Source organism: Pogonomyrmex barbatus, unplaced genomic scaffold, assembly GCF_055798465.1.
Source record: "Pogonomyrmex barbatus isolate J1 unplaced genomic scaffold, ASM5579846v1 scaffold8, whole genome shotgun sequence".
Lineage (NCBI taxonomy): Eukaryota > Metazoa > Arthropoda > Insecta > Hymenoptera > Formicidae > Pogonomyrmex > Pogonomyrmex barbatus.
In genome coordinates, this window is record NW_028297182.1 from 9802915 (window position 1) to 9932459 (window position 129545).

General features: G+C 33.5%; 11 protein-coding genes and 1 long non-coding RNA gene across 31 annotated transcripts; 4 read left to right on the plus strand and 8 right to left on the minus strand.

Moving 5' to 3' along the window:
• The first annotated feature begins 361 nt into the window (after positions 1–361).
• Positions 362–9550, plus strand: LOC148934771 (uncharacterized). Its single transcript, XR_016141183.1, has 2 exons — positions 362–1109; positions 4779–9550. It is a non-coding gene; the product is annotated as an uncharacterized LOC148934771 (long non-coding RNA).
• A 4840-nt stretch (positions 9551–14390) lies between these two features.
• Dhc36C (Dynein heavy chain at 36C) lies at positions 14391–41723 on the minus strand. 7 transcript variants are annotated; one of them, XM_089084304.1, is made up of 40 exons: positions 41580–41723; positions 40600–40914; positions 39937–40237; positions 39386–39525; positions 39142–39295; positions 38588–38737; positions 37842–38030; positions 37360–37463; positions 37019–37288; positions 36228–36532; positions 35529–35883; positions 34784–35257; positions 34059–34439; positions 33304–33740; positions 33095–33210; positions 31985–32807; positions 31067–31629; positions 30496–30693; positions 30140–30271; positions 29119–29662; positions 27916–28427; positions 27301–27647; positions 26548–26934; positions 25198–25816; positions 24730–24918; positions 23794–24323; positions 22720–23268; positions 22271–22462; positions 21558–21784; positions 20781–21151; positions 20343–20523; positions 19754–20052; positions 18960–19124; positions 18643–18883; positions 17953–18245; positions 17409–17426; positions 16524–16761; positions 16298–16449; positions 15652–15933; positions 14391–15415 (listed from the first exon to the last, which is right to left on the minus strand). In XM_089084304.1, exons 2-40 carry the CDS (start codon positions 40836–40838, stop codon positions 15209–15211), a joined length of 11874 nt encoding a protein of 3957 aa, XP_088940430.1. In that variant the 5' UTR covers positions 40839–40914; positions 41580–41723; the 3' UTR covers positions 14391–15208. The 7 variants fall into 7 exon arrangements, with proteins under 7 accessions (XP_088940430.1, XP_088940431.1, XP_088940433.1 ...); XM_089084305.1 differs by lacking the exon at positions 17409–17426; XM_089084307.1 differs by lacking the exons at positions 39937–40237; positions 40600–40914; positions 41580–41723 and having other exon boundaries at positions 39142–39317; positions 39386–39512.
• mEFTs (elongation factor Ts, mitochondrial) lies at positions 41524–43510 on the plus strand. Of its 4 annotated transcripts, none has more exons than XM_089084315.1 (4): positions 41524–41591; positions 42200–42355; positions 42438–42969; positions 43043–43510. In XM_089084315.1, exons 2-4 carry the CDS (start codon positions 42200–42202, stop codon positions 43264–43266), a joined length of 912 nt encoding a protein of 303 aa, XP_088940441.1. In that variant the 5' UTR covers positions 41524–41591; the 3' UTR covers positions 43267–43510. The 4 variants fall into 4 exon arrangements, with proteins under 4 accessions (XP_088940441.1, XP_088940438.1, XP_088940439.1 ...); XM_089084312.1 differs by having other exon boundaries at positions 41525–41630; XM_089084313.1 differs by lacking the exon at positions 41524–41591 and adding an exon at positions 41873–42015.
• Positions 43511–43579: 69 nt separating this feature from the next.
• Positions 43580–47678, minus strand: LOC105434199 (uncharacterized). Of its 2 annotated transcripts, none has more exons than XM_011649845.3 (5): positions 47536–47678; positions 45468–45705; positions 45286–45389; positions 44555–44770; positions 43580–44250 (listed from the first exon to the last, which is right to left on the minus strand). In XM_011649845.3, the coding sequence occupies exons 1-5, from the start codon at positions 47572–47574 to the stop codon at positions 44095–44097; spliced, it is 753 nt and encodes a 250-aa protein (XP_011648147.2). In that variant the 5' UTR covers positions 47575–47678; the 3' UTR covers positions 43580–44094. The 2 variants fall into 2 exon arrangements, with proteins under 2 accessions (XP_011648147.2, XP_088940446.1); XM_089084320.1 differs by lacking the exon at positions 47536–47678 and adding an exon at positions 45906–46013.
• Positions 45761–57432, minus strand: Prosbeta2 (Proteasome beta2 subunit). Of its 5 annotated transcripts, none has more exons than XM_089084316.1 (5): positions 57271–57432; positions 56659–56838; positions 56264–56579; positions 55323–55602; positions 45761–48903 (listed from the first exon to the last, which is right to left on the minus strand). In XM_089084316.1, the coding sequence occupies exons 1-4, from the start codon at positions 57330–57332 to the stop codon at positions 55327–55329; spliced, it is 834 nt and encodes a 277-aa protein (XP_088940442.1). In that variant the 5' UTR covers positions 57333–57432; the 3' UTR covers positions 45761–48903; positions 55323–55326. The 5 variants fall into 5 exon arrangements, with proteins under 5 accessions (XP_088940442.1, XP_088940445.1, XP_088940443.1 ...); XM_089084319.1 differs by lacking the exon at positions 45761–48903 and adding an exon at positions 52470–52860; XM_089084317.1 differs by lacking the exon at positions 45761–48903 and adding an exon at positions 54193–54557.
• On the plus strand, positions 46452–55148 carry qua (villin like protein quail). Of its 2 annotated transcripts, XM_025220117.2 has the most exons (10): positions 46452–46591; positions 48824–48916; positions 49672–49788; positions 50238–50581; positions 51328–51809; positions 52124–52407; positions 52788–52974; positions 53924–54172; positions 54276–54572; positions 54799–55148. In XM_025220117.2, the coding sequence occupies exons 1-10, from the start codon at positions 46574–46576 to the stop codon at positions 55146–55148; spliced, it is 2421 nt and encodes an 806-aa protein (XP_025075902.2). In that variant the 5' UTR covers positions 46452–46573. The 2 variants fall into 2 exon arrangements, with proteins under 2 accessions (XP_025075902.2, XP_011648142.2); XM_011649840.3 differs by lacking the exon at positions 46452–46591 and having other exon boundaries at positions 48773–48916.
• A 2060-nt stretch (positions 57433–59492) lies between the features above and the next one.
• On the minus strand, positions 59493–64971 carry LOC105434203 (fatty acyl-CoA reductase 1-like). The gene is made up of 9 exons (XM_089083868.1): positions 64931–64971; positions 63706–63943; positions 63201–63346; positions 63004–63113; positions 62164–62377; positions 61561–61806; positions 61058–61228; positions 59882–59968; positions 59493–59724 (listed from the first exon to the last, which is right to left on the minus strand). Exons 1-9 carry the CDS (start codon positions 64969–64971, stop codon positions 59592–59594), a joined length of 1386 nt encoding a protein of 461 aa, XP_088939994.1. The 3' UTR covers positions 59493–59591.
• A 2278-nt stretch (positions 64972–67249) lies between these two features.
• On the minus strand, positions 67250–73694 carry LOC148934772 (fatty acyl-CoA reductase 1-like). The gene is made up of 9 exons (XM_089083872.1): positions 73340–73694; positions 72155–72403; positions 71643–71788; positions 71458–71567; positions 70290–70497; positions 69717–69965; positions 69175–69348; positions 68435–68521; positions 67250–67525 (listed from the first exon to the last, which is right to left on the minus strand). The coding sequence occupies exons 1-9, from the start codon at positions 73547–73549 to the stop codon at positions 67372–67374; spliced, it is 1587 nt and encodes a 528-aa protein (XP_088939998.1). The 5' UTR covers positions 73550–73694; the 3' UTR covers positions 67250–67371.
• Positions 73695–81107: 7413 nt separating this feature from the next.
• Positions 81108–91147, minus strand: cact (NF-kappa-B inhibitor cactus). The gene is made up of 3 exons (XM_089083753.1): positions 89727–91147; positions 87378–87730; positions 81108–83140 (listed from the first exon to the last, which is right to left on the minus strand). Exons 1-3 carry the CDS (start codon positions 90356–90358, stop codon positions 82725–82727), a joined length of 1401 nt encoding a protein of 466 aa, XP_088939879.1. The 5' UTR covers positions 90359–91147; the 3' UTR covers positions 81108–82724.
• Positions 91148–94390: 3243 nt separating this feature from the next.
• LOC105434229 (NF-kappa-B inhibitor cactus-like) lies at positions 94391–103602 on the minus strand. Its single transcript, XM_011649891.3, has 3 exons — positions 101385–103602; positions 99453–99805; positions 94391–95448 (listed from the first exon to the last, which is right to left on the minus strand). The coding sequence occupies exons 1-3, from the start codon at positions 101978–101980 to the stop codon at positions 95021–95023; spliced, it is 1377 nt and encodes a 458-aa protein (XP_011648193.2). The 5' UTR covers positions 101981–103602; the 3' UTR covers positions 94391–95020.
• A 1630-nt stretch (positions 103603–105232) lies between these two features.
• On the minus strand, positions 105233–113529 carry LOC105434236 (DNA replication complex GINS protein PSF1). Of its 5 annotated transcripts, none has more exons than XM_089083695.1 (7): positions 113434–113529; positions 112546–112676; positions 112419–112483; positions 111824–112130; positions 111457–111569; positions 110727–110842; positions 105233–110594 (listed from the first exon to the last, which is right to left on the minus strand). In XM_089083695.1, exons 2-7 carry the CDS (start codon positions 112612–112614, stop codon positions 110494–110496), a joined length of 771 nt encoding a protein of 256 aa, XP_088939821.1. In that variant the 5' UTR covers positions 112615–112676; positions 113434–113529; the 3' UTR covers positions 105233–110493. The 5 variants fall into 5 exon arrangements, with proteins under 5 accessions (XP_088939821.1, XP_011648205.1, XP_088939823.1 ...); XM_011649903.2 differs by having other exon boundaries at positions 105233–110632; XM_089083697.1 differs by lacking the exon at positions 113434–113529 and having other exon boundaries at positions 111824–112150; positions 112546–112623.
• Positions 113530–116339: 2810 nt separating this feature from the next.
• On the plus strand, positions 116340–120102 carry LOC105423847 (uncharacterized). The gene is made up of 9 exons (XM_089084055.1): positions 116340–116526; positions 116644–116747; positions 117088–117159; positions 117239–117339; positions 117590–117693; positions 117833–118340; positions 118544–118688; positions 118885–119084; positions 119791–120102. The coding sequence occupies exons 1-9, from the start codon at positions 116436–116438 to the stop codon at positions 120008–120010; spliced, it is 1545 nt and encodes a 514-aa protein (XP_088940181.1). The 5' UTR covers positions 116340–116435; the 3' UTR covers positions 120011–120102.
• The last annotated feature ends 9443 nt before the right edge of the window (positions 120103–129545 follow it).

The following is a 129545-nucleotide window of genomic DNA, read 5'->3' on the forward strand; positions in this document are numbered from 1 at the left end:
GAAGGATGGCCTGGGTCTCTCCTCTATTGAAGGTTGTTCATGGAAGGGGGAGGTCGTACGCCCTTGAACGAAGACAGGGCAACCTGACCCTACGGCGTACGTTCCTCCCGCTGTTCCCTTTCGGTCTCCTCACCGTTCTCACCCCCTCTTCCCTGACCAGGCAAGACCAGACGAGCGGCCGGCACTCTCGGAGAACACCTCGACGACGACGACGACGACGACGACGACGATGCCTTGATTTTCTGGGTGACGCTTGCGCCTTGGAGGCGCACACTAACCACACTCTCACCCTTCTGTCGCTCTCTGTTCTCCTCTTACTTCTCTCCGCCTCTGAAGTCGTCAGTCGACTTCACCACCATTCCATCGGAGAGTGGAAAATGCGCGCCAGGAGTGGCAGGCACATCGAGAGGAACCCCGGCCCGTGCTTTTCGGGGGTGGCTGTCGTGCCAGGAGGTTCGTCACCCTCTCCCGCCCGTCTGCCAACGGTGAGGGTGCGCTCGTCCTCCGGAGGGACGACGGCGGCTCCGGAACCGAGGGGGTGTACATGCACGTATATCGCGCGCGCAGGGGTGGAAACAGGGTGGCTGAGTGGGGACAGGATGGACGACGACCGGGGAGGGGGGGGGGGGACGGGAGGGCGCGGAGAGATCCCGGGGATCCCCGGGACAACCTGGGGGCAGGGGGGCACGACGGTGGCGGCGGGTATCGGGGGTTGATACCGAGGGGCAGGGCTAGGCGGGCGAAGACGGAGAGGGCGCAGTGGTCCCGCGACCATCAAACCAACAACACCGTCCTGCCGCCGCCGTCGTTCGGCGAAAACGGCGGCCGACCGACCCCTACTTCCTCCTCTTCTTCTTCTTCTCTTCTCTTCTCTCGCCGCCGCCGACGCCCGCTCTCACAAGCAACGGACGTCGGCGACACGGCGACGGACGTCGTCGACCTCTTCCGTAACGCCGCGCTGCGTCCCGCCGTCGTTATCCCGCGGAATAGATCCCGATCACGGATGGATCCCTTGCGACCCTGGCCGCTCACCGAAGAGCAGTCTCTCTCTTCGAGGAGAGGAGCAACGCACGGGAGACAAGGAAGAGGAAGAAAGCGAAGGTCGTCAGGTAACATCAGTCCGATCCTGATTCTGAAGGTTCTTTTTGTTACCGAGCACCCTTGCCGACCGCAATCGCGCCCGTCGTACGCGCTTCGACCCCCTCCGACCGTCGGGTCTAATTAATTAAGCTTTCGATCGTTTTGTCACTCTTGTCGCTATAATCACTCTTGATCGCTCTCTCTTAATCGGTTTCTTGATTGCGATATATTATTTTATCACTCGATTTAATCTTGATTTGAATTTTTTATTTTGCATTTTAAACATTTTTCTTCTTCTTAGTCATTTAAGGTTGTTATCATTTCTTTTTTTGACATTTATTTCCTTTTTTCGACTTTCTTTTTTATTCGGTCTTCTTGTTAGTAAATATTTTTTCATTACTTGATATAATTTTCCTTCCTTTTCTTTTGCATATAAATCCCGATTGCATAAATAGTCGTGATGATAATAAGACACTTCCTTCCGACTCAAGATACTTGTATTTTATTTAACTATGATAGCTCATTAACCAGCGTCACAACGATCAACCAAGAAAGATAAAATTAAATATGCATGTTTGAAATTTTTTAAGATTTTTAAGATTTTTTTTAGATTTTTGCATTTCTTTATATATTTCATTACGTTTATTATATTATCAATTATTATAAAATTATTATATTCAACATACGTCGAAAATTTTTTGTGAAAATTTTTGATCTTCTTCCCGAAATGGAATATTGTAAAATCGATCGATAATCGCTATAGATGATTAAAAATTTTTTTTGCTCTTTTCTCATTTGCCTCATTGTCTGAATTGACAAATTATTTTGCTTATTTACTTTATTTTGTTTGCCTCTCCCTTAATTCTTTTTATTATATATTTTTTTCGACAGATATTTTAACAATGGATTAATAATGTATAGTCGTACACTTTCGTAACTCGAGATTTCTATCAATCGAGCAATCTTCCACTCGTTCCAACCAGACTTTCGACCGCGATATCTACCGGGTGGCTGATCCGCTATCGTTTTGTTATCGCTACGTGCTACGACATGCACGCACGTGGATGTCATTATTTCCCGATTATTTTCTCAAGCTCTTTTGCAACATTCATTCGCACAGCTATGTACATGTCTTTCTGAAGAACAGATTCTTTCCATTTTCTGATTTAAATTGTTGCTTATCTCGGAGCAGGTATCTAAGAATATTCTGATTCGTCAATTCCTAATTAAAGTAAATTGAAGAAGAGTCGACATATGGCTCGTCTATTTGGTAAAAGACGCACTGTGTGCACGCATCAACTTGCCATATGTTCAGGAAACTGAAATTATTACCATTGCATAAAATTAATTCATCTAAGAAGGGCAGCACTCTTATGTAATTATACTCTTTGCTTCATGAACGTCCTTTCATTTAATATTATGATAAATATTAGGATGGAAGAATCTTTTGAGAAGTCTAATAACAATCTAATAATAATCTTCTCTTAACTCGCCTTAAGTCTTAACTCGCATCAAGAAATACTAGTATAATTTTAATAAATTATTAAAAAAATTTGTTTGTATGTATTTTAAAATTAAAATCGTTTTCTATCATTAAAAATAACAGTTAACGTTATCACGTATCGAGTTCACGTTCTCTTTGGATCGTGCGGCGTCACAAAAGCGTGAGCGAATAGTCGCGGTTCCGCGGCGGTTCTTCTTCCGCGATGTTCCCCCGCGCGCGGTTTTCGTGACACCCGGTACGCAAGGTGTTCCCCTATTCCGCGTAAGTACATTATGGTGTGTACTGTTGTTTTATCAGTAGTGCAGGATCGCCATGGCTACGAAGTATGAATAAGCCGTAGCCGGCACGTCGCCGTTGCTGCTGCCTTGTGCCTAATTACCATTTTCGTAATTTTCTGTCACGAAACTGACTCCGGCGAGCCGGTGCCTGAAATCAGGTCCCCAATCACGATCGCGCCCACGTCGATTCTTCGGCCTTTCAGGCTCTCGAACTTTTGCTCTAAACTTCTTCGGAATTCGAGCAGGTTTGTGTGTGTCTCTGTGATCTATAGACAGTTCAATATCAAATGCAAAAATTTCCTCAATCATTTTAAGAAAATAATTATCGGCCGATTATTTTAAGTAACGTCTTTACATTTCGACTTATGTAATTTATTGTTATAATTATTTTGCTTATTATATATTGTTTAAATACTTTACATTACTTATTAGTAAGTAAGATTAATATTTATATAAGGAATCCTGATAATTTCTATTACATTGATTTATTGACAATTTATTTAATTCTATTAAAATTTATTTAAAGTTTTAAATAAAAATAAATCTAATAAAAAATATTTAAACGTTTAAATTGGCAAGAAAAATTAACTTTATATTTAAATCTAATAAAATTTTGTAAATAATGAAATAATGAAATAATTCTTAAATAGAGTTTATTGATTTTTCTTTATTTCTTATGTAACACTTCTTATCTATTTTTCATATTTTTTTACAATTTGCTTACTCATTAAAATTTTTCAATTTTTTAAAATTAATCTTACAATTTACTATATTGATAAAGGAGAAACAAATAATAAGCTTATTGAAATAATTAATGAGTAAAATGAGAAGATATAAAACTTCTTGAGAAAAAGGGTCATTTTTGCCCAGGTCCACTTGATGATTATTATTTTCGCCGACGACACTATCGATGAGCAGTTTAATCGATCTTCAGGATTCCGTCGTCCTTACAGAAGCGCGACTAATTGCGCGAGAAGCAGTTTCGACGGTTAAACGATGTTCCCGCGCGGTAACTTATCGAACTGTCAATATGTGATCAGCTGACGCGCTCGATCGAGGCTGTCGCAAGCGGATTCCTATTTATAGAGTTTCGCACATCGCGGATACCGTCGCGAAGGTTGATGCAATATTACCACCCGTTCGTCATCGTTGCAACACTTTACAAGTGCATCGAAAAAAAATTTTTTTCTAAGCAAGAACAATTATATGATGGATAAATCTCTATATGAATTTAAACAGAATTGTTAATTTGGATGTTTCGAAAAAAATAATAATTTTTTTTTTTCTTAGAAAGGCTGGAATCCGCTTTGAATTCGAATTTTTCGGGGGAAATAAAGAATTTACATTAATAAAAATTCTAAATATGACTGTATAACAAAATTCCATTATTATCTCCATTATTATTATTCTTCGTTATTGTTTCTCCTTCAATGATCGCAATAGAGATGTGTATAAAAAAAGATTCATCTATTTTCGATATTTCCTGTAACGAGAAAGCCTCACTTGTAGATCATTTTTCTTCTTTGTCGACAACCTGTTGTCAACATATTTTAAAGATGAGAGTAAGAAAACTAACACCAAGGATTGAGAATTAGGAGTTAGGCCGAGCAATTGAATTCGGAATTCAGAGTTGAAGATTGAAAATCTAAATGTGAATGTCAAGGGGTGACAGTCGAGAGAGAAAGAGAGAGAGAGAGAGAGAGAGAGAGAGAGAGAGAGAGAGAGAGGGGGGGGGAGACCCGTTCACAATGCTAACGTGATGTTAAATGAATTCTTAGCTATTACGAAAGATATCGTAAAATCGTCGCTGACCTAGGCTCACATAACGGTTGGGTGGCTCGCCACCCTCGTACTCACCAAACTACTCGCTCTGTCTCTGTTACCGCGGGCGAGCCAAGAGCGTTGGTTTGTTCCAGATACCAGGTAGAGCCATGCGGTTCGCCGGCCTGGTACCAGGCCTCTCATGAATGGAAGAGGGTTTACCAGGATCGATGGTGAGGGCGTGCTGCCTTCAGGGGAGGATAACCGTGACGTTTCCAACCCCACCTGAGCAAGGGTGCTGCGACGTACACGTGCTCGCTTACGTCACGAGGACGCAGGACATGAGCCATTCAAGTATCATCTGTGAAAAGAGTCGAAGGATTCGCTGTTTTCTCGATGGACCAGCGTAATTCCGAAGATGGAAAGGGGAGACGAGACAATACAGCGGTAAGAGAGAAAGAGTGAGTGAATGAGTGAGTGAGTGAGTGCGTGAGTGAGTGAGCGAGTGAGAGAGAGAGAGAGAGAGAGAGAGAGAGAGAGAGAGAGAGGGGGGGGGGGGAGGGGAATAAGATCGAAGATGGATATTTCATCGCGTGTAGAATGATAATAATCATTTCAAGGTTTATTTATTGACGGTTTATTTATCGATCGACAAACTACAGCATCTCGAGATAGTAGGATCTCATAAATTCCACTTCTCTAAGTTCGATCAAACGCGCTTTTCTAAGATAGTGACTTTATCACACGCACGTACAGCACATTTTTGGTTTGTATAAAAAGCTCAATTTTTCTTAACGACAAAAATATTAAGAGGAAAAATACAAATTTGAAAAAATTTTGAATATTTTAGTTTACATAAGACTGTAGATAATTCTTAGCTTAATATTATAAATATATCCTCTTATATTTATAAATTGCTATTATTATGTATATCTTGATAAAATTATTGGAATTTATGTGAAAGTTGAAAGAGAGCATCACAATATACGGAAAGAAGGCTAGGTCGATATATCTCGATCGTGTCAGCGTTAGTTTTACCTTTGCGACTTTATAGCGCTTATAATTAGCTTCATACCGCCACGCCCGATTACACACCCTCTTGCCCTTTTGCATCCCTTATCTTCTAACTCTTCGGAAACTTCAGAGACTATTACGGACGTTTTTTTCGTCAATGATTAAATCATTTTGGCGTCCGCTAACAATTAAATATCTTGTCATTGTCTCGCATCAAATTAATTTTTATTTGAACTTTTAATTAATTTCGATAGAACGCCAATAATAAGCAATAAACATCTTTGGATTATTAATATAGATGATTAATAGATATAGTATAAAACTAACATAAAAAGATCTTAATATTTAGACATATAAAAATCGGTAATTAATTTGAGAAAACATAAGCAACTCGACACTTTGTTTACATCGTGTAATTAACTAACTCTACAATCGTTATTAAATCATATATCTTTTTTATCTTTCATTTTATTTTTGTTCAATAATTTTTTCGATCGATAATAGGACATCATCCCCATGTTGCACAGATGTCACATGTGACGGGGGCATTTAAATATCTTCCTATTAAATTCCTGGTTCTCTCCTACACGGTTGCCCCCCTTGTTCACTAGAGTTGTGTTTAAATCCCCTCTGCCCTTTCTCTTTCTCGTGAAGGTAACCCTGACCCACAGCTTCGGCCGACGAGATCCCGACCCTTTGAGGGAATGCCCCATTGTGTCGCGGAGACCAAGCATTCCTCTCTTCCGCGCACCCTTCCTCTCCACTTCACTCGTCCCACGATTCCTTCGCGATGGATATGAATTAGCCCCTTCAGAGGGGATTGGAGCAACGGAGAGAGAGAGAGAGAGAGAGAGAGAGAGAGAGAGAGAGAGAGAGAGAGAGAGAGAGAGAGAGAGAGAGGGGGGGGGGACTCACCCTTCGCGGACACGTGCCTTTTAAAACGAGCGAAACCCTCGGAGAAAGTAACGAAACGGTTTTTTGTCCCCCTTATTTTTTCGCTCGACGTCGAAAAGAGAAAAAAGTATAAGGTTACATTATGCTTCTGACACTAACAAGAGCTTAACATTTTTTATGAGGATAATTTTAAAAGTATTTATAAACATATAAATGTTTATAAATGTTTATACATGTAAGTGTTTATAAGAAAGACCAAGTAGAATTCTGCCTTAAATTTTTTGAATTTTCTAATCTATAAACTAAACATACATTTTTACGATGATTGTGCAAATGTCGTCAATAATAATTAAATTAATTTATTGTATTTGTTTTCTTAAATCTGCTTTATCTTACAAATTCACTTTCTTTATCTTTTTATTTATTCACTTATATGAGTTAAAATTCAGTATCAATATCGCACTCTTGTACACACATACACACAGTAGTTCGTTAATTATGATTCAACTAATCTTACATTTTGATTTCTCCAAATAATCATTCATAAAGTTTTATACAATGAGATGGATGAAACCAAGCACAGTTAAACGAAACGGTTAAATGAACACGTTGTGCTAAATGTAAAGTCATGGAAAAACCAATGAGACACAGATTATTATACGAGCAAGGTGTCATTGAATCGGGTTCGATGACCGACGAGATGAGAAAAACTGTCGTTAATGGAATAAAGTGTCGACTGGAAGGCTCGATTCTGCGGAACTATCAATCAGGATCACCATCGACGTTACTCGACGCAGCATCCCATATGCTCGCCGACGTGAAAAACGCGTAAACGTCGGTCCGTGGCGATGAGAAAGAGGGTGAGGGGATGATGGGAAAGGGGGGAAAGGGGAGGAGGTTGGATATCTCGATTATGCGAATATCTACGGGCACAATAGGACCCCAATGTCAGCTGCTCCTAGCATCCCCTCGTCCCTCGTGCGATATGGAATCGTGCACCCCCCGCGAAATAAGCAATAAGTTACGTTAGCTGTGACGAACCACTCCTCCCCTCCACGATAGCCCCTCACGCGGCACCGACCCCCCCTTGACCGAGGGCACGCGCCGGGGTGAACGTCCCCCATAGTGCAGTTTCGGCGTTCATCATGCTCGCTTCGAGTCTGTGCAATGTACCCGGTGTCTCAGAATTAACGCGATCATTAGTAATAAAATAGAGATAATTATTTTTTTGAGTGCGTAAGATAATAATTCTCTTTTAATGGAAATTAGGAGCGAATTAAATTGCGGGTTGTTGGTCAACAACGGATTTTATTTCTCGGTTGGTTCTCAAGTGTCATTCAATTCAGCTGCTGTTTTTGAAATTTAATATTCAGTGCACAGTATTTGACGTTGAAAATTTTTAAGGTCGAAAGAAATCATCGTTTATTTGAATTAACTAGTGAAGAACTGCAATTATTTCCCATTCATCACGGCATTCATCATGTGACTCTACACGCGGTTGTGTGATGACTTGTTGAAAAAACATGTTGCAATATATAATTTCAAATATATTTTTATTATAAAAAATAAAGGACCATAAAGGGTCAATTAGATATTAATAGGAGATTGGGAATATAAATAGTTATTGGAGGGAAGTTATTGCAGTTATGCAGATAAGTGTTAGATTAAGTTGCAGATTAAATGTCGCGGATAATAAACGGAGGATCCTGAATCCAAATCTGATCAGACTAATTTTTCTACTTACCTTATATTGAATAAGTATGAAAAAATTTAATTAAATTAACTAACTGACAAGAGATCTATGAAAATGACCGTTTTTTTTATAATTATCAGTTGATTTATTTTTTTTGATTTTCCAAATTCCTTTTAAGCAGTGATGCAAAATTTTTCTAGTTACCAACTAAAATAATGGCAATACAATAAAATATAAACGTTAAGAAATCTATTAGACGTGTGCAAAATGTTTCTAGGAAGCGTTGTGGAGATTAAAACTAACATATCTTCAAAAGTGACAAAGTGTATTCTTCGACACCACTGGATTGTAATCTCTGAAGATTGTAACGAATTTCAGCAAGGACTGCTGAGGGTGTGGTACAACAATACTCGAAAAAAATCCTGGACACAATCAAGACAAGAGAAGAAGTGTGAGTCTGTGCTCCTTGCGTTCACTGCGGGCTTCCATGTGCCAACTTTTCAAAATTCATAAGGCACGCGGTGAATGCCAAGAGCGGACCAAATTCAACGATCTTGTAATCGATCGAGCGTGATGTGAAGTCATCGAAAGCGTCTGAGGAGCGAGCTTGCATTCGTTGGGAAAGGTCAGTATCAAGGATCGACGATATTCTCCGTCTCTTACTTACTTAAAAAGTTAAGAACGTAATTATGTAACTATTAATTTCTACATCTGTTATGTTTATAAGCGGTTTATAAACATCTATTATGTTTATAAATAAATATTATAATTACTTGAATATAGCTTATACATTATATTTATTTCCTATATCTGAAAGTCTAATTTAAGATAATAAATTTTATAATTATTGACGTATGATACATTTAAAAGCTTTTATTTTGATTAGTAATTGCCAAATCTATCCTTGTTAATTACAAATTGGGTAATTGATCATGATTATACAAGTGAATATCTAATTTTAATAAAATGGCTATTTTGTCATTGTCTTTATCTACTTTTTAAAATTTTATATAAAGCTATGCACAATAATATATTTTTTTAAGATTTAAATATAAAATATAAATAGAATTATTATCTTTGTAATAATGGAGTATAAAAAGTATTCTTGCAATACTGAAATATAATTTTTATAATATTTTATTATTTACAATATTCAGAAATTTTTTTTATTATTTGTTTATGAATCTATACTCTCTTTATGCGCTAATATTCTGACCCAGTCATGAAGCAAAAAATCAACTTTAATCGCACATAAAAGATTAAGTGTATATTGGATTCCTGATTTTCTCCGTCAAGCGCGTTAAACATCAAGACAGAAAGAGAAAGGGGAATAGAGTGGTTAACAATAATGGTGGAAAACAAGCGTTCCCCAACAGGGACGGAGGTTGCCGAGGTCGGGTTTAAAGCCGAAAAGCTCCTAAATGGAAATCGGGGAATTCCCAGGGCGTAGAGGACGAGAACGGCTGTCGGTTGTATCGACCGAGACGAAAGGGCTGCGAAGGGAGATGCTGGCGATGGTGGGGATGCTGCGCGGTTTAAGGGTGGACGCACGTTGCCTGGCAACCTTCCCGCAGCATCCCTCCTGGACCACCGCCCCTATCCGCCGCCATCGACGACTTCCACGATCATTGTTATCGTCGTGTTGTGCGTCCGCCATTATTCAGGATCGATATCTCACCCCCGAGAATGTCTCGTTTTCTCGATTCGTTGTGATTTCCGCGTTTATGTGTTTATGTGTACGTATGTATATATATATATATATATATATATATATATATATATATATATATATACATATTCATTTTTTTTCCTGGAATCTGATAATTTGAATAAAAATCAAAACTAGACTACATACAACTGAGAAATTTTAGAAATACGCATTTAAAAATTTTTAAGTGTAAAGCAAAAGAAGAGAAGTTGAAAATTCAAATATTTTACAGTATCTTAAAAGACGAAAAATTCTAAATATTTATGGCTTTAAGAATATACAATAATTTCTGAATCTAAAAAAACAGAAAATTGCATTTTGAAGTCAGAAAATTATGGAATCTATAAATCCCGAACATATCGATATTCTTTGAAACTCCTATTCTTTTTTAGAAACAATAATTACAAAGTCTTAAACTTTTATTAAAGAATGCCTTATTTGTTAACAATAATTTATTTAAAAGATATATGTAATGTTATATAGATATTTGACGCGACAAAAATTAAAATGATGCTACAAAAATATTGTAATTCTACAAATTATGTTATAAAATATTATGAATAAAGTAGTAAAGATGTGCAAGAAATAATAAAAAATATATGCATGAAAGAATAAATTTGTTACGTCTTTATCTTACATTATTACCTTATACAAAAATCCTGTTAAGTAAAATATTACTTTTGCCATTATAAATTATCAAGTATTAATTTATTATAAAAATTTATTTTTTTAGCTTTGTGCAAAAAATGCATTTTAATAATAAAGCTAATAAAATAATAAAATAAACTTTTTTATGTTCTTATAATAATTTTTTGTAAAAGCACTATTTGCAACTACATGTAATTTAAAAATATATAAAAAAATTTTTATCTTTATTTAATTTTTCAAATAGTCGAAATAATAAAGAGCCAAATATATTTATCATATTTTTCTCCATCATTAAAAACTTACAGTATAAAAGAAATATTCTCGAGCTTATCATAATCTGGTTATGTATTGTTATCTAATATCTTGTATAACTCGTTCGTTAACGTATTCATTTATCTTAATAAAAAGTTGCAAGCTCTATCTATTCATATTCTCCTGCAAATTTTTTTTGCAACAAAAACTAGCTTAAGAAACTAGCTAAATGGCAGAAAGATTAATCGTTTTATGAAAGCTAATGTCACTTCCTTTATCCTTTATCCTTTCCTCAGCGCCTTCCTTTATAATTCAAGAAAAACGATATAATCAGGACATAAATCTCTCTTCTTTTCAACATAAATTGCGCAAGCTTTATCACTTTCGGGAAGTTCTATAATTAATAGTTCTGTAATTGTTTTCGAGCTAAGGAATATCTCAATTAAATATGAGGTACTTGCAAACTTTCCATACAAAGAGCGTTTTCTCCAAACATCCAGTCCCGTGGACTTTCAGTAATGATAATTATTTTGCCACCTGTTGCAAGCCTTATAATCTGGAGTCAGGCAAAACTTTAGTAATAATACTTGATGATATATAAAAAAGAGACATAGAAAATGAATATGTCGCAAGTAAATAAATTACTCTTTGAACAGAAAGATCATTTAATTATCTAATTATAATTTAATTTGCTGAATCAGCTGTTGCCCTAAAATTGGCAATAATCCCATCCTGTAGCTGTGATTCACCTAAAGTCGCCGTTTGTTCTTCCACGAGAACTTGATTTCTCGTGTAATTGTCGAAGATAAAAGTAAAAGGACCGCCATTTCTGGCATCGTCCCTCCCGTCGCCATCACGTCGCAAATTTCCTCACCCCATCCGACCCTCTGGAGCGTAGGCGCAACAAAGAAATTCAGATGAAGGTCACTTTGCCAATAGGAAGATAGCTTGACGGCGAAGGGTGAACGGAGGGAGGACGCGAAGAGGATCCATGCACGCGAAACGGAGGGAAGGAGGGAGGCTCGGTGCTACTGAGCTTTCACCCTCCGCAACCCTCCACGGCTTGTATCGGGAGCCTGACTTCCATTCAAGCGATGTATTCTTAGGTATTCTCAATCGCGTTGGCTGGCTGTTAACGCGATTATTAACCTTTCGTAATCATTTCAGCAATTCTAAAATCGAAGACCAGAATTTGCAAATGTCACTCTTCTTAATTTTTACAAATATATATCTATCTCGATAAAATTTATAAGAAACTATTCAAGATTATGCAAAAATTGAATGTCAACGATACTTGCTAAGACAGAACCTTGGCAAGATTTTATGGTGATTAATATAATCTTTTCATTTTTAAATTTATATTATTTAATTTATATTAAATTTATAAAAATTACTCATGTCATCAACTATATGCAATTATTTTTAACCAAACCATAATAATTGGAGCTAAAGTTTTAAATCTTGCTCTTTCTCAATAATTAAATCGATAATTAACGATTAACCTCCTTTCCTTTATAAGGCTTTATTATCATAAAAAATATTATCTTAATTAGAATTCAAATTTGGATCTTTTAAATATCCAATAGGGTGTTTATATTAATTTGACTATAGAGGCAAATTATTTAAGATATATATATATATATATTGTGTTGTATAAATAATTATCTATTTAATTATCTAGTACTCTCTCTCTAAAATTTTTCATTTGGATTTTGAATTATAAATGTTATAAATGTTTTATCTTATTTGTTATTGTATTTACAAAATTTGCAGTTCGTGAGATTTTGATTTCAATTACTATTTATAATTATCTTTGGATTTTTAATAAAATTAAAATAAGCAAAGTGTCATCAAGAAAACACAATTCGATAAAATTAACCAATGCAGTAATTTAGATAGATAATGTGTGACCTTTGAATTATATCTATAGTTACAATAACTATAGTAATAATAACTATAGTTTGAAAGATAGTTTAAAGAGTTTAAAAATCTAAGCTAATTGAAGCTGTTATTGCGTGCCTCGAAAAGAACGGCTCGCGTTCGCGCAGTTTACTTAATTGGACTCCGGATCTATGAAATATCGCGAAGTGAAAGAAATTCTACGCAAGATGGAGGGCTAAAAGGGATTGAGAGAGAAAGAGAGAGAGAGAGAGAGAGAGAGAGAGAGAGAGAGAGAGAGAGAGAGAGAGAGAGAGAGAGAGAGAAAGAGAGAGAGAGAAAGCAGAGTGCACTTTATGAAATTGCATCGGGTATAATCACATATTTTCTTCATGGCTCGAGTCGCGACTTAATTGGAACGATGGTACTTTGCACGAAAAACGCGAGCGAGGGAAGAGAACCAAGGAAAGATACTGTGATGGAAAATAAACAAGATAAATGAAATAAGAAGAAGAAAATAAGGAATGATAAATAAAAAAAAAAGAGATACAGCGGCAGGTGAGCGAAAGATAAATGTATTTGAGTAAGCAAAAATTGAAAAAGAAAGCCGGAGGAACAATTATAAGATAGATATACTTTGTGAGACAAATTGATCGAATTAATGGAGAGTCCAATCTCTTAATTATAAATTATCAAACAGAATTGAATAACTGCGAGCTGATAGGTTGTCCGTGGAACTGGAAAACAGCTGAGAGAGCCGAGAGAGAGAGAGAGAGAGAGAGAGAGAGAGAGAGAGAGAGAGAGAGAGAGAGAGAGAGAGAGAGAGAGAGAGAGAGAGAGAGAGAGAGAGAGAGAGAGAGAGAGAGAGAGAGAGAGAGAGAGAGAGAGAGAGAGAGAGAGAGAGAGAGAGAGAGAGAGAGAGAGAGAGAGAGAGAGAGTCTCGCGGAAGCTGGCAGGAAAGACGTAGAAGTCGTCTTTCCAAGTCGGGCAAGGAGAAGGAGAGGCGCGGGAACAGAGGGACGGATGATACGGGGAGAGAAATAATTCTTCGCTTTTTCGCGAGGGAACCATCGGCTTGATTCGCAGAACACGCGCGACGCCGAGGAACACGACGCACGTCGTGCGCGAGGCGTAAAATCATACAATGAGAAATACGTTTCACGCAATAATCGCGCGAGGAACGTAATCGGAAAGGGAGAGAGAAAGACAGGGGGAAAGCAAAGGGAGAAAGAGAGGGAGAGAGAGAGAGAGAGAGAGAGAGAGAGAGAGAGAGAGAGAGAGAGAGAGAGAGAGAGAGGAGAGAGAGAGAGAGAGAGAGAGACAGAGAAGGGTGGCGCGCGCGCGGGGATGCTCGCGTGGGACAGGGAGTAGAGACGGGAGATACGGGATGAGATCAATACGGGGTCGCTAGGCAACGAGCCTCCGGCGATCTCGGTCCGGGTAGACAGGGTGCCGCCAAGCAAGCCGCCGTAGTCACCCCGCCACCCCCGTGGCGGCTCAGCCCCCTCTCCTCTCCCCACTGCTCCCCTCCAAAAGCGCCATATTCCACATAATAAATACCGGCAACTGTGCAACACGGCGCAGGGGATAACACGAGGAGAAGCGCCGGCGAAAATGGTACTTGCTCGCGACGACGACGCGAAAGGAGATCAACGAGAATTCGACGAGAATTCCTAATGAATTTAATTAACGGGTAGCCAGCCACTTCGAGCCCAATTCAAATTCTACAACATTTTGACAATATGTTTTCGTTGATGTTATTTGTGAACTGTTTGTGAGAATTCGCACAACATTGTCCTACTTTATGAGAAATTCGAAGATTTTCGAGAATTAATTTGAAACTTTTATCTTTATATAAATCTAAATTATAGTTACAAAAAGTAATATTTCGAAATACATCAAATATGTTATTGTTTATTGAGAAAATTATGCTGCTTGTAGGTTGTTATGTAAAGTTCTACTTTCCTCAATAAGATTTCTACAGAAATATTTTTCTTATAAAAAGATATATTTTGCGAAGAACGTATAGTATCTTAAGTAAATATTATTATAAGTTTTATTGACTTGTTATAATTGCTTTTCCCCTTACTTTATTTAGATATTTATTTTAGATTATTTATTTTTTATTTTCTGTTACATAAAAAAAAAGCAAAATTTATATATATTATAGACACGAATGTATCGTCTTACAATCATTAAAAGCTTAAAAAAGCCATAGGTTTATATTTGCGCAATTTTTTTTACTTTTACAAACAAAAACACTACGAAGAAGAATTAATTATTATGCCAATCAGCTGTCATAAAAAATAAATCTGTCCAAATCTTTAAACATAGAGCAAAAGTATTCTCCGTTGAAATAATTAAAGGAATTCAATTCATTGAAGAAAGTTAATTACAGGGACGCAGATTTTCCAATCAGAAGCCAGCAGCAGTTAAAATCTCCAGTCAAATCTCAAGGAGAGACCTTCTCGTTTAGTGAGCAGAGAATCAGTCGCATATTAGTCTGACAGTTGGCACAGCATGGCGGTGCCTCGCAGGATCCAATGCTCCGACGGATGCGACGTCGGTAGCCAGATCGCGATGACGAAATTGGTTGAATGGCCGGTGGTCGACAGCACGCCCCTTCGCTCGCTGGTCTTGTACACTGGACACGTATACGTGTCTTTATCCTGCACCTGATCCTTTGTTACCGGTATTAACCAAATCTGAAAACGCGTAACGCGTGAAGGTAAGTCGACGCAGCTTGCAACGAAGATATTAATATTTAAAGCTTCCTTGCGCGATTAAAAATTTCGGCTGTTCTTGAGAAAAAGCATTCTTGGAAGTGTCCCAGAAAGTCGTATCGTTTTCACAAAGGAATTTGTGAATTCCTGAATTCTACTCTGAGCGCTATTCTACGGAAAACATAAAATTTCGTGTTTAAAGATTCGTGTTTACTTACATAAGGCACGATATCGTAAAGGATCTTCGGGAAGGATTCGTCAAGCTTCATTGTAGTCATATTGAAGCGAGCTCCATCGAGAAATAATCCGTAAATGTATACTCCATCGTCCGGCGGATTTGTAAAAACAGTGTCTTTTAAGGGGACAAAGTCGTAGATCAGTAAATCGATGGGGATTGAATATTTCCTTGCATAATTCTGACGGGCACCGGTGAGAAACGCTTGCGTGAAATAGAAACCGGAAATCCAGAAAGACGTAGGAGGACCTTCCGTGTACCAAGTCTAAAAAGAGCAGTTGCTCAATTTAATTGCTATATAATTAATTAAGATAATCGCAGTGAAGAATATTATTACTTAAGTAAATCTGAAAATCTGATTTATTACAAAATTTAGTGTTTTACAATTTTATCGAATTGTATATATAATATTTCTAAATAAATAAACATGTGAGCGGTTACACTAACAAGTTATTGTTAAAACAGTTAGTAAAATTTGATTTTAAAATCAAAAAGTTATAATTAAAAATTTTTAAAGTTACAACTCAATTAAAAGTCGACGATTAAAAAATAATTTAAGAAGACGCGCGAATTTATTTTTATGGCAAACAGAATAGTTTAACATTTAATTTATTTTCTTTTAATTTCACCTGAAGAAAATTTAGTCTCTTTAGAAAGTCGTGCACATAACTGCCGAGCGGCTTCAAGGATGGATAAGAATGTCTCATCCACATCTTAGGTATCCTGCCGATGATGATCGACAAGTAAACTTCTTCGAGATCGGGGCTCATTATCACCAGGCCTAAAAGTATGAGTAAAATTTAAAAGTAAGTGTAGTAAATGTAAGACTCGAAATGTAAAAACTCGCTTCTTTACCCTTAATCGCCTTCTGGACGTTTATGAGGCTACTCCGAATAGTCTGTAGGAGTTTGTTGAATCTGCCCATCTCCTGAACCAATACGGTATTCATACTTTGCTCGTACAATGTGGGATATTTTTCCTGAACGACCATCAGATCATAGTCCTGCGGTAGCCTTGACAGGACATCGGACGCGACGCTGTAAACAATCTTGTCCGGTGATTTCTCGATGTCTATTTCTGCTTGGGCCACGTCCTTTGATGAAAATCAGAAGAAACTCATGAAAATCGAAAGATCTCTTTAACACCGAATGCTCATGAACTTTAATAAAATCGCTGTACCATATTGATAATTTTATTAGAAAACTCGGATGACTGAATAGAATATTTTCTATAAATTAAAGGATTCGACTCAAAGTTTAATAATGTTATTTCCTGTAACGTTGAGTACGGTCAAAAGCTTACTACAAATGCTTTGAAGCATTTTTTCATTGGTCCATTAGTAAAATTCTTTGTTTTGATTGGACAATCAAACGCTTCAAAGCATTTGTAATGTTACATTGACCATAGTCGTTATTATTATTTCTAATAGATATTACAATATTTGAAAACTTCCATCATATTATTTTCATATATTTAAGTCTAATTTATCATTCTATTAATATTAATATAAATAACTTTTTGTTTTATTTTGTAAAAAGCAAAAAATAAAATATTCTTTCTTACAATCAAATAATATTTTTGGTAATTAATTCTATGTAAATATTTTCATAATGCATTTAAAGATTTTTGGATTATCATCTTCCTCAATTTCCTTCCGCAATACTGATCGCAAAATTAAACGATATCGTTATTTAAGTTATTTCAGCTTCGTGAAAGCTTTTTTATGTAAATATTACTTACTTTGAACTCCTCGGTATTCTGGGCAAAAATGAAAAGCAACAAGAATTCTCATTATTCGGTCATATTGGAAGCACAAAAAATTAAATAAAAATCAGAAAAAAGTTACAAATTATATTTAAAGTAAGAATGCACTTTGTTCAGTTTACATTCAAAATTTCAATTCTTACACAATAGTAGTCACGCAATTATCAAAAAACTTTTATAAGAAAAACATCTCTATTGAAACAATGTGTACGTATGTGTGTGTGTGTTTTCTTTTTTAAATTAAAAAATATATATATATATATATATATATATAAAAATTAGGAAAAGATTTGATTTAATATCGTAAATTTTACTTATTATCGTCAATGTATCCATAATAAAATAAGAAATTCTGTTTTAAAAAAGTTCTTATCTTTCTCAAATCACACTTTATCGCCTTTGTATAATTTATCTCGACTTGAATACTTGTTTTCTTAATTTGTGTACGATCTAAATGGTCTTTACTGAAAAAGAGTGACCGAAGAAGAGTGACAATCAATCTCGATACTCGGTTTAATACCTGAGTAGTTAGAATGGAGGATAGTATCAAGTAGCTCTCTTGCTGATCCTTGATGATGTCAACGTTCTCGTGCATGCCAAAGACGCTGGGCGCGGTCGTCATTGGCAATTCTCTCACGTAGTCTAGAAATTGACTATACTCGCTGACCGCCGGTATGTAATAAAGACCACTGGGATCGAACAGATATTTCTGATCGGCCACGATCACATCCTTGTGATAGAATCGCGTCAGGATAGTGTTCAGAGTCCGTCGGTCCCATTCGTCTGTCACGCGACCGCCGTAATTGCATTCGCCTCAAAAAAAAAAAAAAGAAAAAAAAAAGAAAAAATTAATAAAAGGCGCGTATGCATAACTTATTGCTTATTGTAATTTATTAATGCTTTAAATATCCTTTTAACTTTATAATTTATTATGATACACAACAAAAATAATATAATTAATGTATTTAATATGAATATTATATTCAATGTTTTTTCTTAGATAAGATCATTGCGCGCATATTAGCTCCAGTAATTAAATTTTAATTTAATTCCGAGTTTAATAGAATAGTCTTAAAAGAATTTGAAGCGTGACTTATCCATATAAAAAAAATATAAATTTGCTTGTGCGACAGAATAAAAAAATACAAAAAATGTAAATAAAAGTTTAGATGAGAAAAAAGACGTTACGTTAGAGATTTAGTTCAGATACCAGTTAGATACTTCAATGCGGTGAACTGAACGTCGTCGTATTGGTCGAGCAAGATCTTAAGTTGCAGCACGCTGATACGTAAATCCGTCTCGTTGAATTCGTACTGATTGTTCCAACCGATGGGCCCAAACTTCCGTCGTTCCTGTACGATGCCGTGAAAGAAGCAGAGCGACAAGAGCAACCGTTTGAAAGTATTCCGCTGCTTCGACGTATCGTGAAAATCGGGATCGCATATCGGGTCCTGCCACCACATTTAACCGGATTTCTGAGTTAATCTTTTATCTCGTTCGCGAGCGAATCAAGGAAATTGTCTCTACCTGGTGAAGAGATCGCAGAATATTTGCGCGCAATCCTTTGGGTGGTTCGTTCGTCAACTTCACGCCGTTTTGCAGGACGCTAACTGGAAAGTGCGCGACCGGATAACTTGTCAACCATAACCGGAAGTCAGGATGCACCGTTTCCTTCGTGAAGCTTTCGCATATCTAAATACAAAATTAAAAACAGAACAAAATAAAAGTAATAAGAACAAAAGTAATAAGGAAATAAAAAGATTTATTAAAAAAATTAAAAAACACTTTGCGCGAGAAAAATTACTTAACATTAGAAATATCGAACGGTCAGTTTCTATTTTTCTTAATTAACAATAATTTTAATTTTTTCTAGTATCAAAGGATTTATCAAAAATTTTCTGATCTTAATATTCCATCAGGATAAAAATTGATAAAAAGTTAAAAAATTTTTAAATTATATCTCTAATACGAAGAAAACATTAATTTAAAAAATAAAAATGATCAAAAATGGTCGCTTTTAACTTTTAACGTTAAATTTAGATTTAATGAAAAGTTTTTACTGGTTATGTATTTAAGTTCACGAATGCAGAAATGTGCTAAATTTTAAATCAAATAATCCTGAATTTAAATACCTTATTTAATTTACAAAATTTAATAAATCTTTTACGCATTACAAACGTAAAATTAACTTCAAATTTAAGATTGAATTTAATAAACATGTTAAAAGTGTAAAATCTTGATTGAATTATATAAAGTTCAATGCTATTTTTATAATCTCTTTAATTGTTTAATAGATTAGATTTGTAGGATTCAAAAGTTACTTTCTCTAGAGTGACCATAAAAGTCTTGACAACGTGACAATTTTGCAGCACCACCCAGGTGCCGTTCTTCACGCCCTCATCTATGAGACCCTCGGCGATGATTCCCTGACCTTGGCCCAGAGACAAGGAGAACAGCCTGGTGGCACCGAAGCCCTGATCGTCGGCGAATTTCAGAAGGAGCGCCATAGGATCCGCGCCAGGTGTCAGGACGAATATGAGCGGGATGCAGGAATGCGAGTCCGCGAAAGATGCCGCCAGGTCGAAGAGCGGTGGCACGATATACTGAGGCCCTAATTGTTCTATCGGATGATCAAAATTTTAGGCAGATAAAGCAACAACAGAAAAATGTCCGGCTACATTAAATATATGAGACAAGTTTCTTTCATATTTTACAGGGAAATAGAAATAAGGATATGAAGGGATAAAGCGTTATACATAGAGGGATCTACCTCCCATTGTCGTAAAGAATTTAATTTCGCCCTTTCGCTCGAAATATATGGCGTGTCCTAGATTCCCCGTACCATACCCTTCATCTCAACCGAACTATTTTTAGATTTTAGTGGCCTCCTTTCTTTTTTAACAATTTTACCTTCGACGAATAATTGCATCGCCGGCACTACTTTGTCAGGACGGATGCATCGAAGCACCAGCATCCTTTCGAATTTGCTCAGTTTATTCCAAGGAGCGGGAAAGGGCAAAGTATGAGGCTCCTTGTGATCGAATATCTTCTTCCACTCGTCGATATTTCTCGTGTATGAGTCTCTTATTCCCTAAAACCAACAGAGTACAAAAAAAAAAACGACTTTATTAGCACTAATTAAAATTTCATATCTTAATAAATTTTCATAAGTTAACTATGATTTAATAAATCAGTAATTAATTAAAGCAAAATTGATGATTGAAATTTAGGAATATTTCAATTTAATTATTTTTATAAAGAAATTTTATTGGTCTTTATGAGGAAATTTAATTTTTTTAGAGAAACATTTGTATTGATTTATGTTAATTTACAGCAGTGAAAGTTTACCGTAAATCCTGGCACGTCGTCCAATCGGCAAAGCTCATCCCAGGACCTCGTCGGCAACCACTCAGTAGGATTGACGAAGGGATTCTCAAGGCCAACGCCGCCGGTCAACAGAAACATCCACTGGACCATCGAAAGCTGGCCTTGCTTATTCAGCAAGTTCACAGACAGCAGGAACGAGAAGAGCAGCTTGTCCTTTTCGAAAAGAGAACGGCATATGTTGACGTACAGGGAGTAGGTGAAGCTCCTGGTGAGGTCCTTCAGACGCTGCTTTATGTCCTCCACTGGCGGCGTGTTATCGATCGTATTCTTGAAAAGATTGATGAACCAGGCGAGGGAGTACTGATACATCGGATCGATATTTGCCAACATGACTATAAAAGAGATGAGCAAATAACATTGCATTGATAATTCGCAAAATTCTATAATAAGCTTATTCTAAGTTATTATCACATGTTGATTTTTTTTTTTTTATAAATTTTGCATAAATTTTAGATTAATATTACTTTGAATATAATTAATTTCATCTAATTTTAAATATTTATTTATTTATTTTTTATAAACTTTGTACATAGATTTTATAAATATATATTATAACAATTTAAAAAAGTAGTTAAGACTTTTGCGAAAATTTGACATTTTTTTGCAATTTTTATATTACAGATTATATAATTTTTCGTATTCTGCTTCGTGTATTATATTTTAACAGAATCAACGTGCGATTGCTTCAAATTAAGCCACTTTCCTGTAAACATTACTTCCATTTACAGTCTTGCTTACCAATTGTGAAGAAGAGAACAGTGCTGTAGACCGCAATTGGTGTATATTGCAATCTCGCCGCGTCAATGGATTTCTCGGTAATTTCGGCAGCTGTTTGTTTACTTTCTATTTCGTTGGCAAGATTTTTCGAAGAGCTCAACACCCTGATGGCAGTTTCATCTTCGAGGATATTCTCCTTGGACGCAAACAGCACTCGCAAAATCTTATTCTCTATCTCCTTTAACAATCTGCGAAATATTATGAAATATTACGAAATATTGCTGTTTAAAACAACGTTTAAAACAACGATAATTTTGAATTGTGAATTGACGAAGCTTTACAAAAATAATATTTAGTTACATACAAAATCTGTTTTATTAACATATGTATATTCATTTATTTATTAGAGAATTATCGGCACTTAATTTCAATCAATTAAGAATAAATGATAAAAGCTCATCAATAAATATTGATCTTATTAATTTTCATCTTGGTGTCATAAATATATCTTCTAATATGTAATATTTTTATAAATACAGGATTTATATTTAATATTCATATATTTAATAAAGTAATTTTATAATATTTTATTTATTATTTATTATATTATATATATCTATTATATATATATTATTTATATATATATATATATATATATATATATATTTAAAATTAAAAAAATATATATACACTATATATATTATATATATAAATATAAAGTATTTTATTCATACTTTTTATTAGCCGCCCCTTGAATTATCAGCTCATTTTTCTGTGATTCAAGCTCGGGTCTTTCTTTTGCAACAGCTATACCTAGAAGCTGATCATCCAAACCATCTGGGGTGATCATAAAATTTAGCAGAGTTACCTTTACTACCACTTCTGGTAGATAATGCGGATTTCGTAATTTCGTGGTGATGTAAAATCTATAAGAATTACAAAAATATTTACTATCAGAATATATAAATAAATCTCATAAACGTAGAAAAATAAATTATAAAATAAGGCATGAGAAATAAATGATAAATTAATGAATACTATATATCAAAATCTTATTCATCAAATTTCCTATTGTTTCATGTTTAAGGATTATTAAGAATAAATAAAATGCAAATAATGTAATTTGTAAATTACACGTTTATATGTAGTGTGTCAAATGGAATGAAAAATTTTACAGGTTTACCGGAACTTTTCGGAATATTCGATGATGCTGTCGCCTAACTTGATGTACAACGCACCACCAGATCTAAAGGTCTGTTTCATCAACAATGATTCTAGAGCCGGGTCCACTTCCTCGTCGATGTTTTCCAATAGCACCGGCTGTCCGAATTGTACCGCATTCTCCAAAGTCCTCATGTAATCCGGTTGTGTCAATCTGATGACATGCAAATTCGATGCTTTCTCCATATTCTTTACCCACTTATTCGCCTGACTTTGCGGGTCAATCATGAGCGGCCAGCGTCGCGAATTCGTAACAATTATGGCGTTGTCAATGGAGAATAAGTCGGTGGGCAGGCCGAATATATTCCAGGCGCGGATAAGCACTGGATCGCCCAGCACCTGCGTGAGCTGAAAGTCTTGAGTACAGACAACCTTCAGATTGGTGCAGTATGCCACCCAGTCGTCCAGCTGCTGCTGCCGATACTGCATCGTGAAGACGCCGAGGTAAGCTACCACGCCGGAACCGATCAAGATATCCCCTGTTAATCTATAGTAGCTTTCTCCAAGCGATCTGACAATAATCATAAAATGTCAAGTTTAGATATTATGTAAAATTGCGAATATTGCCGAGTGAAAAAACAACATAATGGTTTAGTGAATCTTTAAATATTAATTAAAAATTTAAGACCTTCAGAAAATAATTTTTGTGTTTTTTAATAAAACAATTTTTTAATAGATAGAATAAAGAATTAATTAAGATTTTCTTATTTTTTAAATTAAAAAAATAAAGTTTCAATTTATTTATTTTGAAATAAATTAAATCGTTTTCATGTTGCCTTTGATTTCGGGGGGAGGGAAGGGGGGGGAGAGAGAGAGAGAGAGAGAGAGAGAGAGAGAGAGAGAGAGAGAGAGAGAGAGAGAGAGAGAGAGAGAGAGAGAGAGAGAGAGAGAGAGAGAGAGAGAGAGAGAGAGAGAGAGAGAGAGAGAGAGAGAGAGAGAGAGAGAGAGAGAGAGAGAGAGAGAGAGAGAGAGAGAGAGAGAGAGAGAGAGAGAGAGAGAGAGTTCAGATAACAAAGCGATAATAAAGTATTATTACTTGGCAGTCTCGGACCATCTGGTGTATTCGCCACCGAGACCTCCGATCAACTCTTCAGCCCTTCTCAGTTTTTCCTCGCAATCCTTAACTTCGTCGGTCATCGCCCGGTATTCGGCCCTTCGTTGCGCCAGCAAAGTCTCCAATTTGGCCAATCTTTCCCGCACCTCCCGCAGTTGATTTCTCTTCAGTGTCAGCTGTTCCATCGCTGTAGAAAAATCGGCTTCGGCCTTCGCCAAGGCCCGTTTTTTTGGCGCCACTACTTTGGCGACTTTGTCGTACTCCGATAGAGCAAACACCCAACGGCAGAGACCCTCGCAGGCGGTCGACACATATCTGATACGTTCCGGGTCGAAATTCGGATTCGTTAAGATTGTCGTGCGAATGGTGGTCATGATGTGTTCGGGAATGTTGTCTTTGTCATAGTTTAGCAATGATTCCAGAAATCGTATGTCGCCCAAAATGCGAAGCGATGGCTTCCAGTAATCGTCTATCGGGCCTTCCGGACCTTGTACCTTTTCCGGTTTCACATCCTATATGATTTTCAAGGTTTCTTATAAATAAAAAGAATTTAAATCTGAGAAGGACGTTTTGACATTTAAACTTGTGTATGTGTGTGTGCGCGCGCGCGCGCTCGCGCGTGTGATGTGTATGTGTGTGTATGCATTACTAAAATTACGTATTATATATCATAATATTTATATATATTATAAATTTACATATTATATCTGCTTGCTATATTTTATTATACATTAATTATACATTCAATTAGATATGTTTCAATAAATATTATTACGTATGTGCATTAATATTTATATATTATTACTCATGCAGATTGAAAATATCATATTTGCTATCGATTAATTTTCTATTCTATTTCTGTCAACAAACAGAATACACTTATTTATATATCATTTATTTCGTAATTATTTAATGTACCTTTAATATACAAATCGCTTCCATGACCAATCGTACACCAGCCGGCGGACGTTTCATGGATTTGACGATATGGATGTCCTGCGGAGTCAAGGTGTTTAAAGCAGCATTTGCTGCGTCTAGTATCGGCATTACTTGCTGAAGATCGGCATCGCACTCAGCGCGGATCTCTTTGGCTTCCGCGGCGACAATCTAATAGCAATTACACATTAATTAGTTAACAATGAATAAAATCAAAATAAAATTTGGAATCAAATTCGAAGGATGAAAATTAATATTGGAAACTTGGAAAATTATTAATTTCTAACAAACCTGTAATTAAACATTTAATTATTCAAATAATAATGGACTTAATTAAAAAATTAAGACTAAATTAAAAATACCGAGATCGAATTTTATATGCATTAAAATCTCAAATAAAAAATCAATTTTGTAAATATCAATTAAAAATTTGCCAAAATCCGCTCTTACCATAGCGGCCTCTTCGTCCTTTTTAACGACTTGTGCGATCTCGCTGGCTTCCTCGCTCTGCTTCTGCACATTCAGAAACATACTCTCCACATCCTTCGCAGCCACTAGCAGCTTCGGCTGAAGAGCTATCAGGATCTGTTGCATCCTGCTGACTTCTTTGCGCGTGCTGTCCAACCTGCCAAGACCAGCCTCGTATCTCTTCTTGCCCTCCAGCACTTCCTTCCGCTTCTGGTCCAGCAGTTCCTTGAACGTGTTGATCAGCTCCAGATAAGAAGTCGGTGTAACGTAATTGTAGCGATTCGATCGTCTCAGAAAATCCTTCGTTAGTTCCTGCGTGGATATATGGAAGTATTGACACATCGCAATGCAGGCGTGACGTTCGTCGCTTGGCATGTCGATCTCGCTTAAGAATTGCGTGGCGACCGCGAGCAGGGCATCCTCAGGCCAGGGTTGCAACCAGTCGATGGTGCAGCAGTTGACCAACGCGGGAAATTTGCGGACCCGGTTGCGGAAGCTGTCGCCTATCGGCGACATCGTCACCACGATGTGTAGATTCTCGCGCACTGTCTGCACGAAGAAATTGAAGAGTGCCACCGGGCTGCCGTCCGTCTGTACGGATCTAAATATTATATAGACGAGAAGTTGTAATGTCAATTAAACAAGTTAACCCGTTGATTATTATTTCATTTAACTTTATTTTACTTTATTTGATTAATTAAAATTAAAAATATTATTTCGATCGACTTTTCCATCGTTCTTTTTTTATATTTTCCTATTATTTTATTTTTTTACATTTGTTTCCTTCATAAAATGTTTTAATATTCACTTTTTCCTTCACAAATTTGAAACTCAATATATAAAATAATTAATTCTCATGTTTTAGATCATTTCATCCTATGGGTTTATTAATTAACTTCATTCTAATGCATTTTTAATTAATATACAAGATAATTTTATAATATAACACTTCTTTTCGCGATATGGAAATCTTTCTCAATGCAATTTTAATCTTTCCGTTAATAAAAAAGTTAAATCCACATAAAGTAAGTATCATTTTACGTGAAGCAAATATTTGAGGATCTGAGATGAGAAATAATTACAAACAGAATAAGATTAAAATACTATTTTCTTATATTATATTCAAAAGCATTTCCTGTACTTTATCAAATAAAATATTTCATGAAGAACTGTAAGGTAATTATTAATTACTCAAATAATATCGTTCTTATCACGAACTTAATAAATATGAGTTGCGTTGATTATGAAAGACATATTAATATTATTGCTATTTAATCGAAAATTTAAATTATTTAATTTCAATGGAATATTTTACTCGCGGGAGAGGTAAACCTGTCTCTTTGCCGATCGATGATCCGCATTTTCTCGCAGATTTCGGACTTCTCATCCGCTGCGAACAGATTGGGCACCTCGCCGGAATTAAGAAGATTGCTAATATCCTCCAGGAAGGCCTCTTCCTTGATTTGCGTGTCCATGAAGAGGAAAACCGTATGCAAGTCGCTCGCTGCGCTTTTCTGCAGGATGTTTTTCAGGTCTTCGTGCCATTCATACATGCCGTACTGCTGAGATATCTGCACTTGAAAGAGCTCGTAGTCGGATATATGGGCCGCCAACTTCGTCAGGGATTGTCGACCGGAACCACCCATGCCGACCAGAAGAGCGTGGCTGCGTGGCTGCATCATCACGCGGCAAATTTTTGAGAGATGCTCTATCGCGAATCTGAGAAATCAAATTAATTCGTTATTGATTGTTTAATTGTTCAGTCCAATAGCTGCTAAATGTATACCTCGATATATTTAATAATCAAAACCCGTAATGTCATGATAAAGAAAAAGATTTTAAATTAATCATTAATCAAGTATCTAAGAAACTATACTCTTAATTAATTCGCGATCCTGGGAAAATTGAAAATCAATATTAATGATAATGATCTTTCTTCATTCGTTTTAAATAATTATCAAATATATTAATAATTTTTCAAATTTGGATTATAATGGATTTTCCTTTGCTTCGTATAATTTTTATAACATATATAATTTTCGTTAACATGTGGTTTCTTTCATGATTGATTGATGAAAAATGCACCTGAAGAGCACCAGATCCATTGGCGTCTTCGACATATCGTTATATTCTGAGAGATATTCCTCTACCGCTTCGGCGAGCTCGTCCCAGTCTTCGACCTCTATATACATTTTCTGTTCGGCAATCGGATCGTGAAAGTCGCAATAGACGAGATTTCGCAAATGCACCTCCGTCACCTGTGCACCAGGTTCGTCCAGTAAATCTTGAAAGAGATAGTCCATGTCATCATCCATATGCTCCTTTATGGCACTCCGAATTTGTTCCACTAGCCATTTATTATCGGTCTCATCAACCAATCGATCGCCATAAACTCGAAGCACTTCGTGAACCCACAAACGCTTCATGTTGACCTTAAAAAGTTAGATAAAATTAAATTGTTTAACCCATCAAGGTAATCAATCTCTAATTTAATTCAGCAATGTAAGAAGATATAGTGTATAAAAAAAAAAAAAAAAAAAAAAAAAACAATCCAGATATTTTCAAGAAGAAAGATTCAAAAATGAAAATTGTGATATTAATATTATTTGCTTAATATCATTTGCTTTTTTCTTAATATAAAAAGCAAGTTGAGAAATTCTGCACAGTTTACGTATTCTAATAATCGACACCCTTTCATACCAAATCGATGATGGTTTCGGGGGTGGAGAGCAGTACGCCTTGAATAACTCTCGAGAAATCCCGTAGATTAAACAGATAATGCGACTTTGCTGGTGTCGGTAACAAATTCTTCCTGGCTTCCTTGTATACGTTCAGAGTTGCGTGAACCACGTAATCGATACACGGCTCGAAGAACTCAGGAAAGCCACGGGTGAAGAAGTGCCAGGCAGTGATCCTGCCGAATATGGTGATCAGAACGTTGTCATCAAACTCAGGAATCGTTAGGGTGACAAAGTGCCGCTTGAACCTCGGCGTGACGTCACGTCCGCCCACGGGCGGTCCCATCGCGCACATTAGTTGTATGTCCACGAGCTTGATAGGTACCACTTCCTTTCGATCGTACCAAGTCCAGTGATCCAGCCACTGTCGCAAAAGTTCAATGGGGGGCTGCGCTCCGAACTCTTCTTTTTGCGGCATTGACACATCGTCCACGAAGATCACCCAATGTTGACCAGGCGGTGCTCCGTATAATCCTTAATAGAAATAGTATTAATAAATAATACGAATATAATACATTTCCCTGACTAACAGAAGCGGAAACACCTCGAATCGATGACAAAAATAACGAGGTAAAAGAATAACTTCATAATCGAATCATAATTGAATAATAATTTTTAAAAAAGCATTTTAAAGTCGACATTTTATCGGTCATTTTACTTTCGAAATTCATTTCTTGGCGATGCTCTAAGTGATGCTCTCATTTCCGAGTCGATCGTCGTGCAAACTCTACGAAAAAATTTTTAACTTCGAGATCACGCATAGGAAAAAAATTGTTTTCAACTTTGCTCGAGATTTTTTAAAAGTTTAAAGTTTCCTCTTTAAAGTAGAACCTTCGAACAAAGTTGAAAATAGTTTTCTTTCTTATGAGGGAAAAACTTAACAAGATTTTAATCTCTCATACTTTAAAATCCTTTTTGGAAAGATCCTCCACTTTTCACGAAGTTTTCAGGAAATAATGATACTAAAAATCCTTTTAATTATGACTCCTAATAATTTTCAAATGTACATATTTAAGAAAAAATATTATCATTTGCCGATAATAAATTTAAAAGTATCGAGATCGATAACTTTAACCACAGATAATAAACAATTTCTTTCATCTCTTGTATTTTATTCAATAATAATAATTCCAGTAAAATTTATATGCGAAATAAATCAACCAACCTTTTTTCCTTCGGTCCAATTTACTCATAATGATATCCTGCGTCTGATTGGCAGTGGTCTGCGCTGAGAATATTACGAAAAGCGGCTTAAAAATCTCAGGATTATTCTTCTTTAGCAAGAACTCCATAATGTAGACGGACTTTCCAGTGCCCGTCGGCCCGACCAGAAGGATCGGCTTGTGGTGGCGGACAAGGTGCCAGAAAAGGTGAAAATATCGAACGGTCTCCACCGTGGAGACAATGATCTGGTTCACTGGCATATCCTTGGGGATCGGCGGAACATCTTGCAGATCTTCCAGCCAGAGTTTCCACTTGCCTTTGCCCTCTTTGATATATTTGTAGTCAAAAACCGAGCCGACAGTCGGTAAAGAGACTATGTAAGGTTTCTTCAGATCACCGATTTCTGGAGGTATGGCGAAGCGTTGGCGCACTTCCTTCGGGAATTCGCGTTCTGTCAACGCTCTGAAGAGCATGTCGAACCATTCGCGATAGTCGACCATTAGGGTGATGCCCATCGCCCAGATGCACGAGAAGAAAAAACAGCCCTGTTCATCGAAGAATTTGTTTTTTTAATATAAATATTTTTTTCATTAAAATTACTGCGTATTTTATGAAACCGATTGAAGTTTCAATCTTGAGCTTGAGTCTACGTCATTAACGAATACAAAATCAATAGATACTATTTATTAATTAAATCTAACTTATTCAATTCATATCATTTAATTAATTCTATAATTAATTTCTTATCAAAAGCAACCACATAATGAATATTGCATCAAGATAAATACTTAATATGCATACGTATATGCATAAATTAAAATTAATTATCCTCGTTATTCTAAATTATGCTTATTAATACAATGAAAAGTAACAAATTGCATTAATTCGAAAAATGCATTTTTAACTTTAATTTTTTTTTTGCCTACTAGATTGCCTAAGATTATCACAATTGAAGTAATTTGTATAGATAAAAGAATGTCCGCGATAGTTTCTCATAATTTTGTAGTGTAATTTAAACTCACTTCCACTTGCGCTTTCACGTCCAAATCCGAGAGTGCGCTCACGTACTTTTCGTTACGAAAATCGTCCAGGAAGCAGTCGTACAGGTACATAACCGAGCGCGTTAGATTAGCATCCGGCATTGTTATCATTTCCTACGGGTAGAGAGTCTGTGAGAACTCGTAATTTCCGGCGGAAACGAGAAAAGTTTCTTCGTGGAGAAACGTAATACGCGAAGTTTATTTGTTTATTTCTTCTCTAATAACAGATATTATCCAGTACCACGTATAAATCCAGAAAGACAATTGTACAATGGCAGGAATCTGAATGAGGATATTTTAAATTTCGAAGGAAAGAGGAGTTTTAATGGTAATCTCACCCGTGCGCCACAATGGCGAATCAAATGCAATAGGGGCGGACAAAAGCGCAAGTACATGTCCTTCAAATCGCTCTTAATATCCTCGGTGAAACTAGGCGGTAATGTGTTCAGCCACGAGATCAAAAGTGGAATCCAGCCCAGACTCATTGGCTCCATATAGATCATACCGCATCTCGATACTGTGGCAGGCGATGCAACCTGATAAAAAATTTATTTTCAAGCTTTAATTTTTATGTTTGTGTAACTTCTAGCTGACTCTTAAAACTTAAATATAAATTTTTTTAGCTCCTGTTTTAAATATTTTTAAATTTGAATATAAAATTGCAACTTTTTATTTCTCTTTCAAGCGCAAGTATTTTATTATTTTACGTTTGTATAAATTCAATTAATGCATTTTAAAATTATTTTTTCATAATTATAAATATTATAAGAATGGAAAAGAATAAAAGTTTTGTATCTTTTACAAGTCAGTTTTTTTTTTGTATAAATCAATATCTACATTATAACAACAAAATTCCATTTCTATAAACATGCTTTGATAATAGATATAAATTACTAAATTATAAGTCACCTCCAAATCCATGGGCTCGAAAATGAGATTCGTCGTAGGCGCAAGCAGGATAATTTCCCCAGACGTAAGACAGAGTTTTTTATTGTCGTCCAGTACAGTGTTCATGTTTTCAATCCAGAGTGCATCCACTGGTCCATCGAAGACCAGCCATTTCCTGTTTAGATTAGTAGAAGTGGCGAAGGCTCGGTAGGACACCGCCAGGACTCCGTCGCTCCACTCGTGCGACGCGGGATCAAACTGACCGTACAACTGACCCATGGTGATGGCTTTGGGATTGATGACGGTGATCTCCACGCGATGCTCGTTCATCAATCCTCTGTCCTCCAGAAGACCGAGGCAATCTGCCAACATCCTGTAAGCCGAGGTCTTGCCACCGAACGGTAGGCCGACAATCATGAAGCCGTGGCGTACGATCATCATCTCGTAAATCTGCTGGATCTTCTCCAGGAAATCATCTGTGCACTGTAGATTTGCCATGGCGCACGCATCCCGCGTGCACGCGTTGATGTGAGTGTAATCTGGTGTCGGCAACACGACGCCCGGAAATAGATCCGAGGCTATTCCTGGCAAAAAATTCATTGTTTATTCAAAGTAAATTTCACTTACGATCAAACCTGACCGTAAAAACCTGACAGCAACATTGAAAATAATATTTATTTTCAACAAGAAAATTATAATTTGTAATTCAATTTTTATAATTTTTATAACAACTTTTAAAATTAATTTGATTTCAATTAACTTTTTGTAATATGATTTATAATGTATATTTGTTTAATATGTACATTCAATAATTTATTTAATGTATAAATTCACTATATTCAACAAAAATTTTGGTGAATCAAATCAAATGGTCGAAGAAATAATTTTGCCTCTAAATAATTAAAAATGACTAATTGTAAAAAGAAAATGAAAATCTACCTTCAAATAATGGTAAATCGTGAATCAGGAATTTTGGCAAATTAACATCCAGAATGCTCCTCAGCATCAAGATGTCCTCAGATTCATTGGGATAGCGAAGCTTCAGATTGCCAGCAGCGATCAATACAGATTTGACAGCTCTCATGCCGTAATCATAATGATGCTGACTACTGAGCTGCTCTGAACAGAGTTTGTAAGCGGTGACAATCTTCACGGCTAACGGTCTGCCGTTATAAAAGCCATAAGAGTACAAGGTGTTTTCCGCGATCAGAGCGTAATCAGGCACCATCATTGCCACCGGACGGAAAAGAGCCTTAAGATTGTCCGGCAGCTCGGTTCGGCCAGCGTAGCCCGGATTCATGGTAGTAAATATGGCGCAAGTGGGATCGAGGTAGATTTCCGTACCCTCGAAAATTATCTTTTCGGCGCCGGCGATGATCGCGCACTGGATCGTCAAAATCTGCTGCGCCACAACCGATAGGACCTCCAGGTCGATTCGATTGAACTCGTCGAAACAAGACCAGGCGCCGCACGAGGCGAGGCCTTTGAAGAACTTGCCTAGCGCGATGTAGTCAAGACCCTCCGAACAATTGAAGACCACGCACTGTTTGGCGACCGCCTTTGCCAAATCCTTTGTGGTTTCCGTTTTACCAGTGCCAGCTGGTCCCTCAGGCGCACCGCCCAGATGAACATTCAAGGCGCCAAAAAGAGTTCGATAGCATCGATCAGTCAGTGGAGTGATCACCAGGCGAGAGGTATTGCCAAGATATTCACAGCCATAGCGTATGTACGAATTGATCATATACGCCCACAGGTTGTCATCCTACTCGAACAGATGTGATTGCGAAATAAAATAAAATGTAATATTAATGTAAAATAATATAAAACTGAGAGAATTAGCTCAATTAATTAATTAACATAATAAAGGGATTGTATTTTAATTTTTTAAATTGTAAAAAACTTGTTTATGTTATAAAAGCTAAATTAAAAAGATATTAAAGTTGTCTATTCAAATATGATATCGTGATTATAGTTTTATATATATATATATATATATATATATATATATATGTATAAATATTATTTATTGCATTTATTAAGTATCCTTACCAGCCAGTAATATCTAAGCTGACACAACCATCTAAAGTCAGTATTTTTTACCACTTGCTCGTTGTACAGTTCTGCGAGGACGTCTTTACTGTGAACATCCAAAGTAACCAGCGCCTCTAATAAAAACAAAGCATTTCCAGTAATATATTTTCATATATTTTCTAAAATTTTTTCTTGATTATTATTATTATTATTATTTAATTATATACCTAAGGTGATACGATTCTGCTTTGAGAGGGTTCCTCTAATTAATAGAATAATGTTGTTTAACTCTTCCTGACATTGCGCTAAGTATCTCTTTAAACCGGTCACTCCTTCCAACATGGCCTCCTCGACTTGTTGCGTCCAATACGTCTGACCCACACAGAGGACTGTCTGGCCGGGCCATTCAAGAACCCAGACCGTTCTCTCCTTGGCATGATATGCCAGGATCGCTTGATGCACCATGTAAAGCACGCTTTTCCGCATCTCAGTTTCGATTTCGATCAACCACTTCTCAACTTGGCCTCTGGCAGCGGAAGTAGATATGATCTCTAAAATTTCGACCTCTTCACCTTCCGTAGATCGCATCGCCAGCACTTCGAGATCCTCATTGAACTTCAGTCGAGCTATACCCTCGAAACATTTTTTCAAATGCGGTTGCACTCTAAAAAGTAATAACATTATCCTTCTTATTCTCAAAGTCGTCAAAATTAGATATAACAAATAAGTTATATAAATAATTTATTTAAAACGTAATTGTATATCTTTTCCAAAAAAATTAAGAGAAAACATAGCCTACTGTCCTGCTTATCAAAATTAAAATTAAACACAAATATATGCAAAATCAAATTACATAAAGTTAAAATTATTAAAAAATTTTGTATATATATATATATATATATATAAAATTAGAAAATAAATTACTCGTTAATTATTATTACTTTTACACTTGATATTTTTTAACTTAATTTTATGAAGTTACCGCGTAGGATCCTTTGTCTCAGAAAGAATCTCTAGCAGTTCATCATTGGAGAGGAAAAAGAATCTAGAGAAGAAAAGTCTCTTCTTTTCCAAATATTCGTTCAGTCCTTTTTGAATTAGCTCCAACAATCCAAAACTTTTTTTCAGTCGCTCCAACATTTTGTCAATGTTTACGACAGCGAGAACATGCGGTTCGTTGTAAACGTTCTTCATAATGTCCCTCCATGTCTTATCAACCTGCGCGAACTTCCGCCCTTCTTCCGGCATTTGCTGTTGAATATCCGGCGAGGTGAAGATCGGTTCCAAGTACATCCATGTGCCCTGAACCTTTAGCCATTGGTCCAGAATGTTTTCCAGCAAGTGCAATGTTTTCTCCCATTTGCTGTAATGGAAAAGTATTAAATAATGTTAAATAATTTTCATTCATTAATAAAATGCTAATTTATATTAACCAAAAGAAGAAATTAAAAATTACATAAACAAGTATGTATAAAATAAATTATAATATATTAATGAAAATATAAAATCACATAATTAAGTAAAATATTAAAAAGTTTTATATATATATATATATATATATATATATATATATATGTATATAATATAAAAAATGTATTAAAATGTATTAAAAAATGTATTAAAATAAAATCTAAGATTTTTGGAAATATTAATTCGTCGTTTCTAATAATAGAATTTTTTTAGTAATTTTTAAGCAATTAAGCTCACATTATCCTAACTTCGAAGGGTTTAATGTAAGGTGAGTTCTTGATAATCACTGCTTTCGTAATATGATCATCCAACAAAAGTTGTATGTCATCGACGCTGGCGATAACATAAGTGCCAGTGTCTTTGTAAAGATTTACTGTGAAGATTAGATCGATCCAGTCCAGCTGCATCTTGTCCATGCTTTTCTCTAGAGTGTTTTCTTTTGTAGCGGCTTCGGAGATACCTTCAAACTGCGCGATGTAAGGATCCAGACCCATAGCTAGGACCTTGCCTAGCGTTAAATCGACGTCGACTTTGATAGGAATACCCGCTATGGCTGAAATCTGCTCCCAGTGCCGCACTTTTAACCCAGGATTACCCAAGGTCATTATCGTGGGCATCCGATCTTTAAAGTCCTCGATTTTCTCACGTACTGCAGCCGCCAACTTGCGCACGTCCGGCTCCTGAAACGCTTTCTCCAGCTTGTATATAATTCTGAAACATAAAAAATATAATAATATTAAGTTATGTTGTCATTAAATAATTTTTTGTGCCGTAATTAGATTGTTTTTAAGACTTATGCCCAAATAAAAAAGATAAATAATATTATAATTTTCTATAAAATAATTGTCCCCTTATTATCTTCTATTTTAGCAAGATATTATATTTATTATAATTTTTATTATAATATTTTATTTGTCGTTTTGTTATAATTTTATTATATATATTTTTGTTAAATTACTTTTTATGCCTATAAACTTTATACCTGTAATATTGTGTTACTTCGTTATCGATCTCTTCAGGATTATAGCTGCCGATTGTACTATTTATCCATTTGTCATATTTGGCCAAATACTCGCAGATGTTGTCAAAGAGCTTCTTGAACGGTTGCAAACGATCGGCAATTTGTTTTCGCAGAGGATATTGCGTGATCTCCCAGTGGAAGGCAATCTCTTCCTCGTTGAACTTGTAGATCTTGTCCATTGCCGTGATCAGCCGGGTCTCTAAAGTTTGCGCTCTGCGCTGGTATCGAGACACTTCCTCGATGTCGCCCCAATATTGCATCTCCTCCACTTGCTTCGTGTATGAATCCAATTCCTCCTCAAACTTCTGATATCTAACTGTGAAAAAAAACGGACCATTCATTCTTCAAAATGTTTATCATTACTGCATAATTGTGGCATTAAAAACTAATTTTGAAAAATGTAAACATATGTAAACATAAAATATTTTCAACAAATTCGCGTTAAAACTTAACTTGATTGATTGTCATTGTAAAAGAATCAATTACTAGATTTTTAGGTACCCATATTTATATTTTTACAAAATAAAATATAAAATATATTTATTTTTGTGCAAAAATTCTACGCGCGTTAGAATAGTTTTAATCGTAAGAATAGTTTAAATAGATTAATCTTAATTAAGATTATTGTTAAAAAAGAGATTGGAAGATTATCAAATCAACCTTTCAGCGCATCTTGATACTCCTGCATCTTGTTCTCGATGATCACCCGATTGTCCTCGAAGATCTGGGGCATTCTGTGATACCATTGAAAGGCCACGCTGTTGTTACTTATCTCGCTCTCCGTTAGCAACCAATAATCCGACAGAAACGTGATGTGCTCGATCACGTCCAGCAGTCTGAGCTCCAGGCTCTTTAAAGTGACGTCACTGGTAGTTTGAACGAACTTGACGAGTTTCATCAGAGCCGCAGTATTGGGAGGCGGGGTCAGGACTCGCTCGGATATAGCTTCATATTCTGCTATGACACTACAGATACAGTCTTTTAGTCTAAGAGAATTGAACTCTGTATTAACATTATTTCGAGATGGAGAATCGAAAACTAAAATTAACTTTACATAGCATAATGTTAAAGTTATTCTATGATTAATATTATTATGCGAAAATTATATTCCAAAATTATATGTATTTTATTACAATATATATTAATAGAAATAGAAAGTAAAATAGTTCAAATGTGGAGTTATAATTTTACGCAACTGTTAGGACAATCGTCCTTTCTAGAGACAGTAAAATGTATGATTGTTATAAGTTAATTAATCAATATTTATAATTTCAAAGTCTATGCTGTGAAAAAATTTATCATAATGTAAATTAATTCAAAACCAATATAATTATAATATCAAGTTATGAAAAAGCTGAAGCTGTAAAAAATTGAAATTAAAAATTAACAAAAATTTTAATATTTAATTAAAAGCGAGTCTTGAATGCGTAAAATATATATTTGATATTCACTTCTTCGTCGTATTCTGATATCGATCAACAAGGTAAGAAACTAGAAGTCCTTTCAGATGTTCGATGTTCTCCACCATGGTCCTGACGAAGGGCGCGTGAGATACTTCGAAGAATCCTGCGAAAATTGTTCTCTCAATCTCAATCGGTATTCTTCGGGCGAGATCGTGATACAGCTTAATTTTCTCTTCGTACTCGTCTAACTTCTTCTTTTCGAATCGCAAAAAAGCTTCCACCCGGTTAAGCTCCTCATCGTTGTAAAAGTGCATGTATCTATAAAAAAGAAATACTATGTTATCAAGCAATTTATTATAATTGCATGCAACAATAGGATGGATAAGCACTTTCTTAATTCCGCCATCTTTCGCTCCGGGATTATTCTTTCGTAATCGATCAACTGATTTATCTGTCTCTTGAGCTGTTCTATAATGGGCTGTGATATCTGCGGCTGAAGTGAAGTGCATACAAGTATTTATATAATAAGAATTTAAAAGAAAAGTATTTTATTACTTACTACAAATTATTACGTAAGAATTAAAATTATATATACGTGTATAAATTTATTTTTACACAATAATTCATAAATTTATTTCTTATCAATAACTCGTAATTTATTAATTATATATATATATATATATATATATATATAAATTTAAATCAATAATAATTTAAATTATTATTATTTACATACAATATATCTTAATTATATATTATATAACAATTACTTAAAAGATAGGAATAATTTTGTTCTACGATTTTTATTTTATGGCTTTAAAATAGAAAGTGGACTCTCTTGGTCCTTAATATTTTATAATGCCAATGAAACCTTGAGAAATTCTGGAGGTCCCGCCCAGTCGAGGTAAAGCTGCGTCTCCAATCTTTCAAAATTCCTCACGGCGTTGCATATCGCCTCGAGAATATTGAAAAGCGATTTCTTAAATTTGTCAAAGGATGGCTCAAAAGTGAGATCCTTGGAGACCACGACGATGCTCATCTTAAAGCGGCAAGCTACAGGCTGAGGAAAAATATAATAAGAATAGTGCTCTCTTTCTCTCTATCTCTCTATCTCTTTGAGATGTTGACTCAATAAAGTCAGAAATAGAAATCCTAAAAATTAATTTATAATGATATTTATTGTTACTTAATCGCATAAAAACAAGAGGGAAATAAAAAACATAAGAATTAAAAATCTAGAATCTAAGAAAAATTATTTTATTTATAAGTACTATTCAATCAATCGCTTATTCTGATTCTCTTATAAATATGACAATAATTTTTTCCTACTATCCTTTATTATTGTTGCTTTCTATTATTTTTTATTTTTAAACTTTAAATTGATTGTCATAAAACATCTGGGTTACGCGCGCGATAGGGGCTCAAGGCAAACGAGCGGACGAGCCTTGAAAAGTCTTGATAAGCAGAAATTGATGGAAATTGTGTCTCGATGCGTTCCAATAATGCGCGATAGCGAATAAACGAAGGAAGGAAACGCACGCCGAACGCGTGCGTGTTTCCTAGTCTGGAAATGATTTCATGTCGATCGATCGCGGGTGGTGAATATATATATTTCACCTTGCCGTCCGCGACATAATTAACGAAATCCCGCAGAGAGCGTTTGCAAGCTTTTAAAAGTTGCGATTCCATCAGCTTGCCGGCACAATCGAAAAATCGTTTAAATTCCTTGCGTTGCAATAGGCTGGGCACCATCTTCTTCCTATTGTTCTGCAAAAGGATGAGATAAGAAATCAGGAAAAAATTAAGATATTTCTCATCGTTAAGCGCTTTTCGCCTTTAAATGGATTTATCATGCGGATAACATGAACAATCAACAGAATAAAAAAAATTAAACTTACCTATAATAAAAAAATTAAACTTACCTGTAAAATTATTTTAATTTATCAGTATTTTTAGCTATCATATACATAAAATTATGCATAAATATAAGTAAGAAATAAATACAGTAAATTAATAGTTTCAAAAAATAAAGAAAGAAATAAAAACTACAACACAATGAAGCAAGATGAATTGTCAATTTCATTAACTGATGATAATACTGATTCTAATTCTTTTAATACAATGCTTCTTTTATCGGTATCATTAATATTATTCTTTTTCAACTATTTTACCACAAGAAATATCTCTTGAATTCCGCTATACCAGACTTTCTTCAAAATTCGCCGGTTAGCAATGATCTGATGAGTGATTAAGGTATGAAAATTCATTAGGTCCCAGCTTTCTTTGTGGACGATGACATGCTCCAAATTGATCAGCCGAAATTGACTAAAAGAATTGACATTTCTTGCTAAAATTAGTTATGGTAAGGACAGCGCGAATTAGGCGCAAATAAGTATTCGCAATTTGGATCGTTACCTGTAATCACGAACCCACTGCTCCAAAGTCATTCGCATGCACGGATTTATTAAATATAGATCAGCGTGCAGAATTTTGCGACAATGTTCTACATGTTCTCGCAAGTCCAATTGAATGTATCGTTCGTGGATTACGTCAAACTGCAAGATAAAATCAGTAGAAATTAAGTCGTTGATGGCTTTAGAACTTTAGTTATAACTTTATAAATTATAAAACGAACGTTTATTAATAAAATAAAAAGAAGAAACTTTATTTAATGCTTTGTTATTAATTTATTTTGTTTGTAATTACACGTTGAGATAAAACAATTTCGTCACTAAATATCTCAAAACTGAGATTTGTATTTTAATTTAAAAATTTATATGTAAAAAGAATTTAGGATATAAATATTTTATATTAGAAAGTAATGCAACACCTTTTGTATAGAAAATTATCAATAAAACATTAATTAAAGTATATTCAGTTATCTTTGATTTAATTTAATTTTTAAATTAATAAGAAAATTTGTAAAATATGTATAATTTCATCTTTTTAGTTTCTCTGAAGCTAACCTTTGAAGGATGTTCCTCGGAAGGATGTGTGAGCGCGAATTTAACAATGGCCTTCTTTATATTCTTCGTGAAGTCCTCTTTGATTTCGAGCATCAAATTATTGGCAAAATCGGGAAATTTATCGCGTAAGATACCAGGAACCAGATTGAGAATTGCCTCGATGAAGACGTCAATGCTCGCCGTGTGAATTGTATCAACTCCGTTGCAAAGATAATAATAATATCTATTGACATCTTTATCGTCACTCAAATCCCAATCCTTTTCCGGTAGTTCAGGTTTCACTATCAAGCCCACCAGAAATCTAAAAAATTTATTTAAAGCTTCAAATTTCTCCCGAAAGCAAATATCATTTATTATCATCATAATGCTAATCTGCATCTTTATCAAAAATTAATCGTCCTATTTTGATTTATGTTATAAATAAATCTAGTGTTTATTCTTTAGTATACTTATACATATAAAATTTTATAATTTAACGATAATTTTATATTAATTGACATACATTTGCGATAATTGAAACCTAATTGAACCTTTAGTTCTATCATGATTGATGAAAATTTATATTTTAATTATTAATTTTAATTGTTAAATAAATTCAAAATGATTTAAAGATACGATTTAAAAAGTTAAAAAGTTTAGATTTCCCTTTTGCGCCTTTAGTACCTGCGAAAATTTTCCTCATGAAGGCGTTTCGCTGTGTAAGGGCTATTACGAAATTTTTGCATTTTTTTCTGCCCCTTAATTGGCGCTTCTTCTTTCCTTTTACGTCTTTTGGGAGTCATTAAGTCTGACGGCAAGGAAAATAGCGGTTCCACTTTTGTTTCGAGGATTTTTGGTATTCGAGTTGCATCTTCGGATCGGCATTTTTGTATTTTCATTTCCTCCGAACGAGAACTTTCCATATTCAATCGTAATTAACGTCACGATAATTACGACAATTAATGTCACGAGATGACATTTAACAAATTTCTAATATATCTGGAAAATATATAATAACATCACATTTGACATAGGAATTGTGAACAATTTAACTATTATACTTTGCCCTTTTCAGAATAAAATATTTTAATTGCCACAAATATTAATTAATCCTCGAATAATAAAACGAATAGAATTTATATTAAATTAAATATACAGATATGCCAGTTTGAAATGGAATATTTATAAAATATAGATGAATAATTATTTACATATTTAAAAGATGCATTTTTCAATCTTCATTTTAAATAATCATCATAATTTTATTCATATACATAAAATATATCATTTTAAATATATGTATTAAATATGTGTATTATAATATATGTTATAATCACATGATATATAATATTAAATTAAAGCATAATAAAATATAAATAAAATTTGTATTAAAAAAGTTATTATTTTAAAATATTTTAAAATATGTCACAATAGAACATAATAAAATATAACTAATAATTAATTATGTAACAGTTATTGTTATATAATTATAAAAAATATAATTATTATTTTAAACACTTATTTAAATTTCTTACTTATTTTATTAAAAAATATAATAATTATTTTAAGATTAAAATAATATATCTTCAATAGAAGTGAGAATGAAGAGGCCTGAAAGTGCCCTCTTCGGAACAAATGTCTATGAGTCTGCGTTGTATTCTAACCTTCAAAGCACGGTGGGTGTTTTGCGGACCATCGCGCGCTGGACCATCATGGTATAGATCTAAATTCTTAACGTCAGCCTCGACGAATTCACATGTTAACATTTCATATAACGGACAGATTAATTAATCATATATTCGCACGAGCCACAACGTGTCTTCGCGTTGTTCGCGTGCGTCCGAAGAATCGCAAACTGCATCCTCGATCGCAGTTTCTAGGCAACGTGGTCGATCGATTCGGCAGAATTCCAGCGAATCCCTCAGCTGAATTGGCGAAAGAATCATTCTCGCGATCCCATATCTCTTTTCTCTTCAGCGAGAAATAATCCCGAATCTCGCTGGGCAATTCCTTTTCCTTTTTTAGGTTATGTCCCAAGAAGCACCTGTGTCTCGATCGTCGCGATAGCCTGAAAACTAGAACGACACAAAGTATCGCAATGTAATTTCGCGATTTTCACGAGCGTTATTTTACGACTTGACTTTTCCTAAGTGGCCAATTTTGTTTTCGTATTTGTTAAATGGAAGTTACCGTGACTTTGTAATGTAGCTAGTTGCTCAGACTTCATATTTTCATGTATTTAATGACTTATTATTTAAAAAAATAATATTTTGATATCTTCTAGATGATTCCAGCGCAGATATTCCGCTTGATTCACATAAACGGCCTGCTCTGGCAGGCTACAAATAAGTCTCTACTGGCTAAGCTGCGTAAAAAGACCGGCTATACTTTTGCAAACTGCAAGAAAGCTCTGGAGCTACATGAAAATGATATAACGAAGGCATACCATGATTGTTTCAAGCAATGTACCATATAACTTTAATTGACTTATGATGGAATCTCTTAGTCTTTTTTTGTTCCAGGCTGAGGCATGGCTGAAAGAACAGGCACAACAGTATGGTTGGACTCAAGCAGCCAAGCTGAAGGGTCGTAATACCGGTCAAGGTCTGATCACGATGACAGTAGACGGGCGTCATGCTGTGTTGGCCGAAATCAATTGCGAGACTGATTTTGTAGCGCGGAATAAGAAGTTCCATTGTCTTGCGGAAACAGTGATCTCTACTGTGCTGAATCATGTGAGATCTCAGGAGATTCAAAACGAAATACAACGGACTGTTTTCCATGCAGATAGTCTCAAAGTACTCACAGCTATGGATGGCAAGCTTTTGAGTGATCATTCCGCTTTGACCATTGGCAACGTAGGTGAGAACATTAGTTTGAAACGTGCTCTGGTCATCAGCGTACAATCGCCAGACGTAAGGCTGTTTGGATGCACACATCCAGCTCCAATGAATCCAATACCTGTATCCTTCGGCAAATATGGTGCTCTTGTGGCTATTAAGTGCAAGGAGAACGATGAAATGCTGGGTACACGACTTTGCCAGCATATCATCGGTAAGTTTCATTTATCGCGAAGATGTATGGACTAAAAAAAAAAAAGAAAATCGATACAATTGTTTCTTTATAGGAATGGATCCACAAAAGATTGGAAACCCACGAGTGGACGAACCACACAACAATATGGACGAAGAGCAGTGCATGATTTATCAGGAATTCCTGCTTGATCCTAGTCTTTCCGTACAACAGTTACTTGCGGAAGCGCAAGCCGAAATTGTCGACTTTGCACGTTTCGAGATCGGTGAGGAAGTTGACGAAGAGCCGACGCTGAAAAACGCTCAAACTTGCGGCTAATGTTGTGACTTCTGTGACTAACCTGTGATTATTTCACATTATCACTAATATTAATTTTTATTCTGTACGAAAACAATAGTTGTCGCTTGCGTTTTGCATTTGAAGAAACGAAGATATGTTTGAAAAAAAACTTCTTAAATTGTCACTTTTAGGAATGAACGTTTGAAAGAAAGGGAATAGTTCAATCAATATCAGTGCTATGTACAATATATTATGTTATTTTAATAAAATTGTAACACACCTAGCACGCGTAAAAAATCTAAATCATTTTATTTATCCTTTTTAAAATAATAAGGCATCTTGAGGCTTTTGTTTTCTCATTGCAACCAATAGAATTTTTATTGTAGCAGAATCAAGAAATTTCTTCTTATTTATTTGTACATATTTTTTTAAATATTTTTATATTTCTTTTTTATTTTATTTTTTATTTTTGAAAAGTGAAAAATTGTATACGCAATTTGATCAATGTTGTCTGAATGTTAAATTGTATTACGGTTTTGTGGATTACTATCACGTTTATGAACTGTTATTAATGCCAACAATTTGAATAAATTTTATCGTGACGATCATCGCTATCAAGTTGCTTCTCATCCTGATAATAAAGTAAACTGCAATATCACGAAATGTTGACATTAACAATAGTTCATGACATGAATATACATGATAACCTGCAAACTACAAAACAATTTTAAAAGAAATATCCGTGAAAATCTTGATGTCTCTACAATTGTCTAAATATTAAAATTTAATCGAATATAAAATGATAAAATTATAGTTCGAAATTCATATATATATATATATATATACATCATCGAATAAAAGTATATGCTATAAAAGATCTTTGCGATACAAAGCGCCCGCAGAAGCGACAGCCTTTGCTTTGGTCCTTTTTAGCTTTCTCGCAAGCCTGACAGACTTCCATAGCCACATCCGAGAATCCTTCTTCCAATAGGGTGCAATATCCGCAGGAGAATGCTTAATTCCCTGCAAGATAAATTGTTCTTTTTTTTATATAATTCACGATTCTTAATTCTATACGATTATTAAGTTAAACGTATATATAATATTCTATATTTATATTAATATAAATTATTCTATCAATATTATATATGTATATAAAATATTCTAAAGATTCTATTTTATAAATTCTTAGTTTGTGCATTTCTTTTAATATCTTGAATATTCTATATTTTATTTAATTGATTCTGAATGTCTTTGTTGAATTTTTTATATAAACTCTAAATTAAAAAAAAATCTCTTTTCCAAAGAAATAAATAGACATTTGTACCTGAAAAATTAGAATTTCCGGTCCCTGAATTACTAATTGGAAGGTAGATTTTTCTCTCGTCTTAAAAACTGGAACAGTCTCTTCCTGTTCAGAGTCATCGAAATAATCCGTCTGACCGTCGCTTATCCTAAATTCTGAATGATTCTTCGTCTCAAGTTCCAAATTCTCCAAAGCGGATGTAAAGTTTCCAATATCTTTGCAAATTCCAAGTCCAACCTAAATGAAAGGAATTTATAAAAAAACAGTTGTCTTCATTAAAATATTTAACTGTGAATTTACGCATTTTAGTTAATAAGTTACAATTGAAAATAATTAAAATGTACATCTTTACTTTAAGTAACTTTAACAAAATTAGATTAAGAATTAGATTTTCTATATAACTTGTACATTTTCTAACTTAGAATTGATAATATCTTTCTAATTTTCTAATTCTTTGTAATTATATATTTATGTGTAATTGTACATCTTTGTAATTATACATTTTTATATTATATTTTTATCCATTAGAAAATTTTATCTACGTAGCAGTTTAAAAACTTTGGATTAAAATAAAGTAAAAAATAAAATTCTATATATGATTTGAAAAATAAAATTAAGTAACACAAATTGTTATAATTAAAATAAAATGAAATAAGATTAGATCGCTTTTAGAAATGTGATTTATTCGAATATGTTTACGAATTAATTTAAATTAAATGTCTAATTTTAATGAAAATAATTTTTCACTAAACCTGAACTCCTTGGGAGCAACGGTTACGGTCCAGGTCGACGGCGGCAACAGCATCCCTCGTCCTGATCACGGGATGATCATTCTCATCCCACTTGAGGTTCTCAACTGTCCAGAAAGAGAAAACGTATGTACGTTGTATGTTACAAGGAAGTTCGCCATGGACGTCTCTCTAACTCGATATACCGCTCGACTGATTCGGCTCCTCGTTTCGCCAATCCATCAAAGGATCCTTGTACCGTCGAAGGATGGCAAGAACGAAGATGATTCCTTGACATTTGTCGATGAGACCCGCATCCCTCGGTTGTCGCCTCTTGTCAGGGATAAAAATTGCGCGGCGAGCGCACTTTGTTTTCAAGGACTGGATCGAAACGAATTTATATGACTTCAGGAAACTCGATCCCCGATTAAGAGAAACCTCTTCCTATGTCGGAATAATGCAAAGAATAATATAATATATAATATAATAAATTGGAAAATTGTAATTATCTTTTTTATTTTATTTTTCTTTTTATTTTTTTAAACAATGATATGTATTTATATATGTACATAAATATAAAAACAAATCATCTTAATAAGATTGCTTCAATAAATCCACAAGTTGTCATATCTCTTTGTTCTCACTTTTAACTTGTCTTCTATTCCAATTTTTTCTTTATATTTCTGTCCAATTACTAACTCCTTATCCGATTCCCCATCGATCCTCCTTAACTCAAGATTTCCTACACTCTTACGAAGAGAGCGTTTAACGCACGTAGAAGCGGAACGACGCGCGCGCGCGCATACGAGAGGCCCATTACGTGTTCTAGGACGTGTAATAATCGCCGTGCTCTATCTATATTCGTGGCGAGGTAACATTGGAAAGGCAGCAGATCTCGGAACAGGTGTGTATCTATGAGTTTGCGTGTGTACATATATGTACATGTGTGCGTGTCTGCGTGTGCGCGTGCGTGTGCGTGCGCTGTTCACGCAAGATCCACGACGGGCCCCTACTCGTACGTGCGCGCGCGTGTATTCATGAGGCCGCTGCTCGTCCCGGAGTACCGGGCTGCCGTTGCCGGTCACGGCTCGCCGGCCGGAGTTCCGGGGCCCACTTCCGGACACTCGCGCGGCACCGGTACGGTCTCGTTTTCAGCCGGGAATATCAGTTGTTCAACAGTGTACAGTTAGCCGCCGCGCATCACACGCGGAGCGGTGCCCGCGCGTCCTGCTCCTTCGCGCGTGTCCCCCGCGAGCGAGATAGAGGCGGCTGAAACGGGCCCCGGCCTCCGAGCCGCGAGATATCGAGAACAATGGATTTCCCCAGGCGGGTGAGTGATCATTCCGTCAATCGCGAATAGTTCCGATCTCGACGATTGCGGATCTCGACGAGAGACGGCGGGGGTGCTAAGCTTTCGAGGGTTTCGTGCGACGTTAGGACAGAAAGTTCTGCAGTCCTCTGAGATTTATTTTCCAATAAATCATAGGAAGAAAGAGAAGAAACGAATGTGATGAACTTGAAAATAATCCTGAAGGGATTTACGTAAACGATTAATGATTATGTTAATTGGTGGAATATTATCTTCTTTGTTCTTAACTAAATTAATGTTAATTTTTGAGAAAATCTTGGCGATTGTTTTCCTCTTCCTTTGTGAAAGTTTTATTTATAATATTTATCTATAATAGACGCGCGTCTCCTCTCGCGTCTTCACGTTTATGAAAGATTCTTAAAAGTTGTCTATTTTTTTCTTCTCTTTCTTTCTTTCTTATAAGTTTTAATTAATGATTTATTAAATTTTCTCTTCTCATTCTTATTTCTGCTCTGTTTAACGCTCCCATCATCGTTTTTCGCAAAGAAACCCAGATTCATTATACTAAATATTAAATACAAATATTAAATACAAGACGGAAAGAGTGAAAATTGATTAAAAAAAGAGAATTACTTCAGTAATTTATTATAAATTTTGACTACTTGAAGAAATGACGAGAGAACGACGAAATTCAACGAAATCAGTTTTCTCAATTTTTTTTTTTTTTTTTTTTTTGATTCAATTTCTTAAATTAAATATACATTGGATATCTTACACTTTTTTACTAAAAATGTTTCTCTAGAAAAAAAAATAAAAATTATCAAAATTCTATTTTGCATTTTCTCACTTGTTCACTTGGATCATCACCAGTGATCGTTGAACAAACGGATCGTGAAGAAACGAGTCCTCCACTTCTGCGAGGGGCACTCGCAGCCGTTCGCGGTCAGGCGACCGCGATTTCTCACCTCTTGCCTTCGATTCTCGGGCAGATGTGGGCGGCACATTTGTGACTTCCTGCCCTGTGGCGCGGTGACGATGATCGTCGCGGATGATGCCTGAGCCTGACGCTACGTGACTGTACGTGCGTACGTGCGGCGCGAAGCGAACGTGAGGCGCGGGCCTCACATGTATGAATGAATCGCGAAACGCGTTCACGCACGCACGCACGCACGCACGCACGCACGCACGCACGCACGCCCCGGAAAACGAAACCAACACAACGACGTGCGACGACGGTCGGCCGCGACATAATGGGCCCCGTCTTGCCAAGATCCGATGTGGTTACGGGTCAATCAACTCAACGGGCGCTGAAAGCGAACGACACAAAGCCCCTCATTTCCGAACAATGACAATTGCGAATCCCAATGAAGTCTTTCAAAAATTTATTCCCTTTTCTTCCCGTTTCCCCAAGAGCAATATAATTCTCCTTCTTTACTCGTTGCAATTGGTAATCGGCATCGAGAAGTGGATGGCTCGAGAACCGTTCCACATTTCGATCGTTAGATCGTTATTATATAGATATAATTAATTTAATAATCACCTAATAGTAGATAGTTAAAGTAAAACGAATGCAGCGCTCTTAAAATTAATTGAGCGGTATAAATTAAATTGTTTAACTGCGTTACATTGATAGATTCATTAGCTTTAACTAAGTTAAAGTAAACTTATTTCATGTGCTAAACGCTCTTCCAGCCTGTATGCGGTGCGTCAAGCACCGTGCGTCAAGCACCGAGCACGCACTCGAGTGCACCTGCGAGGCGAGGAGAGTTCCTCTCGCGCGAGTTCTGGTATCCTAGTTTTCAGTCCGCTTGCGAAGCGCGTCGCGTCGCGGTTGCGAAACGCTCTGGCTCACGCTCCTGCGAAAAATGACAATGTTATCGCGCGCGCCGGAATTAATTATCGTTAATTATACCGCGCGCATTCCGTCGGTCGGAATCCCTAGAATAAACGTTTCGAATTTTCCGGCGACTTTTCATGCTAGTGTTCTCGAGAACACACTCGTCCGAGTGCTTTGACTCCTCATTCTTGACGCGCGATCGTTAGATACACCGTAATATCGAGCCTCGCTTCAACCGCATCGTCCTGTCCATCCTGTAAATTATTATTTCTGACTTGTGAAATAATAAAGTGTGACTGGCGTTTTGAATTAGCGAGAAGGGGGGGTGGGATTTTCGAAAAATCGGATATTGTTATTTATCGTGAATGAACATGACGACTGTGCTGTATCCTGAAGGTTTCAATACCGTTCTACAGGACGACAGAAGCTGCCGCAGCGATGACTCTGGCGGCGAGGTCTTCAGGAACATCCCGAAGAACAGTAGCATCTTTCGAGTCTGGAAGATCGAGGTAGAAGTTAATAAAACACTGTGACACACTTACTGAATAATCGTGACATCGTAACACGGAGGCATTCTCCAACAATGATGAAATAATATACGTCACAATATAAAGAAAAAGATTATATATATATAAAGAATAAAGATTAATATGTAAAGTTGGAAATATCTTAGATATAGCATTATCATGGATAAAATTGATATGTAATTGCATGTAAATGTTTCTTAATAATTTTGTATCGCTTGTGGTTTCATAAATAATAGATGACTTACTGAAAATTACGCTTTCTAGGATTTCTAAATTAATTTTTTTTTTTTTAATGAAGTTAAATTGAATTTGATGGCTTATAAAATTATTTCAGTTATATTAAAATTTTCTTACATAAACAAGAAAATTGATTAAAAAATATTATTTATTTTATTATTATTCAATTTTATTACGTTATTACTTTTTGAAGTTATGTTACTTTAAATAATTATACTCTAGAAGTACATAAAAAAATTTTAATTTGAAAAAAGAAATTAAAACGTTCATATTTTTTTAAAAAAATAACTAATTTGAAATGAAAAATTAACTCGTTTGAAAATAACTGATTGCGAGTTAAATTGAAAGTTATTAACTTCTTAAGTTTATTACTTATAATACAGTTAATTATTGCTTGTAACTGATTTATAATTAAGTATTGTATTGTTACTTAATTACTTATTGTAATTACTGATTAACTAACTAGTTACTATTTTATTTTGTATAACGTTGTCGAACAGGGTCTACGCGCGACAATTGTAACCGGCAGCAACATGGGTCTCTTTCTCTCCGAATCGGCGTACATCGTCTACGCCGTGTCCGCAAAGGATGGTGCACTTCCTTACCCGGGCATGCCGGTACTTTTACTTCCATTGTATTGCGTTGTTGTGAGAAAAACCACACGAAAGCGGAGAGAGAGGACGGTCTCATTCACGAGATCCACGCCCTCCCAAAGCATGATTTTTCTTCTCCAGACTCTTTAACTTTGCCTCATTGAATTATTTTTTCACAAGGAAGTGAAATTAATTTCTCGCCTAATTACGTATTACACTTAATTATGTATACGTATAATTTACACAAGATTTATACAATATTTATTAAAGATTGATGTTTGGATTGTTTGGAAAAAAATAAGCCGATGTTTGCAACCAGCTTGATATTAAGATTTTTTTGAATCTTCTTTTCCTTTTCGTTGCTACGCTTAATTTTTATTTTATTACTCGTTATTTTATATAGCTTATATATTATTTTAATAATAAATATACTTTTCGTAATTTCCGTAATTTTTTCCGTCCGTTTTCGGTAGATCAAGGATCTCAAGGATCTCAGCTCTGTGGTGCGTGCTATCCATTTCTGGATCGGCGCCAACTGCGACTCGACGGCGTCCGGCGCCGCGGCGCTCCGCGCCGCCGAGCTCGACTCGCAAACGTCGGCGATGATCCTGACGCGCGAGGCTCAGGGGCGCGAGAGCCCCCGGTTTCTCGCTTACTTCCGGCAGCGACTGATCGTGGAGAACCTGCATCACGAGCCGCCCGCTTGCGCCCTGCACCGCGTCTCTGGTGTAGCTGTACCAATTCTGACCGAACTGGAGAGAGTCCATTGGGAGCACTTCAGTTGTCGAGACGTCATCCTGGTGGACGTTCGCGCAAAGTACGCGACAATACAGGGCAAGCGCGTACCTTGCGACGCGAATAATTTTGCGTAATCGCCGGATGATGTCGAAATCCGCCGGTGAAAGTTTCCGCATGCACACAAAAATTGCACACACGCGCTTTCCGAGGACTGAGTAATATAATAAATATAATAAAGCCGATCTCCTCAGCGTCTAGATGAGATTTAATTTACATCTGAAAAATTTTAACGATTTAATTTAACCATTGAATATTCCGAATAGAAGTTTAATCTTCCATATTTTCAAAAATATTTGAAAAAATAATTTTTTTACTTCTTTATATTAATAATTTTTATTTCTTATTTCTTTCAAATCTTAAGATATGATAAATATTTTTTATAATCTCTGACGAGGTTTCTATTATTAATATAAAATGTTTTTTTTTTTAATTTTATAAATTTGTTTGTAATAGGAAACTATATTTATTTATCAACAGGATGTAAAAAATTACTACGCGCTAAATAATACTTGGCGAAATTAATTCTTATTCACGTTTTTTTAATTTTATCAAGTGAATTAGTTTCTGATATATAAATATTTTTTTCTTTCTTCTTCTTTATTTCATTTTTCTATTAATTTTCTATTAATCAAAATATGTACAATTTTTTTCTTTATTAATTTTATTAAATAAAACACGTAAAAATCCTATCTTAATATAATAATTTTATATAACAAGGTCTATTTGAAAAAATCGTTGAAAAATATTTTTTTTCTGTTTTTCTAGAGGTGTTGTTTTCCTGTGGCTGGGATCTCTGTCTGATCCACTGCACAAACGCCACGCTGTCAATCTCTTGGAGTCTCGGAAGGAGAACAACAACGGCCGCGTGGTGGTAATTGAAGATGGCTACGAGCAAACTTTGCCCATAGATGACAGGGAGCTCTTTAGCAGTGTGCTTGATTCCTCGGCGAGGGTGGTAGCGGCCGATCGGCAGCACCGCGTCAACCCCCCTAGCCCCATTAAACTGTATAAATGCAGTGAGCAGTCGGGCAAGTATAAAGTTGCCGAACTCAAATCCGGGCCGATTCTACGTGACGATCTGACTTCCGGTTCTGTGTACCTGGTGGACCGGGGCGAAGCCGGTGTCTGGGCCTGGGTGGGTCGCGATGTCAATGCCCGAGAGAGATTGGAAGCCGTGAGAAATGCGCGGGGTTTCGTTAAGAAAAAGGATTACAGCGACAGCGTGCCGGTGGCTAGAACGGCCGAAGGTAGAATAGAATTTATTTTATTATTTTTGAGAAAGCGATTATTTCTTTCAGAGTCGTAGTGTCACTTATTTGTCAAGAATGATTTTAAGTAAAGAATGAACCAGCAGCTTTTTAAACGTGACGAAGAAAAAGGGCAATGATCAATGATCAATGATCGTATGTATGGAAATATTAAAATTAAGTAATCGTTAAGATAAAATTAAAATGAGTGAACTTGAAATAAACTGAACCAGTAGGTTGCGAGAACTTTTAGCGAAAATCATCATTATAGTGATTCATATAATCGGGAATAAAGTGAATAATACGAAATGAAGGTTACGAACCGACGGAGATGAAGGCGTTATTGAGGGGCTGGGAGCCTTCCAAGACAAGGCCGTTGACCTTGCCAACGAGTTTCGAGTCCGATTACATGAATGAGAGGCCCAGGATGGCAGCCGAGTGCCAACTGGTGGACGACGGATCTGGCGAACGGACTTTATGGAGGGTCGAACAAAAGGAGGGCATGGTCCAAGTGGAAGATGATAGGGGAATCTATTACGCGGAAGCTTGCTACGTGATGCTGTACAAGTACGGACAAGGACGAAGATGTCGAAGTATTGTATGTGGAATTCCTTTGAATTCATCTATCTTTTTTTTTTTCTTTTTTTTTTTGCGAGAAAATTTGTTAAACGTGATTTTCTATTTCGTATTTTGAAGTTGTCCAAGTTGTCTACATTTATAGCTAATGATTTCATTTGTCAATAAATTCATTAAATCTTTTCTTGTCTATTAAAACAATTTAACATTCATTTGTAACTTTCTAAACATTGCTTTCTAAAAAGTAAAATTGTCATGAAGATTGCACAAGTCAAGAACTGGGAAGGAAAATTTTTTTTAAATTTATATAATTGTTTTGCTAGGTATTTATAAATATTGAAGTAGCATCTCGCTGTTTCAATTATTGTGAAAGTTTTTTGTCTTATTATCTCTCTTCTTCAGGTTTATTGCTGGGAAGGTGTCCATTCTATCAAGGTGGATCGAGATGCAGCTTTGACAGTAGCTTGCCGTCTATCTGAAGAAACGAACGCACAGTTGGTGAAGGCATCTCAAGGCAGAGAACCACCTCACTTATTGCAGATCTACGACGGCAAACTCAAAATACTTGCCGGACGCCATCGCAATTCGCGTAAAGTGTTTTTCTCTCGTTATCATATTTAATTAAATTTAATTAAAAATAAAAGTTTATATAAAGAAATAACAAGAAAAAAAATAAACAATATATTGGTACAAGCCGAGTACATGTTAACAAATAACAGCAAGAAAAAAATATATAAGATAGGGTGTAAAAATATATAACATATAATATATATATATATATATATATATATATATATATATATATATATATATATATATATATAGGATATTTCTTAAACGGCATCCATTAATTATATAGTATTTCTCATTAAAAATTAAATCAAAAAATCCTGAATCCCATTTTTTTTCTATAACAAGTAATGAAATAATAATAATTAATCCAATCAACGCCTTTAAACGGACGCATATGTGAGCCGAAACAGCTGACCGAGCTGCTCACGCATATTATCAAATGTACATCTTATTCTCATGTACGTTCGTCTAAAAAACAGTAAATTAATGGATTGATTTGTCTCAATAATAATTATAAATAATAATAATTATTATTTCATTGCACAATGTAAAAAAAGAGTTTAAGACTTTTCTCAATTTTTAATGAGAAATATATAATTAGTGAATACTATTTAAGAAACATTTTTGTGTAAGATATTCATACATGAAAAATATAAGATAATGATGTATTAATAATAAATTAAAATTTTTTTGAGGATTAGTTAAAAAAATATTAAAAATCTTTGAAAATTCTATTTGTTATTGAAAACAATGATTTCACGAATTTGATTAATTCGTAATTTAAATTTTTCACATCTATCTAAAGTTTATGGAAGTATCAAAAAAAGCTTTAATGTATATTGCGTGAGAAAAAGAACGAGAAGGTAAATTTATACATTAATAAAGCATATTGTATGTCAAACAAGTTCAGAATTTGAAATAAATACTTTTTTCCGCCTTTCAATAAATTGATTCTCGATTCACAGCGCCGAAAAAGTATTTGGTCAGAGTGTTTGGCTCAACGCCATATACTTCGAAAGCCGTGGAACGCCCAATGCGAGCGAGTAGTCTGGACTCCAGCGCAGTGTTCATCTTTTTCTCCGGTGCACCGGTTGTCTGGTGTGGCGGCAAAAGCACCGGTGACGCGAGACAGACGTCGCGACGCCTCGCGCCCAGAAACGCGCCTCTCATCGTCGAAGGCAAGGAAGGTGACGACTTTTGGGTTGAGCTCGGAGGTAATTGATAAACGAAAAAATAAATAAAATGTTTCGAAACATTTATAAAATCATATTCGATAATTTCAATTATCATCGCTTTACGTAAATTTATCTTCCTCAGGGAGAGGCATCTATAGCACGGAAACTGAAGAAGTCGGTGAGGAGCTGGATAAACATTTGTTTCAATGTCACACCGAAAACGGTCTTTTCTTGGGCGAGGAGATTCTTGGATTCCGACAGAATTCTTTGATACCAGAAGCTGTTTGGTTGCTAGACGCTGGCAATGTGATTTGGGTGTGGATAGGCAAGTTTTCGAGTCCGAAAACGCTGCAGGACTGCGTCGAGGATGCCACAATATATCTCTACACGCATCCCGCAGGTCGAAATCGTAATACAACTATCTCTGTGATCAAACAAGGTGAGTTTTAGACAACGCAAAGTCGGAGAGACATCTTGAGCTAAGAAATTATAAATAAAAATGTAAAAAATAAAATAAAACATTTCTGCAAGATGTCTTAACATATTTTACGTTGTTAAACCTATTTTCTTAAGTTAAGTCTTTTCTTCCTTCACAAAAAATCTTTGGATTTTTTATTTCTTATTTTTCCTATTGCCTATGCATTTTTGCATATTCTTGTTCTTAGGTCTAGAACCAGCGACCTTCATTGGACTATTCGATAATTGGAATCATAATTTATTGAGAGATTACAAGCCATTCGAAATCTTCTGCGCTCTGTTGGAAGACAAAGATCAATCGACGAGGACGCAGACGACCTCAAAAGCCACTACAGATTTCGATAATTATATGAAATATCCGCTTGCAGTGCTGAAAAGCGAACCAGAAAATTTACCAGCTGGTGTGGACGTTAGACGCAAGGAAATGCATCTGACTTATGACAATTTTATCGCGATTTTCAAAATGGAACCCGCGGAATTTGAGAAACTACCGATCTGGAAAAAGCAACGCCTCAAACAAGCTGCTGGACTCTTCTAATATTTTTTTTTCCATCATAATTCAAATATTTTTCTTTCTCTTTCCAGAACCAAAATTTAAAAATTATGCTCTCGTGCAATCCCAGTAATATCTTTATTGTAAACCTCAAATTGATTTATAATCGACTTGAAAAAATTTTATTATTATTTAAATTTATGTAAAATGCTAGATTACGATTTTAGGCGGACATGTCCATCGCATCGGGTTCAATTGTGCGCACCGTCTCCTCTTCTACGATGATTGATTGTACAGTTTTTGTGAGCACCGATGTGGTACCGGGCTTATAACGATAGCTAATCTGTCGTTCGCCTTTCACACTGGCGGTGTCGTACGGTCGCAAGTACTCGACACCACTCTTGCGAATAATACAGAGATCCACGTTAGATCCTGATGCAAGATCGTTAAACACGCCCGCGCGAATAGCATCCGCCACTAACTGTTTCGCATCCTCCTCCTAAAAAACGAAAATGGCCGCTTTATTTTGCAAAAATAAAAATTTTAATATAAGAAATAATTTTAACATATTATTTAATATATATAAAAAAAATATATAATATATAATTAATAATTAATACTAAGTATACTAACAAGTATAGAACAAGTATAGAACTATAAATTTGATGAAGTATAGTAATGTAACAAATTTGTCTATATAATGTTATATTTAAAATAAATATTACTTTAAACTTGAAACAATGCTTCATGTGAGAATAATTATCTTATTATCTGTAAATTCTAGATTCAATTTCAATTCTTATTCCAAATATGTATATATTCCTTAGTCTTATGAAAGATTTATTTAAGAGTTTTTTTTTTAAATTGTAAACAAAGAAATATGGAAATAAAAAATACTGAAATTTAATTACTTGAAATGTATTTAAAGTAATTAAATTTCAGTAACATGTTCCAAGAAATTATATAATATAAAACAGTGATGTATAAAAAAGCATGTATAAATCATAGAAATATTTGTGTACTCACTTTAAAAACTACTTTATTAAATTTGCTAAATTTTTATTTGGATACCCAATCTTCTACAAATTTTCAGTTTTGGCATTGGCAATGATTATTCTAAATCTAGAATATTTGACCATATAATTAAAAGTATTCCTCACCGGTAAGTCAGGCTTCCATCTGCTCTCGAAAACTGCCATAGCAGCCAATGAACCAGATCCCATAGTAGTATATTTTAGCTTCTCGGTTGAACCATGTGGATAAATACAATACAATTGCGGTCCATCAAGATCATAACCACCCAGAATGAGTGCGGCGCCAATATGACCCTGATAACGGAACAGCATTTGTTTTATTAACGTATTAGCAGTACATACAGGTACAATGCGGCCAGTATTCAGACGATGTAACTCCAATTGACTAGCTATCATTTCAGTGGTCATTTCGGTATCAGCTGCTGTACCAGCTCCGCAACAACTGAAGATAATTTATGTTCACTTTACAATACACAACTCATAAAGTTAACATGTTATAAAAAGAATGTTACGACACTTACTACATATTGGGAGCGAGATAGTGGATTTTCAAGCTGTACTTATCAGCTACAATAGTATCTTCAGTGGCTCGAGTATCACCACCAAGAATAACACCATCCTTGTATATTACACCAGCAATAGTAGTACCCGTTTTAACTGCTTTTGGAGCAGCAAAACCTTTTTTGATCAAGGCATTATTTCTATGTAAAATAAATATTAACAAAATTAATAAAGTCTAAATTAATTTAAAAAATCTATAAATATTTGATAAAATTTGTGACAAAAGAAAGTATAAATATTTTTAAGATACTCTTTTAGAATTTTTATAGCTATTATTTAATTGATATTTATCATTGATACTATTCACTTAAGATTTATCATGTTAATTAGGAACATAATAAATATAATAAAATAATAAAATAAACAATATTCATTCTAATTAATATAAAGTATTTTATGTGTAAGTAGCTTTAATTAATATAAAGAGGAAGAAAGCAGCAACTTTTTCTAGAGCTGATGTGTGACACAGCAATACGTGTTTAAGGTTAACCTAACCGTTGACAATCACACATAAAAATTCTATAATTCTATAATTCTATAATTAAATTTGCAAAACGAGATAAAATCTTTACCTTTGACAGAGATCAAAAGAAAAACCTGGTGGTGAAATCTCCGGCGCGAGAAGTGAAGTCATCCCTCTTGATTATCAGGTAAGTCAAAAATAATGATACTGAATGTTACGAATAGTACTCACTTGGCAGACAACTTCGCTTTATCATGTTGACCACGCATGCGTGTTGTTTTTAAAAGAATCTCTATGGTTGCAGGGATTTTGATTCACAGTTTAGAAACATTTTAAGGGTCGGCAGGAGAGACTATGGAGATCTCTATCGGAGATAAATTTCTTTTCCCGTATTACGACTAAAATGCTGCGAGAAAAGCTATATAATTATGAAATTTATAATCAGAATATTTGCCTGACGAAAGCTACAGAACGACTTTTGTAAGAAAATGTGTGAAAATAAATAATTCATTTATGCGTAAATGCGATTTGCACTATAGGACAATAAGGTGCAAATATTTTCATCTATTGTAAATTTTTTTTAAGAGCCAAATTGCAAAATCCCGCTCTGTAGCAGGATATATATATATCATAATTTTATAAAAAATAAGAAAGTAGAAAAAGGCTCATGGCGGAATATTGCTTCTACGAGATGATATATCTCGGGTGTACTCAAATATATATCTGCACTATAAATAAGGAGTAGATAGTTACATTTATTTTAATTATTTAAGAGCTAAATTGCAAAATTGGCTCTGTAGGTACCTTCGTAATTGTAAAAAAAAATTATCTTAGCAAAGTTTCATGACGAAACATCGTTTCTATAAGACAAAGTATAATTGAGTACAGATACACTACACTGAGTGTATCTTAAGTGTCGGTCGACAATAGGTGATTTAAACTTTAAGAAGTAAGAAATTGACCCATCGAATATGAGAAAAATAATCGACTATGATTGGTCAATTTCTTACGGCTTAAAGATTAAATACCTATTGTGGACCGAGACTAAAGCAGTATCTATAAGTGTCCATAAATGTCGGTCCACAATAGGTGATTTACGCTTTAAGACGTAAGAAATTGACCAATTATAATCGAATATGAAAAGAATACTCGACTATGATTGGTCAATTTCTTACGGCTTAAAGATTAAATACTTATTGTGGACCGATACTAATAAGTATTTAATCTTTATGTCGTAAGAAATTGACCAATCATAATCGAATATGAAAAGAATAATCGACTATGATAGGTCAATTTCTTACGGCTTAAAGATTAAATACCTATTGTGGACCGAGACTTAGTGTCGGTAATATAAATAAAATAATATAAAAACTATATAACATATTTAAATCATATTTTATTATAAAATTATAAATATCATGTATAAGTATTTTTATATTTTCTGTATATTAAATTTTTTATGCAAGAGCACATATTAATATATATAATGTAATTATATATGAAATATGTTTATATACAGCAATTTGCTGGCAGATTGGCAACAAATTCGATCAGATATTGACTTCAAATCCATAGCTATCTGTATCCGCATTAGGCTCGGGATTTGTCGATAAAGCTTGTTGACATGTTATGCCAGCAGATTGGCGACAAAAAACCGAGTAGGATCTGTTCGCATGAGCAGTTTGACGGCAGATTGGCTGGCAAATCCTATAGGATTTGCTCGATTTCTGCCTCCAATCTGTTGGCATAGCATGTCAGCAGGCTTTGATTATAGTTTTGATGACAATTTGCCGACATCATTAGATATTACAAGATATTACATAGATTACATACATACTAGATATTACAAACACTGCGTACAATTTGTTACCTTTCTGCCGTCAAACACTGACCTTGCTCAAAATTTGTTTCTGCAAACTTTGCTATCGGGGTATATACCCATATAAACAAAAAGATATATATATATATATATATATATATATATATATATATTTTTTTTTTCTTTTCATTTTGTAAAATTTGTAAATCATTATCATTTATAGCATTTTTTTATAAAAATGTTCACAATGTGTCGCAATTCTTTATTTCTCTATTTTTTTAAATAAATATTTCTATGTAATATATAATATAATAAATAGCTAATTAAATATACAAACATACAAACACATAGTATTATTAAACATATTATAAACACACACACACACACACACACACACACACACACACACACACACACACACGCACGCACGCGCACACACACACAAAACTATAATTACATATATTTCTAATACATACAATTTCTAAAGGAAATAGATATAAATGTAAGAGTCATTATGTGTAATATAGATATCTATTGAATGTTACATATAATTATAATTATACAAAAAGATTATTATATTGTATGTATGTATTTTATATGATGCATTAACTTTAAATATTATAGTCCGGTATTGTACATAATTGAAGTAACGGTAAAATATACGAGAGTACATTCCAATGATAAACTACGCATAACATGCCAAGAATAATGCAAAATTTAAATATCATATCCAACATTTCCAATCTAAGAACATAATAAAATAAATTTATTGAAAAATATACTGATAAAGTTTTAATAATGTAAAAGTATAAAATTTCTAAATACAAAATTTCTATATTCTATAAATACAATCTTTCTTTATAATGTTTCATTTACAACATAGAATAAATTTTATATTTACCTTTTATATCGTGCTTTGGCAGCGTTTATTCCTGCTATACTAGTGTCATCATTGAAGAGATACTTTTTGACACCATAATATGAAATTCTTTGTATGTCCCAAAAAAATATAAAATACAAAAATACAAAAATGTTTTTAAGTAATGGAAAGATTTAAAAATTTTAAAAATAATAAAAAACCTTTTATATTAAAATTTCAATTTTTGTCATATATCTTAAATTTCAAAAAAACTTAACTTCAAAAAAACAGAATGTAAATGTAAATTATATTAGAAGATATGTTGTTGTAATCTAATTAGATTAAGATATAGCTTCTATATATATGTATATGTATATGGAACAATATGAAAATTATATATGAAAATGAAAGTAAAGCAGAAGAGAAAAACAAAAAGGAAAAATAAGAGATACCAAAAATCAACAATAACTTTTTTTGCTAAAAAATAAAGCGTAATTTAAGAAAAGTAAAATAAAAAATGTATAATTCTATAATATACCTAATATTTGATATTAAACAGATTATCTGATTCGAAATAGTACTACGACCGTGTACCATAGAGTGGGTCAACAGAACTAAACAGAGAAATCCTCTATCATTTTGCGATTGGTAATAAGTTATTAATTATTAAACATTGCCGAATTGCGCGTATTTGTCCGGTCCATTGGCATATTGTAAGCAGCGGGATGCGATTGTCCAACATTACACTCGTTTGCGATTGTTAAAAATGCGGCGAGATGTTTAGGTGTGATCCACAAAGGAAAAAACATCTGCTTATAGTAACATAATTTCAAATATTCTATCGCGCTCTTAACAATCGCGAGCAACAACAGCGCGCGCGTAACGCTAAACGCTGATCGCATGTATAAGTAGCGTACGCTCGCTGTACGCTTGATATTTGCCTCGAGTGGTCCCTAGTGGTCTGTGCAGATACGCGCAGATACGCGGCAATTTTTAACTCATTATTAATTGCAAAAATGAAGAATAGAAAACGCGAAATGATAGAAAAAACTTTTCTACTTCAGTTTGACCCACTCTATCTGCACACAAGCGGTGTATCATTCATCAGGAATCAGACAACCTATATATATTTTAATAAAAATATGAAACATAGGGAAATTATATATTGCTGCATTTTATTTTATTTTTTTATTACATCTTATCTTCTCATATACTTACTTTAAAGAGTCCCTTTGAATATTATTAGTCTGGAATTTGAATTCTTCTGCATTAACTGATAATGAGTCATTTATAAATAGTGCATTTGCATTATCGAATATCCAATCATAGTATGCAAAACATTTTAACTCACAATTTTGTATATATATTTTTCTAAACAACTTTAGAAACCTAAAAAATTTTGTGCACAATACTGTTATGTACAATTACAATAATTTTATTTTAATTATTTATCCTTAAATATTATTTATAAGGATTAAACTATAATATATAATTATAAGGATTAAATTTGCTGTTAAAAGCTTGCTTTTTTTGCTTTTTACTATTAAAAGCTTGCTTTTTTTTAATAATTTAACTATCTTTTTCTTATTGAATTACATGGGAAATTTACGGGATATTCTTTTGTTAAATATTTAAAAATTCTAATGTAGACTTATTATAGATTTGTACTAAACAATATTTATATTTGCGTATTTGATTATGGTATTTAATTTATGACTTACCTAGGTTTATAATTAAATAATTTTAAAATCAAGTCTATTAACATAGCTGGCAAAATATGCCATAATATAGTCAATATATAAAACAAAGTAAAACTGTTTGTAGCATAAATATTACAAGCCCAAAAAGTTTGATCGAAAGGAATCTCTCGTGCAATGTAAATTCCTCTTTGTAACTTTTCCGATATTGAAAGTTTATTCAAATTGCCAGATGCACTATTAAAGACTAATGGTGCAGAATTTGGCAACCTGGTAAATAATTTAAAATCAATGGAAATGTTTGCGCAAAATATTTCATATCGTCTTGCAATATCATCATTTATTGTACATCTTGCAATATGTAGAATTTATCCTTAATTATTGGATAAATATACAGAAAAAAAATTAAGTAAAAAATTGTTTCATTTAACATTAACAAAGCTGTTAATATTAATGAAATTATTAATGTTCGCATTAAATATTAACAGAGCAATAACGTTTACAAATATTAAATATAATAAAATATGCTTTAAAATAAAGAAAAATATATAAATTTTTTATTCTCAATTATTTTACGATTCTTTAGAAATCATGCTTATAACTTAATAAAGCTATAAGTATACATACGTTGATATATGATTATCGTATGAAATTGTACCGCATTTCCAGATTGCGTGAAGTATCGTTTTAATTACAATATCAACTGGTATCCAATCTTGATATAGTTCTTTGCGAATTAAACATACATGTAATAATCCTTTTCCGAAACCAATAGACATTCCAATAGGACCATTTATGTTATCTACCCAACCCGGAAATGGTTCATTCAATGCAGGTATCACTAAAAGAATTTTATATTTATACGACATTAATGACAAGGTTCAAGTACATTAATTACAAGTTAGTATATAGTATATAAATATATAGTATATAAATATAAGTTAGTATATAAGTTAGTATATAAATATAAAAGCAAAATTTAATAAAAATAAAATACTGATAAGTAATGAAGAGTTATTATATAAAAAAGAAATTACTTGATATTAATTTAAAAATTTTTTATATATTTTTATACATTAATATACGAAAAAAATGAGGTTGTTATTTATGTATTTTCTTACGAATGTATATTCTTATTTATTTATATATATAAGCTCTTTTCTAGACAACACTAAATCTAAAATTGAAACAAGTAGTAAGTACTTTTGAGTTTTGTTTGAGTTTTATGTGTTGTTTTATATATATGGATTATATGGATTATATATGGATTATACATATACATACCATCTAATTAATATATATATATATATATATATATATATATATATATATATATATGTATATAAAACATATGATATAATAAATAATTGCTATTATAAAAATTAAATATTTATATATAAATTTATAAAAAAAATTAAATCTGTATATTATTAATTAATAAGTAATATTTAAAAAAAATTACAATACCCATAGTTGGTCTGACAATTGCGCAAGGTAATGATGCAGAATAATCCTTTATAACGCCTTCCGCTAAGTTCTTGGAGAAAGTATAAGTATTGATGGCATTATTCATGTATCTATCAAGTTTATAATTAAAAAAAGACATATTTGAAATTTATAAACGTAAATCATATGTTTAATGTTTTACCGTTTTCACGACTTACTTATCTGTAAAAGTATTTAAAATATGATTATCTAATACTTCTGCGATCTGGATCGTCTTTCGCCAATCGGCTTTAGGTGGATATGCCTTTTCTTCTATAACGCGATTATTTGTTTGCGCGTATGCCGTGCTAACGTATATTAATGCCTTTTCAATAAAACAAAAATTTAAAACATTATACGATTACATTTCTATTCATAATACTGCGTTAACATATAATTAACATCTCTTAATGACAAATTTAAATTCACGCTTTCGTTTTATATTTATGAGATATTGATAATGATTATAAAACAGTTAATTAATAAAATATCATCAATTCGTTAAAATATCATCATGAAAAGAGTATAAAAAAAAAAAAAAAACTTTAAAAAAATGGCTGATTGAGTATGACAGATATCACATGTATTATAAATACTTTTAAATAATAAAATAATAAAATACTTTTAAATAACAATATATTATTTATGTGCACAAATGTAAGATAAGAAGTCGCATTAACATACCACCAAATTCTTCATATTTTCTGCTAAAATACAAATATCTCTCGTAGATCTGGTATTAACAAGAATGGAATATTTTAGGCTTTCGTTAAATCTAACACTCGCTGCAGCATGGACTATTATAGTCACTCTTTCGATTAACATTTGTTTGTCGCTTAGAGATAAGCCTAATTCCTTTTCACTCGAATCACCCAAAATGGGAATTAACTTTTTAAAACTAGAAGGCTGTTCGTTCCGAAGTCTGTCGAATTAAAATAGCTGAATTAAAATATTTCATTGTATAAGTTACATTACTATAAACTTAGCGAAAAATTAATGAGAAAGTTTTCTTTATTTACGACGCATCATATATAATATATATTTGATATGTGTTTTTATATATTTAATGTAAGATCTTAAATTTTATTGCATAATGATTATTTTTTTTTATATAATAAATATCATAAGAAGAAATTGTATAAATAAAATTTTATCGGAAATGAGCTTTCTTATTAATTTTTCATAATATACACACACTCAGAGAACAAAGTCATAACGGCAATTTAGAAATTTGAGGATAAATAATGCAACAACTATGTATTATAAAGTTGTAATAACAACAATAAATAAATAATATAAATGAAGGAAATATATTAACATGATTATATGTAATAAATCGTTGAATAAACTAATATATTGCACAACTTTGTTGTTGAACATATTTTTTAAAGTTATTCTATGTATATAAATGTGTAATTATAATTAAATCACTATTATTGTTTTTTTGTTCGCTAGATGGGTTCAGATTTTGTGCGTTTTTTGTGGACAGGAACTGAAGGAAAAGCGTTATATAATCTTGTTTGGAATCCAAAGTAATTTCTTTTTCAGTTATTAGACGAAAGTTAATGTAACTAGTCAATAACTGTTCAAAAAATGCATAAAATTTCTACTAGGGATATTGAGAAATTATTTACTAAAGTATTTAATTAAATAAAAAAAAAAAGAAACAAAATAAAATATAAAATTATTAAGAATAAAACGATGTCTTATTTTTATATTTTATATGTTATTTAAAATGAACATATTTTTAATTGTAATATTGAAAAGGTAAAAATATGTAAATATGTAATATATTCATGATTTTTACCGGTAAACTCAGCATCTTTTCAAGCCTTTCATTGATATTTATTCCCTTTTTTGGACGAATTAGGACGAATATTTCGCGAATGTCCTTGCAGGATCGTAATACTTTTTCGATGAATACTTTGCCCAAAAATCCTGTGCCGCCATGCTTGTCAAGAATATACTTTGTTCTACGTAGAACGCCGCGATTGATTTAGTTGGATCAATATTAATCTTACTCATTGTCATAAATGAATGAACTTATATAAAAATGAAAAAATAAAAAATATATCAACACAGACACTTTAATGTTGTTTTATTCCTTAACATAAGACTATTCTTTCTGACAAAATAAACGAACGAATATCGACTAAGTGATTGCTGTACATAGGTATTATTATATAAATATCGATTAAATAATAAAAATGCCAAATAATAAAGGTTGAAAGATCAGAATTAAGAAATGCGCAATATTTAACATATATTCTATTCAATTGTCTACAAAGTTACTTTTGCATTTATAATATCTGATTGTTAATTAAAAAAAAGCGCTTATAATGTAATAAATATTGATTGAATGATATGATAAAATAATTATTAATTTTCAGTATAGCCATTGTCTTGAGAATATACTTATATACTTATATACTTATAAACTTATGCTAAAATAAATATTCCGCTTATGAAATAATATGTAATATAAACAAATTATGTATTTTAAGAGCGTTAAGAAGATCTACTTAAGATACTTTTGCTAAGATATTTTTCTATTTATTAAAAAAAATTTTAATAAATATCTAATATTTTAATATAATAAAAGAAGCTAAGAGAAAAAAAAAATTTTATTATTCATATATGTCAAAGGGAAAAATAAAACGATGCTTACAGCTCATAAGCATCCAAACAAATGCACTCCAAATGAAAGAGCAAATGTATGATAATAGAGATTTAAAGATAAAATATAATGTTCAATTCGTGGAAATTAAATTTGATTTGTCATATGTGTTGAATTTCATCATAATCAGACTGTTATTGCTGTTGTAGCCTTGTAGCCTTACGTACATACATACGTATCGCGGCTGGTATGTACGTCAAGTGTTTACGATAGTGCACCACGTGTTTACGAGCGCTACTATTTAGTTATTGGGATTCGTATTCGTGGGCAGGTAGCAAAACACACTGTTCCGCATTTCTTCGATTTCGAGTTGAATGATATTAAACATTATTCTATCTTACGAATGCCTAGTAACTGCTTAGTAACTGCTTATTAACTTTGCGATCCGCGATCCACTCAAAGACGCTACGTAGTTGGCCACGCTTATTTGATCGATTTTCTTCTTATGTTGATATTTAAAAAACTATTGAACCTAGCGTATTCAAAAAACTTTTACCGTAAAGTTCATTTTTTTTCTCTATTGTTAAACATCATAAATGTTAACTTTTCTGTGAGAGTTTTACTTTCGGAGACAATCAAAATCACGGTCTGTTTTGAGCTGAAAAAAAGTCAAACGATATAATTGATATAATCGATTTTTCAAGTGCATAAATAATATAAAAAGGATTGGTAAAAGAATAGAAAACTTTTTTTTTATAGTATATATATATATATATATATTTCTCTTTAATATGATAGACTTCAAAACAAGATTCAAGGCATAATACATTGCACTGTGGACGTATAGTAATTACAATTGCTAAGATCGATCGACTAGCTCCGAAAGAAGAATCCTAACCATTTGAGCGCTCGTCAATCGTTTTGACATAGCTACAAATCGATATTTATATACGCATGTATTGCCAACTGCTTAAGATATAACGGATAGCTAAATGTGGAGATATATCGTAAGATATCGCGCGCAAGACTTTTATAGAATTAGTCCTAATGTTGAATGTAAGCAATAAGGCCCGCAAATAAGGCTCGTCGAGCCTTATTCACAAAAAATATTGCATAAAAATCCTATAAAATATCCTATATTATTCCTATATTATTCCTATCCTATATTAATCCTATATTATTTGGTTCAAAGCAATCGCGCGCGTAGCAAAAAAGCATGATATATTTCTAAATCTAATAAATCTAATAAATTTAATAAATCTAATAAATATAAATATAATTGTGACAAGATAGAAATAAATATTTAAAGTAAAATATATATACAATATTTGAGATATAACTTTAGAATAAGTCACAAATATTTTTATGCCCTTTTGAAACTATACAATTTTAGTTTAAAACATTTTTCTCGGATAATGTATTTCTTTAGAAATATTTGATACGATTTCTAGTAAATTATGTATGTATTATATGATAAATATATGAAATTTCTTATTACTAAAAGACAAAATTAAATCACACACACACACACACACACACACACACACACACACACACACACGCGCGCGCGCGCACATACAGATAAGGAACAAGTAGATAAAATATGAATCATTGTGTGTAATACAAGTTAAGTATATATTGTATATAAATATTATGTGTAATTACAATGATACAAAAAATTATTATATTACAATAGTTATTATATATCTATGTATATATTTTTATACGACGCATCAAGCTAAAATATCATAAAATGATACGATACATAACCGGAACGGTAGTAAAATATACGAGAGTACCAAGTACAAGAGTACCTTCCAATGATGAAATGTCCATAACATACCCAGAATAATGCAAGTTTTAAATATCATATTCAGTATTTCCAATCTAAAAGAGAGATAAAATCAATATATAAATTAGCACAATTAAAAAATGTAATGATACATATACTCGTTATAAAGGTCTTATCTCTTATTCACTTTTAATCAATATGTTTAGGGTTTTTTTTATTTTAATTTCTATATCTATATTTTTTATCTTAATTTCTATTTGAATTATTTGATATTTCTCACAAATTTGTACAAAATTATTATTGTATAAAATATATTCTTTTTTTTCTATTTATATTATTTATATTGAGGAAATCTATAGTAGATAAAAAGCTTTTCTTATAGTTTTAAAATTTCTGCTGATTTAGTATAATCTTAAATTATAAAATTAGAAGCAAGAAAACACATGATAAGAATTCTTTAAAATACATTGAAATAGAACTTTTTAAGTTACGTTTACTATTCGATAGAAAATGGAGAATATATATATGAATACAATATATCTATACAATATACCTAGAACAATATACTAAAAACTCTTCTTTCGCTTTATTATAATCAGTAAATAATTGTATATCTGAAATCGAATCGTAGCTCTGTTTTCGATTAGATGCAATTTATTTCTAGATATGTGGTGCTTTATCGGAGCGAAAAGAGTTTTTCGTAGATTTTAAAAGCCTGTCGAGCAAATGTAATTTTATCGAAAAACATTTATTTTAATATATTCCGCAAGAATTTTTATTGTATGTTTTTCACTTCTGATGTCATAATTCAAGACTACAGTAAACCGGCAGGAATATTTATAATACAAAGAAACTATCTCAAATTTCCACACTATTGGAATAAATTCTATGTCTTTTCTTACAATATACTTATAAGATCCAGTCAGAAATGTGACATGATACAACATTCATTCGATATCGACCAGTTATTTTTGATTGGGCAGAGTTTAACATTTAATACTTACCTTCGATAACGTGCTCTAGCAATATTTATTCCTGCTGTACTAACATCATCATTAAACAGATATTTCTTGGTACCCAAAAGTGCACTCCTTTGTATGTAAAAAAAAGAAGAATTAAAGTGAGAAAGTGTTCAAGTTTTCCAATAAGACACAATAATAAGATACAAAATAAAACAGTTACAAAAGAATATTTTAGGCGCCAAAATTTTGATTTGCAAAATTTAAATTTTAGTATTAATTATTTCAAGATATATCGCTAACCCTGCTAGATTAAAATATTCTACATGTAAAACATAATAAGATGTGACAATAAGAATAAAGAGTAGAAAAGGAAAAAAAAGCGAAAAAAAAAATATAGAAACGATTAACAAAAGATCAATTAAATTTGCCAAAAATAAAAATAGATTAAGAAACATCTTCTGCATAATACAGAATAATAAGATAGATAGATGTGAAAATAAAATTAAAACGAAAAAGAAGTACGAAAAGAAAGCAAAGAAGATATAGGCTTTATCACTAGAAAAAAATTCAGAATAAAAATAATTCATAACAATTTCGCCAAAAAATAAGTCATAATTTATAAAAGTGAAATGAAACATTAATATACGGTAAGGTTTGCTTTTCGCAATAAAAATATCAATTTATGTTATACTTTCCATTATAAAAATATAATATACATCAAAGTTACATATCCATTTCCATTTTATTTTATTTCCTATTGCGCTACGTTTTATGTTACTTACTTTAGCATATCTCTTCGATTAAAATTAAATTGGAATTGAAATTCTTTGACATTAACTGGTGGTAATGTCTCGTTTAGAAGCATTGTATTTTTATTATCAAATGTCCAGTCATTAAATACAAAATAATTTAGAGCAGAGAAAATCACGTAAATGTTTCTATGCAACTTTAGAAATCTATAAAAATTGTGCACGATATAATTATATTATATTAACAATACTGTTTCAGTCTACTTCTACATATCATTTACATTAACTAAACTTATTATCATTTATTTATAATTAATAATTGTTATAATAATTATTATCAATAATTATCATTATTATAAAAATAATAATGATTATCAATAATTATTATAAAAATAATAATGATTATTAATAATTGTAATAATAATTTAATTATTTTTTTTATAGAATATCAGAAATAAGGAGTTATCCTTATGTTACAAATTTTCAACAAATGTAATATGTAGAGTTGTTATTGAATTGAAGAATTAAATAATGTTTGCACGTTTAATCGATAAAATAATTGATCTATGACTTACCTAAATTTGAAATTAGACCATTTTAAAATCAAGTCTATAAACATAGCTGGCAAAACGTGCCATAATATTGTCAATATATAAAATAAAGTAAAATTGCTCGTGACATAAAAACTGCAGTTGTATAAATTTTCATCAAAAGGAGTCTCACGTAGTAGATTTATTCCTACTTGTATATTTTCAGACATTGAAATTTTTTGTAAATGACCAGATGCGCAATTAAAGACTAATGGTGTAGAATCCGATGTGGCCCTTATAAAAGTAAAAATAAAATAAAAACAATGTATTGTCTGTAAGACATAGTAAACAATTGCATTTTTACTACAATATACTATAAGATTATCCTTATGATATATTTTACGTAAATTATTGAATAAATATGTAGAAAGTCAAGAACAAAGTCAAGAATTAAACATTAATGATTAAAATTAACAATAATAAAAAATGTAGAAGATAAAAAATACATGTTTTAAAATATAAGAAATATGACCTTGGCAAATTTTTACTTCTCATTTTTTTTCTGTAAAAATTTCTATTCTTATAATTTAATAAATTTATTATTACACATGTACGTACATAGATTGATCATATGAAATTGTACCGCGTTTCCAAATCACCTGAAGTAATGATTTAATTACTATATCAATTGGTATCCAATCCTGACATATATTTGTTGGACAAAGAATTACACGCGATAGACCTTTTCCGCCACTAATAAGTAACCCTAAAGGGCCGTATACATTATCTGTCCAACCTAAACATGGCTCACTCAGTGCAGGACATACTGAAAGAAATTTTAACTTGTATAATATTGCTAACATAAATATATTGAATAAAATATATATATATATATATATATATATATATATATATAAAATAAATATTTGAACAAATTTTAATGCACAGAAGTAGAATATTACAAAACAGTAAAGAATGATTCAGAATAGAAGTTCATTGATATTAATTTAAATATTTTTGTACATAACATGTATTATTTAAAAAATATACATTATATAAAAAAAGAAATGAAATTATTATTAGTTTTGAAATTATACTGGAATTACTATCGTAGGAGCATATTTTCCCATCAGATCGATAATCGCGCGTCGATCGATCGCGTATACCGATTGGTAGAAACACTTGTACAGTGTCACATATGCGGTGTTTTCAAGGCTATTCGTGATAAGCCATGTGAAAAGAAAAATCATCACTCGATCACGTGTAAGTAATGGCAAATATATAATATAAGTAATGACGACAGTAAAGCGAAGTATAACAATGAATTTAATTATGAATTCGAATTAATAAGTGACAATGAACAATGTAAGTGATGTAAATTTATGTGGGCGGAATGTTCAAAAGATATTGTGTATTCACTTCTAACTGGTATTCACTTCTAATAAGGCTTCTTTATTTTGAATCAAAGACTCTCACTGTCCGTACATATACGTATATATTTACGTTTTTCTTTTATAACATCGCAAATGAATTCTTCCATCCAAACTTTTTGTACTCTTTCTGTATAAAATAAAATTACATTTTCTTTCCTTCTTTGTAATAATATAATATCCTACATTATTAATTATTTGAACTGCTTATACGTATATGTATAATCACCAACTTAACATATAAAGCACTTTAACTTTATTAAAAATTAATAAAGTTAAATGTTTACTTGTATAAAGAAAAAAAATTTATTATCTACATTGTTAATTATTAAACAATATTTTAAATATAAAAATACCCATAGTTGGCCTGATAATCGCACAAGGTAATGACGCAGAATAATCCTTTATAACGCCTTCAGCCAGATTCTTGGAGAAAACATAAGTATTTGCGGCATTATTTATATATCTATTTAAAATGATAAAAAGATTTAGAACTTATGAAAGCAAATGGTATATTTGATATTTTATCACTTTTACATACTTAGCTGTAAAAATGTTTAAAATATCATCATCCATCGATTCTGTAATTTGGATCGTCTTTCGCCAATCGGCTTTAGACGGATATACTTTTTCTTCTATAACGGGATGATCCGTTTGCGAGTACCCTGTGCTAACGTACACTAATGCCTTTTCAAAAAATACAACAATAAAAAAGAGTTAAATATTATATAATTTTATTTCAATTAACGATACTGCCTTCTGTATATAATTAGAATCTTCTAATGATAAATTTAAATTTACACTTTTGTTTCATATTTATGATAGTGATAGTAAAAAAGCTTATATTATAATATATATTATATAGTATATAGTATATAGATTTACAGATAATACGCAGATATATGAAAAGTATAATATGAGAAGTATGATAAAATAAAACTTTAGAAAAAAAATAGCTATCAAAGTATGACATAGAGTGTTATTTTTATTGTAAATATATTTACGCAATGAACTATTTATGCATAAGTATAAGATGAAGTTGTATTAACATACCGTCAAATTTTTCATACGTTCAGCTAACACACATATATCCCTTGTAGATCTTGTATTAACAAGAATGGAAGATTTTAGGCTTTCGTTAAATCTAACACTCGCTGCAGCATGGACTATTATAGTCACTCTTTCGATTAACATTTGTTTGTCGCTTAGAGATAAGCCTAATTCCTTTTCACTCGAGTCACCCAAAATGGGAATTAATTTCTTAAAACTAGATGGCTGCTCATCCCGGAGTTTATCAAACAACTGAGTTGAAAAATCAATGTAAGTTATTATAAAAGTAATATAAATAATTAATAAATCTTACGTAAATAATTATATAAATTATTAATTAAAGAATTAAAAAATTCCATTTACAATATATTTATATAATAATATTGTGATAATTTACGACACATATTTATATAATCTACATTTGGCACTCTTTTATATAGTTATAATGTAACATCTTAAATATTTTATTGCATGACAATATAAATCATTTTTTAACCATCAAAAAAGAAGTTGTAATAAAATTTCATAAATAAAGAAATTATCCGTCTCATTGATTTTTCCATGTAATAACTTTCTACAAATTTTTAATTGTATTAAGTGACTGTTGAATAATTTTGAATAAAATACATATAGTGTTAATCATTTCAATAATGAAATAATTAAAATTTCAATTATTATTTTTTCTTATATAAAAGAATTTTATATATATATATATATATATATATATATATTGTCGCGTTCGCGGCGTTACTTCCCGTGATCGCGATACTCGGCGGAGCGCTCTCGGAAAGGAAGAACACTGTTTTAGGAAAGACTCGCTCTTTATTAAACCAACGGTACAGAAACGCATCCGGCCACCGCAGAATCTGGCCGTCAAATCTGAAAAACAGTCGGAGAACGACGCGTTGCCAAGGGCCGATCCTCTATTCAAACTCTTATCGATTGATATTGATTATCTTTTAGCAGCGCCGAACGGAATACCGCACGGCCGCAACAATATATATATATATATATATATATATATATATAGTCTATTTATCAAAACAATTAAATCAAATAAGCCAAGTAAAATGTAGAATTATTAAGAATAACGATGTTCTCTGTTTTCGTCATGTTAATTAAAATAGGTATGTCTTCAATTGCAATATTAAAAACGTAATAATATTTAAATATATTCACAATTTTTACCGGTAAAGTCAGCATCTTTTTCAGCCTTTCATTGATATTCATTCCATTCTTTGGCCGAATTAAGACGAATATTTCGCAAACATCCTTGCAGGATCGTAGTACTTTCTCAATAAATACTTTGCCGAAAAATCCTGTGCTACCTGTCAAGAATATACTTTGTCCTGCATAAAACGCCGCGATTGATTCAATTGGATCGATTCTGATTTTCATTGTTATAAATGAAATTCTGTATAAAAACGATTAAAGTAGAAAATATATCAATACTCAAGTCGATGTAATTTTTTTCTTTAATACAACACGTGATGTCTTCTTTTATAAAACGTACGATTTAACAGAATATGAACAGAATGATAGCTGTATATATATAAGCATGGTTTTCAAAAATGAAAAGAGATTATGCAACTAAAGGTTGAAAGCGCAAACTTTGAATATGCACAATATTTTATATTTACATATATTCTAGTCAATCATCAGTGGAATTTATTTTGCAATTCTAATATTTCGTTTTTCAATTAACAGAAAATTCCTTGATGTTAGTTAAAGTTATCTGTAGATAATGTTATGACTCGATTTATGGTATTTTTTAAAAAGTTTTCATAGGATGTTCCATATTTGGAATAATTTTTAAACATTTTATGGATTTTATGGATTTTTATTTTAAAATAGAAATTAGTTATTAGTATTAACAACAAAAAAGATACAAGAAAGATTTTTAGTAAATTGATGTATTGATAATTTAATATTTACATTATTAATGATATGCTCTTATTAATGATGTGCTTATTTTTCGAATATACAGGGTGTCCCAAACGGCGGCTCATGCGTAGCATGCATTGCTCTCTGGGTTATATGAAGTTACATATTTATATATGTATATTTATATATGTACATGAAATATTGCTATTACTATTATATCTGCTTGTGCACGATATAATATATGATAAATATAATTATATATAAGTAATATATAATTGTTAATTCTTTTCTAAAATGGTCTTCCCAGTAGGCCTATTTCATTAAAAAATAATGAAAACATTCAAATATGTAGGCAGAAAAGCAAAATTTTATCATAATTAATATATTTTGTCGAGTGTGAACTATGGATACTTATACGATTTAAATGAAGCGTGGAATGGAATGGATGTTTCAATATACATATATTAATGGCTGTGTTCAGCAGAGAAAACAGCATTGTCACTTCTTTGCAACTATTGTAACAATTTTTGTAATAGTATAAGTGGGGATTCTTGCCCTTATTTCTTTACGTATGTAAATGTATAAACCAATCACATTAGGCTGGTTCTACATTAGTCGTAACAGAAAGCTCGAAGCTTCGCTCGAAGAATACAAGAAAACGATCGATTAATTATTTTCAATTAATTATTTTCTTTGCAATCGAAGCGAATTGTAAATTTCTTACGATTTTGCGATTGCGCGAATCAGATAATGTCGAATCAGACCTAAAGAATCCTACAACAGTTGCAAAGCTGATTTTTCTGTTAAACGCATTTAATATTAATTAATCAAATTAATAATAAAACTTTAAAATCAGTATTGCCGCATAGCATAACTACTACTAGTGCTCAATTGATTAACTCCATCAATCACATTTGATCTGCGCGTGCTCTCTAAGCACTCACTGCTTACCAATTCAGTACAGAATAAAAAAAATAGTAATTACGACACAAGAACATTACGACATTATACACATTAAAAATCAATGTCAAAAATATCAAAAATATAATTATAATAATATTATTTTTGAGTAAATTATATAATATGATATATATTGATATAAGCCGAGTACATGCTAAATCTCTTAATATGAAATAAATTCAAATAATTATATTACTTATTATATTATATTATTATACCAACTACGTGTTACTTAACTTTAGTAGACTTTCAACGTATTGGTTCTATAATATTTCAATAATCAAATAATTTGATATCGATTAAAATCCTTCGAATTTATTTCACATTAAGAGATTTAAGAGAGCAACCAAGACCCTGCTTGCCGAGGAATGCCGAGGACTATGTTTCTCGTTGTTGTTGTTTATTATTTTTGAATATCATTTTTTCATTTTCACAAATCTTTGCAGTATGTAGGGTCCTATCGTGAAATTTTATTGGTTAATAACAATAATCAACGCGCGATCAAACCAAGTCGAACTCTCATTATTTTGCTGAGTAAACTTACTTGGCATTATGATTGCAATGCGCTTGATGTCAAAGCTGCAAGAAGGTTAAATTATCAACTTTTTGATATGCACGATGCAATGTAAATTTATTGCAATTCACAGTTAACAAAGGAATAAGTAAAATGCTGACTAAGAAAAGGAATTATAATTTTGTCCACGATATGTGTTATTTAAGGAATTTCAGTCCTACAATTTATTGATCAATTTTCTCTTCTCACACTTCGCAATTTTACCAGTTATCAGAGAGATGTCGAGATGTTATTTTGAGTACGCCTGATCGTTGCCTTACTGAGACTTTCTCCATGAGAACTACAATTACGATCATCAACTGCGCGATGCGAAATAATCAATTTACAAATCGTCGAAAATTGTAATGCGTATCATCTTTTTAGGATAAGTCACTGCGAATAGATAGTCGGTTATTATAATTCAATGTTCACACACTGATGAAGACCAAAGTAAGGGTCGAAACGTTTGTGTTTTGTTTTTGTTTATGTTTATCACGGTCTCACTTATAATTTTATACCAAAAGAATAAATTAGCAACTGTCATCCAGCTTGGCTCGTATAGTATCCTTCTTTATATTGTTAGATGTTTATCTCTATCGAGCCCAATTTGTTGTATTATTTTTTGATTAAAAGGAATTAGATTATTTGCATTTAATAATTATATAGCTTTTCATATAAACATTTGAAGCAACACTTTAAAGTATAATTTCTTTTTTCATAACTAAAATATATATATAAAAGAATATAATGTTTCATTTGATAAAACACTCACTTTCTCTTCCATTTCAAAATTATAAAAATTAAAAAAATTTTTTTGTTTGATTCTCCAATTTTCTTTAATTTTGATGATGACATTAAATTTTGCAGGAAAGGAAATTTTTTTTAAAAATCCGTTTATCTTTAATTTTATTATCCCAATGTATTATTTAAACACAATACTAAACGATTTATGATAAATATAATTATATTATTAAGAATAAGATAAACCTAATTTTTTCCGTCTTTTTGTCTTGAAAATAAAATAATATGTTCAGACATCAATATATCACTGACAAATGTATGAAGTTACCATACTTGAAGTGCATTATAGATATTTAGAGTAGCTAATGTATATTTTTATTTTATTTTATATAAATAAACCAATATAAATAATCTAATATAAATAATTTTGATTTAACTTATTCTTCATAATTATAAATATATACAATTATACAATTATAAATATACAAATATAATTATTAATACAATAATTATAATAATTATATGCATACATAACTATATATATATATATATATATATATATAATTATCATTATATACAAGATAAAAACACATATTTTTTAAGTATACAAATCTAATAATAAACTCAAGTAGTAAATAAATATAAGATTGCAATTTGGATAAAAATAAAATAAAAATAAAATAATTTAATTTATGTGTGGATATTTATGGATATTTTATAATAATAAATTATATGCCGAGAAAAACTTACGGAATAAAAATTTACGATATATTTAATTTACGAAGGAATAAGGGCTTTTAAATTTCTATTAAATAATTAAATAAAGAGTATTTTTTCAAAATTAATTCTTTAAAAAGATTCTTTATTTCAAAATCTTAAATGTTTATATTTAATATAAATTTATTTTATATGACACTCACATTTTTACAATTGCAAGGTTATACGCCTGTGCTTATACGCCAAAGCCATTCAGTAGTATATTGACTTGCGACGTAGACACATTACAAGCGAGAAGATTGAACGATATGCATCGAACTTCTGCATCCTTTCTAGTGGTCATCTCGGAATATTTTTCGGTTATAATTAATATAAAATAATTTAATTATGTGAGCAGTGTCGATGCAAGTTATAATATTTTATATTCCAAGAAAAATTTACGAAATAAAGAGTAAAGGTTTATAAATTTCTATTAAATACTTAGAGTATTTTCTCAAAATTAATTCCTTAAAGGGATTCTTCATTTTAACATCTTAAATGTATTTAATATAAAATTATTTTAAAATTTATATTAATTTAATATAAAATTAATATAAAATCATTTGAATCATGTTTCTGCATGTCTTTTACCATTACAGTTGTTTATCTGTATTCAGACATCAAGGTCAATAATTTTTCAAAATTATATTAATTTCGAGTATTGTTAGGTCAAAAGCCAGTGAACATGTTACATATGTACATCTATGCATATTTAAACATATGTAGATATATTCATATGTATATATATATATATATATATATATATATATATATATATATATATATCTTAAAATATTCCTATGTATTGAATTAATATGGCTGGGTTTCTATCGCAATATACACTTGGTATTATTTATATCAAGTGAATAAATGGCTTAGGTAGTAACAGGAAACTGTGATATAGAAATTCTTGTTTTTCAATTTCTTGTTTTTTTATATCATTTTATAACTATTCATATTTATTTTAATATTTTCTCTCATTTCTGAAAAAGGATTTTTTATTCAAATTAAGGAACGTAAAGAAATTGGAGAAGTAGAAAAATATATGTTTAGTTGGGAAAAGACAAATCCAACATTTTTTTAAAGAGATGATAAACTCGTCTGTATTATCGTAATTTTTGTATTGTTGTACAAATTTAATTTTTTATTAATTTTATAGATTTGGAAATCCTTTTCCACAATTAAAGTTTATGCATTAATACAGTGTAGCATGTGAATTTTATTATATAAAAAACGAGAAACATTTTTATAATTTAGATTTTTTTTTATTATACCATTTGGTATTTTAATATGGCGTTCAAAACTATCACAAGTCGTATTAATATTTGCTTTATATAAAAATTTTACAGCCTGTAAATCTATAAAACTGATATTAGTAAATTAGAAGATTACATGAAGAAACGAGATTGAGTTCTTCGAATTGAGCTAGGTATTTAATGTGATGAAAAATTTGTTCATATGTATGCAGAAATGTATGTATGAATATACGTATGTATTATAAATATATCTATGTATGTTAGACGTGCATGTATGTATGGACGAAATTTCCAACATCTATGACGTTCATCATGGAGGTTTATATATTTTTATATAATCTCTATTAAACATCTATAAAAGTTTCTTTAGAAGATATTTATTAGAGATTCATAATTCTACTCTCTTTGCAATCTCCATTAGATCTCCATTAGATCTGCATTTCATATAAATATCTTGTGGAGGTTGTATGGATCAATTATGGGTGTTTTATAATAATTAATAGACATTAATTGGAAACTTTATAAGAAGTTAAAAAAATTATTAAATATATCAATTAAATATATCAATTATTTTTTGAAATTGCTATCATAACTGAAATATTAAAATTAATATTGATGTTGTATGTAGTCACAAAAGTTAATGAAAACAATTTTACAATACTGAACAAAAATATTTTTTTGAAAGTATGAAGCACGTACATATGTAATGTAATGGGAAAAACTAATGAATAATTCTTATCTTGTAGAGTCGGTAATGTCGCACAATGTTTCCTAACGGTCATCTATCCTTTTAGTACTGCGTTTAATGTTGATTCACCTTTTTTTGTGATCGACTAAAACCTGCTGCTAGAATAATAATATAAACTTAAAATCTTAATATATAAATATGACAGATGATTAGATCAGTATTATATTGTCTTATGCTTCAAATAGTTTCAATGTCTCAATTACTTATGCAATTTCTATGGATAATTTAATTACATATAAAGAACTGTGGAGATTATATGGATTTCTAATACCATGCATATTTCGTATTTCGAAAATTGCGTACAACTTTATATATATGCTATTTACTAATTTATATATTTAATAGTGATCGCATTAAAAATGAGAGATATTTCTCTAATTCAACGAGAAATACTTGAGTTTATCTAGTGCAATCATTGCACAATTAAATACAAATAAATAAGATATACGCAAGAAACTTATAAACAATTTTTTAATTTCTTAATTTTTATGATTATAATGATTATCTAAAATCTTCAGTTAAGCTTCATATATAAACCATGAAAATTTCAGGAAACATCTACGATTTATCTATACCAAGCTCCATGAGACACCTATGTAGACATCTAACATAGGTCTGAAGGTTCATTGAAGTTTCATCATAAAGCTAATACGGATCTCTCAAATTTTTTATTAAAAATCTATCTGATTTTCATCATAGGGATAGATGTCGCATGGAGGCTGTGTGAAGGTTATATGAACTTCTAATGAACATCAAGTTCCGTGTGGAAATAATATGAACGTTAATTTTAATTTAAAAGATTTTATTGGCACTTTAGATTAAACTCCGATTAATTGGCGACTTATCTATGAAGTAATATTTACATTTTATCAAGATGGATAGAATCATCATTGTTTTTTTGTTTCAACATATAGAAAAAGAATTAGATCAAGAACGTTAAATTATGTAATCAAAAATTACATTATCCGCCAATCCGCGCAAATTAAAATGTTCTCGATTTAACTCCAATTAAATTGATCGACTGTCAGTTATCCGGCATAATTGCTTACGACATGATTTTTGTTGACATGACATTTGTTGTTCGTAATTTCATCATCTTTTTATACATATTAAATATTAAAAAATAAATAATTTTATTTAGCCAACAAAGAGTGTCATTCAAAAAGTTTATTAAGATTTGATTAAAATTACTCCTTTGCATAGAATTTTTCATAGAACGAAGAAATACTCTCTTTCTTCTGAGCGACATTCCATTCTGTGGCTATAATTATTTCGCGCTTACGTGTTGGGGAACACGCTCTCAGAGACGAGGGAACTGTCGTTTCTATGATATCCAAATATACCCTGAAACCTGCACAGATTTTCTTCTCTCTTTCTCTTTCTCTGTCTCTCCCTTTCTGTCAGATCAAACTACAACTAAAAAAAGGAATGAGCGAGCTTCTTAGAATGCCTAGACCATTACACGAAACTCGAAATAACACGCGACAGTCGGCCCTTGCTCTAGATTTTTATGTCTCTGTTTCAGATTTAACCGTAACCGCGCTTTATCCGCGTCTTGCATCTCTAAAAATCCCGTTACGTTGAATACTCCTTGTGGTACGATTTGCAGCATTAATAAATAGATAAGAATTTGCCACATGTACAATAACGTGCAGTTTTTATAACGTTTTTATAAATATTAATCTTGGATAAAAATGTTTTAATATACAAAATATTTTTATATGATAAAGTAAATAGATCAAGGAATCTCGAGATAAAAAAAAATCTTATATATGAATCCTATATAACACTTATTCTTTTTATATCATTTTAACATATTTTTACGAGACATTCTTTTTTGATTATAAAGAAATCTAAGGTAATATATAATGTCTATCATATGTATATCTAAAAGACGTTCTTTCCTTGAAATCTATATCTTGTATTTGCGACGTGGGAATTTCCAGATTTCCTCGTGGGAATGTGTTGACCTAAGCGATATCGTCTCCTTGTGATTTTTTGCGCCGTTAATAATAATGTCAGTTGATCGGCACGGGAAATAAAAGAAAGAGAGAGCTCCGAATTTCGAATATATATATATATATACTTCTTTTTTTATTAAAAATAATTATAATTTTTACATACAGGAATATAACAATAATGACATAACATCGTTATGTCATTAATAATCGTGACTGTAATACATTCATATAATTTTAATGTAAGATAACTATGTACACAGGAGAGGGGATATTATACATTCCGTGATAGAAGCAATCTTACATTAGTAAATGAACACTGATCCAACAATTAACGTTCATCATCGATAAACATATTGTCCTGGATCTTTTTTGCTATACTAATATAAATACATTTTATATATATATATATATATATATAGATAAAATGGCCCAATATCTCAGCTGATTAGGGTATCGCGCTAATAACGCATACGTCTACCGCTATAAGCCGCTATAAGTAGAAATCGAAAATTTGACTTTTACTTTTCTTCGACCTAAAATGTATTTTGTACATTTCACGCGCTAATTTCGCGTCCATCTTATGATCTATGATTTACAATAAAATCTTTATTCATGACTATTTATTCATCGAACGCAGATTGAGTGTATTTTTCTGTATTTACATTATAAAATATCTTATGAAACGCAAATATTTCTTCTTTCCCACATAGTCACATATTCCAGAACAATTACATTTATCTCGTGTGAAATATGGATTGTCCTTTGTTATTATTTGTTATTATTTTTACAATATTTTACACTTCAGAAATATGCTTCAGAATATTACGTCTATCTGTATAAGGCGTATAAGGAAAAAAAACTATTAGGACACAGTCTTTACATTAATATGTCGTTGCTTCGTTCGTTAATCGAATATTCGTTATTATCGCGTAATTTTAAGTTCGTTTCTAAGATCTTCGATTTTCATGCATCTCTTTTATTCGTTTATTCGTTTATCCTTCGGTATACATTGCCGCTAATATCAATTTAAAAAGTATACATCTAACTGCATTATAAATGTAATCGACTAAAACTAATCGACTCAATATATGTATATCTCTAAAATTGCGCTTTATATATAAAGTAAGTCGAAGCTAAATTTCTGACATTCCAGTTTTTATCTATTCAATTAGCATTTTTTTTCCTCTTTTTATTATTCACCTTAATCCAATTCTATGAATTAAAATGACCAATTTTATGAATTAAATGAATTAAAATGAAATGTTATAAATATATCGTTAAAATTTGCGACTATGTAGTTTGACTCGCTGAACAAATAATAATTATTGTCAAATATTCAAATAATAATTATTGAAGTGAATTCAACTGAATTCTCTCTCATTTTGTTAATTAATATAATTTCATAAATGCATTAAAAATCAAGTTGAACTTTAACGTTGTCTATAATGTAATGTGAAATCATCTTCTGCGAGTAATTTTTATTTTTATAAAATCTCTAATTTTGTATTAATTAAAGTTATCCTCTTTAAAATCATTTCGTAATCATTTTAATACAATACTCGGGACACACATCCTTAATACGCATGTGCACATTATACATATAGCTTGCGTTTCTTTTCTATCATTTTCTCGTTCAACAAATCTGACCCTCATACAGCAGTCTTCGTATTCGTTCGAATGAAATAATCGAATATTTATTATATCGGTGGATACTTCAGACCTTCACTTGGACCGCGTTCTGCATCTTAACACAGAAGTAACTCGCCTCTCCGTTATAATTCTCGTCATCGCTACTATCGCTAATATTATTCTCAGAACTGCCCTCGGAATCTGAATCCGGTAGCGGTTCCGGCTTCGCGCCATATCGCAACAGTTCCCTAGCGAGCTGGGTATCGATGCACAATGCCAGCTGATAGGCCGTCATGCCGTTGTACATCTGTACATCTAGACAGGGCTTGCACTCCTGGAGCAGAAAGTTAACTACCGACCGACATCCATGTTCCATTGCGAGATGAAGCGCCGTTCTTCCGGCCAGCGCCTCCCTCGCCTCGAGATCGGCGCCGAGACGCAGCAGAAGACGCACCAGATTCACGTGTCCATTAGCAGCTGCCAGGTGCAAGCACATTTCACCTGTAATCAAATCAAGAAGAATCGAAAATCAAGCAATCGTACGATCTGTATACGATGAAGGTATGTGAGATACATGAATATTCTCTTACATCTCTTTTTTTTAGCTATTATGGCTTAATCAGCCGTATAGAAAAAAAATTGTTTATAAAGGTTGTTTCAATTATTCAAAGCAATTAATATCAAGAAAGAAATACTCGGTAAAGAATTTTTGTGCCGTTCATTAATCTTTCTTTTTAAATTATGATATGTATAGACTTACGATAATTATTATTTATTTATTTATTTAATATCAATGATGAAATTTATATGCATGGCATTTTTTTATATCTACGTGCGTTTTATGTAGCATGTCGCCGATTTCTCAAATTGGATCAGTTGGTCGACTTGCATTTAACTTCTCAAATCTCCCATCAACTCCTTTGACGGAATTAGGAGGTAAGTTAGGTAGGTAGAGATGTGCACGTCGGAACGACGGCACCAAGTGTCACATGCTCGTCGACTCGTCGTGAGATATAGATAGAACTAGGAAGACATACGGTGAATCATTGTCGCGTCGGAGATTTCGCTGGCGTCCCGCGATCCAAACTAGGCCCGCGCCGATCGAAGTAACTTCTAAAATTAACGGCGCCGCATCGTTACCAATTGCATCGGTGGAATTTTGGACGACATACTTGCGCAAATCATGCCGCATCATGTCGATATCGCTTCATCTCCAAAGGCAGAAATAGAAATACTAATGTAACCGATCATCGCGGACACTCGTGCGTAAACACGTACGGTGACACGTATACGAGCTGCACTATCGTTACTGTTTTTATCGTGCTACAACTGCGTAGAATCGATTGCAGTAGCAGTTGAATGGAATTAATAGTCAATAGTAACTATCTATATATATATATATATATGTTTACTTCTGAATAAGATTTGCCAGCGTCAATAGGAACTGGTCAATAGGAACTGGTTATATAGTACGTTCTTTCAAAGAGTTCAGGCGAAATACGCCGCTACAACGCGACACGAAAGACTTGGCCAAATTCTCACGAGTTTGCTTAAAATAGAAAAAAAAAACTCTTGGAATTCGATACTACTATCGCGTGATTAGGGTTAATCATGAAAGGTAGGGTTGGGCGGACTCTTTAAGGGCGGGAATTCGACGAAAGTCACTGACGTCGACGCCGCTGTGGGGTTTTCCGACTGAGCGAGACGAAGTGAGAATATCGAGCAGCATGCAAATAGTTTTACAGGTATTTTTAAATATCAAGAATATCTGCTCTCTCTCTCTCTCTCTCTCTCTCTCTCTCATATCCTCTCTTCTCGATCTCACGATATCGCGCCGCGCCACGTGGCGTGATGTAACGCCCGCGCACGTCAGAACCATGCCAAATTCCACTTGCCGTGCATATACAAAACAATCTCACGTTAAGTTATTCTTTAAAAAAAGATTCCGTGCATTTTCACGATAAAGTACGATGAACTTTGAACTTTGGATTGGATCGACGCGTCTTTCTACGAAATTAAAGAGAAAAATTATCGATAACTACTGATAACTAAATGGGACCTCAGTTTCTCCCAAAAATCGTGATATGTCCCAAGTTGAATAAATAAAAAAAAAAAATTATTTCGTTTTATCGAAAAAAAGTGAAAAGTTGCGTGTTTGTGCCTTCTGAGATAAATTGAATTACAGCGAAATCGCTTTCGCGGAAACAATTATTATCTAATTTCAGTTGACGTAATCGCCGTTATCATTACGGACTTTCTCGCTCGTTTTCCTTCACTTTCGGAAATAATTATTTAGCCATAAAAGTGAAAACATATTTCTTCTAAAAAAGAAAGAAACTAGTAGATTTTGTAGAATGCAATTATTTTAAATGAATCACTGATCTCTCGGTGTGGAGGGAGAACTCCACTTAGGACTCATATTTCATATCTATCCTCAATTGTAAATTCGAGTTAGATTTATGTTGTGACACGTGTGATTATCTAATACAATACGCGTGGCTAGAATAGGTTGTTGATAGGATTCGAGGGCAAGTTTACCCTCGAATTCGATTAATCGGTCACGGCTGAGCGACTGATTGCGCCACATTTCGCACGTGCGTGCGTGCGTGCGTGCGTGCGTCGTGTGCACGTGGTGCCTTTACGCGACTACGCTGTCGCACGAGCTTGCAACGGAATACGCGCCGATGACGCTACACGGGATTTCCAAGACTTTTAAAAAGTCTATGAATATTTTGCGAAGAACGATGGTCGATAATCGAAAAGATTTTGTTTTCTTCCTCATGCTTTTATCTTTAATTAAAAAGGAGAGCAGCGAATGGCAAATATAAAGGATCCAATGTCTTCGAAACTCTTTCGGAAAGTTTTTCCTTCTTTTTTTTCATTGCATAGGTTTAATCAATGTCTTTGTTTGTGACATGTGTCTCTTTTTCAATATCAAATTTTGCAGATTTGACAGAATAATTTGGTTGGGCACGTCAATTGCTAACTAAACCTATTCTCGATCGTATTTATACCATTCTTGATTCTTACGACAATAATAAATCGTGATCATTTCCGATCCGGCATCTCGATAACGGATGTATCGGCGAGAAGTATTAGCACATTTATTCTCGGGGAATTCCTGCGCTATTATGACGAGAAGAATTATATCCAGATAGAGCGTGACAATAATGCGGTCTCGGCTCTGAAAATTCTGTGAATAAGTCGACGATAAAGCTGGAGGGAGCTTTGAGGGATTTGAGGTCAGAATGTGTCGCATCATTAGTTCCACCCAATCGTGATTAACAATAAAACGTTGAAACATATTACTTTTTGCGATTTATCGATTTATAACTAAGCTAAAAAAAAGCTTCCCAATCAATTAAATAATTAATATTAGATTCTCTTTCAAATCTATTTTAGATCTATTTTATAATCTATTAGATATTATTTTATTAAAATAAAAATCCATGCAATAAAATGCAACAAAAAGAGTACTATTTTTTTATTAATATCTCTGAAGATTAGATTCTCACAGAAAGTTTGCCTTTAAAGTTCGTCTTTAATCGCTTACGCACAAATTGTTTTCGCATTTCCATGTTGAGAAAAGTGAAAAATATTTGAAATTAATTAAACTATTCGCAGAAAAAGTTTGTTATTAAAATAGATATAGATATAGATATAGATATAGAAATTCTCATTAATATAATAATATGATATAATTATTTATATAATTGCAGTTTTCTGAAAATCAAATTAGATGAAGTATATTTAGATTAGAACATATCTTTACAACGGAAACATCAACTCTCAATGTTTTTTGATATGATGGAACTTTTAAACATGAAAAAGTGTAATTCTTTGAAATGAAAGTGTGATGAAATCACACAGTGATGAAAGTCACACGGTTCCTGTGATCGAGGTATCATCGTTCTCTGTGCGGTAAAAACAGGCAGGATTTTCCTGTCACCTCTCAGGCAGTTCTCTATGTCATGAACATGAATCTTTCCTTATGTATTGTACGTTACGATAATTAGCGACAATTAAGTTTTTAAATAGCTATCGTAACTGCAGGAAAACTTTCAGACCAACGCACTTGAGATATTAAAAACTAAAGACGAAGACCCTGTCACGCTTATACATTATACTTATGTAGAGATTTAGAAGTGTTGATGCAAACATAAGAAGGATCTTTATTTTTATTTACAAATTTTTAATATTAAAGAAGTTTAAAAAAAAAAATAAAAAATATATGTAATAAAAATCTCTTAACATTTATTTAGAGTAAATTATCTTTAAACAGAAATTAAGTAAATAACATAATCAAACTATAAAAATATTTGATAATTAAACACTTATTTAATGAATAGACATAGATTTTTTAAAATCTTCTTAAAACATAAAATGTTTTAATGATTATACATTGGCTTAAAAAACATAAATAAAATTCTCTGATTTTATAATAAATTAAAAACTTGTTTTTACCCAATTATTAATTAGGAAATAAAAGTCACAATCTTTTTGCTGTTTTTATCTTCAAAACTTAATAGTACTGTAATCGAAATTTTGAGACACTATAATAATAGTAATATTGTGGTATTCCTAATACAGTGGTAATATAATGCCTTTTTGTTTTGACAATTCCTTTTCAATTTTGCCTAATAATATTTTTTTCACTTTTAGCCTCCACTATTTATTCCAAAGAATTATTATTTCATGATTATTCCGAAGGACTAACTTAATTTCTCGACTCACTTACCATTATAATTACGTTGTTCCAAATTCTGAGGTAAAGCAGGTATTGTCTGTCCGGGCATCAATTTATTCCTCTCCATCGGGGATAATGGATCCGTGAGAGCCTTGGCGCAAGCGAGTTCTCCGCTCATGCAGGTCAGGTGAAGAGCCGTGTTCCCACGGAAATTCCTAAGAGATGGATCTGCGCCCGCCAGGATTAGTCGCCTGACGATTAGCGGTTGGCTCGTCAGCACTGCCAGATGTAAGGGTGATTGCCAATCGTCGTTGTAAGTATTCAACAGGCATGGATGAGGCGCCAGCTTTATCAAAACGAGCGCAGCTTCCACGTAGCCCTGCATGATCGCGATGTGCAATTGCCTATGTGAACAAATGCATTATGTAAGAATAACCTACCAAAGTCTGTGTGAAAGAACTGTGTGAACTCATGTGAATTCATTATAGATCGATAATCTTTAATCGGTAATCCTTTCGATTCCACCAACGTAGATTAATTTTAATTTTTCTCGGTTCAACTTTTTATCTTTTTTTTTTTTGTCTAAGAATTCTAAGAATTAGAACTGGATTAGTTGGTGGAATCGGGCATAATACTTTCATTTCGTTTTTCAAAATCGTAATTATATTGTGTTAAAATAATGTCGTCTTAAAACTTTTTTCAACACGATAGAGCATCTTTTTACGTTTCTACCGATCTTGAATAATTTGTCATTTTTATAATAATTTTCGGCTGGATTTTTCAAAAAGATCATTAGTAAATCTAGTTTAATTAAGTCAATCAACAACTTTCATGAAATGTTGTCATATAACCATATAAACATAATACACAAATCATTAGATTTACATAAACACCAACGTCACTGTTATGCATATTGATGTTCATGCCTGAATTAACGTGAGATAATTTTATAAAAAAATTCTTGAATAAATGTTTTTCCAAAAAAAGGAGATATTCTACGTGATAATTAGGCAAAATTATAGATGATTATTTCTTAAACTAAGTTCGTTAATTATTTTATTATACAGTGAGTGTTGTTAAAAACAATATAGAAATTATTACGTTCTCTTTATTTTCCAATCTTTCCACCTTCTTAGATATGCATAAAAAATGTGTAAATTTGAAGGATATATAAATATGGATTTTTTGTGTTTTAAAAATTGTATTAGACAATCTTAAAGATATTTAATCATAAGATATTTAATTAATCAATAGATTTTTAATCCTAAAGATCTAAAATTTTTTCGATAATTAAATCGTAAAGAATGAGTTTTGCTTTATTTCCTTTGCTATATATTTTTTGATAAAATCACTATTGCTAATAATTAAATTTGAAATATTATTTAAAATATCAATAAAAATAAGGAGAAAATTGTTAACAAGTATAACAAGAATAATAATTTCAATCTTTATATGCATGTGAATTTATTTAATTTTGATTAAATAAAATTATTGTATGTATGTAAATAATATATATCTTGCCAATAACGCATTATTTTTTAATAATTGATTCAATTCACTTTACTTCTAAATATCAATTTTTTTATATTTTATATAAATTTTTTATAAATTTTTTATAAATTTTTTATAAATAAATTTTATATAAAACAGTAATAATTATGCATATAAGTTGTTTAATAGTATGAATTGTATAATTCAGTTTCACTCGAAAATTGTTCTTCATCTCAAATTCCGCGTTGCTATCCTCGTCATAAACACAGTAGTTGTATATATTTACATTAGCTTGACTTAGCTTGATTTATGACGTTTAGGAAAAAAAAAAAAAAAAAAAAACATCAACTAACACTCTTAATGAGTGTTCTCTCAATGAAGTTAATAATAATAATTTATTGCATGTACAAGATTGTTAATAACAAGATAATTAAATATAATCCATATAAAGAACAAAATGTACATATAAAGGTAAAAATGTACAAATCAAGGATTTTTTATGCAAATCAAATCATTAAAATCAAGTCAAATCATTAAAATATAACTATTAGCTTTTTATTGAAATAATTATTATAAAGTTAAATTCAACATAAACATAATAAAGTATAATTTTGTAAAATTGCCAGTATATATGTGATTCGCATGTAAATCTCTTTGATTCCAAATCTTTTCGAATAGTTTAGATTTAAATTGTAAAGATTTTCGGATTTGGAATCAAATCAAATCAAGTGAATTCAAGTAAGATTTGAATTATTCGAATTGAATTGAATTGAAGTAAAGAGTCAATTCGACTTCAATTCAAATAGTTTGTATATCTTTATAAAAGGTAAAATAAAACTTAGCAAGCTGCTCTTAATATTATTATGGATATTAGATATTTATTAAGGGTTTGATAAATATCGGACTCACGTATCGCCGTCGTTGTCCTGCGTGCAATAGAGTTGCCAGTCATTTTCGTTGATTTTCATGCATTTTTTGACATCTTGCTGATGCTGCTTGAATAGGAGATCATTCTGGTGTTGTAGCCTCATGTGGTTCGGTATTGGTTCCGTTTTCACGGGTGTCAGCTGAAGGATCATCGTCGGCTCAGACTGAACCAGATCGTTCTTATCAATAGATAACGGATTCAGGCTAGATTGTCTTAAAGAAAGATGGTTCAGGCCCTCGCTGAGGTCAACGTCCACGATGCCGCTGTCGATGACTCGCATTGTCTCGTCCGCGATCACCGTCGTCGTCGGCGACGGCGACGGCGACGGCGACGGCGACGATGACGACGACGATGATGACGACGACGACGACGACGACGACGACGACGACGACGACGACGACGACGACGTCGAGATCGTTGCCCCTGATGCAAGTGCGGTTCGCCGATTCTCCTTCGTCTGCGAATCGCGAATTTCGCCGCTGATCTGCATATTGCCAGCGGACAGGAATCCGGAGTCGGTGTTATCCGTCGCGAAATCGTCGTCGTCCCGCTTCTTGTCGTCCCCTCGGACGCGTTCCTCCATCTGAGCGCTCGCGCTTGGGGAGTACCACATCTTCAACTCTCGCCTCGGGGAGTCGCCTGCCAAGTGTCCCGCTTCCTTTGATCCGGATTACTAGTCCGAGTAAAGGGTAAACAGTTACGCTTATGGAACACCCGGCACCCGGGTGCTGTGCGATGCGCTCCGAAGTACACCACCCTTAACGAACAATCCCGTTTCCTCGTTACGCTTATAATCGATCTCGCGGAATTTGTTCCATTCGTCCCTGAGCTGATATATCCCTCGATTGTCCACAATTCGTCGTTATATTATATCCCGTTGTTACCGAGCTGCCTTCGATTTTTTTCCCGATTTCACCTTCTCGAGTTCGGCTCGTAAGCCGAATCTCCCCGGCGTCTTTCTCCGTTCGTTCGTTCGTTCTCGTCGACGCGGACCTCCCCACCTGTCTATCTCTTTTCACCTCCGTTCCGTATCGCTGGCATGTTATTCTATTTTAATCCTTTTTTTCTTTCTTTTTCTTTCCTTTTCCCCGACCTGAATATTCTGCGTTCGGGGATGCAATACTAATCCGTTTTACGCCGTTTGTTGCACCACACGGAAGATGCGCGATTTGGTTGATCTCTGTCGCGAAGGGATGAAATACGCGAGCGGAGAGTGTCTTGGTCGTGCTCTTCGTTGTGACATCGAATCGTGGTCGTGCGAGCGTCGTCGTACCTCATCGTCTCGCGTCTCGAAATAAACTGGTCAACCGCTAATCGTCAACGGTGATGCGAGCGAGCGAACGATAATGAAATTGCGCCGGGCAAACGGAGCGAGGCGGAAAACGTACTCGCGCTTTCGTACGCACGCGCGAGAAATGTCATTGACCACGTGACTGACTGATCAAGTCCGTACTCAGACACCGCTATGCGGTGGGTTTTTTGGTGGGTTTTTTTTCTCTCTGTAAATTCTCTATCTCGTTATAAATTCATCGATTCATGAAGAAATTTAAGAATCATTTGAGAAAAACTTACAGGACAAAAAGAATTTTTTTTTTCAATTTTATGCCAAATAAATAATTTGTATATCAATAGATAGGATTAAAGGATCTGATTTAAATTTTTTTAAGAAAAAAATTTATGGCGTTATTTCACTATACACTAATAATATATATATATATATATATATATATATATATATATATATAAAGACTACTCAAATTACAATTGCATGAAACATTTACAAATTTATAAGTTGTTTTGTTATTTTTTTCTGAATATTCGTTCATGATTTTCCAAAAGAGTCAGAAATTACTTTGAATTTACATTGATGTTTCATAAATAAGAAATTGAAATCAGAAAGAATTTACGATAAAAAGTTTTATCATGAATCAAGAAAATATCAGTTATAAATTTTTTTTCACAAAAATATTAAAAATTATGTTCTCTTTGTATTTTGATTTTCTTATAATCCAAAGCTATTTATTTAAGCTTTTATTTAATCTTTTACGCTATAAATATGAGATATGTTCTTTTTAAATTTCAATAACTTTTCATGATTGTCAAGACTTTTAGGAATTTGAAAGTTTTATGAAAATTCAAATAAATAGATCTTTTGCAAAAGACTCCAGCAAAAAAATCGAATATGCAGAATATGTGATAAGCGTAGTGATGATTGTTTTTTATTTAACCAGGATGTTTATGCTTATTTGAACTTGTATTTCTTTTCCGCGAATAATCTAATGATTTTGTTTATGCAGTAAAATACATACGTGACTGAGGTTTGATAGCGCTTGCGCATTTATTCCTCCAACACGGTGCGCGATGAGACCTTTAGTGGTGCTGCAAAACGCGAAGGCGCGAAGTAGGGATGGGAAAAACCCAACGACCTCGGGCAGGGCCAAAGGCATCGTCGATATACATATGTCTTCCACTTTCGTAATTTTATGAATATTGAAATTATTACCGATGTACCCCGCGCTCTTTCTAGAAATCGAAATATATCGGTATTTCTTTATTTAGTCCGATATATTAAATTTATTCAAAATATTATTCAAAATATAATTTTTAAAAAAACATGCATTCTGAAGCATTTGATTTCGTATATAGGAAATAAAATAATGAATATGGGTTATTCCTTTGCAGCGGAAATATGCTTCGCAGAAATGACGTTTTACTATGGCTATAATTATTGTTTATATATTGGAAAACACACTCATTGAAAATTCGCTGTTTCCTTAGTATCTAAATACTAATAGGGAAATCTACGCGTACTTTCCTTCTTTCTCCGCGAACTAGATTCCTTGAAGAAGAGCTAAGTTTCCGAACCTCTCGAAATGCCGTTAGACCGTTGTAAATTGCAAACTCGAAATAACATCCGATGATCCGGTGTTTAGATTTTTTCACGTCGCGCCTCATCGGGGCTTTAAACATGTCTTTTTGTTCTCGTCTTATATTTTCAACAATATTACCACTTCAATATTATCACTCTCTTGAGATATATTTCTTTAATAAATATATATATATATATATATATATATATATATATATATATATACATATATATATATAAAGGACTATTTTTTCTTTCCTTTAAACTTATCGGCTCAAAAACTTCCGTCCAAAACTTCTTCTCATCAGAATAACAGATACACGATGATATTTTTATTCTATGCATAATGACGTGGCAAATGTTAACCAATGGCGCCGTAAGAATAAATCTTTGTCTTTGAAATAATCATAGGCAAAAGTTTTTGATCTTCTCATTATTTTCCATAAGCATGGATTTATAGAATTTTTTTTATTTTTACAACAGAGGAATAATATTATCAAAATTAAAATATTTCTTTAATTAAACATGGTGACAAGAATCTAGATTTTTTATTCAAACAACTTAATAAAACTTTCTCAAAACTTTTACTTGAAACAACTATTCTGCAATTAAGTCCTTTCTGAATTTTCCTTTTAAGATATTTAGAGGAAATATTAAACATTTTTGGAAAAAAACAAAAATATTTTTCAAAAGAGAAAACCTGATAAAATGAAAAATAAAATATATCTCTTTTTCCAGAGAGACAGGAGAAAATAAAGAATGTTAAATTTTTCGTAACATTTTTTTATTAAAAATAATTATATGAATATTTTTATTATATGAATATAACAATGATATCGTCATCGTCGTGGTTATTATTAATATATCGCGATAGTGATATATTCATGACTACAATGAAAATGTCTATGTACACGAAGAAGTGAGAGAAATTACTATGTTTCGATGGGAAGCAGTTGTATATCATTACAATGAAATTACACTGATCCGGTTAATGTTCGGCGCTGATAAACATTTGCATCATTATGGATCTTTCTTCGCTAATATATAAATATGGACATGTACATTGCGCGCACTTACATGTGCCGCGCAGAAGAATGTAAATTTGATTATTCCTCTTCGAGAATCTAATAATCTACTTCACATTTCGCCTTTACTTTATGACTTACCAAGTAAAAACAAGATCCTTGCTTACGAGTATTCGTATCATCGAACACGGATTGAATGTACTCTTCTATTTACATAAAGTACAGCATTAGCTAAGCCGCGAGTATTTCGCTTTCGTTACACATTTCGGAACTGTCGCATCTTTTTTCACATACAAATTCTTGAACAAGAACACTCGCATTAAAAATGTACATTTTGTTCATTGTATTATTTGTACAGACTTGTCTTGGAATACTCTTCGCATCTCAGGATATCTACTCGCATATCTACTCGCTGCGAAAGATTACTAGGGGAAAAACGAAGGACCTTCATCAAGACAACCTGCGTCTACGTGTCGTTGCTTCGTTCGTTAATGTTCGTTAATCGCGTTAAGTTCGTTTCTGAGATCCTCGATTCCCATGCGTTATCTCTGTTATCCGTTTGTCGTTCATTCCTCACTTTGCTGCCAATATCGTTTCGAAAAGCACAGTCTATACAGTCTCTATCTTGTATTACAATACTTGTCGATTCGAGAGACATATCTCTATAATTGCGTACTACATACATAATACATACTTCAACTAATCTCGTAAAATTCTCTATTTCTTATCTATTCAACTAGTAATCTTTCCATTTCTTTTTTTTTTTTGCTAGGTCTTAATCCATCCAGCAGATTAAGATAATGTTAAAGACGTTTCGAAGCTAGATACCGATTTTTGCGCGTCATATACATTGCGAAGTCATTTTAATCTCAAACGCAATTTCTTCTTTTTTTACGTAACAATTTTGTTTTGTGTCCGAATTTAATATAGCATATAATTAAGATAACATCGTCCAGCGTGTCATCAATTTCGAGCTACAATTTAATTTTAGTAATGCACAATTTTTTCACTTAATTTAATAAAATTAATTTTTCTTCACAAGTAATAATTATTTGTTGAAGTTTATCTCGTAAATGAGGATAATTTCCAAACGCATTAAATTTCAAGATATATCTATCTATTCGCATAAAAGATACAAAACGCGAGACGTAATTTTGATTTCTTTTTTTTTGTCTAGTAAAGTTTTTATTCAATGTAATTCCTCCAACTCAATTCAGCCGACAGATTAAAAGGACATTACAGATATATCAATATGATTCCAGATACGCTATCCGCGCGCATGCATTCAGATATAAAGAAAGATACGCGAATATCTTTCTATCATTCTACAATCATTTAACGTCCGAATTAATCGCGTACGTCGCATTAATCGGTGGATACTTTAAACTGTCACTCCGACCGCGTTTTGTGTCTTGACGATGCCGGGTAAGTAATTCGTCCATGTCCTCGTCGTCTCCTCATCTTCGCTGTTATCGGAATTACTGTCAGAATCCGATTCTGGCAGTGGTTCTCGCATAGCGCCATGCCGTACCAGCTCTCTGCGTGCCTTCCTCGCAAAGTCGCTGTTGACGTCCAGGGTCAATTGATAGGCTGTTCTACCGCGATACGTTCGCTCGTCCAGACACGACGCACGTTGACACTCTGGCAGAAGGAAGTCAAACAATGGCCGGTTCTCGCGCTCTATCGCAAGATGAAGCGCCGTATATCCCGCCAGACCCTCTTTCGCCTTGAGATCAGCGCCTAAACGCAACAGAAGATGCACCAGATCCACGTTTCCATTAGCGGCAGCCACGTGCAAACACATCTCGCCTGAAATAGGAAAAAGAGAACATGTCATATAATAAACAATTGACCATATATGTATTTCTTTTCCTAGTAGTCTAAAGATTAAAGAGTCTCTAAACATCTTTTATTTTTAATTGAATATCAATCCAAATTGAAATTTCCAATTGGAAAAGCTAACTAATTGAAAAGAAGACAGTAAGATAGTAAGTCAGATTCTACATTTATCTAAAGGAGAAATCACGTCATCGAATTCCTAACAAACAATCGATCTAAATTTATTTCTTCGAGTTCTCCATGATTGCATCTCTCCTGATGTAAACCAGAAGGAAGGGGGGGGGGGTACGTATGTACGTCGGAATGATGCGACCGAGTCACATGTCTCGACTCGCAGTGAGATATAGATAGAACTAGGAAGACGCGGTGAATCATTGTCGTCGGAGATTTGGCTGGACTCCCGCGGTCCAAACTAGGTTCGCACCGATCAAAAGTAACTGCTAAAATTAACTGCACCGCATTGCTAGTCGCATTGGCGGAATTTAATATAGCATTGCAGGTACGTGCATTGCACCGCGTCGGTATTGTTCACAGTCGACGACAGAAATAAATCTAACGGATGAAGTGGGTCGAGGCGAGATTTACGAGTATAGCTATGTAAAGGGGTACTCGACGCTTCTTTTTTATCGCGCAAACAAGAAACGCATATGATTGCGGCGACATTGTAAGAACTAAAGATAAAATTCTCAGCTTAGATTTATATGATATTATTTCAGTGTGTCTAATATATAAGAGATACAAAAAAAAGGCTTTATTAAATCGTGAATTTACTTGAAATATAGAACGCGGAGTATCGAGATCGCATATATATATAGTGACATTAGGGCCAAGCATGAAAGGGAATCGATTTTTTTAAGGGTGAAAGTCCGACAGAAGCCACTGATGTCGACGCCGCTGTGGGGTTTCCCGACCGAGCGAGTTCAGCCAAGGCGAGGCGAGGCGAGGCGAGACGAGGCGAGAATGTCGCGCAAAGCACGCAAATAGTCCTACAGATATTTTTAAATATCGAAAACATCTGGTCGTGCCCTCCTCCGTCTCGCGGCGTCGCGACGCGTCGCGTAATGTAACGAGCGCGCGCATGCAAGCACAGAGAGCCACGCCGAATTCCATCGTACATACATCATACATACATACATACATACATACATACATACATACATACATACATACATACATACATACATACATACATACATACATATATACACACGTACACACATACACACATACATACATACATACATACATACATACATACATACATACATACATATATACATACGTACACACATACACACATACATACATACATATATACATACGTACACACACGCAAAACATTCCGCTTCCGTTCAAGCAATTTCACACGATATTCTCTTGTCAGCGGAACGTCAGCACGTAAAATCGATTTCTTTTTTTTTTTTCTTTAGGCAACGTGTATCCTCGTCAATAAATTAAAAATCGCAACGATTTTGTTCATTTTAATGCGAAAATCGCGAAATTCGGTCTCATTTTTTTTTCCGCCACTTTGTTTTATCGTCGAATACTGAATTATCGCTTGTTCGAACGATCGTTCAATTCCGAAATTGAGGGATTTGTTTTTACAGAAAATAATAGGCGAACTTTAGAGTGCGATTATTTCGAATGAATCAGTGACTTCTCCAGTCACGGAAGCCGTACTGAGAAGTTAATTTATTACTCATCGATTTCCTTAATAGTGAATCTGAAATATATGAGTTGTCTGACGTCCGCGGAGAAGTTTGTGGGTAGGTCCGCAATGTCATTCTCGATTAATTGATCGTGATCGATTCCGCACGTGCACGCGTTCGTTCTCCGCGTCGTGTGAGTTCGCGGCAGAATGGACACCGATGACGTTACATGTGGGATTTCCAAGATTTTTAAAAAATCCACGAACATTTTGCGATGAACGACAGCCGCGGGCTACAGTGATTTCCTCTTTCTCCTTCTCTTTCTCCCCCTCCCTCTCCCCTCCACCCCCCTTTTTCTCATTCTATCGCAATTTCCAATTTGGAAAGAGAACAACGACGTTCATGTAGGAGAGAGAGAATTCAATATCTCTTCGGATCCTCTCAAAAATTAATCTTTTATTAAAAATGTCATATTATAAATTATTATAGGTATTAATGTTATTATCAATATCATTAATAAATATTAATATTATATTAATAATATTTATATTTAAATAATACCGTAATATCAATAAAATGCTGGCAAATCTAAAAATTTGACCAATTTTTCAAAAAATTTGAATTATTTTGTAGAACACTTAAATATGATGATAATACTGCAAAAATGTTTGTTCTTCTAACAATCAATTTGAACATATATAATAATTTTGAAGGCCCAACAAAATCGTTTTCAGATCTGTATTTAGCCAAATTTTTAGATTTGCCAGCCAAAGTGTTCTTTCCGTGTAAAAACTGAAAAGCTTTGATGTTTGCTTAAATTTAAGACAGAATTAGATATAGATAATGTTAGATAATTACATAAAAGTTACTATTTTTTTAAATAATACACAAAATAAATGTATTTTTCAAAAAACATTTATGTTCTTATTTACCTTCCTTCTTTTGTTTTCAAAGATCTTTATTTATTTTTCATAATTAACGCAATGATGCATTCTAATGAATCCCGCAAAACCGCGGGATTTTATTGTGTAATTTTTATGCGAGGTCGAAGTATTGTTTATCTGAATCCGCCAATTTTCATCATAGTGACAGGAATTCCCCAGGTAGACGTACGAATACGTGCCGTTATCGAGTTACAATCATAAGTGATCGCGTTATTATCATTGAGAATCGCATAAATACGATTATCAAAAGCATCGCTAACGGTACATAATGAGTCAATAAATTTGTCGCATGTAAAATTTGACGTTTCGTAGAAGAAGTGTCATGCCATAGATATGCAAATCAATCATAACTCCTCCTTTTCCCTTCTAAAATCGCAAGTATGTATGCGAAGCATTAAAGAGTCAGCCATTATATCGGGTGCTCTGATTTAAGCGAGATTAGTGTTTAGTGATAGACTAACAAAGTTTCTTTGTCACTCGTCGAAAACTTTGAAATGTTATTTTTACACTGTTTTCAATATGTTTTTGTTAATTTTCACATATTAAAATGTTATTCAAACACATTCTATTTGATATGCAATAAGGAATAACCTTTGCTCTGTTTTTTGAGATTATTTCGCTTCGCTTTCAGTTTCAATTATTTATAGTTTCGAAAATTATTTATGTTTTCGACATTGTAATAAAAGAGATAATAAAATCCATTATATTCTGTACTATGTGATAATGTCATAAAACACCCGGTATATACGGAACAGCAGGTATGAACTGAAACTTTTTAAATTCAAATTACATCAATGGGATTTACATATCTTTTTTCTTTTTTTTTTTCTTTCTCCAAAGGAATGTATATATTCTCGATGTTTCTGAGACGACGGAACTTCCAAACGTGAATATATGACTGTCTCGATGAAATCATAGGAAACCCGCGCAGTTTCACGTGTCCATGGTCGTAATATCATCGCGCGCTACGCGAGTCTTATACGTGACTTATTCTACGCGGTAAAAGCAGGGATTTTCCGCTGCCACCTCGGCAGCGTTCTTTGTGTCCACCGTCACGGACGTGGATCATCTTTTCTCGCATTAATTACGTTACGGTGATTAGAAGCAATTATGTTGCAAATTTCCAAATAGCTGTCGACTGCGGGAAAAACTGCGGTTAAATATATTAAAATATATTTGAAATATGCGATTCGAGATTAAAATTAAGCCAATATTTCTCATTGCACTAGTCTCCTTTTGCCATGAATTCCTTAATTTCCTTAATTTTTTTCTAATATTCATTTTCCTAGTTTTAGAACATTTATCTCTCACTAGAAATAATTGTCCGTTCTTGTAAAAAAAAAAAAAAAAAAAAAGATTAATGTTTATCGAATATACCTACCGCTGTAATTACGTTGTTCCAAATTTTGGGGTAAAGCGGGTATCGTCTGCCCCGGCATCAATTTGTTCCTCTCCATTGGAGACAATGGATCTGTGAGAGCCTTGGCACAAGCGAGATCTCCGCTTATGCATGCCAGATGGAGGGCCGTGTTTCCACGGAAATTCCTGAGGGATGGATCCGCGCCCGCCAGGATCAGCCGTCTGACGATAAGCGACTGATGCGTTAGCACTGCCAAATGCAAAGGTGATTGCCAGTCGTCGTTCATGGTATCCAACAGGCACGGGTCAGGTGCCATTCTTATTAAAGAGAGTGCAGCTTCCACGAAGCCCTGTACGATCGCGATATGTAGTTGCCTGTAAAGATAAAAAAATGTGTTACATAAGAACCGATCAATACACAAAGTGAGAGGGAGAGGAGAGATCTCGAGGTGTCACGACATTTCTAGTATTATTATTCTTATTTATTAACCTCTCTGACGCTCGAATATTTATTCGTCAACATTTTAAATTAACATTTTGATTCTCGGGCGCATTTGATTTTTTTTTCCGCGGCACAAAACAGTTTCTTATCGCATGCTTTTTCTTTCGTCACGCAAGTGCACATCTCCCTTTTTTATACAACGTGCGTCATTGTGCAGGTTTATCGATGTTGTTGCTCATCTAAATTCCCGAAAGAAGATCCTTATCGAAGAATGAAACTCGTTTCATTGAAACGGTCAATGTGCTCAAGCCACTCATCTAGTGTACGTATGATGTACAGATCATTCCATGCACATGACAACGTCGACATTACAATATAATAGAATAATATTCGTGCTAAAGTGTGCACGTGTTACTACGTTTTACTACGTTTGTAAAAAAAAAAAAGGAAAATAAAACAACGGGAACAAAGAACAAATACTGACGTGGGATCGGAGACGACTTGCTGAGCCAGATAATAGCGGGATATCAGCATTATATCTGCTTCTAATTACTTCCCGCGATATTCCCGTCGCGTTGGATCGCGCATTAACATAGTGCACAACATTCGACCCTGGACCGCGATCGCAAGCCCGCTGTGGCCGCAATAAGTCGTTAAGAGGATCGCAAAATAACGGATCCTTGACTCGAGCTAATGGCACAAGTAGAAAAAAAAGTAGCGGTAAGACTTGAGCAGGAAGTGAATCGAATGATCAGTTGAGAATTATCGAAAGCGTGAAGATTATCATTTTAAAACTCTTAGCTACAATTGGTCAATTTGCTTCCTGCTTAAGTTTTATTGCTTACGGCTTTTTTTTCCCGTGTGCCACTTGCCTCGTCGGCGATAAATGCGAGATGCGAGGCGACAAGTGGTCGGTCAAAGCGTTTAGTGCCAACGATGAAGAGAAGAGACAGTCAGAGTATCCAAATGAGCGCGAATGATTATCCAAATAACACTCCACCGTCACTCAATGCTGTTCATTTAATTTTGACGGAATTTAGACAACACATTCAATTCCAATGTCGCGGAAGACGCCGCTAGTTAACTTTGTAAAAGAAAACAAAACGCTAATTGACACGTTTCGCTAGCTGATAGTAGCTACTTCCGTTTCCAATCCATTTCTATTAATGTTTATTAATTTCGATCTTCATTTCATTTGCTCTCTTCAAAAAGAGAGAGAGAGAGAGAGAGAGAGAGAGAGAGAGAGAGAGAGAATGGTAAAAGCTAAATTAAACCGAGAGTTAAAGTTGATCTGAAATGCTCACTTCCACCAACATAAATACATAAATTTACTTTAATCTCGGTTTAATTTGCTCTTCATCTTTTAATTCTTTTTCTAATTCTTAAAATTAGAAAAAGATAAAGAGTAAATTGAACCGAGATTAAAATTAATCTACGTTGGTGGAAAAGCGTCAGGGCAAAAGCGTCAGTAAAAGCGTCATCAGTGATATAAAACACGTGTAATCCACTCACGTGTCACCGTCGTCATCCTGTGTGTAGTAGAGCTGCCAGGGCTCCTCGTTGCTCGTCGCGCGTCGCTCATCGTCCCGCTGGTGTTGCTCGTACGTCGCTGGCACGGTATCATCCTTCCGCGTGAGATTCGCGCTGACGGGCAACAACACCGGGGTCGTCGGCTCGGCCTGGATCAGCTTGTCGCCCTTGGCGGCGAGCGGGTTCAGGCTGACATGCTTCAGGCTGAGCTGGCTCAGGGTCTCGGTGAGATCGAGGTCCACGCCGCTGTCGATCGCCCTCATTGGCTCCTCCGCGATCGCCACCTCCGACGATGATGCCGTCACCTTGGACGTCAACTCGATGGTCGGCGCGACCTGCCTCTGCCTCTCCCCCTCCCCTACCCCCGCCGCCCGCCGCCCCTCCTGCAGCAACCCCGAGTCGCCGGCGCCACTGATCTCGCCGCTGAACTGAAGATTGCCGCCCGATAGGAATCCGGAATCGACGTTACCCGCTTCGCACTCGTCTTCGTCGTAGCCCTCGCACTTCCACCGTTGCTTCCTGTCCTCCCCTGCAACATGTTTCTCCGTCTGACTGCCGTCACTCGTGGGACGCCACATCTTTCTCGCGCCGAAGAAGATCGGGGGACTCTCTCGCTCTCGCTCTCGCTCCCCACAACTTTTGGGACAGCGCTCGCAACTCCCGCTTTCTCCTCTTCTTCTTATCGGAGATATTCTTCTTCTTTCGTTGTATCTCTCCACGTTGGACACTTCACGTGTCCCGAATTGACGTGTATGTACGTATGTACACTACGTCGCGGCACGAGGAGACGAGAAAGGACGCACGCGAGTGGGCACGCACTGAGATTCTAACGGGTGACGGTTAGAATCCGAGGATCGGATTCGTTTAGCATCTCCTCTCCTGATCCGTGAGAAGGCACGCTCTTCGCGTCGCGGTCCGCCTACGTCGACACGCTGTCGATTCGCTTGCACTTTCCTCCCCCTCGCGATTACACTTTGCGCGCTCGGCTCGCAAAATAATTTCCGCTTGGCTCGCGACCTCCGCTTCTTCGCGTTGACCTTCGTCACGCGTTGTTCGTTACGCGCGGTGTAGCCCTCGTAGCGATAACACGCTCGTTCGATTTTTTTCGTATACCGCTCCGGAGTCTCCGACTCCGGTCTCTTCCGTTCGTTCGCTCTCGTCGCCGTGTATATTCGGCGCTATCCTCCTCCTTTCACGGAACAGCTGTGTCCCGCACTTTGATCCACCGTTCCCCCTACCCCCGCGTTGTCGATCACTCTTCCCCGCGGTGCTCTTGTTCCCGTACTTTTGCACGCCCGAACTTTCTACCGGGTTTCACACGTCTCGTTCCGCACCACTTTTCACCGCGTTGCGGAACTTGGATCTTAATCGATCTTAACCGTTTTCTATCTGTGCCAGAAAGAGGGAGATGAACGGGAACGCGGGAGATAGAGATCCGCGCTTTATCGTTCGATTCGTGCGTCGTGTTTCGTGACCGCGCGACACAGACGAGCCCCTATCTTGTCTCGTATCTCAGAACGAACTGCTCGGTAAAAAGAGAGAGCGCCTTGTTGCTAAACAGGCAGCATTTTCCGCGCGTGCGCCGAGTTTGCAGGGGCGTAGGATCTTTTCTTTCCTTTTACAGTCGAACCTCTTAGGTTTTTTCCCCTCTCTCGTTCCTCTTTTCTGGATCCAGAAGGAATGTAATATTTCATGTTGAAATATTATAATTTAATATAATTTCAAAAAATAAAGCCTTATATCTGCGATGAATAGCGACCGGAAGCTTGTTTTTTTTACAAAATAATTCACAGGGAAATTGCATTTTTTGTGCATTGTGTCTCGTGTTAGCGTATGCGTTCCGCATACAGCGAGTGAGTCGCTGTTGATTTTTTGCATAAAGATGAAAACTAGCTTTCTCGATAAAATCAATTTTTTTTTAGAGCCAGAGAAGAGGAGCGAGCATCCAGCAGATCCAGCACCTTTATTTATTTTTACTCAGACACTTTACTGGGAGTGCCCTTGTCGCGCATGCGCAGATAAACGACCATTCAGCAATGCTTGCATCGAGTGGAGCCTACGGCGGTAATTCCTAAGTGAACGGAGTAGGGGCGGAAAAACCCATCAACCTCGGGCAGGGCCACTGCATGGCCGTATGCCATGTAACCGATACGATACGACACTCTCATTTTATAGATAAGGCAACGTTGAGTCGCGAAGAAAATGTGACGATTCGTGTTATAATATATTTCGAATCTATGGAATCTATGGAATAAATTTAACAAAAATTTAAATTTCGTGGAACTAAAAAATAAATTCCATTATAACGTATCATAATAATATTATAATATAACAATGTTATCTACCCTATGCGAAAAGAACGGTTTTGTTAAAGAAAAAAAAGATACAAAAATTTAACAAGATACAAATAAATGAAAAACAATTTTAAGTGTCGGATAATTAAAATATTTATGTAGGACATTCAAATTGATTGTTAGTATATCAAAAATTTTTGCAGTATTATTATTGCATATTACTTACTATTGCGTTCTAATTATTTTCACAGCCCAATGAACTTTAGATCTGTATCTGACCAATTTTTTAGATAATTTTTTAGTTTAAATAAAATCGTTATTTTCGTAAAAATATTTTTAAAGAGAAAATATCTCCAAAGATAGAAGAAAATACGGTCACTTTGTGATAAACTCTTATTATCATTATCATTATTTATAATGCGCTTAAAATCATGGGTTGGATGTTAATTTAAATATTTAGATATATAAAGAAAATAACCGTTAAATACACAGAAAGAAACTTTATTGACGTATCTAAGAAATTGAGAAATGAATTTGAAATGAATTTAATAATAATTTTGTTAAACTATGAAAAATAATAATGTAAGATATTTTCAAATTGTTCAGACATCAATATAAAGTTCAAAATCGACATAAAACATGAGACATCTCAAAAATATCTTTGCAAAAGTTATCAAGTCTATTAAAAAATGTACAAAAGACTTTATCTGGATGGATCTGGATTGTTAGAATATCAAAAATTTTGCAGTGTTACATGAAATAACACTGTTTGCTAAAATATTTAAGAATTTTACCAAATATAAATCTGAAAATAATTTTGTCGAGCCACCAAAATATTTATATAGGACACTAAAAATGTTGACTGTTAAAAATATCAAAAATTTTTATTATTATTAATTATTAATATTAATATTATTATTGTGTTGTATCCTACATAATGATAATTTTGATGGCCTAATAAAATTATTTTCAGATCTAATCAAATTTTTAAACATTTTAGCAAAGCCATTTCTTCGATGTATTATTATGTTTAATCGTCCTATTTAATTATTTTGATAGCATAATGAACTTATTTTCAAATCTATATCTGATCAAATTTTTAGATATTTCAGCGAAACTGTTCCTTTCATGTAAAAATATTTGTTTCGGAAAAGAAAAAAAATGCGATAAACTCTAATTGAAATTAGATTTCATTATCGTTTAGAATATGCCTAAAATCGCAGGTCAGATGTCAATTTAAACACTCAGATATTTAAAAGGGAATATCCACAGGGAGTATCTATCGAATCGTTATCGGTGCGTTAATTTCTTCTAATTTCTCGTTTACGACATAGGTTTTTACCGCAGATAGGCTGCACGCGGAGGAAAATCCAACATGACGGAATGTCCTGCTCGACTTTCGCGAGAAATGCAGAAGAAATAGTATATCCATTTGTTGAACATTACTTTTAGATTAAAACTTATGATTGGAATCTAGTTTTCTGAGGATAGTATATTAATAGATTAAACTTATATTTAAAATAGTATTAAATACGATCTCGAAATGCTGTATGATTATTTCATTAGTTGAATGAAATTCAAAGTTATCAGATTATGCAGAAAACAAAAGGAACCATTGTATTACGTCCTCTCTAGTAATATCTCATAAAAAAAAAAAAAAAAAAAAAAAACAATATCCAATCTCCTTTTTTTGAAAAAGGAAATTTTAAGAAGAAGACTGTAGATAATACTTGATATAACTAAAAGAGAAAATAATCCTACGTAAAAATAATGCTGCATGGAAAGAATGATTTTATTGAAGTATTTAAAAATTTGCTTAAAAATGTGGATTTAAAAATTATTTTATTGGATAATTTTCAAAAATAATTTTCAAATCTGTATTCTGTATTCTAATCAAATTTTTATATGTTTTAGCGAAACCGTCCGTAAAAGCTTTCTAGGCAAGCTTTATTAGAACTTCAGTATAATTTCAGGAAAGCAATTTTTTCTCATTTTATTTATAAGCAATTTTAAGAACACATCGAAAAAGTATGTAAAAGTATATATTCTTGTTGAAACATGCAATTAATTAATCACAAAAACGAAGAATAAATTAAAATATTCATTTTTCGAATTTTTCTTCTTTAAGATTACTTAAAAGATCGTACCTTCGGTGTGGGCGAAGGGATAATAGCGGAAGTCAAAGAACGAATAAAACCCGGGATATATAAATATCCCTATCGTTTTTCGAGAACATATGAAATTGCATGTTTCGGTAAATTTGTTCTCGCGCGTTCGAAATCGATCGTGCGTGAACTTTTACGTAACAATATTTTCTACCGCGCGCGCATGTCACACTTTTCTTCTTTTCGTGGTAATTCGTTTTCATGCGTAAATGCCATTATCGCGTCTCTCTTCGAGAGTAAACGCGAATCTTTATCATACGGACATACGCGCGCAGCATCTGCCAATAAATGAATTATTTTTCGGAATTAACTCTTAGGGAAAATATACGATCCCCTCCCCCCCCCCCTCCCCGTGATTCTCTTTTTCTCCCCAGATTTAACGACTTATCGTGATGTAGTATTGAGATTAATGCTACGAAACGAAATGTGCGTTGACGTTATCTTATAAATTAGATTGTAGTTATCAGGTACAAAGTGTCGCAATTTTGTATCGAGCTTTGCTCTTCGTTCCCGGAATCGATCTCTCCTGATAAATCTTTCGTCTCGTGTGTCTTCCTTTTTTGTCCTTTTTTTGGGAGATGAATCATAGGAGAAATTTTTCGGTATTAACCGTGACATATTTTCGCAAATAAGAATTGCTTTAAAGAGATACAACAACAACAATAATAATAATAATAATAATAATAATAATAATAATAATAATAATAATATAAGAATATCAGAATTTAAAATGCTTAGATGGAAGCAGTTCGTGAAAGAAACTTGGTTGAATAAGCAACAAGTGATCGTGAAAGAAACTACATGAGAGATTTCGTCATCTACATCATACATCTCGTGAATTGTTTGTAAATTTATTATTTATTATCGATTAATTTGTAATTATTACAATTGTTAAATTTTATAATCGAAATTAGATTTACGATTAAAAAAGAAAAAAAAATAGATTAAGTTAATAGATTATGATTTTGCGCGTGCGCGCGCATACGACACCTTTATTTCGCAGATTTTCAAAGATTTCTCCCATCAGCGGTCGGATTCGCGCCACACGAGATTTATCACACGCCGATCGACGCGGCGTTTTCATGCTCGCCACATGGTGACGGACTACTTTCTTTGTGGCTCCTCTTGGTAAAAGTATCGCGACGCGACGAACTCACCGGAAATTCCAGCGGCATTTCCTATCTGAAACGACCTCGCGACGATGCACGACGGTAAACGCACGACGCGATCGTTTATTGCGCATATCGGGAAATCGATTCGCGGTCGTCGCTGCCGTTGCCGCCACCGCCGCCGCCGCCACCAAATATGCGGCATCGATGTGTACAAAAGAGCTCTTTACTAGAGAGAGATTCCACATGGGTTTTTCCATTATTATAAAGGCCACACGTTAGAATTTAAGATAATGAAACGTGTCCACTACCTGCTACTTTCAAGTTACAATTTAAACGTACGCGTGACCCACTTTTCTATTTCTATTGTTTGAACTCTTTTAAATATCAGTGTCGTATATTACGAAATCAATAATAAAACTTACTAATAAAATATTTTAAAACATATTATTTATTTAAAAAGTTATTATTTATTAAAAAAAGTTATTATTCTTGTTTATATTCTTGTTTATAACTTAGGTAATCTCAAAAAACGTTAATATTTCGAGAACTTTTTGAAATTTGGTTTTTTGGAAAATTTGCAGATTTTATCTTAATAAAAATATTGTTGTGGAATTTTTCATGATTTTTCAATTATAAATTTATTAAATATATTTATATTCATTCCTTGTAATTAATATTTAAATTAATTAATTTGTATATAAAATGAGCTTTTCAGTCTTAATCGTTCATAATTCTAGAAATTACTTTTCTTCATAATCTCTACTCTTTCAATGAATGAAGGATTAATCCTATGAAGGATTAATCGCAAATACTGAGGAATAATCTGTAAATGTAATTCTGCAGAGTTACCTCGAGTAAGCGAGTTTCAATAGATGCGATAAAGTACCTTCATATGGAATTTACTATCACTACTGGAATTTAAGATCACTATTGCATTACAGTGACATTAAGATAAGATAATGATGGATAATTAATTAGGAACAAAGGTAAAGATTTTAATGAGCGAGCGACCTTGTTAGACAGGTAAACCTGACGCCGACGTCAATGCCCCGATTATCTGGGGAAAACCTACGATAACGATAGAAAATGTGTAAATAATCAGCGGTATTGTTTGCTCAGCAGAATTGACGACGCAGCGTCGTCGAGTAACAGTTACTATAATCTTTTCCGAAATTTTTGGAACTTTCCGAAAAATAAGATTAAGATATAATAGTAAGATTAAGAATATTAAAGATGTCCAATATAAAACAATTTTTATTTATTCGACTCATACTCACTTACAAAACTTTAGAATCCTTGTAAAAGTTAAAATAACAGCTAAAACAATTTTAAGTTTTTGTTTTTCAATCAAATAAAAGAAAAAAAGATAGGAATCTAGGATAAGGTAATATTATGAAAATAACACGAAAATAACACGAACCACGTAATAAGTATACTCGTGATCATTAATATCTTAACGCATGAATTTATCGAGATATATTATGAGACATATATTATGAGAAATTTATATATATCCCCAAACGATGTATGCTCAAATTTGTGTTAAAGAATTAATAATCACGTATGTACGTGAAATTATAAATATCTTAACGCACAGTAATGTTATTTTAAAGCAGCTAAAAATAATTGTTTGACATATCAAATCAATTTGTTTGACGAATAATTTGAAAGTCAATAAAATAACAACTGAATAATTTTTTATATGTACCTGAAGTTAGCTTGAAGACCATTAAATATAAAGCATAAAAATAATCGTATTACATGACGCCCGCACTTTAAGTTCGCATTGTCCTCGAATTGAATCTCTATATCACCTTATCCTATCTTTATTACACATGATTATTCCGTTGACTGATTTATTTATTATTATGTAACTATATAATAGCATTATGATAAAAATAATAGCATTATGATATAAAAATTACTAATATAATAAGAAGTTTGTTTAACGTAACGAGTAACAGCTGCAACGTTTAAATACTTAAATGAGAAGCTGCTATGTGTCCCGATATGACAAATTCGTTAAGAAATTTATAATCTCGAGTGTTATTGCATGGACTTGTCTTATTTTTTGACATCGCGAGCTTATAGCATATCAGTTATTTTAATCTTGAAAGATCTCTTGTGTTGAAGATACTCGTGTTCTTTGCAGAAGAACCGATCGATGTCACGATTATGTAAGAAGAAAGATAGTATTTTTTTTTTTTTAAATTCATGCCACGCGACAAATGCCACCCATTATTTGACCGCATAACCGTAGAATTGGGGAAGTACGCTGACTCAAAGTGTACAGATCGCATCATTTCTTCGGTGGGCCCGTATACCTTTCCTTTTACGTACGTGCTCGTTTTGGGGCATGTCCTGAACTTTCTACAGCAGAACTTTCTAAGTTCGTATAAAACTATTAATCACTAAATCAATAAATGAAAGTAAAGATTCACGAAGAGAAAGCGACCGATAGTCCACTAATTGTTATCACCATTTTCGTTCAGACTTTAAATCGCATTGTATCATTTTTTCATCTGAAATTATATAGGCCAGGAGGGAACATATGTGCAAAGCACAATTAATCATCTAAATTTTGGCTCTGTTAAATTAAAATGAACGCTAAATATTTTCTTCTGATTTATTGTTATAGGTGGCAATAAATTATTTGAAGAATGAAACGTTATCCGTGATACGATTAAGCAGAAATTATGTTTTTATAATTTTCAAAGCATTTACATTTTTTTTTTTCGCATATATGTACTATTATTATTAAAAGGATTATACGAAGCATGCGAGATTATTATTTTTCAAAATCAGAAGCGCTTTAAGCGCTTTAAGCGCTAAATAAAAAAAAAAAAAAATACATTCTTAAGCCGCTAAACGAAGAAAATAAATCATATGACGCACATTATTGCGTTATGTGCGATGCGACTTTACGGAACATAACGATAAATAAACATCTAAGAAAATGATGATATTCTTCATACTGCTTTTGCGATTGTATCGTGTAAAGATTATCGAATGAATTCAATGTTTAATTTACTATATTTTTATTTAAAATAAATTTGTTTTTATATTTGTTATGCCTTTAAATTTGTTATATTTCTATTTAAAATAAAATTCGCGCATTTTCCTTTTTACAAACAAACAAAATTTATTTCTCGGGAAAAGAATAAGAAAATTACTTTTTTTTTTTTACAATTAATCCTCTTGTATATACAAAGTTAAACAAATCTCTGATATTTTTTTTATGTCAATTTTCTTAGATTCTTGCTAACTTACTTGTCATTATTAAGCAGCAGCCAAGAGCATCTTAAGCAGACTTAGCTTACAACTCGCCAAAGTTGTTATGATTCTTTCGACGTGAAATATGCTTCTTTTTTTGTTTTTGTTTTGTTCACCGTAGGAAATTGTGGACAGCAGATGCCTTTACTCATAATCAAAAGGAAACATTAGAAAGCAACGATTACACGAGATAGATGTCGACTGCCGCTGGTCTTATCCGAGGAAACACTAACTTGCCGTTAGTAAACTATACGTGAAACACGTACGTGCTTATATCGTACGTCTGTATTTGTATGCCGTTGTGACTTAAGAACTGCTTCGGATTGTCTGCCGTCTGAGCTATGCGAACTGTATTTTTAAGAAACTTGGTAAGAGGGAAGGAGAAGCTAAAGAGATAAAGGAAAAGAATATTTTTACTTCATTCTAGAAGTTTGAGAATTTACCAAGAAGAGAGGAGGAGTTATTATCACATTTACTTACAACGAGCTCCATATTTTAATCTCTCAAGTAAATACTGAATCGTTGTGTGTCGATATATTATATATGTATATACAAGTGCCCCAGTTTCTTGCCATGTATCGCCTATGTTGAAATGTCTATAAAAATATTCTATAATAATGTTGGTAATTTAAAATAAATTTTTTGATAATTAAATTTTTGCAGTACATCTGAATTGCAATAATTTTCAATTATTCAAATCAATATTTAAATATAAAAATATATAAAATTAAAAACTTATGAATGATGAACTGTTAATTGACTGACTTTATTATCAATTTAAATGATAAAATGTGCTATATTATATCATGGACATATTATTTAATACTTTATTTTTAATACTTTATTATTAGATTTATTATTACTTTATTATGTGCGAAAATGATAAAAATTATTTGAGATTAAAAAGCAATGAAAGAAAAAATTAATAAAAATTAGAAATATTACGAAAAAATTTAAAATCTGCATTTATATTTAATATTAATTAATATTTTATATTAAAAATGTCTTTTTTTTTTTTTATTTCTTCAATATGATGATTAAGTATATGAAGATAAGATCTTTAATGATAAGATGTATAAGGCAGCGATGGAAGTGTTGTTTAGCACAAAAATGAACACAATATAGTCGAATAAGAGAAATAACGGAAATAAGGTGACTCTTTCATTTATCATGCAGTTATCACGCATTATGGTGCTCGAGTATGCCTTGCCTGATAAGCGGTTCGCATATGGCTCTTGGTAACAAATGATATGTATTCTTTTTAAGTGTAATAATTTCGCCGTCGTCAAGTTCTAGCTTGCCAAAGTCACTTAGACACTTTACCTGAAATAGAAATTATTTTTTAATCATTATCCAAAAATAAATTAAAATATTTTTTTTTCTCTATCTTTTCTCTAAAATGATCAGAATCTTTGAAGTGGTTAAAATGTCCAATTCATATTCTATATAAGTTGTAAAATACGATAGGTGTTCCTTAATATAAATATTTTTCAAAGTAACTTTTTCTATTCATTTAAATCATTTTTAAATCAAATTCTTTTCAAATTTTTGTTTTAATATATAATAGAAATATTTACCTCGACGTAGAGTGTCTTTGGAGGGCTCATGTTCATAGTCAGATTTAATCCATGATTATCACCAATTGATCTCATATAGGTGGCCAAAGATTTATTATAGTTTTGAAACCATTGTATCTCTGCATTCAACAGATTGGTAGTTATTTCAGCTGGCAGAATACTCCCCAATTCCCAGCGCATCTGTCGTAATCGTCTGATCCGATGGTACAGATATGCCAGTACGCATCTTTTGTTTCTAAGGAGTGCTGTATGACGAAAATGCACCGATGGTAACAATGTAGTGTTTCCTTCATTCTGTATGGCGTTACTGAAACATTCGCGGAAAGTCTGAAACATTTGTGGAAAGCGGGGAAAGACTTGTTAAGATCAATATCCAATCGTTAATAGAACTCAGTTTTTACATTTTCAATGTATGTTACAAAACAATTAAACATAATTTTATTGATTATGTACAATAATCTTCTTGATTTTATTTCTTTATATTAATTATATAATGATGATTAATGATAATTTATATATATATATATATGTATATATATATATATATAATTAATGATGTAAAATTGCTTTGACGAATATCATATAATATGTATACCTGTCCACAAGATTGGCCTCATAAAGTTTTTGCATCTCTTCAAAAACTTGTCGCATTACCTGTTCCTGTAAATTCAAAGATATTTTAGGATTGTAACTATAACAATAATGATATTTGTAACACTTACATTAAATGGTCGAATATCTTCATGCATATCAAGCTCCGTTACAAGTTTAATAGCTTCTTTTCCAAACATGTTTATAAAACTTGATAAGACAGTTCCTTAGGATTCGTGAAGGGTTTTTGTTATGCATGTACCTTTTTGTGAAATATAAAAATGTTTATATATAAAATTTATATATGCTGCTATTTAATAATTTGACTTTTTGGTCTTTATTCATGTGAAAGGCATTTATTAATGCTTTTAATTATTATGAATGCACTAGAAATTTTAAACAAATAAGGATTATTGTTGTTAAAAAAATTATTAGGTAATTATATATTATTTTGATTTTGAGTTAAAAGATAAAAAAAGATTCATTTATTTATAATTTAAATATAATTATTAATTATTAAATATAATTTAATTAGTAAATGTGACGTTTTTAAAATTTTATGCAAAAATAATTTTTTGTAGTTATATATTTTTAAGTCAAAATTTGAATAACAATTATCATTATTGTGATTAGTTGCATAACATATATATATTTTAATATATATATAAAAAAAAAATATATATATATATATATATATATATGTGTGTGTGTACATACATAACTGATGTTCTACGATAGCAACCTAACCTCTAAAATTAACATACTCCAAAGTTACATATCTGATCGTATGATACATCTCTAATAATTTTATATTTGTCACACAAAACTTTAATCCATTTTAATTCATTTATCACAAGCTAATAAGCCTAATAATCCTTTTTGTTGTTTTCAAGTTATAATATAATCAATTATCACAATTCGCAAAAGATGCTATACAAGAAAACAACAATTGCAAATTGATGAATAAAATTCTAAATATTATTGCAAACTATAATCCGTGATATTCTCGTGTGACTTACACGAAATTAATTAATAAACAAACCAAGCTCCGAAGTATTTTAAGTGCTACCAAATGTGCACCACGCGAGAACTGTAAATACATATAGGTGCCATCTAGCGACGAATGCTATTGCCATTACATCGTGAATTCAAATTTCTGCAATAATCGATTCAAATTTTGTGAAGAAACTTTTTAAGAAAAGAATATTTTATAGAATTTTTGACATTATTATATATATTTAAACATTAAGTTTTGATTACTTATATTAAAGTAAAATTCCTTAAATATTGAATTTAATAATTACTATATTTATTTCTTATTAATAATTTAGTGCATAATAAGTAAATAAATAAGAAATAATTTAATATTGATGTATGCAAACATTTTTTTATTTAGTATTTAGATAAAGAAATTATTATCTATATAATTATTTCTTATAAGATATATAAGTGCACTCTTGTCTTTTTTCGAAACTCACATTTTTGTATTAATTCCGTGCTTATTAAACTTAATAATTATTACAAATGTTTCACGTTGACAATTCAATATACGTAAAACAAATAAATATTATATGTATATAAATAAGTATTATATGCAAGCATTTTTCTATTTATTATACTAGGTTTTTTTTGTGAAATTTTTGTTTAGTATAAGAAAAATAATAGTAATGAGAAGATATAAAAAAAAATTGAAAGGATAATTTTTGTAATGTTTTTTTTTTTACAAAAGTTAAGTTTTAAGAAATAAGAAATATTTATAATTATGAAATATTTATATATATGTATAATTACATATGTATAATTTTATGTATACTTTTAATTATAAATTATATTATTTTAATTATATATATTTAGAATTAAATTATTTGTCAATTTTTTCTTATCTTCAAACAGAAATTTTACAAAAAAGGAACTAATAAGAATATATATAGACATATTTAATATATAATTATTTATATATATTTATACATATTTATATTACCGCGTAATTGAAGAGAAAGATTATTAGTCTAGACAATTATTATTCGCAAAACATGCATATAGGAATACTCTCTTCATTTTTTTTTGAATAATCATTTTTACGCATGTCAAATTGAAATCTGGCGGTACACGCGAGTCCTAATTATAATTCTAACGAATCGTTACATAGCAACCAAGAAATAAATCAACAAAGAAATCAACAAAGGTCGTCGCTACTTATTGATGTGTAAGTCACGCTTTAATTGTTGGAGTAAGAAAATAATTGTCGGAGAAAAATCGATCGTGATACGCAATCGATTTCTAGCGAAGCTCTTTAAACGTCGCGATGCAACGTCACGTACCATCAAACTCTTCGGACGATGAATTGAATCTCGATTCTCATTTCATGGATAGAATTATTATTATTACTCTCCTAAATAAATCAAACAATAAATTAAATGGCAAGTAAAAGTCAACGCTGTTAGTAGTGCGTGCTTAACTTTTAAAATAATTCATTTATTAAAACACAAGATATCAATTTATTCAATTCTTAGATATGAATCGGGTTCGAACGTTTTGAACTTGAGCTTCTTTCTTGACCCATCTTCAGCGAAGAGCCGAAATGTTCGAACTCGATTCATATATAAGAATTTGATAATGAATAAATTTATCTTGCGTTGTAATAAATAAGTTACTTTTTGTGTCTTAATAAATGAGTTATTGTAAAAAATAAGCACGTACTGTTAACAGCGATGACTATTAGTTGCCATTTAATTTATTGTTTGATTATAATTTTTGAGAGTCATTGTAATATGTTTTCTTAAAAAATGTTTCTTTAAGGTCAAGGTGATGATAATTTTGTCCGTGACAGATAAGCATCGATTATAATAGCTATGAAATTAAAAATTGATCCTTTCGTGCATCTTGGGAGTCAAGTCAGAATGATTTGGTATGTCCCCTGTAATTTTCTTGTCTCATATATATATATATATATACATACACCTTCAGCTATTAATCATATCTGTTATTATGTACCTATTATTATCATTAGTTGTTTCATGTATTGAAAAATAATATTTTTAGCTACGTAAAACTTATTTATTTATACATATATTTATTTATAAAAAATTAATCATAAAAAATTAGCTGGTTTTACTTTCAAGAAGCCTATATAATTTACTAAAATTATAAAATAAAATTTTCTATATGTTTTTATAGAACAAAATCATTAATTTAATATGATATTAAAAATAATACTTTTCATTAATATTTTAACAGTTTATCAATTATTAAATAAAAGAATTGTCTTATTGTCATTAAAAGAATCTATTTCTATTTTTAAAGAAAACACTAGAAAAATAAGGAATTGAAAAATTTCGCAAATCAAAATATTGCTATTGTTTGTTCTCAAAAAATTCCTTTCTTAAGATATATTCGGGTTATTGTCTGATGATTATGTAGTAGAACTTTTTACTTCTGGGGAACTTCTGATTTTCTGTAATTACCTATGCGTGTATTTGTATCATGAGCTCGTTAATCATTATATTATATCGCGTGCCGCCGATGTCCCCGTGCAACCGAAAGGAAACCCGAAAGCCAAGCCTATGCAAACCAACAGAAAATATACGCGATTAATGCAGTACTTCTCTCTACCTCGACGAAGATACTCCAAACTCGAATTTCTCGCTAATTTCCCGGAAAAAAAAACAAAAAGAAAACGGATATTTATTAATCGCGATCGGAGAAATCGACATACTAGCTTCAAAAATGATGCGTAATAAAAGGGTAGAGCGCGAGTTAAATAAAAACGATCATAATAACTATTATATAATAGCAATAAAATCATAATAGTATTGAGTAATTCTTGTAAAATTCATTGAAGAAATCTGAGAGATCTCGAGAATATTAGTCGAATATTTTTGGCAATTTTCATTCTTTTTTAATATTTAAATTTTACAAAATGTTGTAGAGAAAACAAACTCATGGGCATTATTGATTTTAAGAGATATAATTAATTATTTAATTTTTTTAATTTTAGGGTGGAACCAAAACGACGAGAAGAATGGCGAAAAAAGTAGCGCCTGCGGCATTGCAGACAGAAGTTGTTAATGATGAGGAATGGGCTAAGGTATTGAAACGGAAGGGTTTAGTAGGTAAGTATCTAAAAATTCTGTCATATAATATACATAATCAATATCTTTCTGATTAGAGCATTATACAAAATTTATATAATGTTTTTTTTTTTTTTTTTCTTTTTTTTTTTTATTTAGTAGTAGATGTGTACTCAGATTGGAGTGGTCCTTGCACAGGCATGGTGAGCATTCTGAAAAAGATAAAAATGGAGATTGGAGGTGATGCATTGAGTTATGCTACGGTAATTATTAAAAATGTAAAATAATTATTATTAGATAAGCGTAAGAATTAATTATTAATTATCATTAAAATTATCATGAAAATAAAGAAATAAATAAAGAAATGATTATTAGATATTATAATAAGGAAAAATAATAAATAGGGCAAATAGCAAATAGTAAAATTAAGTACAAAATTAATATTTATAAATTAATATGGACAGAATAGGATAGAAGTAATATAGTTTATGAGAAAGAACATTTGTCATGTATCATAAAAATTAATTATTTCTTACATTTAATTGATTAATTGATTTTTGTGATATTTTAATAATTTCACTAATTTTATTTTATCGTCTCCAGGCAAGTTGCGATCGTGTTACCGATTTAAATAGGTTTCAAGGAAAAAGCGAACCTACATGGATGTTTATTCACGTAAGTATTTCGCAAGTAATTCCATATTATAAATCTGCATGGAAAAATTATTGCGAGTGAAAATGTGGCATTCTCGCAGGAAGGTCGAATGATAAATTTAATGTTCGGAGCGCATTGTCCGCAGTTCGTGAAAATGCTAATGACTGAGCTTGAAAGAGTTCAAAAGGGTGACGAACACGAGTAAGTTGAAACGATCGATGCTATTCACGTGAAAAAAAAATATATTTTACTATTTTTTAACCAGTTATAATTTAAAATTCGCTGATAACTCAACTCTTTATCGATTAAAGAATCAACTTATAAAGTATAGGTCGAAGTTGAATATATTATTGCTGACGTATATCTTACAATATGTCATATTGTAGGATATAAATACATTAATCAATTTCAAATTCTATTTCTTTTCGTTCAAAATGTAAATTTAATGTAGATTTTCACTAGACGTTTCCGAAATGAGTCCAGAAGAAGTAATACGATTGAACATCCAGGAAGAGGCAAAAATAGTCAAAGAGACTGCAAGGAAATCTCGAAAAGGTAAAATATATTATTACGCATTAAGCTCTAATACTGTTCGTGAGACGAACATTTGATTGTGTAAGAATAATGCAAATTAAATAAAAAATTATACAGAATTGCATTTCTCGCATAATATAGCAGCAAAATTATTACGCAGTGGCTGAAGCTAAGGCAAGATATGAAGCGGAGATGTTGCATTTGACCACATCATTGTGCAATGAGACTTGTTTGTTATTATTTCCTTGGATATTTAAGGATGAAGAAGGACGTAGAAGAGACAAGAGGATAAGTCCACCATATGTAGAGTTAATAGAGGAATTATTACCGGAAAATTTCATAGTAGAACAGGAGATACGCAAACGATTGAATGAAGATTTAATCCGACAAATGCTCGATGAAGTATCTCGTTCTCCTACTATACCGATAGATTTAATATTTGTATTAATGTTAATAAAAAATTTATCATTCTTTATTATTTTTAACACGCAGTCCACATATAGCTTTTCGGAGATTAGCAAACAATTGCTCCTCGATGGCAAATGTATGTTTATGCGATTAAAAATCGTCGAAGGAAGAAAAAATCTTGACGTTCATAGTCATTTATGCAATATTCTGTTCAATGAATCGACTTTACCAGAATCGGAAGACTCATTAAATGAGGATTGGTGTGTGAAAATGTGTTTTAATATAATTTTTGTAATATAATTTGAATAATACAAATTTTTAATAGAATTTAATAGAATACTCTACTATCTTTTTTCGTAATTATATTTTCATAAAATTTTCGTAATGCTAATGATCATGAAATATCAGTAATATAATTTCGAATACCTACATCATTAAAATTGAATCTTTGTTTTACATCCAGCTACGCCGGGAAACATTGTCCAGCTTTTGAAGTTCCCGATAAGGAAAATAAAAAGTTTCCTTTCGTTTGGACACCTCCAAATCCCAGGAATAAAGCAGTTGTTTTTCGGACAATATTCACCGTTTATACTAATACAACCTATCCGGTAGATATAGGCGAAAAATAATTTTTGTATTCGTAAAATTCGGCAATTTTTTTTTTTTCTGAGATCTTTGAAGAACTAAATAATAGTTATATTCAAGATTAAATAATCTAAGTATAATTTAACATATCTTAAAGAATAACCTAGTAGTAATCAATTTAATTATGACGTTAAATATTTGTTTTCCTGATTTTTTCAGTATGAAGATAAGATGACAAAAGTGCCAATAACTCTTTTCAAATATGATTATACACGTAAGAGTGACTTGAAAATGGTATTTGAAATGTTCGAAGATGATGTTATCAATTTTGGTGTATTTGAATATGATAAACCACCTGAAGCTAAGATGATCGCTAAAAGTATAGAAGCATTCGAAATGAATGCAGAAGAAAAAACGGGGTATTTTTTTTTTTTTTTTAATTTTAAATATGTAGTGATTTAATGATATTATATATTATTTTTCAGTACTAATACATTACTCTTTTCCTGAACTTTATAAAAATTAATTTTAGTAGGATACTAAAATATTTCTTTTGAATACTTAAAAAAAAAAAAAAAAATTTATGTTATATTATTTGAATAAAATTATATTAATTAAATTTTCAATTTATTACAATGTTTTTTTTTTTTTTTTTTTTTTTTTAAATTACTGAACTATATCATAGATATGTAAAAAGAATAGTTTTGCAAATGAAAAAATTTAGTCAGATATGAATATATAATATAGAAATAATTTTATTGAGCTTTAAATTATTATGTATGATGTTGAAATTGATTTTTAGAAGGTAAAAAAAAATTTTTGTAGTATTATTATTATTATATTAAGCGTTTTTATAATAAATCAACAAAATTATTATGTTCAGATATGTACTAAAGTTTTAGATGTCAGCAAATACTATTCGCTCTATGTATGAGTCTATTTCTAAATTTTACGTTTCTATCATTTCTTAAAGTTATCGATAGATATATTAAAATTATTATCTGTAGTCTTGAAAGAAATGATTAATACATGTCGCATTGAATTTAAATGTATGTTTGTATTTGGTAAAAAAAAAAAAATTTAAGTTTCTCTGCTTACTAAATTATTGCATTTTTTTGTTTACAGTTACGAAATATTCGTTTGTACAGTGAAAAAAGTAGGTTGCGAAGCATTCTTGGGTTTTGCGGGCATTGGACCTTTTCACGTGAGTGAAAATCCGGAGAAAGCTATCGAGGAATCAAAATTGTATTTTCCAGACGTTATTGCTGTAGAAGATTCACAATCAGACGATGAAGAAAAAGCAGATGAACTAATGGAAGAGCATCAAGATGATACAACAACATAATTATTTTATTGTAAGACAAATCATTGAATGGAAATATGGTATTACGAATAAAATAGTAAACTGTAAAAATAACGAAATAAAAAAAAAAAAAATATGTAAATTATTAATTCATTTTCAGTTTTATAATATTGGATTTTTTTTTTTCATTTCAACTGTTGTAGAACACTTTTTTTTTTTTTTTTTTTTTTTTTTTGCTTGTTGGTGTGTTTTGGGTAACCTAATTGACTCGTCCTAACCAATATATGAAAGGTTAGGTCGAGATGGTTAGGTTACACGTTTCTGCATTATTTTTCGGAAAAAATTTTTTTCGAAGTTAACGTTCATACTTCGGGTGGTGGTAGGGGAGGGCCCGAGGATGACGACCGCCATATTGGTTTGGGGGGGGAGGGGGGAAGTTTCGGTCCTCCCCCGTAGCCACTAAACGAGGTGATGGAGGGGGATGGGGGGTGTGCGGCTGGGTTCCCCTCGGCGAGACCTTGAACCACCCCCACCCCCACCCCTCCACCCCTCCCCCTCCGTTGGCTACCGGGTGGTGGGGTTCTCGTCGAAACTTCGAGACGCCGTATCTCCGGTGTTTATGAATTCTTAACGACGAGCCACGGCTCGTTCGAAAGGGCTCGTCGAGCTCTACAAATAAGTCCTACGACTTTTTTCGATCCGACCAATAGTTTTCGAGATACGGATCCCCACTCCGGGGAGCATCGACCCGTCGTAGCTCGGAAACGGTGGGGGATAGGGGGTCGGGTCGCAGGACCAAAGTGGCAGGTCTCGTCGAGCTCTACGGCATGGCCCCACCCCTCGTCTCGAAGCGTGAAATTTTTTTTTTTTTTTTTTACTTTTTTTACCATAACTCCCCAACCAGCGGGTATTAAGGGACGGCCCTGTGGGGTCTCGTAGCGGTCGGTCAGCCGCGTCGAACGAGCGCAGGCTCGTCGTTAAGAATTCATAAACAAAAAAGTTACGGCGTAAAGAGTGGGACTCTACTTTGAGCGACGGTAACTGGGAAGGGGGGGACGATAAGGGGGTGGGTCAGAGGACCAAAATGGTAGCTCCGGTCGAGCTCTATCGTCCACCGTGGAGAACCAGATTTTGATTTTTTTTTTTTTTTTTTTGAAAATTTTTCTAAGTTTCTTTTTTTTTTTTTTTTCATTTATTTTTTAAGTCAGGACGAGTACAAGTCAGGACGAGAACAAGTCAGGACAAGTACAAGTCAGGTCGAGAACAAGTCAGGACGAGTACAAGTCAGGTCGAGTCTGGTTAGGTTAGGTTACACGTTTCTGCATTATTTTTGGGAAAAAATTTTTTTCGAAGTTAACGTTCATACTTCGGGTGGTGGTAGGGGAGGGCCCGAGGATGACGACCGCCATATTGGTTTGGGGGGGGAGGGGGGAAGTTTCGGTCCTCCCCCGTAGCCACTAAACGAGGTGATGGAGGGGGATGGGGGGTGTGCGGCTGGGTTCCCCTCGGCGAGACCTTGAACCACCCCCACCCCCACCCCTCCACCCCTCCCCCTCCGTTAGCTACCGGGTGGTGGGGTTCTCGTCGAAACTTCGAGACGCCGTATCTCCGGTGTTTATGAATTCTTAACGACGAGCCACGGCTCGTTCGAAAGGGCTCGTCGAGCTCTACAAATAAGTCCTATGACTTTTTTCGATCCGACCAATAGTTTTCGAGATACGGATCCCCACTCCGGGGAGCATCGACCCGTCGTAGCTCGGAAACGGTGGGGGATAGGGGGTCGGGTCGCAGGACCAAAGTGGCAGGTCTCGTCGAGCTCTACGGCATGGCCCCACCCCTCGTCTCGAAGCGTGAAATTTTTTTTTTTTTTTTTTACTTTTTTTACCATAACTCCCCAACCAGCGGGTATTAAGGGACGGCCCTGTGGGGTCTCGTAGCGGTCGGTCAGCCGCGTCGAACGAGCGCAGGCTCGTCGTTAAGAATTCATAAACAAAAAAGTTACGGCGTAAAGAGTGGGACTCTACTTTGAGCGACGGTAACTGGGAAGGGGGGGACGATAAGGGGGTGGGTCAGAGGACCAAAATGGTAGCTCCGGTCGAGCTCTATCGTCCACCGTGGAGAACCAGATTTTGACTTTTTTTTTTTTTTTTTGAAAATTTTTCTGTTTCTTTTTTTTTTTTTTTTCATATATTTTTTAAGTCAGGACGAGTACAAGTCAGGACGAGTACAAGTCAGGACGAGTACAAGTCAGGACGAGTACAAGTCAGGACGAGTACAAGTCAGGTCGAGTACAAGTCAGGTCGAGTCTGGTTAGGTTAGGTTAGGTTAGGTTAGGTTAGGTTAGGTTAGGTTACACGTTTCTGCATTATTTTTGGGAAAAAATTTTTTTCGAAGTTAACGTTCATACTTCGGGTGGTGGTAGGGGAGGGCCCGAGGATGACGACCGCCATATTGGTTTGGGGGGGGAGGGGGGAAGTTTCGGTCCTCCCCCGTAGCCACTAAACGAGGTGATGGAGGGGGATGGGGGGTGTGCGGCTGGGTTCCCCTCGGCGAGACCTTGAACCACCCCCACCCCCACCCCTCCACCCCTCCCCCTCCGTTAGCTACCGGGTGGTGGGGTTCTCGTCGAAACTTCGAGACGCCGTATCTCCGGTGTTTATGAATTCTTAACGACGAGCCACGGCTCGTTCGAAAGGGCTCGTCGAGCTCTACAAATAAGTCCTATGACTTTTTTCGATCCGACCAATAGTTTTCGAGATACGGATCCCCACTCCGGGGAGCATCGACCCGTCGTAGCTCGGAAACGGTGGGGGATAGGGGGTCGGGTCGCAGGACCAAAGTGGCAGGTCTCGTCGAGCTCTACGGCATGGCCCCACCCCTCGTCTCGAAGCGTGAAATTTTTTTTTTTTTTTTTTACTTTTTTTACCATAACTCCCCAACCAGCGGGTATTAAGGGACGGCCCTGTGGGGTCTCGTAGCGGTCGGTCAGCCGCGTCGAACGAGCGCAGGCTCGTCGTTAAGAATTCATAAACAAAAAAGTTACGGCGTAAAGAGTGGGACTCTACTTTGAGCGACGGTAACTGGGAAGGGGGGGACGATAAGGGGGTGGGTCAGAGGACCAAAATGGTAGCTCCGGTCGAGCTCTATCGTCCACCGTGGAGAACCAGATTTTGACTTTTTTTTTTTTTTTTTTGAAAATTTTTCTGTTTCTTTTTTTTTTTTTTTTCATATATTTTTTAAGTCAGGACGAGTACAAGTCAGGACGAGTACAAGTCAGGACGAGTACAAGTCAGGACGAGTACAAGTCAGGACGAGTACAAGTCAGGTCGAGTACAAGTCAGGTCGAGTCTGGTTAGGTTAGGTTAGGTTAGGTTAGGTTAGGTTAGGTTAGGTTAGGTTAGGTTAGGTTAGGTTAGGTTAGGTTAGGTTAGGTTAGGTTAGGTTAGGTTAGGTTAGGTTAGGTTAGGTTAGGTTAGGTTAGGTTAGGTTAGGTTAGGTTAGGTTAGGTTAGGTTAGGTTAGGTTAGGTTAGGTTAGGTTAGGTTAGGTTAGGTTAGGTTAGGTTAGGTTAGGTTAGGTTAGGTTAGGTTAGGTTAGGTTAGGTTAGGTTAGGTTAGGTTAGGTTAGGTTAGGTTAGGTTAGGTTAGGTTAGGTTAGGTTAGGTTAGGTTAGGTTAGGTTAGGTTAGGTTAGGTTAGGTTAGGTTAGGTTAGGTTAGGTTAGGTTAGGTTAGGTTAGGTTAGGTTAGGTTAGGTTAGGTTAGGTTAGGTTAGGTTAGGTTAGGTTAGGTTAGGTTAGGTTAGGTTAGGTTAGGTTAGGTTAGGTTAGGTTAGGTTAGGTTAGGTTAGGTTAGGTTAGGTTAGGTTAGGTTAGGTTAGGTTAGGTTAGGTTAGGTTAGGTTAGGTTAGGTTAGGTTAGGTTAGGTTAGGTTAGGTTAGGTTAGGTTAGGTTAGGTTAGGTTAGGTTAGGTTAGGTTAGGTTAGGTTAGGTTAGGTTAGGTTAGGTTAGGTTAGGTTAGGTTAGGTTAGGTTAGGTTAGGTTAGGTTAGGTTAGGTTAGGTTAGGTTAGGTTAGGTTAGGTTAGGTTAGGTTAGGTTAGGTTAGGTTAGGTTAGGTTAGGTTAGGTTAGGTTAGGTTAGGTTAGGTTAGGTTAGGTTAGGTTAGGTTAGGTTAGGTTAGGTTAGGTTAGGTTAGGTTAGGTTAGGTTAGGTTAGGTTAGGTTAGGTTAGGTTAGGTTAGGTTAGGTTAGGTTAGGTTAGGTTAGGTTAGGTTAGGTTAGGTTAGGTTAGGTTAGGTTAGGTTAGGTTAGGTTAGGTTAGGTTAGGTTAGGTTAGGTTAGGTTAGGTTAGGTTAGGTTAGGTTAGGTTAGGTTAGGTTAGGTTAGGTTAGGTTAGGTTAGGTTAGGTTAGGTTAGGTTAGGTTAGGTTAGGTTAGGTTAGGTTAGGTTAGGTTAGGTTAGGTTAGGTTAGGTTAGGTTAGGTTAGGTTAGGTTAGGTTAGGTTAGGTTAGGTTAGGTTAGGTTAGGTTAGGTTAGGTTAGGTTAGGTTAGGTTAGGTTAGGTTAGGTTAGGTTAGGTTAGGTTAGGTTAGGTTAGGTTAGGTTAGGTTAGGTTAGGTTAGGTTAGGTTAGGTTAGGTTAGGTTAGGTTAGGTTAGGTTAGGTTAGGTTAGGTTAGGTTAGGTTAGGTTAGGTTAGGTTAGGTTAGGTTAGGTTAGGTTAGGTTAGGTTAGGTTAGGTTAGGTTAGGTTAGGTTAGGTTAGGTTAGGTTAGGTTAGGTTAGGTTAGGTTAGGTTAGGTTAGGTTAGGTTAGGTTAGGTTAGGTTAGGTTAGGTTAGGTTAGGTTAGGTTAGGTTAGGTTAGGTTAGGTTAGGTTAGGTTAGGTTAGGTTAGGTTAGGTTAGGTTAGGTTAGGTTAGGTTAGGTTAGGTTAGGTTAGGTTAGGTTAGGTTAGGTTAGGTTAGGTTAGGTTAGGTTAGGTTAGGTTAGGTTAGGTTAGGTTAGGTTAGGTTAGGTTAGGTTAGGTTAGGTTAGGTTAGGTTAGGTTAGGTTAGGTTAGGTTAGGTTAGGTTAGGTTAGGTTAGGTTAGGTTAGGTTAGGTTAGGTTAGGTTAGGTTAGGTTAGGTTAGGTTAGGTTAGGTTAGGTTAGGTTAGGTTAGGTTAGGTTAGGTTAGGTTAGGTTAGGTTAGGTTAGGTTAGGTTAGGTTAGGTTAGGTTAGGTTAGGTTAGGTTAGGTTAGGTTAGGTTAGGTTAGGTTAGGTTAGGTTAGGTTAGGTTAGGTTAGGTTAGGTTAGGTTAGGTTAGGTTAGGTTAGGTTAGGTTAGGTTAGGTTAGGTTAGGTTAGGTTAGGTTAGGTTAGGTTAGGTTAGGTTAGGTTAGGTTAGGTTAGGTTAGGTTAGGTTAGGTTAGGTTAGGTTAGGTTAGGTTAGGTTAGGTTAGGTTAGGTTAGGTTAGGTTAGGTTAGGTTAGGTTAGGTTAGGTTAGGTTAGGTTAGGTTAGGTTAGGTTAGGTTAGGTTAGGTTAGGTTAGGTTAGGTTAGGTTAGGTTAGGTTAGGTTAGGTTAGGTTAGGTTAGGTTAGGTTAGGTTAGGTTAGGTTAGGTTAGGTTAGGTTAGGTTAGGTTAGGTTAGGTTAGGTTAGGTTAGGTTAGGTTAGGTTAGGTTAGGTTAGGTTAGGTTAGGTTAGGTTAGGTTAGGTTAGGTTAGGTTAGGTTAGGTTAGGTTAGGTTAGGTTAGGTTAGGTTAGGTTAGGTTAGGTTAGGTTAGGTTAGGTTAGGTTAGGTTAGGTTAGGTTAGGTTAGGTTAGGTTAGGTTAGGTTAGGTTAGGTTAGGTTAGGTTAGGTTAGGTTAGGTTAGGTTAGGTTAGGTTAGGTTAGGTTAGGTTAGGTTAGGTTAGGTTAGGTTAGGTTAGGTTAGGTTAGGTTAGGTTAGGTTAGGTTAGGTTAGGTTAGGTTAGGTTAGGTTAGGTTAGGTTAGGTTAGGTTAGGTTAGGTTAGGTTAGGTTAGGTTAGGTTAGGTTAGGTTAGGTTAGGTTAGGTTAGGTTAGGTTAGGTTAGGTTAGGTTAGGTTAGGTTAGGTTAGGTTAGGTTAGGTTAGGTTAGGTTAGGTTAGGTTAGGTTAGGTTAGGTTAGGTTAGGTTAGGTTAGGTTAGGTTAGGTTAGGTTAGGTTAGGTTAGGTTAGGTTAGGTTAGGTTAGGTTAGGTTAGGTTAGGTTAGGTTAGGTTAGGTTAGGTTAGGTTAGGTTAGGTTAGGTTAGGTTAGGTTAGGTTAGGTTAGGTTAGGTTAGGTTAGGTTAGGTTAGGTTAGGTTAGGTTAGGTTAGGTTAGGTTAGGTTAGGTTAGGTTAGGTTAGGTTAGGTTAGGTTAGGTTAGGTTAGGTTAGGTTAGGTTAGGTTAGGTTAGGTTAGGTTAGGTTAGGTTAGGTTAGGTTAGGTTAGGTTAGGTTAGGTTAGGTTAGGTTAGGTTAGGTTAGGTTAGGTTAGGTTAGGTTAGGTTAGGTTAGGTTAGGTTAGGTTAGGTTAGGTTAGGTTAGGTTAGGTTAGGTTAGGTTAGGTTAGGTTAGGTTAGGTTAGGTTAGGTTAGGTTAGGTTAGGTTAGGTTAGGTTAGGTTAGGTTAGGTTAGGTTAGGTTAGGTTAGGTTAGGTTAGGTTAGGTTAGGTTAGGTTAGGTTAGGTTAGGTTAGGTTAGGTTAGGTTAGGTTAGGTTAGGTTAGGTTAGGTTAGGTTAGGTTAGGTTAGGTTAGGTTAGGTTAGGTTAGGTTAGGTTAGGTTAGGTTAGGTTAGGTTAGGTTAGGTTAGGTTAGGTTAGGTTAGGTTAGGTTAGGTTAGGTTAGGTTAGGTTAGGTTAGGTTAGGTTAGGTTAGGTTAGGTTAGGTTAGGTTAGGTTAGGTTAGGTTAGGTTAGGTTAGGTTAGGTTAGGTTAGGTTAGGTTAGGTTAGGTTAGGTTAGGTTAGGTTAGGTTAGGTTAGGTTAGGTTAGGTTAGGTTAGGTTAGGTTAGGTTAGGTTAGGTTAGGTTAGGTTAGGTTAGGTTAGGTTAGGTTAGGTTAGGTTAGGTTAGGTTAGGTTAGGTTAGGTTAGGTTAGGTTAGGTTAGGTTAGGTTAGGTTAGGTTAGGTTAGGTTAGGTTAGGTTAGGTTAGGTTAGGTTAGGTTAGGTTAGGTTAGGTTAGGTTAGGTTAGGTTAGGTTAGGTTAGGTTAGGTTAGGTTAGGTTAGGTTAGGTTAGGTTAGGTTAGGTTAGGTTAGGTTAGGTTAGGTTAGGTTAGGTTAGGTTAGGTTAGGTTAGGTTAGGTTAGGTTAGGTTAGGTTAGGTTAGGTTAGGTTAGGTTAGGTTAGGTTAGGTTAGGTTAGGTTAGGTTAGGTTAGGTTAGGTTAGGTTAGGTTAGGTTAGGTTAGGTTAGGTTAGGTTAGGTTAGGTTAGGTTAGGTTAGGTTAGGTTAGGTTAGGTTAGGTTAGGTTAGGTTAGGTTAGGTTAGGTTAGGTTAGGTTAGGTTAGGTTAGGTTAGGTTAGGTTAGGTTAGGTTAGGTTAGGTTAGGTTAGGTTAGGTTAGGTTAGGTTAGGTTAGGTTAGGTTAGGTTAGGTTAGGTTAGGTTAGGTTAGGTTAGGTTAGGTTAGGTTAGGTTAGGTTAGGTTAGGTTAGGTTAGGTTAGGTTAGGTTAGGTTAGGTTAGGTTAGGTTAGGTTAGGTTAGGTTAGGTTAGGTTAGGTTAGGTTAGGTTAGGTTAGGTTAGGTTAGGTTAGGTTAGGTTAGGTTAGGTTAGGTTAGGTTAGGTTAGGTTAGGTTAGGTTAGGTTAGGTTAGGTTAGGTTAGGTTAGGTTAGGTTAGGTTAGGTTAGGTTAGGTTAGGTTAGGTTAGGTTAGGTTAGGTTAGGTTAGGTTAGGTTAGGTTAGGTTAGGTTAGGTTAGGTTAGGTTAGGTTAGGTTAGGTTAGGTTAGGTTAGGTTAGGTTAGGTTAGGTTAGGTTAGGTTAGGTTAGGTTAGGTTAGGTTAGGTTAGGTTAGGTTAGGTTAGGTTAGGTTAGGTTAGGTTAGGTTAGGTTAGGTTAGGTTAGGTTAGGTTAGGTTAGGTTAGGTTAGGTTAGGTTAGGTTAGGTTAGGTTAGGTTAGGTTAGGTTAGGTTAGGTTAGGTTAGGTTAGGTTAGGTTAGGTTAGGTTAGGTTAGGTTAGGTTAGGTTAGGTTAGGTTAGGTTAGGTTAGGTTAGGTTAGGTTAGGTTAGGTTAGGTTAGGTTAGGTTAGGTTAGGTTAGGTTAGGTTAGGTTAGGTTAGGTTAGGTTAGGTTAGGTTAGGTTAGGTTAGGTTAGGTTAGGTTAGGTTAGGTTAGGTTAGGTTAGGTTAGGTTAGGTTAGGTTAGGTTAGGTTAGGTTAGGTTAGGTTAGGTTAGGTTAGGTTAGGTTAGGTTAGGTTAGGTTAGGTTAGGTTAGGTTAGGTTAGGTTAGGTTAGGTTAGGTTAGGTTAGGTTAGGTTAGGTTAGGTTAGGTTAGGTTAGGTTAGGTTAGGTTAGGTTAGGTTAGGTTAGGTTAGGTTAGGTTAGGTTAGGTTAGGTTAGGTTAGGTTAGGTTAGGTTAGGTTAGGTTAGGTTAGGTTAGGTTAGGTTAGGTTAGGTTAGGTTAGGTTAGGTTAGGTTAGGTTAGGTTAGGTTAGGTTAGGTTAGGTTAGGTTAGGTTAGGTTAGGTTAGGTTAGGTTAGGTTAGGTTAGGTTAGGTTAGGTTAGGTTAGGTTAGGTTAGGTTAGGTTAGGTTAGGTTAGGTTAGGTTAGGTTAGGTTAGGTTAGGTTAGGTTAGGTTAGGTTAGGTTAGGTTAGGTTAGGTTAGGTTAGGTTAGGTTAGGTTAGGTTAGGTTAGGTTAGGTTAGGTTAGGTTAGGTTAGGTTAGGTTAGGTTAGGTTAGGTTAGGTTAGGTTAGGTTAGGTTAGGTTAGGTTAGGTTAGGTTAGGTTAGGTTAGGTTAGGTTAGGTTAGGTTAGGTTAGGTTAGGTTAGGTTAGGTTAGGTTAGGTTAGGTTAGGTTAGGTTAGGTTAGGTTAGGTTAGGTTAGGTTAGGTTAGGTTAGGTTAGGTTAGGTTAGGTTAGGTTAGGTTAGGTTAGGTTAGGTTAGGTTAGGTTAGGTTAGGTTAGGTTAGGTTAGGTTAGGTTAGGTTAGGTTAGGTTAGGTTAGGTTAGGTTAGGTTAGGTTAGGTTAGGTTAGGTTAGGTTAGGTTAGGTTAGGTTAGGTTAGGTTAGGTTAGGTTAGGTTAGGTTAGGTTAGGTTAGGTTAGGTTAGGTTAGGTTAGGTTAGGTTAGGTTAGGTTAGGTTAGGTTAGGTTAGGTTAGGTTAGGTTAGGTTAGGTTAGGTTAGGTTAGGTTAGGTTAGGTTAGGTTAGGTTAGGTTAGGTTAGGTTAGGTTAGGTTAGGTTAGGTTAGGTTAGGTTAGGTTAGGTTAGGTTAGGTTAGGTTAGGTTAGGTTAGGTTAGGTTAGGTTAGGTTAGGTTAGGTTAGGTTAGGTTAGGTTAGGTTAGGTTAGGTTAGGTTAGGTTAGGTTAGGTTAGGTTAGGTTAGGTTAGGTTAGGTTAGGTTAGGTTAGGTTAGGTTAGGTTAGGTTAGGTTAGGTTAGGTTAGG

Bases quoted from the DNA above. Each gene is read 5' to 3' on its own strand.
- cact (XM_089083753.1), bottom strand. From the start codon at position 90,358: ATGTGGTACTCCCCAAGCGCGAGCGCTCAGATGGAGGAACGCGTCCGA. The intron at 87,731-89,726 runs GTGAGTCCGATA...TTGTTCACATAG, and splicing joins CAGGACAACGACGGCGATAC to GCAATTGCACATCGCGATCA. The intron at 83,141-87,377 runs GTAAGTGAGTCG...ATTTGATTACAG, and splicing joins GGAACAACGTAATTATAATG to GTGAAATGTGCTTGCACCTG.
- LOC105434229 (XM_011649891.3), bottom strand. From the start codon at position 101,980: ATGTGGCGTCCCACGAGTGACGGCAGTCAGACGGAGAAACATGTTGCA. The intron at 99,806-101,384 runs GTGAGTGGATTA...TTATCTTTACAG, and splicing joins CAGGATGACGACGGTGACAC to GCAACTACATATCGCGATCG. The intron at 95,449-99,452 runs GTAGGTATATTC...TTCCTATTTCAG, and splicing joins GGAACAACGTAATTACAGCG to GCGAGATGTGTTTGCACGTG.
- LOC105434199 (XM_011649845.3), bottom strand. From the start codon at position 47,574: ATGTGCCGCCCACATCTGCCCGAGAATCGAAGGCAAGAG. The intron at 44,771-45,285 runs GTTTAGTGAAAA...CCTTTCATTTAG, and splicing joins GTTGCTCCCAAGGAGTTCAG to GTTGGACTTGGAATTTGCAA. The intron at 44,251-44,554 runs GTACAAATGTCT...TTTATCTTGCAG, and splicing joins CGGAAATTCTAATTTTTCAG to GGAATTAAGCATTCTCCTGC.
- LOC148934772 (XM_089083872.1), bottom strand. From the start codon at position 73,549: ATGAAAATCAGAATCGATCCAATTGAATCAATCGCGGCGTTTTATGCA. The intron at 72,404-73,339 runs GTAAAAATTGTG...TTTTCAACTCAG, and splicing joins AAAAGATGCTGACTTTACCG to TTGTTTGATAAACTCCGGGA. The intron at 68,522-69,174 runs GTAAGTAACATA...TTACATACAAAG, and splicing joins AATCGAAGAGATATGCTAAA to GAGTGCACTTTTGGGTACCA.
- mEFTs (XM_089084312.1), top strand. The intron at 42,356-42,437 runs GCATACCATGAT...TTTTTGTTCCAG, and splicing joins ATGAAAATGATATAACGAAG to GCTGAGGCATGGCTGAAAGA. The intron at 42,970-43,042 runs GTAAGTTTCATT...GTTTCTTTATAG, and splicing joins ACTTTGCCAGCATATCATCG to GAATGGATCCACAAAAGATT.
- Prosbeta2 (XM_089084316.1), bottom strand. From the start codon at position 57,332: ATGACTTCACTTCTCGCGCCGGAGATTTCACCACCAGGTTTTTCTTTT. The intron at 56,580-56,658 runs GTAAGTGTCGTA...AATTATCTTCAG, and splicing joins TATCTCGCTCCCAATATGTA to TTGTTGCGGAGCTGGTACAG. The intron at 55,603-56,263 runs GTGAGGAATACT...TTCGTTTTTTAG, and splicing joins GATGGAAGCCTGACTTACCG to GAGGAGGATGCGAAACAGTT.
- LOC105423847 (XM_089084055.1), top strand. From the start codon at position 116,436: ATGGCGAAAAAAGTAGCGCCTGCGGCATTGCAGACAGAAGTTGTTAAT. The intron at 116,748-117,087 runs GTAATTATTAAA...TATCGTCTCCAG, and splicing joins ATGCATTGAGTTATGCTACG to GCAAGTTGCGATCGTGTTAC. The intron at 117,694-117,832 runs GTAAAATATATT...ATTATTACGCAG, and splicing joins TGCAAGGAAATCTCGAAAAG to TGGCTGAAGCTAAGGCAAGA.
- qua (XM_011649840.3), top strand. From the start codon at position 48,773: ATGAACATGACGACTGTGCTGTATCCTGAAGGTTTCAATACCGTTCTA. The intron at 51,810-52,123 runs GTAGAATAGAAT...TACGAAATGAAG, and splicing joins GGTGGCTAGAACGGCCGAAG to GTTACGAACCGACGGAGATG. The intron at 52,975-53,923 runs GTAAAGTGTTTT...CTCGATTCACAG, and splicing joins CGGACGCCATCGCAATTCGC to CGCCGAAAAAGTATTTGGTC.
- LOC105434203 (XM_089083868.1), bottom strand. From the start codon at position 64,971: ATGGCGGCACAGGATTTTTGGGCAAAGTATTCATCGAAAAA. The intron at 62,378-63,003 runs GTATTGTAATTT...AAATTCTTTTAG, and splicing joins AATTGTCAGACCAACTATGG to TGATACCTGCATTGAATGAA. The intron at 61,229-61,560 runs GTAAGTCATAAA...AAAATTTTTTAG, and splicing joins TTATTTAATTATAAACCTAG to GTTTCTAAAGTTGTTTAGAA.
- LOC105434236 (XM_089083695.1), bottom strand. From the start codon at position 112,614: ATGTTTGGAAAAGAAGCTATTAAACTTGTAACGGAGCTTGATATGCAT. The intron at 111,570-111,823 runs GTAAATATTTCT...TTTCTATTTCAG, and splicing joins CAAAGACACTCTACGTCGAG to GTAAAGTGTCTAAGTGACTT. The intron at 110,843-111,456 runs GCAAGGCATACT...ATATTTTTATAG, and splicing joins ATATGCGAACCGCTTATCAG to ACATTTCAACATAGGCGATA.
- Dhc36C (XM_089084304.1), bottom strand. From the start codon at position 40,838: ATGGAAAGTTCTCGTTCGGAGGAAATGAAAATACAAAAATGCCGATCC. The intron at 26,935-27,300 runs GTGCATTTTTCA...TTGATTTCTCAG, and splicing joins ATGGATCTGGTGCTCTTCAG to ATTCGCGATAGAGCATCTCT. The intron at 15,934-16,297 runs GTGAAATTAAAA...TGCTCTTTTTAG, and splicing joins AGAGACTAAATTTTCTTCAG to ACTTGGTACACGGAAGGTCC.